Source organism: Physella acuta, unplaced genomic scaffold (genome assembly GCF_028476545.2).
Source record: "Physella acuta isolate Inbredline_101_S28 unplaced genomic scaffold, ASM2847654v3 ptg001467l, whole genome shotgun sequence".
NCBI lineage: Eukaryota > Metazoa > Mollusca > Gastropoda > Physidae > Physella > Physella acuta.
Genome location: NW_026732982.1, coordinates 85,103 through 229,281, shown reverse-complemented (window position 1 = coordinate 229,281; position 144,179 = coordinate 85,103). Strand labels below are relative to the sequence as shown.

Sequence of the window (144,179 nt, the reverse complement as noted above, 5' to 3'; positions counted from 1 at the left end):
TAAACTCCATGAATTAAATTGACCGCGGTCTACGTGGTTGATAGAGTTGTGTTTTGTGTCAATATTCAGGAGAAAGTTTTGTGTACATGAGTTGAGTCTTGTACACAATTGTGTACACGTTGATTGGACTTTTTCTAATTAGTCCAGGAATACTTGACAGCTTTGGTTGTGTTCGTGATATACGCAGGTTATGTGTTATGAGGATATGTGTGGTGTGTGTGGGGTGTGTGGGTGTAAGATGTATGAAATGTATAGTATAAGATGCGGGGTGTGAGATGTATGTATGGTGTGGGTTTTGTGAGTGTAGGCATGAGGTGTGGGGTATGGTGTGTGGGGTATGAGTTGTGGGGTGTGGTGTGTGTGGTGAGCGGAAAAAAAGTCACAGGAAAAAAAGTCACAGAAAGTGTATGATGTGTGTTTTACTATTAAATAACAGTGGCTTCTTATGCGGGTGACAATTTTTTTTACAACTTAAAACGATTTGCTTGCAGCTATAAATAGCTGTGCTTAGGGCCTTTCATTCATGACGTCATGCGCAGTTAGTTTTTTTTTACCTTATGGGTTAGATGACGTCACAAAAATGAACAGACCACACTCCCCCTTCCACCCCGCCCTCTTACAATCATTAAAGTTCTGTCAAATCATATAGCACAGTCACATATAACAATCATATAACACAGTCACATCTTTGATGTTAAACTACAATAGTTTTATTCTTTAAAGTTAATTGACAAGTCAATTCCTCGTTCAAGAGTGTAACTCACACAACAATCCATCTAGGAGTGCGACATTTATGGACACATTAATGTGGGATTCAGGTTGATGTGTGATGTGTGTTCATTACAAATAAACTGTAATGTTCATTATTTACCTTTTGATTAAGACGGGTGTGTCATACAATTCCATCGTTTATTGATTAGTTATTGGACCGAGCAACCCAACATCATTACATTGGACAACCCGTCATCATTAGACGGGACAACCCACATTATAACATTGGACAACCCACCATCATTCATTGGACAACAAAACATCATTACACTGGCCATCTCACCATCATTAGACTGGACAACCCGCCATCATTAGACTGGACAACCCGCCATCATTAGACTGGACAACCCGCCATCATTAGACTGGACAACCCACCATCATTAGACTGGACAACCCGCCATCATTACACTGGCCAACTCAACATCATTAGACTGGACAACCCGCCATCATTAGACTGGACAACCCGCCATCATTAGACTGGACAACCCGCCATCATTACACTGGCCAACTCAACATCATTACACTGGAAACCCCACATAATTAAACTGGACAACCCGCCATCATTAGACTGGCCAACCCTTCCTTTATTAGAGTGGACAACCCGCTTTAGTCCAGACAGCACATAATCGAGAGAGCCATCCGTATGTGTTCTTATAATATCTGGCTCTCATGCCTCTCTGGGCCAGCAGTTTAAAAACAAAACTTAGTGTATACCTTCTAACATTTAATTAGACAGCTTAGTTATAGAACTAACCAACACACAGACACACACACACAAACACACACCACCTGTCATACCCCACCCCCCTCTCCCAGCCAGCCCGTAATTTAAAAGAAGTAAAATACTTCTTGCAATTTATTAATAATAAATAACTAATATCCAAAACTAGTGAAATAAACGCTGAGACAGTTTATAATGTAACCACGTGTATTGGCCCAGTAAAGTTGTAGTAAAGTTCCTCTTTAGACCTAGCGATCCATTGGGCAGATGAAGTAGAGTTCATGTTTATTGACCGCGTCATGAGAAGGGATAGTATGGTCAGTACAATGCCCAGCTGCCTTTACTTTCCCTAACATAAGTCAGGTACCTATCAAAGCTGGGTGGACTCAGGGACGGCCTACAGTCACAAATCCGAACTGAGATCCGAAATCGAAAACTTTGAGCTAGCAGCCAAACGCTCTACCATTCAACCAAGTATAAGCCCAGGTTAGTACCTATATGTTAGGCCAGGGTTTGTAACTTTGGTATGAGCCAAATTTTGTCAGAATTTTCTCGTGCTAATGATATTTTCGCGTACCCGCAACAAAAATTCATTCCTCCCTCCCCGGCCTACCCCCAGGGGTAATCAACCACAGGGTAGGGGGCGCTTGTCTAAAACAATTAGGTCGTGGGGATGTTTTATCACCAGTGTTTGTTCGATGTCACAATTCTTTAATAGGGAGTAGGTTTAGCGTTTGGATACTTATGAGAGTAGGTTTAGTATTTGGGTCCTTATGAGAGTAGGTTTAGCGTTTTGGTCATTATAAGAGTAGGTTTAGCGTGTGGGTCCTTATAAGAGTAGGTTTAGCGTTTGGGTCCTTATAGGAGTAGGTTTAGCGTTTGGGTCCTTATGAGCGTAGGTTTAGCGTTTGGGTCCTTATAGGAGTAGGTTTAGCGTTTGGGTCCTTATATGAGTAGGTTTAGCGTTTGGGTCCTTATGAAAGTAGGTTTAGCGTTTGGGTCCTTATATGAGTAGGTTTAGCGTTTGGGTCCTTATAGGAGTAGGTTTAGAGTTTGGGTCCTTATAGGAGTAGGTTTAGAGTTTGGGTCCTTATGTGAGTAAGTTTAGAGTTTGGGTCCTTATGGATGTAAAATATTTTTGTTCTGCTAAAGCGTGCTCAACATCAGCTGTCTTGATTGTATGACAGTAATTTAAAGTGGGATTTTAAAATAATTCACCATCCAGCTTTGCCCCGTTACATCGCGTAGTCGAATGGTAGAGCACACGACTGCTAACCAGAACGTTGAGTTCGAATCCGGGTTCAAGAACGTACAACTAATTCACGTTAGGGAAAATAAAGGCGACCGGGTACAATGCTGACCACATTATCTCCTCATATACCGAGGTCACAGAAACAGGTAACTCTTGCCCTATAGACCGCCAAGTTCGAAGAGGAATTAGACTAACTTTACCTCGAGTATTGTGTGGTAGATTTAATGAGTGTTACAATCTACGAGTTTTATGTCAGATTTCTTGAAGTTTGCGTTAAAGATTGTTTTCAAGTACAAAATATTTAAGATGGCTAAGTTTTCGGAGCCGCATTTTTAAGGGGTTTATGAGCCGGGTCAGAGCCGTAGCGAGGGGTGGGGGCGGACGGGCGGACATATGTCCCCGTGCGCCGACCGTAGGGGGCGCCAAAATGGCTTGGAAAACAAATTCAAAGTTTGAAGGGGGGGGGGGGGTGTAAATCGAAAGTTTGAGGGGGGGGGGGGTGCGAATCGAAAGGCGTCAAGAAAGGTCGCTACGCCTCTGAGCAGGGTTTTAGGCAGGCACGGGATAAAGGTTATGGGCTATTTTTTTATTTATTTTTTTACTTTTTACTTATCTGTCACATTAAAAATTTAGATGAAGTAGAGTTCAACTGTTCATGTGACTTTAGCAAGGAGAGACTATGTGGTGAGCACTATTCCCAGTCAGCTTTACTTTCCCAGATGTAAGCCATCAGAACTGAGTGTACTCAGGACTCATATGACTCGAGTCCGGGATTTGAACTCGAGACTTTCGGGTTACCAGCAGCGTTCTACCTAAGCGAGTACGCGACGTGTATTTTCTATGCGCGGTGTTCTAAAAGTCTTATACAAGGATATATGTAGTTTAAAACTACTGCGCGGCCACGCAATCGCGATTATTGGAGGTAACCTTGGTTACAAGTCGTGCGCTCTACCGTCCGGCCATGCCGTCCCATAACGCCCATATAGCTGTAGTAAAATATGGACATACACTCCCACACACCAAACTAAATATGACACCATGTTTTGATTGGTTTAACCTTCAACTTGTTGACACCCACGCCACCAAAAATAAACTATGGCATCAATTCAACCTAATTTACACATTGGACAAACTGTAATTAGTTTAATTTAATTAAGCCACACAAAGGAAAACTTTTTTCTACATTGATGCTGAACTTGAAACGGCAGTTTTTGTTTTTCTATTTAAGCGACTTTTCTTATAATTGTTATGTAATGAAAAATCAGCGGGAAATAGTTTAGGCCTACATGTTTCTGTATTGTATATTTCTCTGCATATATAGTTGTGGTAATAAGTGTGGTATATAACACTCTTGTTAATTTTTTCATTTATTCAACTTATTTTCTCAAAACTCCAAGTTGTTATTACCAGTGTAATGTTTCATTAGCCAAAACTTGCAGGATCTCTGCGTAGAAGTATGAATATGTAGGCTATCTACAAAAATTTCGTCAACTCTAAAACAAGATAAAGGTCTAGGCAGGAAATGTTATAAAGTCTAACCCCCCCCCCCCCGAAAGAAATTTAATTGATATAGACCAGGGGTCGGCAACCTGCGGCTCGCGAGCCGCATGCGGCTCTTTTGATATCTAGATGCGGCTCTCCAGCTCTTTGAACAAATACTAATAATCTTAATCAAAAAATAAAATATTTGAAATTAAAAAAATGTTAGTGGCTCTTTAAAACCATGGAAATTTTGAAAATTATAACTTTTGGCTCTTCCGCTTCAAAAGGTTGCCGACCCCTGATATAGACCAAGGTAGTAAATATATACTTTTACCAGTGTCCGCCCCTGGTGCCGTCGTCCGTCGTCTCCGCACCCCCCCCCCCCCCCCACCCCCACCCCGGACAAAAAGGCTGGAAGAAACACTTCTAGGTTCACATGTGTAACAATTATTTTAACTTGTTATAAAATACAGCCAACGTTAGTTTGTATGTAGTTTTAACAAGTCAAATGATCAGAATAAGAAGACAACTTTCTCTGTGGCTACGTCAACATTGATCTTCATTAATTAAGTAACTACATTCTGCTCTATACATGACAAAATGCGGCTCTATACATGACAAAATGCGGCTCTATACATGACTTAAAAAATGCGGCTCTATACATGACTAAATGCGGCTCTATACTGACTAAATGCTGCTCTATACATGACTAAATGCGGCTCTATACATGACTAAATGCGGCTCTATACTGACTAAATGCTGCTCTATACATGACTAAATGCGGCTCTATACATGACTAAATGCGGCTCTATACATGACTAAATCCGGTTGTATGTATGACTAAAAAATGCGGCTCTATACGTGACTAAATGCGGCTCTATTCGTGACTAAAGGTGGTTCTTTCAATTCGGCTCTTAAAATGTCTGAATGCAGTTCTTAAAAATGACTAAATGCAGTTTATTTTGTTATGTTTATGAAATGTCAGTGACGAAAATTTGAACTAAGTTTGAGCAGACTTTCGTTTGATGAAGATTTCAAATGTGTCAAAATCAAAACAAAACTTCAAGCGCGGCCCTGTATGGTATAGGCCTATTATTTGTTATATGGTTCTATACTTTCCTAAAGTTAGTCGCCCATTTTTTAATGTTCGTTGGATGAAGTTAATTAAAGAAATAGACAATAATTTATTTTTTCAAAATAGTTGTTTTGGTCTACTGTTGTGTAACAGGTATTTAAATGTTTAAGTCATGAAGTTTTGCCAGATTAAATGGAGAAAAAATAATTGCTAATTACATTTGGATAATTTTCTTACGTGACTGTCCACTTCTGAAAAAACTGCCCAATCTCCAGATATGAAACACTGACCGCTGTTTTTTTCACAACATTAAAAAAATGCAGCGCTCTAATGTGTAACATCCGACACCAAACACGGCACCGTGCAGACAAATCCGCGAATCAGTGGGTGACGGTTATCACGTGGTGGGTTGCGACAATCCAAATGACAGCAGACAAGAAACCTCTTCAAGTACGACATACACGCCGGCTGCCGCTGGGCCGCGATTGACAGTTGGTGAGGCGAGTCACGTGGTTGCGGGCAGCGCGAGTTGGCTCCTCCCACTTGTGGTGTTTTTTTTTATCTGCGCCGTGAGTCGCGTGCGAGGGCGGGGCTAATGGGTTGTTTACGTCACAAGTAATGGGTGATTTGAATACGTTTTATCACACACGTTGGTTGAGTAGAAGAGACGTGCGAGGGGGATGTGTGGGTGGGGTGAGGTGGGGTTGGCGTAAGGGGTGGGGTGGGTCTCTATTGAATATGTACCCTTCATAACCGTATTTTTATTTTACAAATTTGTTTTAATTATTAATGCGAAATTTCTATGGTCATGATTTGTTTGCGGCAAGAGGACATGATAACGGTCTTAGAAATGTTTGAAGTTATATTTTTTTTTTATATTTTGGTCTATGAACCGTAACTTTAAAATTAAATTAAGATCTAGTTAGAAGTTCTATGTCCAGGGTTTCTTTCAGAAATTTTACTCCGGGGAAAAGGCGGAGCGGAGAGTCCGTCCGCTGCCCCCCCCCCTCCCCATCCCCTTCCCCTTCCAAAAGTTTCTAGTGTCCCTTTCCTCCTCGGGGAATATTGTCTAGAGAAAAATTTAAAAAAAAACTATCAACTCCAATAATTGTGTGCTCCGGCATTTAACCAGCCACAGCTATCTCTCCTTAGTGACACCCCCCTCCCCCCATCTCTGTCCAGAATACGCCCCCCCCCACCCCCATGGGACAAAATAGAAAAAAAATATAATTAATGTAAATAATATATACTTTAATCCCCAACCCAAAATTTAAAGTGTATCTAGTACCCCCACCCCTCTTTCCCTATCCTCGGAGATAATGTCTGAAAGAAACCCTGTATTCGACCCCGCCATCCCAGCTACCCAGACTATGTACACGCGGCTGCCACAGATTTGTACACAGTGTGTACATTTGGTTGTTGGTGTGTTGTGTCTGCTACACACTACAGCTAATTATAGACAACAATCTGACACACACCGTGTACACTTGGTTGCTGGTGTGCTGTGTCTCGTGTGTGTGTGCTTCTACACGCTAGATCTACCTATAGACAACAATCTGACACACAGTGTTTACACATGATTGCTGGTGTGTTGTGTCTCGTGTGTGCTTGCTGCTCACGCTAGAGCTAATTATAGACAGCAACCTGACACACAATGTGTAGATGATGTTTTGGCCATGGATGACTGAATGACTGTCCCTGACTTATGTCACGTGATCTGACTTATCTCATGAGTTGTAAATCCTGCTTTAAAAAAATAAATAAAAATAACCTGCATGGTAAAGGTTTAGGTAATCACGGCTCATCAATAACCACTGCAACAGGCGGTTTTTGATTGGCTGAAAGATAAATATTGCTGGCTTTTCATTGGCTGTAACCTTATAGGCAGACGTTCATTACCCGAGATTCAAAAGATGGCGGATAATTTTAAAAAATGGCGCAGATTGGTTGATAAATACATTTTTTTAAATTTACAGAAACCCGATGGATAGATTAGCCGTCTATTGAACTGGCATAATTCACATAAATACAACTTGAATTTAACTAGTATACTGTACATAAATACAACTTGAATGTAAATGGTAATGGGTAGCACGAAACCTCACTGCGCCACATTGTGCGCCGTGAAAGTTAGTTGCACAATAAGTAATTTAGTGATTTTTTTTTGTTAAGAGTCCATATTTTTTATAAATCATATTAGTGTAGCCTCTCCCTCCCCCCCCCCCCCACCCCGTCCCCAATTTTACAGCACCCTAAAGGGTGAGAGAAAATTAAAGAAGAGACTCTCATATCTTTAGTTAGCCGTCAATCCAGTGACGTTAGTTTTTACTTGTCAGGGGTTTTCAGTGACAGGTTCACTAGTTGTCAGTGTCCAAACATTGTCAGTGAAGATCCAAATTACAGATCCGAAAATTGTCAGTGTCATGTTTGATTTTTTGTTTAATACAGTGGTACCTCGACCTACGAGTGCCCCGACATACAAGATTTTTTTTTTAGGGACAGCAACTCTTCTAGGAGAGACAACTCCAAAATCAAACAACTGCTGCCTCGTAGTTTGTTCTTGGTTGGGCAAAGGTTATGGAAGGCTTTGGAAGCAAAACCAAGTAGAAAATCAGGCTGAAATCGGAGTCAATGGCCTCAATGGCGCATAAGCAGTTGACACGTTTTCTTAATTATGTTGGAGGGATTCCTTCCAACACTAAAATAACCCGTTTATTTCTTTGCTTTATCCTTTATTATGTTATTCAAAAGAATGTGCCTTCTATAAATATTTAAAAATCACCTAATAAAACCAACTGGTTAACATTTGGGGGCTGGAACGGATTAAAAGTATTTTACTAAATTTCATTGGAGAAAAATGCTTTGAGAAACGAGCAATTTGACATACGAGCAATGTTAGGGAAGGAAATAAACTCGTATCTCGGTGTACCACTGCCTGCTAAAGCCGGTCTGGATTATGCTCAGGATAGTTCTGAGAATTGTTGATGGAAGTGTTAATTAATAAATAATTAGCTTGGTGCAGATATACTTAGGCCAGTTCTATAGTGTAGGCTAGAAACGCAGGCAGTTGTGTTAGTAGGGGCAGATTGTGTGGGTGGGCGTGGGGTGGGGCAGGATGTGGGTGGTTAATGTGGGCAGATTGTGTGTGGTAAATGTGGGCAGATTGTGTGTGGTAAATGTGGGCAGATTGTGTCGGTGGTAAATGTGGGCATATTGTATGTGTGGTAAATGTGGGCATATTGTATGTGTGGTAAATGTGGGCATATTGTATGTGTAGTAAATGTGGGAATATTGTGTGTGGTAAATGTGGGCAGATTGTGTGTGTGGTAAATGTGGGAATATTGTGTGTGGTAAATGTGGGCAGATTGTATGTGTGGTAAATGTGGGCATATTGTATGTGTAGTAAATGTGGGAATATTGTGTGTGGTAAATGTGGGCAGATTGTGTGTGTGGTAAATGTGGGAATATTGTGTGTGGTAAATGTGGGCAGATTGTGTGTGGTAAATGTGGGCATATTGTGTGTGGTAAATGTGGGCAAATTGTGTATGTTGTAAATGTGGGCAGATTGTTTGTGGTAAATATGGGCGGATTGAGTGTGTGTGGTAAATGTGGGCAGATTGTGTGTGGTAAATGTTGGCAGATTGTGTGTGGTAAATGTGGGCAAATTGTGTATGTTGTAAATGTGGGCAGATTGTGTGGGCGGTAAATGTGGGCAGATTTTGTGTGGTAAATGTGGACAGATTGTGTGTGGTAAATGTGGGCAGATTGTGTGGGCGGTAAATGTGGGCAGATTGTGTGGGCGGTAAATGTGGGCAGATTGTGTGGGCGGTAAATGCAACATCATCTGTTGATGCTAGAACGCCCATGTTACTGCCAGATGAAGACTGTACAGTCAAACGACCACAATCGTGCACTCACTCACTCAGTCTGTCTAAAGCTGGTAAAAACTGAACGACAGATTGACGCAGGGGATAGAGACAAATGACGTCGTTCAAACGATAGAATAATCCCATCACCCCCCCCCCCCCATTATAGGCTATGTCACGTGGTACATGAGGCCAAGCTGACACACCCCCAACGATGGATTTAAAAAAAAATGTTTGATCCAATGGATGATTCTAGAAGTGGATGGTAATTAGAGGCGATTGATTTGGTAATTAATTAAGTTTGAGATTATGTGTAATTAAAAACTCCCAGCCACTACCCATCCCATTAAACAAAATCAATATATGACTTGCATTATTAATAGGCTATCTATATATGTATATAAGCATATATATATATATATATATATATATATATATATATATATATATATATATATATATATATACATATATATATATATATATATACATATTTATACATATATATACATATATATACATATATATATATATATATATATATATATATATATAAAGGCCTCTCTCTCTCTCTCTCTCTATGTATATATATATATATATAAATATATATATATATATATATATATATATATATATATATATATTGTGTATATATATATATTGTGTGTATATATATATATATATATATATATATATATATATATATATATATATATATATATATATATATATATATATATATATATATATAAAGGCCTCTCTCTCTCTCTATGTATATATATATATATATATATATATATATATATATATATGTTACCTAGGCAAGTTGCATACCCTGCTCGCAGCGCCAAATGTAACGAGTCCCCGAGTCTATCTTGCCGACAACGCCAAATGTAACGAGTCTCTGGCTACCCTGCCGACAACGCCAAATGTGACCTTCCCGAGTCTAACCACTCATTCCACACAACATTGACCACAGCATAGATACTCGAAGATGCAGGTTCATTATTGATCCTTTTATTACATGAATCAAAGAATGCTTCACAATAATATAATGAATCAAGAGAGATGTTTCACAATAATAGTCTGAATCAACGGACCCCCAACAGTCCTCACTAGGCTTCATCTAACTGAATACACATGTCTAACGTCCTTCTTAACACAATATAACCAACTTGATACTGCCACACAGACTCACTGAGAGAGAGAGACTGACGGACTGACTGACAGACCTTCTGAGACCGACTTTCTGAGAGACTGACTTTCTGAGAGACCTCGAGCTCAGCCGTCGCCTTCCTTATATCCCCTTCATAATCGTACTCATATTCGGTCCTATCATAATCGTAATTGTAATCGATTCTAATCGTTACATCAGACTGTTAATTACGCCGCTTCTGTCGTACAGTCCGATTTTAATAAGCCACCTGCATCCTGTCACATCAAAGTTGACAGACCGTCTTTCGTATCGCTTCCCGAGATATTACGCCTTGGCATCAGCCAACACCTGCACTGTGACGTCAGACTGTAACACGTTATGTCTCTTGGTAACTTCCCCTAGTTACATCCACCCCTGCCTTTTTTTGTGTGTTATCAACCACAAACAACGCTTGGCAGGTGCAGTCCTTCAAAGTCCATCGCACCACCGTAAAAAAAAATCCATTGTTCCACTCACTGTCAATGTCGTCACATTCGTATAAGATTGACAGTTATCCCTATTTCACATATCCAATGTGTCTACATCATCTTCCTCAGACACAAAACAGTTCTAGAATTCACATCCACCTTTTTTCGTTTGGTGCCTTCACCAGTTCACTTTTATGACTTTTTGAACAGTCTGTTTTCATACCAGCGCGACCATGAAAGAATTGATGGTTGCTGACAAAAAATTTCGTATTCTTTCTGTTTCTCAAACTTCTCCGCGGACCACTTATCTGATGGTCTACTGTCTCTCTGCTTTTGGAGGGACCGGGATCCTCCTTGTTGCCGGTATCCTCCCCTTGTGTGTCGCTGTTGTTCTGTTGATGGTGACATGGTTCCGGGATGGGTATGAGAATTTCCGTTATAGTTTCCGGTTCCCTAATTGTCTTGGGTTTCCTTGTGTGTAACTGCTCCTCTTGACTATGACAATATTTCTTTAATTGAGCAATATTCGCCCACCGATCCGGTTTGGTGTGATCGATGGGTCTTATCTTAAAGGGGCCACCTGCTACTTTAGGCATCTCCACGACTTGCCATATCTCCTGTCCCCAGAGGTCGTGGATTTTGTTTCTGCCTAACGGGTGGCTACGCAGTAATACCCTGTCGTTCAGTTTGAGTGGCGGGTCCTTTGTCTGTACCGGCGGTTCCCTTCGCCGTGCTTCATGTTCTAGTCTTTCCTGTACTACCCTGTACATTTCTCTAATTCGTCTCATATGTTCATTCACATATTCCAGTGCAGTGTATGAGCCAGTCATACTCTCCTTTTTTCCTAGGAACAAGTCAAGGGGGAGTCGAGCCTCCCGTCCGAACAGCAACATGTGTGGCGAAAAGCCGGTTGTGGCATGGGGGGTGCAGTTGTATAGATATACCAACTCTGGGAGAAAATCAGGCCAACGTTTTTTCTGTTCAGGTTCTAGGGTACGCAGCAAATCATGCATGCTGCGGTTGAACCGCTCGCACTGTCCGTTTCCTTTCGGATTAAATGTGGTTGTTCTAGATTTGTTGATCCCGTAGTGGCTGCACAGTTGGTTAATTACTTCTGACTCAAAGGCCCTTCCTTGGTCAGAGTGTAATTGTCTTGGTATGCCATATTTGATGAACCAATGTTCTATTAAGACATTTGCCACTGTTTTGGCAGTCTGATCTCGTGTGGGCACCGCCACAGTCCATTTGCTGAAAACATCAGTCATTACCAACACATGTTCCGTCCCATCCGATGATTGCTCCAACGACGTAAAGTCCATAGCCACAATCTCTAGTGGTTTTGTCGCTAGTAGGTGTCCTGATGGCTGTCTCATTTTGACAACTGGCATTTTCGCATGCTGACACCTCACACAAGCCTCACAATGGCGTTTGACCTCCATTTCCATATTGGGCCAGTAACACCTTCGTCGTAATATTTTGTGCGTCCTGTCCTGACCCTGGTGTCCTGCCCTGTCATGTGCCAACCTTAGCACTTCTTCTCGTAATTGTCCAGGCACCACCACCTGGTGTATTGTCCCATCAATTTGGTCATAAATTCTCCGCATGAGAACACCATCCTGTATACTGAGACGGTCCCACCGACTCAGTATTTTCTTTGTTTCTCGACCAAATTGTTCTCTTTCCCTTCTTCCTGGGAATTTTTGTTCCTGGACGTGTTTCAACAGCGGCTGTAAGCCACTATCCGTTCTCTGGGCATCTCCTATCTCTTTGTGATTAAGGCAACTAAAATCACCAATGTCCATATGTCCGGGCTCTGTGGAAATGTGCTCCACCCCGGTCTGTCCGTTCTGCCTCACTTGCACCCCGTGAGGGATATCTGTTGACGCTCTGACCTCACATATTCCTGTCAGCGTTTCTTCCTCATCGCCCGGTCTCTCGTAAGGATTCCTTGATAAGGCGTCCGCATTGCCATTGGACCGCCCCGGGCGATATTTTATCTCTAGGTCAAAGAGTGCCAATTCTGCTGCCCATCGCTGTTCGATGGATCCCAACTTTGCTGTCTTTAGGTGACTCAAGGGGTTATTGTCAGTGTATACCACACATTTAGCACCTAATAGATAGTCCCTGAATTTTTCCGTCACAGCCCATTTTAATGTCAAAAGTTCTAGTTTCATGGCGCTGTAATTTGTCATGTTCTTCTCTGATTCCTTCAGAGCTCGACTGGCATAAGCAATAACCCTGAAGCCTTGCTTTTGTTGTTGTGATAGCACAGCTCCCAGACCTTTAGAGCTGGCGTCAATTTCTAGCCGAAATGGTTTGTCAAAGTCTGCGTATCCCAATATCGGCGCCTCTGTCAAAGCCTTTTTCAATAGCTTAAACGAGTTCAGGCATTCATCAGTCCATAATTCACCTATCAGTTGTGTTTTACCTTTCTTTTTCTCCTTACTGTGTTTCTTTGTCATTTTGTTTACCAAGTCATGCAATGGTGCGGCAATTTTTGCAAAACCAGGCACAAATTTTCTATAATAGGAAGCAAAGCCCAAGAATGATCTGACCTCTACTGTAGTTGTTGGCTGTTTCCATTCTTTAACAGCTGCAATTTTATCTGGGTCAGTGGCGATGCCATCCGACGAAATCACGTAACCCAAAAAATGTACCGATTTCAGACCGAAGCAGCATTTGTCTGGGTTCAGCTTTACTCCTATCTCCCTAAGACGGAGAAACACTTGTTCTAATCTTTCTAGATGGTCCTCCCAAGTTTTTGAATAAACTAGTATATCATCCAAGTACACCAACATTATTTGAAATAGAAAGTCACTCATAGCACTCTGCATTACTCGCTGGAATGTAGCAGGTGCATTAGTTAGACCAAACGGCATACGGGTCCACTCGTACAGTCCCAGTGGAGAAATAAATGCAGTTTTATGTTGATCGTTGGGGTGCATGGCCACTTGGTGGTAGCCACTGGCCAAATCCAAGGTAGAAAAAAATCTTGCTCCCCCCAACGCATCAAGACATTCATCAATACGAGGCAAGGGGAATGCATCCCTTCTTGTGATATTGTTCAATTTCCGGTAATCACAACACAGTCTTATCTCCCCTGACTTCTTTTTTACCACTACTATCGGTGCCGCATACGGGCTCGTGCTGGTTGTAATAATTCCCTTTTTTAGTAGATCGTTCAGGTGTGCTTTCACCGCAGAGTAGTGACTTGGCGGTAATCTTCGATAAGGTTGCGCCACCGGCTTGTCTTGTAGTAAGGGTATCTGGTGTTTTATTACTTCCGTGTAACCCAAATCACCCTCGTACGAGGCAAATATATCCCTGTACTTATTCAACAATTCATTTAGTTTTGGGTCCTCAGTTTCCGGGAATGTATATGATCGGCCATCCTCTTTCTTCACCTCGGCCGTCACATTGACCGACCTAATTGTTACTTCATTACTGCTGGTATTGCTCAGTTCGATGCACTGTGCCGACCTTTGTACCTCGACGTTCTGTGGTACTCCTACCAGAGTATTAGGCGGTATAAAAATTTCCTCATCCAAAACATTTGCCACTAATCCTTGAACTAGTCCATTTTCCGCTGATGTGTATGTCCGCAGTAACACGGCGCCTGCCCTCAGTGCGGCGCCACATGGTTCTATCATCACATCACCATTCACACTTCTATCCCCAATTTGTAATGTGATTGCCTTGACCGTGTTTGCCGGGACCGATGTCCTTCCTCTGGTCTTGGCAAACCTGGCCAACTTGGATCCCCGACCTGGTGTGGTCGATCCGACAATATTTGTAAGAAATTCTGGCAACTGGCCAAGAATATTCATGCCCAACAGGCAAGGTATATTTGACACATTTGTCTCTAGGTTGTGTTTCGTAACGAACACCCCAACCTGCTTCAACCTATGTCCCGCCACCACGACATCCGCCAGAAAATAACCACAGTATGGAATGGTTAGTCCATTAGCTGCCGTCAGGCGCATGCATGTGTCAGACCTCAACCTATGGTCTTTTCCTTTCATCCATTTGGTGTAAAAATTTTCCGTAATTGTCGTCACCTGGGAGCCTGTATCCACAATCGCCTTCACCGCGATGTCCCCAATCGTAATCACCATTTCGGGACAGACTCCCATCATTTTGCTTCTTGGGCCATAACCTCGCCCCTCTGTAGCCTGGCCCTGCCTTACAGAGGACGACCGTTTCCCTGGCAGTACCGTGCCATATGTCCGGGTTGTGAACAGGACAAACAAATTGGTCGACCGTCAGCCGTCCACCGGAGTGATGGACCGGCGGGTCGCGGCCGTCCAACCTGTCTCTGTTTTGTACCGTTCTTTTCCTGATTCTCAGCTGTTGACCTGCTTTCTAACCTCTCCAATCTTTGGTTAACCTTTTCCAGGTGGGCCAACAGTTGAGCCATCATGGTTTCCACCGTGCCGGTCCCCGTGGGTGGGGATTGTTTCTGTTCCGGCACCGAGACTTTGTCCACCGAACAGTTCGATTGGTCCTCATCCTCGGACCTGCGGATCGCTGAGTTCCTAACCTGAAGGAAGGTCAACTGCGGGTCTTTGTGGACCTCCTCTTTCAACTCTCTCCTTAAGATCGGGGTTGCTAGCCCCTCGATGAACTGGTCCCTCAGTAGGCGTACATCAATGTCAGGTGTTTTGCCCTTTACCGAATCAAAGGCCCTGTTTATTCGGTGTGAATACTCCATCACACTCTCCGCCATTCTCTGCTTTACGCCTACGAACCCCGATAGCAGTTGCGATCCCGACCGTCTCTCCCCAAAGGTCTCCATAATTAGATCCAACACCTTATCTGGATCTGATTGGACGGTTTTATCGTGGCATTTGACCTCTGCCCTAACCGTCTCTCCTATACTGCCCATCAGCAGTCTTAATCTTTCCTCTGGTGACATGTTTCTCGAGGCCCAGGCCGCTTTGACCTCTTCACTGAACCTGTTGGTTAAAGTTGGATCACCGTCCCCGTAAAATTTGTTAATGTGGGACTCTCTGGGCAGGACCACAATATGGGTCTGCTTCTCGTCCAGAGTAGACATTTTATTCCTTTAGTAAAAAAAAAAAGAGTTCTTTCTTACCGTGTGTGTATGAAAAATTTTTCCTCGTTCCTCAATTTTCACTGTTCCTGAATATCCGAATTCACACACACACTAAACACAGTTATGAACTAGGTTGACTATGGGTGCCTAAAGCGGCAAGTCTCGTTGAATTCACCCTGTCCGACGACGCCAATTGTTACCTAGGCAAGTTGCATACCCTGCTCGCAGCGCCAAATGTAACGAGTCCCCGAGTCTATCCTGCCGACAACGCCAAATGTAACGAGTCTCTGGCTACCCTGCCGACAACGCCAAATGTGACCTTCCCGAGTCTAACCACTCATTCCACACAACATTGACCACAGCATAGATACTCGAAGATGCAGGTTCATTATTGATCCTTTTATTACATGAATCAAAGAATGCTTCACAATAATATAATGAATCAAGAGAGATGTTTCACAATAATAGTCTGAATCAACGGACCCCCAACAGTCCTCACTAGGCTTCATCTAACTGAATACACATGTCTAACGTCCTTCTTAACACAATATAACCAACTTGATACTGCCACACAGACTCACTGAGAGAGAGAGACTGACGGACTGACTGACAGACCTTCTGAGACCGACTTTCTGAGAGACTGACTTTCTGAGAGACCTCGAGCTCAGCCGTCGCCTTCCTTATATCCCCTTCATAATCGTACTCATATTCGGTCCTATCATAATCGTAATTGTAATCGATTCTAATCGTTACATCAGACTGTTAATTACGCCGCTTCTGTCGTACAGTCCGATTTTAATAAGCCACCTGCATCCTGTCACATCAAAGTTGACAGACCGTCTTTCGTATCGCTTCCCGAGATATTACGCCTTGGCATCAGCCAACACCTGCACTGTGACGTCAGACTGTAACACGTTATGTCTCTTGGTAACTTCCCCTAGTTACATATATATATATATATATATATATATATATATATATATATATATATATATATATATATATATATTGTGTATATATGTTTGTATCTCAAAGTAACTGTGTATTATAAAAAAAATACTTCCGCTTAGATTGAGGTTGTCGCCCCAACAGTTAAAATGTTAACAATAGTAACATCAAACGTAACATTTGTTAACCGTGTTGGCCATTAAATCGACACCGCCTACCCACATGTGACACCGATTGGTCTCATTTAACGACGTGTACATCAGCCCCCCCCCCCCCCCCCCCACCAAAATAAAAACCACACCCACAGAAAGGAAACGAAAAGTTCTGCCGCCACTTACACAAAAACCCCACCGTCCACGCTTCAACGAGCAGACGGTGTGTTACTACCGCAAGACGAACCAGCTTCCAGTCCGCCTACACTAAACTGGCACCCCCTCACCCCCACCCCCGTCGTCATCACGTCACCATTGTCTGGGCCCCACAGGATCGCCTCGGTACCGGCAGTAATTTAAAAAAAAAATAAAGCTGCTAACTTTCTTGCCCTACGTCACCCATGCATGGCGGAAGTTGAATGCTAAGCCACGTGACCATGATAACCCCACGCATGCGCGATGTGAATGATACACTACCTCCGCCGGCGCGAGACCCGCGACCAGCCCACGGTAGGTCACCGGGGTGATCATGTCGTCACTTGTTTACTTCCGTTGCCGTCACAACTGGAGTAATCTCCCCTTGTAGGACTCGTAAAAAGCTGTTGCCTCTTTTTTGTTGGCTGCATACGTGCATCTGACGAAAATGAAAAAAACATTTTTGAAAATTAGTTCCGCCGGAAGTGAATTACCTGGCCTTGTTTTTCCTTCCGTAACCCAGGCGATGGTTGCCTATCACTTCATTACGTCCGCCTATGTACTTTAATACACGCCTAAAAAAACGAAAAAAAAAATGTTTAAAAAAAATTGAAACATATAGGCTACATCCCCACTTTAAAGCTAAAAGCTACAATTAACAAATTAATAATTAAAAAAAAAAAAATGTCATTAATTTATATCATGTGACTTAACAGCTACTTCCGGTTAACTAGCCTAACTTTAAACCTAACACAAAGCTAACTACAGTTCATTTTTACGTGTACACGATAATTGTGTACCGTGCGCGCACTTATGTGTGTGTGTATCTGTGTGTGTGTGTATCTGTGTGTGAGTGTGAACACCATAACTGGAGTACCGCGCGCGTGTGTGTATACAGAAGCGTAGCGAGGGGGGGGGGTGCAGACCGCACCGGGTGACACCATTTAGGGGGGTGACACCAAGGCAAAAAAAGCAAAATATATAGAGAAAAACTTGAGGGAGGGCGGTGCAAATCGAAAGTCTGAGGGGGGGGGGGGTGCAAATCGAAAGTTCGAGGGGGGGTGCAAATTAAAAGTTTGTCCCCGGGAAGCGTCGCTACGCCTCTAGGGGGGTGACACCATTAAGTGCCGCACCGGGTGACACCCGACCTCGCTACGCCACTGTGTGTATATATATATTTGTGTATCTCCGTGTGTGTTTGTGTATTTGTGTGTGTTTGAACACGATAACTTGAGTGACGTTTCGAATAGGGTGGACTAACATTATTTCACATAAGTAATAGATCCTTTACGTAGGTTCCTGTTAACTTGGTCATTGTTTTCGGTAACCAGAAAGTGGTACTTTATTCTATTTTCGATTTCTCAAAATCTCTGATAATTTGATAATTTCTATATCCAGCGTTTCTTCCAGACTTTTTTCTCCGGGGGGGGGGGGGGCACTTGAAATTTTCGGGGTGGGGGGCAATAGACTTTCTTTTGCCCCCCCCCCCCCCCCCCCCCCGAAAAGATGCCAGGAAGAAACTCTGTTTATTTCACGTTAACATAAAGCAGCATATTTTAAGAACTTTTCGCCTCTATGCGATTTCTCTGTGTGTTGTCATAAAATGACTTAACTTTTCTATAACGCGATCAGTGCCATAGTGTAGAATCTCACCCTTCATTGGACATAGGCCGCTGACAAGAGCTTTCCAGGCACCTCTGTCCTGGGCTAGTCTCTCCAACTGTCCCCAGGTGTCCTGGGCTAGTCTCTCCAACTGTCCCCAGGTGTATCCAATCTTCTTGGTGTCTTCTTCCAGGTCACGTCTCCAGGTCTTTCTTGGTCTGCCTCTCCTCCTCCTGCACTATGGATTCCAGGTGAGGGCCTGTCTTGTTATGCTGGATACAGGCTTCCTGAATGTGTTGCCAATCCATTTCCATTTTCTCTGGAGGATCTCTACTTCAACTGGCAGTTGATTTGTCCGTTGCCATAGAACATCATTTCTGATGGTTTTAGGCCAGCGAATTCGCAGGATCTTTCTGAGGCATGCGTTTATAAATGATTTTTTTTTCTTACTTGTGGCAGTTATTCTCCAAATCTCAGCCCAGAAGAATAAAACGCGTTTTTCTGTTCCAAACCAATCACCACATTTTTTAGTTGAATAAAAGCTGCTCTTTCCTAGACCTTCCTTATTTTTATGTCTGCTTCTGTCCCACCTTGCTTATCAACAAACTTACCAAGATAGGTGAACGTATTTGCTTCATCTTTTTGCTTCATGCACTGGCTTTGAGTTACCTTAGTCCTTAATGTATTTATATGAGAAATTTTAGGGGAGGTAATACCCGCTTTATTATTGAGAAAGATTCATGATTAAAGGTTTCAACGAGAGTTTCTTCCAGGCATCTTCGGTAGGGGGGGGGGGGGGGGCTATGGCCCCCGAAAAAAATCTAACGCACCCCCTTGAAAAATATAGACCGCCCCTCCCCCCCCCCCCCCGGAGAAAAAAGTGAAACACTGGTTTTAACATAATCAGCTTTATAATAGCTGTCACGCTTGTAATGAGAGCTGAATTGAACCAAAAGGGGTTAAGAGATTTTATGAGCGACCAATGCTTTTACTACAGAGAAAATGTTGTTTTATTTATATTTTAATGCATTTAAAAGCGCACTATTAATATACGTTTCTTTATATTTGTTTAAGTTATGAGTTTTATTAGTTATAAAAATTAAAATAGAAATTCAAGGTTTAAGTTTTTGAAAACAAAAAGCTCTGATTTTCAAAATTCCGTTTGTTCTAAAAGTATGTGCTCTAAAACCTGATCTGTAGCAGAGTTTCTTCCAGGCATCACTTTGGGGGGGGGGGGGGGGGGGGCGAATCCCCCCGAAAATTTTTTACCGCCCCCCCCCCCCCCCCCCCGAACGAAATGAAATTTATATAATTTATATAGAAAATATATACTTTTAACAGTGTCCGCCCCCCCGAAGAAAGTTTACCGCCCCCCCCCCCGAAAATTTCAAGTGCCCCCCCCCCCCCCCGGAGAAAAAAGTCTGGAAGAAACACTGATCTGTAGCTCGCGATCTTAACTCTAATAGACAAAGGAGGCGGTCGTGAATAGTCTTAAAATGTTGTATTAAATACTTTGAAACTGTGGTGTGTTGTTTTTAAAATAAATATGATTATAAAAACCGAACTGTTTGAATTTTTTTACTTTACTTAAGGTTGGATCAATTTGATGTTTTAATATTTTTGGTAACTAAACACAGTATTTAAAATAAAAGGCAAATATTATTCGGTTGTTTACATTTTAAAATTATTTTATCAATCAAAATATAAACAAAAATGGCTGAAGTAGGTCATGAGTTTTAAAAAATGTATTTAAAAATTATATCCGCAAAGTTCTGCGTACACATATCTACGAGCTTTTATGAAATGGGGTTTCAGAATATCGATCACGGAGTTTCTGTACAACCAAGCAACGTTTGTCTTAAGAAAGTGAAACTTATGACTTAGGAAAGTGAAACTTATGACTTAAGAAAGTGAAACTTATGACTTAGGAAAGTGATACTTATGACTTAGGAAAGTGATACTTATGACTAAGTCTTGATGAAAATAAATAGAAATAGCATCAAACTTAAATTATTTCCACGTTTTCTGGATTTGCAACTTTTTTAACATTGAGTCAAAAAATATTAAATTTCTGAATTATTTTCAGGCCAACGATTTTTTGTTAATTTTTTAACGGCCACTTTGATGGCAAAATGTAAATAAAAAGAAAAACGAACAAAAATACAATTTTATTCATGTCAACAAAATACTGGTCGAACCCAACTGGTCAAACTAGGCCGCCTCCATTATCTCCCCCTTCTTAACGACAGTGGGCAGCGCTTGCATATAAAAATAAACTGGGAGTGATCTCCCCTAAACTTTCTCGAATATTCTTATATAAAACAACAGGGGATGGGAACTCCATTTTAAATACTTAAAGTTTTTAAAATAGAATAAAATCGCGTAGAAAATAGAATTGCACACCAAGTGAAAGCCAAATGAATGTGCATAATAGTGCGCAATATTATTAGTTCTTTATAAATTTACATGCGTTTTTTGAGAAATCGGAAATAGCGTAAATTAGTACTTCCGGTCAACGGAAATTACTCAAAATTTGACAGAAGGTAGAGAATTAGATTTTTTACTTACATGTGAAATTTCATTTATCTATCTCAAATAGTACTCAAGTTATAGGCTTTAGAAAAATTCAAAGTAGAAAAAGTACCACTTCCGGTTTTCGGAAATCGCTCAAAAGTTGATACGGATCTACGATTTTGATAAAATACTTATATATGAAATTTCATCAACCTAGCTGTAACGGTACTCAAGTTATCGTGTTTACACACAGACAGACACACACACAGACAGACAGACACACAGACACACGGACAAGATTGCAAAATTATGTTTTTCCGTATCAGTGAGGTGTAAAACGTCTAAAAATCTCTATTTTTTTTTTGCACGATTACAAGACTTTCTCTATACTTCGTTTAATCGAGAAATTAAAAAAAACATCCGTGAACACAGCTCACTCGACCCGTCGCTACTAATTAATCGTGTTGTCTCTCCTTATGGTGTCATCGTTAAATTCGTTGCGTCATGTCAAATTATGATTATATATTAGAGTTTTTTTCGTTATCATCGGAATGTATATGGAATACAGTTACAAGATTTGTTACAAAATGTTTAGATTTGTTACAGAGCTCTTAGATTTGTTACAGACAGATGCACAGACGATAAACTACATAAAATCTTATAAAAATATTGAAATTTTAAAAAAAAATAACTATGTGTAAGTTCATTAAGTGTGTAATGTGTAAGTCCGAGTCTGTAAGATTGGTATCATTCCCTCTGTAGCCACGTGATGTTTTCTATCCAAACCGCCCCCCCCCCCCCCCCCCCCACCCCCCTATTCTCACCGAGACAAATACCTGCCAACAAAAATCGTGACCAATGCGGCCCCGATTTACGCTGCGCTTTCCATCAGCGATTGATTGATCACGTGATCGTCTTGATTTACATCGGTCATAATCTTCATCCGTCTTGTGGTAGTGAGACGTCCCGACCCCTACCATGTCCCCCTACTCCGACACTCAACCAATATAGCACCCCCCCCCCCTCCCCTCAACCTGTTGACGTCTATGACCTAGTTGCCAATAGCCATTGTATGTCGTCAGCTGTCAGTGACGATTGAGGGATGGAAACAGGGTGGGGAGTGGAGGAGTGCATCGGTTGGGAGTGTCGATGTAACATTTGATGACCTGTGACCTTCTGATTATCTTCCTACAACCTTGACCTCATTCTCGTTGGTATTACTTCATATTTTGAAATACATTGTGCATCGAGTTAGTTTGGGGGAATTTACAACTTTAGTACAATTCATATAAATACAACGTCTGTACACATCATGTAAATATAACTACTGTACACATTGTGTAAATATAAAATTTGCACCCTATAGTGTCACTAAGGTCACCATTTACTGGGGTGAAGCAGAGGGTCAATAAGGTCACCATTTAGTAGTGTGAAGCAGAGGGTCACTAAGGTCACCCTTTACTAGAGTGAAGCAGAGGGTCACTAAGGTCACCATTTACTAGTGTGAAGCAGAGGGTCACTAAGGTCACCATTTACTGGTGTGAAGCAGAGGGTCACTAAGGTCACCATTTACTGGTGTGAGGCGGAGGGTCACTAAGGTCACCATTTACTAGTGTGAAGCAGAGGGTCACTAAGGTCACCATTTACTGGTGTGAAGCAGAGGGTCACTAAAGTCACCATTTACTGGTGTGAGGCGGAGGGTCACTAAGGTCACCATTTACTAGTGTGAAGCAGATGGTCACTAAAGTCACCATTTACTGGTGTGAGGCGGAGGGTCACTAAGGTCACCATTTACTGGTGTGAAGCAGATGGTCATTAAAGTCACCATTTACTGATGTGAAACAGAGAGTGACTAAAGTCACCATTTACTAGTGTGAAGCAGAGGGTCACCATTTAGTAGTGTGAAGCAGAGGGTCACTAAGGTCACCATTTACTAGAGTGAAGCAGAACGTCACGACGCTGAAATACATCAAACTGTCGTGACTCGACTGTCTGTGTTTTTAAAAAAAAAATTACCTTTTACCTGGCTATAATCCGCTGTTATCCTTTGTTTTTTTTTTAACTAGCGATCCCATTTTCCGTTTTTCCGCAACCCCCCCCCTCCCCCCCCACACACACACTTACCATCCCGACCCACCCATTAATTGAAGTCTAAAGTGTAAAGCACCGCAACACCTTAACCCCCCCCCCCCACAATTTAAATCTCTAAATCACCTGCGAACAAGGTCTCGATAATCTGGCAACATGTGTTTTAGCCTCAACAGGGGCAGATCACCCACCGACCCGCATGGACGACTCGTCCAATTTGCATCATCTCCCCCTGATTTGCATACATTTGTGCTGCCGGGGAGGGGAATTTGTCAAAGTGTAAAATAAAAGCCCCCGTCTGACAGGGATTTGTTCCCCCACATCGATCGGGTCAGTTTATCGGGGACGAGGGTTGGTCTCATTGGTAGTACACACGCAAACATTAACTTCAAATTTGTTCCGTTCTTCTTCCTCGTCATTTTTATTTTCCTAGCTGTGGATCGTTTGCAATGCCCGGATATTGCTTATCTCTCTGTTATAAATCAAACAAGTGGGCGTATTATAAAAATAATGTATCATAGCTTGCTTTTAAATTCTCTAAAAATAAGAAATTTTCTTTCTTTACTTATATAATAAAAAAAGCTTTGGCAAATATATATATAATTTATACGTATGTTATATATATATATATATATATATATATATATATATATATATATATATATATATATATATATATATATATATATATATGTGTGTGTGTGTGTGTGTGTGTGTGTGTGTGTGTGTGTGTGTGTGTGTCTGTGTGTGTGTGTGTTCGTGCTGGTGTTTCTCCGTCATTGTGGATATATGCACGTTAACACATACAAAATAAATCAAATTTTAGAGTCAGTGAGAAGAGTGCTTCTTGTGGCTTTGAACCTGCACCTCCTACCTAAACCTCCTGCCTGAACCTCCTACTTAAACCACCTACTTAAACCTCCTACCTGAACCTCCTACCTAAACCTCTTATCTAAAACTACAGGTTTCAACCTACTCTCTACACCAAGCCTCCAATGTTCCTGTGATTTATAGCAAGCTCTGTTCTGGCTGGCCAATGTAAACTAAACCACAATGTGATTGAGACAGATTGACGTCATTGTCAAACAAGATGGACGACGGCTGTGACAGGGCAAGGGAGGTGACATGTTATCCAAGGGAAGATAAATACGTTTGTATGTAGGGAAAGGTAATCATGGTCATATTTTTTTTTTAAATGGCTGATTCGTGGAACTTTTGTCTAAACTCGTAATAAGATGTATTAAAAATAGAAATCAGGCTTTTAAGAACACGTTTTCCAAAAAAAAATTAAAATTAAAATTATCACTAGGCCTGACATCAAGTTTTGTTTAAAAATTCATCCATTCACTTGTCATAAGTAGAATTAATAGTAATTTATCTTTATTCAAACTATGATAAGTTCATTTGTTTTTCTTAAGCTATAAACAGACCAATGCTATAAAGTGTGGTTAAAATGTTTTTGAAATTATGACTTGCTACTGCTAGATAGCTTGTTTTGTTGTTAATTTATTTTATAGTCCCTATATTATATAGAAAGCAAGTTAAATTTTATATTACATTTGTACATTGGTTGCATAAGGCTGAAAAGATTGATAGAAGGACACCACAGCAGAAAAGACACTACAGCAAACAAGACACTACAGCAAACAAGACACTACAGTAGACAAGACACCACAGCAAACAAGACACTACAGCAGACAAGACACTACAAGACTCATAGCAAACAGTACAGCAAACAAGACACTACAGCAAACAAGACACTTTAAGACACTACAGCAAACAAGACACTACAGCAAACAAGACACTACAGCAGACAAGACACGACACTACAGCAAACAAGAAACTACAGCAGACAAGACACTACAGCAAACAAGACACTACAGCAAACAAGACACTACAGCAAACAAGACACCACAGCAAACAAGACACTACAACAAACAAGACACTACAGCAAACAAGACACCACAGCAAACAAGACACTACAGCAAACAAGACACTACAAGACACCACAGCAAACAAGACACTACAGCAAACAAGACACTACAGCAAACAAGACACTACAGAAAACAAGACACTACAGCAAACAAGACACTACAGCAAACAAGACACCACAGCAAACAAGACACCACAGCAAACAAGACACCACAGCAAACAAGACACTACAGCAAACAAGACACTACAGCAAACAAGACACTACAGCAAACAAGACACTACAGCAAACAAGACACTACAGCAAACAAGACACTACAGAAAACAAGACACTACAGCAAAAAAGACACTACAGCAAACAAGACACTACAGCAAACAAGACACTACAGCAAACAAGACACTACAGCAAACAAGACACTACAGCAAACAAGACACTACAGCAAACAAGACACCACAGCAAACAAGACACTACAAGACACTACAGCAAACAAGACACTACAGCAGACAAGACACTTTAAGACACTACAGCAAACAAGACACCACAGCAAACAAGACACCACAGCAAACAAGACACTACAGCAAACAAGACACTACAGCAAACAAGACGCTACAACAAACAAGACACTACAAGACACTACAGCAAACAAGACACCACAGCAAACAAGACACTACAGCAAACAAGACACTACAGCAAACAAGACACCACAGCAAACAAGACACTTTAAAACACTACAGCAAACAAGACACTACAGCAAACAAGACACTACAGCAGACAAGACACTTTAAGACACTACAGCAAACAAGACACCACAGCAAACAAGACACCACAGCAAACAAGACACCACAGCAAACAAGACACTACAGCAAACAAGACACCACAGCAAACAAGACACCACAGCAAACAAGACACTACAGCAAACAAGACACTACAGCAAACAAGACACTACAGCAAACAAGACACCACAGCAAACAAGACACTACAGAAAACAAGACACCACAGCAAACAAGACACTACAGCAAACAAGACACTACAGCAAACAAGACACTACAGAAAACAAGACACTACAGCAAACAAGACACTACAGAAAACAAGACACTACAAGACACCACAGCAAACAAGACACTACAGCAAACAAGACACTACAGCAAACAAGACACTAAAGCAAACAAGATACTACAAGACATCACAGCAAACAAGACACTACAGCAAACAAGACACTACAGCAAACAAGACACTACAGCAAACAAGACACTACAGCAAACAAGATACTACAAGACACTACAGCAAACAAGACATTACAGCAAACAAGACACTACAGCAAACAAGACACTACAAGACACTACAGCAAACAAGACACTACAGCAAACAAGACACTACAGCAAACAAGACACTACAGCAAACAAGACACTACAGCAAACAAGACACTACAGCAAACAAGACACTACAGCAAACAAGACACTACAGCAAACAAGACACCACAGCAAACAAGACACTACAGAGAACAAGACACCACAGCAAACAAGACACTACAGCAAACAAGACACTACAGCAAACAAGACACTACAGAGAACAAGACACCACAGAAAACAAGACACCACAGCAAACAAGACACTACAGCAAACAAGACACTACAAGACACCACAGCAAACAAGACACTACAGCAAACAAGACACTACAGCAAACAAGACACTAAAGCAAACAAGATACTACAAGACATCACAGCAAACAAGACACTACAGCAAACAAGACACTACAGCAAACAAGACACTACAGCAAACAAGACACTACAGCAAACAAGACACTACAGCAAACAAGACACTACAGAAAACAAGACACTACAAGACATCACAGCAAACAAGACACTACAGCAGACAAGACACTTTAAGACACTACAGCAAACAAGACACTACAGCAAACAAGACACTACAGCAAACAAGACACTACAGCAAACAAGACACTACAGCAAACAAGACACTACAGCAAATAAGACACTACAGCAAACAAGACACTACAGCAAACAAGACACTACAGCAAACAAAACACTACAGCAAACAAGACACTACAACATCATCAGATGTTACTGGTACACCCCACCTCGGCTAACCTATCCAATTAGCCAGAACCTCGGCTAACCTAACCAATTAGCCAGAACCTCGGCTAACTTAACCAATTAGCCACAACCTCGGCTAACTTAACCAATTAGCCCCAACAAAAACCGTCTCATGCCTGATTGAACGCCACGCGTCTGTATGTCATCTTGTGGAAGCTGCTCCCCCCCCCCCCTCGAGCTAGTGACACGTTTGATGACGTCATTACACGTGTCGACTGCTGGATCATTTTGTTCGTCCGGTTACACAATTCATCCGGTTACACAATTTGTCCGGTTACACAATTTGTCCGGTTACACAATTTATCCGGTTACATAATTCATCCGGTTACCCAATTTGTCCGGTTACACAATTTGTCCGGTTACACAATTCATCCGATTACACAAATCATCCGGTTACACAATTTATCCGGTTACATAATTCATCCGGTTACATAATTCATCCGGTTTCATAATTCATCCAGTTACACAATGAATATGAAGAGATAGTGTGGTCAGCACTATGCCCAGCCGCCTTTACTTTCCCTAACGTGAGTTAGGTACCCATCAGAGTTGGGTGGACTCAGGGACGCTATACTGACTAGGACCCGGATTCGAACTCGAGACTTACGGGTTAGCAGTCTAGCTCTCTTCCCCGTCCCATGATAAAAATCCTAGTTTTTAAAATCTACAAAAAAAGATGCAGAAAATGACAGGTAAAAAAATCTACCGGGACCTAAAATGACAGGTAAAAAAATCTACCGGGACCTAAAATAACAGGTAACAAATCTACCGGGACCTAAAATAACAGGTAACAAAATCTACCGGGGCCTAAAATGACAGGTAAAAAATCTACCGCTACCTAAAATGACAGGTAAAAAAATCTACTGGGACCTAAAATGACAGGTAAAAAATGTATATGGACCTTAAATGACAGGTAAAAAATCTTCCGGGACCTAAAATGACAGGTAAAAAATCTACCGCGACCTAAAATGACAGGTAAAAATCTAGTGGGACAGAAAAAATGAAAGGTAAAATTTACCCGGGACAGCAAACCCCAGGTAAAAAAAAATTCTACAGGGACAAAAGGTGACAAACGCACCAGCATGAATTGTCTTTTAATGACTGCTTGCTCACACCTGTCGCCTACCTGCGAGGGGGCCTTTCAAAAAGCGACCTGTAAAAATTACTTAAAGCTATATCTCCGCTTTTTTGTTCACTTTTAGTGCTCACTTCCGCTTGACTGCGCGCGGATTGAGCCGTGTGAGGCACGTGACAGCTAAAGAGAAAGTCGAGCGTGTTACAAAAATCAGGTAACAGGCCGGGTAGCCTCCCCTTTACGATAAAAAAAATCTCCGTGGCCCACAATAGGGGTGGGGGCGGCGGGTCGATGAAGCGAGACGAACATTTTCATTTAATTATCACCAAAGTCGCTTTGTTTTTTTTTTGTTTTTTGTTTTTTTTTAAATATTTTTTTTCCTTTACTGCCGGTTCGTTAGGAAGCCATAAGTTGTTGATTTGGAGAAAAAATGAACAACCAATTTAAAGGAGTTTTTTTTTAACACTAGCTTAAAAATATTATGTACTCAGTGCCATTGTAAAATACCAGGTTAAACATATGTAGGCCGTTCTATATGTAAGACACTTCATAATGTAGGCCGTTTTATATGTAAGACACTTCATAATGTAGGCCGTTTTATATGTAAGACACTTCATAATGTAGGCCGTTCTATATGTAAGACACTTCATAATGTAGGCCGTTCTATATGTAAGACACTTCATAATGTAGGCCGTTTTATATGTAAGACACTTTATAATGTAGGTTGTTCTATATGTAAAACACTAAGTAATGTAGGCAGTTCTAGATGTAAAATACTACATAATGTAGGCAGTGCAATACGTCAAACACTACAAAATGTAGGTAGTGCCATATGTCGAGCACTACATAATGTAGGTAGTGCCATATGTCAGACAAGGCCCACGCTGGCCAAAGGGATTGACCGTAGTATCCCATGTAAAATTTTGATCGCGTTACTTGATGACTGCCCGTAACAAGAGGCCCTACAGACAGGCCATTATGTCCCCATATGTTCCAGGCTCAATGATTGGAAGCAAGTGTTAACTACATTTGTGTAGCTATAATAACCTACATCACATAACTAGCGACTTCTCCTTTAATGTGACTGTAAAGTTGTCTATAATAGAAGAACATTCCAACGCCACTTCAGTTCAACCATAAAACCTGTTTAAATCACCTTAATAGAGTGGTCGGGTGGTAGAGTGGTCGCGTCTTTCTCGTGAGCGCTATGGCGCTTACGTTTGTTTTAAACAGTGAGATAGACCATGGAAAAGATGGGGCGTTATAGTCATTCACTACATTAAATCAGGCGCCCCAGAAAGGGTACAATTTGGCGCTATAGCGCCTACGTTCGTGTAAAACAATCCGAAAGACTATGCATAAGTTTGAGTTTTAGAGTCAGCCGGCGCCCTAGCAGTGTGTGATTTTTGGCGCCCCGGGCTTTTTTTAATAAATTGTAATAGTTTAGACAAGATTTTGGAAAAATATCGACGTTTTAAAACAACTCAACTGCAATTTTGAGGGGGGTTGTAGGTTGAGATGTGACGTCATTTTAGGGGGGGGGGTCTGGCTTTTTGTGACGACATGTGACGGAGGGGAGGGGGGAGGTAAAAATCGTCCAAACAAGCGTGACGTCATTTATGGATGACCCCTTATATATATGTGTGTGTGTGTGTGTGTGTGTGTGTGAGATGGGCACGCTTATATATATATATATATATATATATATATATATATATATATATATATATATATATATATATATATATATATATATATATATATATATATATATGTATATATGTGTGTGTGTGTGAATGTGTGTGCTTGCGCTCATGTACAGTGCGTGGGCGTATATATAAGTACGTGTATGTTTGTTGTGTGTGTACGTGTATATGTATTTTTATGTGCATACTTTTTGTCTACAAATGTAAAAATTGTAGTAGTAAATATAGATGTGTGTATGTCTTTGTATAGGCCATATAGATTTTTTTTTTCACCTTTGGAATCACTGATCTAGATCACCGGCTTAATGACTCGGTGACTTATGACTTTAAAATATTCCGATGAAAGACATTTTAAAATAAATCATAAATAATTAACCTATTTTTAAATTCATGCGTATTTCCAGCGGCCCGCCCTCAACAAACACCTGACAGGAATTCTATGACAGAAAGCATGTCAGGCAGGCGTGTCGCCGTCAGCGTCATGTCCGACACGTGACTCCCGCGCGCTGGGCACGTGAGCCTCGCTGTGAAGACGGGAGGATGATATGCAAATGTTGGACTGGATGTAAGAAGAAAGGTTTCAATAGTTTCATAAGCTGTTCACAACGGGACAGCTTAAAGTGAGCGCTGGTTGAGGGACTTCATTACAAGTTGGTTTTGTACCAGCTGAGGATGTGGGGGTGGCTGGATTGATTTCTGATTGTCAGGGGCGTTGTCCGGGTCAGGTGGGGCAGGGGGGGGGGGGGGGGGGCGGGGGTAAAATAATTAATGGGACAGCCTCGTTAGTTGATATTATTTATGGCTCCAGGTGAAAGTAATAAGACTCTAATAAGACACATACAAGACACATACAACTCAGGTATAAAACAAGTATGAGACACAAACACGAATACGACAATCAGAAGACAGATGTAATACTTGTGTATACGACACACACCATACATTTATGGGACAATATCAAGGCACATACAACATGTATAAGACACGAAATACCCGTGTAAGACAATTACAAGACACACTATAAATTACAAACAAGACACGACACATCTAAAAGACGCATTCAAAAGACGTACAACATATAAAGCCTACAAACACATACAATACATTGTTGAGTGACCTAACAAAATGACACCTCCAAGTTGAGTGGTTGTCCCTTCCGACACAGTGGTTGGCCCTTCCGACACAGTGGTTGGCCCTTCCGTCACAGTGGTTGGCCCTTCCGTCACAGTGGTTGGCCCTTCCGACACAGTGGTTGGCCCTTCCGACACAGTGGTTGGCCCTTCCGACACAGTGGTTGGCCCTTCCGACACAGTGGTTGGCCCTTCCGACACAGTGGTTGGCCCTTCCGACACAGTGGTTGGCCCTTCCGACACAGTGGCAGTGGCGGAACTAGAAAAAAATGGCCCCCCCGCAAAAATTTTTTTTAGGCCCCTATATATATATATATATATATCTATATGTATATATATATATATATAATATATATATATATATATATATATATATATATATATATATATATATATATATCGGGTGCAGTGGCGTAGCGAGGTCGGGTGTCACCCGGTGCGGCACTTAATGGTGTCACCCCCCCCAGAGGCATAGAGACCCTTCCCAGGGACAAACTTTCAAATTTTCGATTTGCACCCCCCCCCCCCTCAAGTTTTCGATTTGCACCCCCCCCCCCCTCAAGTTTTCGATTTGCACCCCCCCTCAAACTTTCGATTTGCACCCCCTCCCCTCGAGTTTTTCTCTATATATTTTGCTATTTTTTGCCTTGGTGTCACCCCCCTAAATGGTGTCACCCGGTGCGGTCCGCACCCCCCGCCCCCCCCCCCCCCCCCGAAAGAAATTAAATTTATATAATTTATATAGAAAATATATACTTTTAACAGTGCCCCCCCCCCCCCCTCCGAAAATTTCAAGTGCCCCCCCACGAAGAAAAAAGTCTGGAAGAAACACTGCCAAAGACCCACCCATATTATAACCGAATATAACCCCTCCCCGTTACGGGCTAAACATGAAATTAAACATTAATACATTCAAAGGTGATATAGATCTTTTGGTTGTTTTTAGGCTTAAAAGCTAGATCATTGTATCCTAAATTTGATTAACTTTAATGTATTTAGTGTTAATAACTAATATTCAATTAATACGTGTACTAACTATAAAACAATTAATAATATAAAGACGAGCCTTACCTTCCTTGTTGTGTGAATTAGACTCGTCAACAAAATACTTCATCAGGTAAATGAACAACTACTGACTAGTGTCTTTAACAAAATGTGCAGAAGTGGTCAGTTTACAGTTCAGTAGTTCATAGACGGTTCGTTAATCTATGCATTACATCTTATTGTAAGAGTAAGGGTGTGGTGAGGGGTAGAGGTGAGGGGTAGGGGTGAGAGGGGGGTGAGGGGGGAGGGGTGAGAGTTGGGAAGGTTCAAGGGAAGGGGACTAGAAAGTGCCGATAAACATCTACATCAATAGTGCCGACATTTTCCGGTCGTCTAGAAGACCAGAATAGTCGCCGCAACATTTCCCCAGCCCGATTTCAAAGCGTGCCGGCAAAAACTTCAGATGCTTCGCTAAAGGGAGATAATTTAAACTTTCACAAGTTTATTGATACAGTTGTTAAAGTAAAAATGAACGCAATTATAAATGTATGACATCGAAATAAATAATTATATTTTTTGTAGAGTCCAGGCCAGTAGTTTAAACACACAATCATATATATATATATATATATATATATATATATATATATATATATATATATATATATATATATATATATATATATATATATATATATATATATATATATATATTTAATAATGTAAACAATATAACAATCCTTTTTTGTTCTCCTCATCGACGCCACTAAAAGTAAAAAGGTAGGCTACGTCTTTGAAGTTGTCTATATGTCTGGCGGTCTCTCGAGCTATAGTCTGTGCATTTTTCTCAAAGACGTTTGCCGACTATCGTGTTTTTTTGTAACTGTAGAAGAAAGATAACTCAACCTCCACCTAATTTTAAAAAAAAATTAATTTAAATTTTTTTTTTTTTTACATTTTTTTAAAAAATAATTTAGCCAGGATTTTTGGGCCCCTAATCGGTCTGCCCCCCCCCCCCCTCATTGCGGTGTCTGGCGGCACTGTAGTTCCGCCCCTGCGTCTTTGAAGTTGTCTATATGTCTGGCGGTCTCTCGAGCTATAGTCTGTACATTTTTTTTCAAAGACGTTTGCCGACTATCGTGTTTTTTTGTAACTGTAGAAGAAAGATAACTCGACCTCCACCTAATTTTAAACAAAAAAATTTAATTTTTTTTTTGTTTTAATTTTTTTTTTACATTTTTTTTTAAAATAATTTAGCCAGGATTTTTGGGCCCCCAATCGGTCTGCCCCCCTCCCCCGCATTGCGGTGTCTGGCGGCACTGTAGTTCCGCCCCTGCGTCTTTGAAGTTGTCTATATGTCTGGCGGTCTTTTTTTCAAAGACGTTTGCCGACTATCGTGTTTTTTTGTAACTGTAGAAGAAAGATAACTCGACCTCCACCAATTTTTTTTTTTTTTTTTTTTTTTTTTTTAAATTTTTTTTTTTAAATTTTTTTTAAAAATAATTTAGCCGGGTATTTTGGGCCCCCATTCGGTCTGGGCCCCCCGCATTGCGGGGTCTGGCGGCACTGTAGTTCCGCCCCTGCACAGTGGTTGGCCCTTCCGACACAGTGGTTGGCCCTTCCGACACAGTGGTTGGCCCTTCCGACACAGTGGTTGGCCCTTTGGACACAGTGGTTGGCCCTTCCGACACAGTGGTTGGCCCTTCCGACACAGCGTTAACTTTTACACACGGCATTTGACTGAATTTTATTCCTAGTCAAATATTAATTTATTTTTCAAGCATGTGTATTTCGGCACGACGATATGGTTTTTAAAATTACTTTAATTACTTTAATTACATTAAATTTTTGCCATACCACTCACCTAGCCCTAATTGAGGTCGTGTTGGGAGGGGGGGGGGGATAGAGAAGAAAAAATGTTGACAGTTACGATTTTTGTTTATTTTATCGTTCAACAACGTAGGTCATCATTTAGGTGACGTACAACAAGTGCTGTCCTTACAATACTTACATACACCACTGATTTACCTTCTAGTAAAAAAAAGTGGATAGATTCACCTACCTTGGAAGTATTGTTGATAAGCAGGGTGGGACAGAATCAGACATAAAAATAAGGACGGGCAAGGCAAGAGTAGTCTTCAACCAACTAAAACATGTTTGGGGTTCTGGAATAAAAATCCGGATCTTCAACACACTAGTAAAACCTGTTTTACTCTATGGAGCTGAGACATGGAGAATAACTGCTATAAATAAACGCATGCCTCAGAAAGATCCTGCGAATTCGCTGGCCTAAAACCATCAGAAATGATGATCTATGGCAACGGACAAATCAACTGCCAATTGAAGTAGAGATCCTCCAGAGAAAATGTAAAAGGATTGGCCACACACTCAGGAAGCCTGTATCCAGCATAACAAGACAGGCCCTCACCTGGAATCCACAGGGCAGGAGGAGGAGAGGCAGACCAAGAAAGACCTGGAGACGTGACCTGGAAGAAGACACCAAGAAGATTGGATACACCTGGGGACAGTTGGAGAGACTAGCCCAGGACAGAGACGTCTGGAAAGCTCTTCTCAGCGGCCTATGTCCCAGTAGGGACGACAGGCAAACCTAACCTAAACTTTGTGGTCCGTTGCAATAGTCTATGACATCAGACCTTTGATTTCATCTCATACACTGGATTCGATTGGTATTAGTGGTAATGAATCTTTATATGAACTATCAGTGACCAATGTGATCACAATCGTGATGAGCTGCTGTAGGTTTATTGGAAGGTGGGTAACTCTGGCAAGATGTAGTGTGGGGTAGTGTCGTCAGTTCCTGCGGTCAGCTTGGTAAACAACCGTGGGTGGTAGTTATGCCCCTCCCCCCCCCCCTACCTCTCTCTCTCTCTCTCTCTCTCTCTCTCACACACACACAGGTCCCGAAACTAAGCAGGCATCAGTTACCTGTATAAGACGTCATTAAAATGGTGGCTTCAGTAGAACATACCGGGGGAAAAAGTGACTAAAAATATCGCTTTCTTGATCAAAAGTTTACGGAAAATCCCGATGTACGCTTTGAATGGTTTTAACTGCAGCGATGAAGAAAGTGGGAATTATCGGGAATTTCCGTAATCCCGAACCAAACATTGATAAGAGAGGAACTTGTGCAGATTTATGTGGGTAATAAAAACATTCACCACTAGAGTTGAGGGCAGTCGCCGAGATTCGCGGATTAACGCACAAGCTGTGGGGGAGATTGGGGGGTTTGTGGATTAGTGGACGAGCTGTGGACGAGATTCGTTAATCCCTAGCGTAGATTCGTTCCAGCGATGAGTGTGGGATGTCAGAGGGGGAGGTGTGGAAATGTGGCGTGCAGGGAAGATGTAAATTCCGGACGGAAAAAATCCACTGTAAATTTTATTACTGGGTCGGCGAAGGTTTAGACGCCAAGGTGGTTTAACATTCGTTTTGATAAGGGTTACAAAGTTCAATCTGGGAGGCTAAGAATAGACAGTAATAAAGTGTTGATCTTGATTACTTATTAAACAGGTGGTTCCAAATAACGAAGGTTCTATTCAATCTTCTTGCAAGGCAGCGCCGTCGTGCCTGTGCGCAATAGTTAGAATTCTGTCTTTTTGTAAAAAAAGCAATGTTGGGGTGTATAAATAACACAATATATAACACATTTTAAGTAACTTTGTATAAGTGTGACGTGCAGGCAATATGTTCTTTTTAGTATTTTGCTTCTGAAAGATAGATTGTTGGTTTAAACATCTTCGTTCTTAATTGTGTTATTGGAAGGGATTTCCTCAAATATTTTAAAACTATTACGTGTCAACAGTAGACCGTCCCTGAGTTAAACTCAGCTCTGATGGGTACCTAACTCACGTTAGGGAAACAAAGGCGGCTGGGCATAGTGCTGACCACACTATCCCTTCATATGCCGAGGTCTTTGGAGCAGATGAACTCTACTTCATCTGGCTCATGTCTTGGGCACGAACAGGAAATGTGACCCCGTTGACTTTTTTTCTTTAACGTACTTTTATTATCTAGATGTAACCATCAACATCTGCAAGACTGCAGTTGTTTGATTGCTGTGTTTTCATCTGCCCGGGAGTTCGAACACGAGACTTTCGGGCTAGCAATCATGCTCTTTCCCGCCCGACCACGCCTTCCCCTAGCTGTTGCTGGTGTAGTCCAGGTGCCGATGTTGCATGCAGTTTTTTTGTGGGAATTATGTCCGACATTTGAGTTCTGGTTAACCATGGCTATATCATTTAAATTTCAGTACAATACTCTAAATACTTTAGCAATTTAAAAAAAAAAATGTCTTTTTTTTTAAACATTGGTTACTGGCGACATTCATTTTATCACCGGCTTTACAGTATACTATACTATACTATACAGTATACTCGCAACATCGGCATATAATATTGTTTTGCTTCTGAGAGAGAATGCTGGTTTATTATCATCTGTGCATATAAAGGGATAGCGTGGACAGCACTATGCCCAGCCGCCTTTACTTTCTCTAACGTTGTGTTAGTAAGCCGTTGAACTCGGATTCGAACACGAGACTTTCTGATAAGCAGTTTAGCGCTCTACCCATAGACCACGCCGTCCCTCTGCCTGGTAACCACAAGTAATCTGCTCACGTGTCCACTTGAATTCCGTACTTTGTGGGTAACAAGAAAAAGTAGATTTTTGTATCTGGATTTCAATCTGAACAGTTATTTCACATTTTTAAAGCCTTTTGTTAACTGGAATAAAATGTGATCAATATTTCTAATTGTTATGAAGTGAGTAACTGGACAGGGTCGATGAATGAACCATAACGTACAAATACGACGACAATCCAATAGAAAATGAGACAGGACGGCGTTGATATATTTATCATCTTTAATTACATATAATATTCGCGACTACATCTTACTACATCGACGACAGACGTGAAGAAGTCTTCTACGCCCTCATGCGACAACAACAAGACTCAGACTGACGTCAACTATTTGCCCTAACAATCAAAACATACTCTCTCACATCCTAACTTGCATCGTCACATGCAACATCTTTTATTAATTCCACTAGACACATACTCTCATACTCATTCAATACACCAAAGTCCATTCACAACACTAATATTGAACAAGCTCAGTTAATATTCTAGAAAGGATATGCCTAGTTACTATTTTAAGAAAGATGCTGAAAAGGTTGTACACAAACTAAAAAAAAAATTCATAAAAAACGTTTTAATAACAAGCTTTTATGTAATGATGCAATAAAAAGTAGAAAATAAATTATAGACTACTATTTAAATAACTATAAAGAAAAGCGTGGGTCACTTTAGTATCTATTGGATACCTTTACTAATGCTAAGGAAGACACCCACGCTTTTCTTTATAGTTATTTAAATAGTAGTCTATAATTTATTTTCTACTTTTTAGTGCATCATTACATAAAAGCTTGTTATTAAAACGTTTTTTATGAATTTTTTTTCAGTACTTTACATGTTTTATTTACAATAGAGTTACATGACTAAAAACCATTGCGCGCCTACTGAACATCACGTTCAGTAGGCGCGCAATGGTTTTTGAACGCAGCCATTACGTGATGGCGCAGCTATTGAAGGTGATGACGCGTGTGGTGTGGTTGGCTAGACATGCCTACTAATTCGGTCCAAATTTTAATTAATTCATAAAAAATTAATTAGGCATCCAATTAAGTCAAATTTAGATTCAGATTGCATTGTCTTCATGTCTTGACCCACGTGCCAACTGTGAATCGTATCGGTCAAGTAGAACTGTCCGAATTTTCACTCCTGCGTTTCCGTCTAGACTGACGACTGACGAGGAAGTGAGTTAAATAAAAGCTTGTAAAAATTTTATTACTGGGTCGGCGAAGGTTTAGACGCCAAGGTGGTTTAACATTCGTTTTGATAAGGGTTACAAAGTTCAATCTGGGAGGCTAAGAATAGACAGTAATAAAGTGTTGATCTTGATTACTTATTAAACAGGTGGTTCCAAATAACGAAGGTTCTATTCAATCTTCTTGCAAGGCAGCGCCGTCGTGCCTGTGCGCAATAGTTAGAATTCTGTCTTTTTGTAAAAAAAGCAATGTTGGGGTGTATAAATAACACAATATATAACACATTTTAAGTAACTTTGTATAAGTGTGACGTGCAGGCAATATGTTCTTTTTAGTATTTTGCTTCTGAAAGATAGATTGTTGGTTTAAACATCTTCGTTCTTAATTGTGTTATTGGAAGGGATTTCCTCAAATATTTTAAAACTATTACGTGTCAACAGTAGACCGTCCCTGAGTTAAACTCAGCTCTGATGGGTACCTAACTCACGTTAGGGAAACAAAGGCGGCTGGGCATAGTGCTGACCACACTATCCCTTCATATGCCGAGGTCTTTGGAGCAGATGAACTCTACTTCATCTGGCTCATGTCTTGGGCACGAACAGGAAATGTGACCCCGTTGACTTTTTTTCTTTAACGTACTTTTATTATCTAGATGTAACCATCAACATCTGCAAGACTGCAGTTGTTTGATTGCTGTGTTTTCATCTGCCCGGGAGTTCGAACACGAGACTTTCGGGCTAGCAATCATGCTCTTTCCCGCCCGACCACGCCTTCCCCTAGCTGTTGCTGGTGTAGTCCAGGTGCCGATGTTGCATGCAGTTTTTTTGTGGGAATTATGTCCGACATTTGAGTTCTGGTTAACCATGGCTATATCATTTAAATTTCAGTACAATACTCTAAATACTTTAGCAATTTAAAAAAAAAAATGTCTTTTTTTTTAAACATTGGTTACTGGCGACATTCATTTTATCACCGGCTTTACAGTATACTATACTATACTATACAGTATACTCGCAACATCGGCATATAATATTGTTTTGCTTCTGAGAGAGAATGCTGGTTTATTATCATCTGTGCATATAAAGGGATAGCGTGGACAGCACTATGCCCAGCCGCCTTTACTTTCTCTAACGTTGTGTTAGTAAGCCGTTGAACTCGGATTCGAACACGAGACTTTCTGATAAGCAGTTTAGCGCTCTACCCATAGACCACGCCGTCCCTCTGCCTGGTAACCACAAGTAATCTGCTCACGTGTCCACTTGAATTCCGTACTTTGTGGGTAACAAGAAAAAGTAGATTTTTGTATCTGGATTTCAATCTGAACAGTTATTTCACATTTTTAAAGCCTTTTGTTAACTGGAATAAAATGTGATCAATATTTCTAATTGTTATGAAGTGAGTAACTGGACAGGGTCGATGAATGAACCATAACGTACAAATACGACGACAATCCAATAGAAAATGAGACAGGACGGCGTTGATATATTTATCATCTTTAATTACATATAATATTCGCGACTACATCTTACTACATCGACGACAGACGTGAAGAAGTCTTCTACGCCCTCATGCGACAACAACAAGACTCAGACTGACGTCAACTATTTGCCCTAACAATCAAAACATACTCTCTCACATCCTAACTTGCATCGTCACATGCAACATCTTTTATTAATTCCACTAGACACATACTCTCATACTCATTCAATACACCAAAGTCCATTCACAACACTAATATTGAACAAGCTCAGTTAATATTCTAGAAAGGATATGCCTAGTTACTATTTTAAGAAAGATGCTGAAAAGGTTGTACACAAACTAAAAAAAAAATTCATAAAAAACGTTTTAATAACAAGCTTTTATGTAATGATGCAATAAAAAGTAGAAAATAAATTATAGACTACTATTTAAATAACTATAAAGAAAAGCGTGGGTCACTTTAGTATCTATTGGATACCTTTACTAATGCTAAGGAAGACACCCACGCTTTTCTTTATAGTTATTTAAATAGTAGTCTATAATTTATTTTCTACTTTTTAGTGCATCATTACATAAAAGCTTGTTATTAAAACGTTTTTTATGAATTTTTTTTCAGTACTTTACATGTTTTATTTACAATAGAGTTACATGACTAAAAACCATTGCGCGCCTACTGAACATCACGTTCAGTAGGCGCGCAATGGTTTTTGAACGCAGCCATTACGTGATGGCGCAGCTATTGAAGGTGATGACGCGTGTGGTGTGGTTGGCTAGACATGCCTACTAATTCGGTCCAAATTTTAATTAATTCATAAAAAATTAATTAGGCATCCAATTAAGTCAAATTTAGATTCAGATTGCATTGTCTTCATGTCTTGACCCACGTGCCAACTGTGAATCGTATCGGTCAAGTAGAACTGTCCGAATTTTCACTCCTGCGTTTCCGTCTAGACTGACGACTGACGAGGAAGTGAGTTAAATAAAAGCTTGTAAAAAAAAAAGATTTTTTTTGTACTTGAAAAAGAAAATGATAAAGAGAAAAATATATTTGGCATACATCTTTAATTGAAATGTGAATAGAAATGAAGAAAAACATTTTCTGGAGTAAATGATGTGTTATTTAATATCCAGAATTTTACAATTCCCAACCCACTCCCCCCCATTTCTTTCAATCTTCTATTTTTATCTCAGTATGAACGTATTATTTTGATTTTCGCTCTTGAAGAATTTTCTAAGCGATTATTCACAATCATCAGGACAACCCAGCAAAAAGATGACAACTTTTCGATGGAGTTATTTCCCCTAAGTTCCTCCCCGCGTCGCTCCTCTATCTCCCGTTACGCCTCTGAGACCGGAAACCGCTCGAACAATCTCCATTAAGACGAGACGCGTTTTCCCATTGGTCAACTCGAGGGCGCGTCCCAGGGGGCGTTACTCTCCGGGATTTGGTCGGAGATTCCACTCAAGAAGAATCCCGCTTTCCTCCCTTGTTAGCTGTGAAATAAACCATCTCTCCCCTAACCGGGAAACTCGATGCGACGCGGCTAGCAGAAGATACACTGAAATTGGGTTTTCAGACAAATATTGTTGACGTTCTTTAGCGCTAATCCAATTTATCTGACCTATATTTAGGACCGGAGAGTAAAACGTTACCACAGTAACCGCTTGAAAGATATGGCGTGTCTAGTTTAGCCCGGGACTCGGTTGCATCATAAGATATGATATACACCTCCCACGGTAAGGGGAGATAATTAACGTTGCAAGCTGTATAGAAGTAAGGTTGGCAACTCTAGTATACGGACGTGATAGTCTAATACTAATGCACTGTCTGGTTATATTAGTGGAGTTTCATACAGGGAGGCGGGGACTGTATGATAGATAATTGTTTCTATGTGTAAACATGGGGTATGAGATGAAGAAAATGGGAGGAGGCCCCATACAAAACATATTGATAGCTTGTACGTAAACAATTGTTTTTGCAATGCGATACATTTAAATAACACAAAGAAGTAATCGCCATGAAGTGTATGCCTAAGGCCTTCGCCAAAACGTTCACAAGCAAGCCAAACATATTTAAAATCAAAGCCATCAAAATGTGTGTAGGCAGACCGAGAACGTTTTATTTTTTCTAAACAGTTTATGTAATTTATTTTTAGAATAAAGTAATCGGTAAACGTGTTGTTACCTATTTTTAAAAATAAATTACAGTGTATTTTTTTATATATATTAGGAATAAGCATGCCCATAAGGTCGAGAAAGGGGTCAAGACAGTTTAGATGGCAATGTTTCTTTCAGACTTTTTTCTCCGGGGGGGGGGGGGGGGGGGGCACTTGATATTTTTTTTTGGGGGGGGGGGGGGGGGAGCGGACGCTGGTTAAAGTATATATTTCATAATATTTCGTTCGGTGGGGAGGCTCTCCCCCTCCCCCCTGAAGTGTTGCCTGAAAGAAACTCTGTTAGATGGTCATAAACAATCTAAATATTCAAACTCCCTTCAGTAAACATTGCAGAAATATGATTTTATAAAGATAATTTTTTTTAGCGCAATTTCCATTCTGGAGAATTGCGTTTATTAACTCGTCATTTCTGGGAATGGATGGATGGATGAATGTATGGATGAATGTGTGTCCGGGCTTTAAGTCGTATCTCCTCCTCAACGAAGCAATATCGATGACTAGTTCCAAAAGCAATTATGTTAAGCAAGTTACAAGAATGAGCATAGGCCATAAAAATTCCGGGTTTCTTTCATGTATTTCCCGGAAAAGCCAAAAAACCTCGAAAAAAATCAGTTTTTGGCCCATATCTCGGCAACCAGGCCACTTAGCGACTTGAAACATGTACCAATCGATTTCTGTCATAATTTAGAACAATATTGCCGAAGAAAGTTTTCAAAAATATCCTCTCGTTCGGTCACAAATTTTAAAATTACATAAACACCTACAAACCGATTGTTCTTCTAGCTTGAACGCACCCCAACATTATACGTCACAGCTATTTTTAGATAACATAAGGAAATTGCGCACAAATGTCACTAGACTTTTTTAATTAACTTGTTTCTTACTAATTCAGATCTAATGGAGGTGTAAAAATTAACCCAAATCACAGTTTTTGATTGTCACTTTTCAACTTTGAGTGTAGGCTGTGACATAATAACAACATTCAAAACTGAAGGGTGGGTGGGGTGGGGGCAAGCAGTTGTCTGGGATGGGCCACACCCACCGTCGTAAGAACACTTGACCTAGTGCAAAAAAAAAACAACTTCAGAAGAGTCTGGGAATGTGATGCAGTAATCAAGTAAAAAAAAAACCAACCTCAAATGGGACATGGAAATGTGATACAGTGACCAATCAATGGACGAGAAAATGACCAATGATGCTCTAGGTCAGCCAGTAAATCCCAGTCAAAGAGTTCCTACGGAAGCTAAAGTATTTAGGTAGCTTACATATTTATAAACACAACTGGTTTAGCTTCAAATCCAGACGAATATCTTAACTCCAAGTCAAAATGTTTGGTTTAAGTAGGCTACTCCAAGTCAAAATGTAGTCCAACTATGGATTTTTTAAAATCATTATACTATTTATACATTCTCTACAGACCCCCCCCCCCCCCACCCCTCCCAAACCACTCACCAGGACAAAAAAAAGTGGTTTAACATGATCAGTTTCTTTCATGCGTCTCTTCGTGACGGTGGGGGGGGGGGGGGATGAGTACACGTCCACCGCCTACCCCTCCCCGAATAAATTAGCAAAATATATACTTTATATAGAAAATAGATGCTAATACGTTAACCAGTGTCAGACTCCACTACCACCCCCCTCCCCTAGCCGGAGAAAAATATCTGAAACATCCCAGATCACTTGGCTATCTGGGTATCAGCGAGGATCTGAAGTCTGCATCAATCCTACGTCTCGACATTCCGGAAAAAAATGTAATGGAAAACAAAATAATGTAGTGCTAAAATACTACATGCAAATACGTACAGAAATTAAAATAAACTATTGTTAAGTGTAAAAAGAAATTCAAATTTTACTTAATTAAAATCAAGACGTATTGATTACTAATAAGAAAGCTAGCTATAAGGGTATCATTTAAGAGGGGGGAAAAACATCCTCTGCTATTCATCAACACCATTGCATTTCTAATGTCACGTGATCTTTGTGAACTGTCCGCATACATGATTAATTCGTAACCGGATTGGATGCGAGCGAAATCCCAGAGGAGCGTTGCAATTTCTTACTGCTAGATTGTTTAAATATGCATGGCTCGGAGCTGGGCGCGCGGTGTCTCGGTTCAGATTGTCGGACAAGTGTTTGGATGTAATCGTAAGCATAAATCCATTCGGTGGATTGGGAACAAGTCCAAATAAAGCCCAAGTGTTTCTAATAGAATACCAGATTAAGCATATCATCAGTGTGTGAGAAGAGGGGCGATAAATATTACAATGGGCTTTAGAATCGCATGAATGTATTCGTGCGCGGGGGTTATGACGGGTAGAGGCTGCGTTATAAAATATAAACAATCGCCCACGTGACCTAGTCAGTTAAAGTTGTTTTTTTTATTTAATTAATTGAATGAGAGTAATTTAATCAATGATAGGGTGGAGTGACTAGATGTAAAGGTTTAAATGGGTTGTCTTTTTGAAAGTGGTAAAAAGCTAGGGGAACTCTTTTATGTGGTCTTCCTCTTAGTGAAGTGGTCACGATATTTTAAGAGATTCGCGAGGTAAAAGACAATATGATGGTCGGCGACAAAGAAAAGAGGTGGGTGGTTTAATTTGAAATTGATAGCATTAGTAATAGCATGACATTGTTGGGTCGTGTGTATATGGTGGTGTCATCGAGCTCAGCCATGTGGAAAGTACAGAGGGATTGGGCAGTTGATCGGACATGAAAACGTTCGAGTTAACGTGGTCATTGAAGCAGAAACAGCATCTATGCTTGGTGGTGTTCAGAAGGACATCATTGGTTTTCAATGCAGCGGAAAACAAAAGAGGTTTTTGGTACAGCTCGAGAATAGCATAGGTTTTCAATACACCACATCAGCAGTGTTTCTTCCAGACTTTTTTTCTCCGGGGGGGGGGGGGGGGGGGCAACATTCTTCGGAAAATAAAAGCGGCTGGGCATAGTGCTGAAACAGGTAAACTCTACTTCACCTGCCTTATTGACCTTCAGGTTCGAAAGGATACATTACTTGGAACAGTGAAAAATGTTTAACAAGATTTAAGTTTGGGAAAAAAAAATTGACTTTTAGTTGATTTAGGCTAAGATTTTCACAATTTGTTTAATGATTGTGTTTTTATTCTATTTCTTGTGACGCACGTCCAAGGGACGCAACTAATAAAAAAGGATTTCAGTGCTCTTATTAATTATCTCCCTTGCACTTAAACATTCGGAGTCTGCAGATGCATTTAAACATTAGTAGGGAGTCCTACATAAATGACGACATGTATTTTGCAAACTCCCCCTCCCCCCCCCCCCCCACTGTATAACTGGTGGTTTTTTATCGGACCAAAATATTTCTGGAGGCTCTTAAAACATAAGGGGAGGGGGGGGGGAGAGTTTAAAGGACACATGAAAACTCCAGGGGGTGGGGTGAATGAATCTATTTTCTATATAATTTATATAATCTTTACTTTTCATTCAGGGGGTGGAATGCGGTGCAGTGCCTGAAAGAAAAAGTTGAAAGAAAGAGAGATCCACTCCAAAAATAACATTTCTTGTTGTTTTTAATGGCTTTTTCTTTTTAAAAATAATTACGCTGGTAATTCAAAATTGAATTATTTTATTTCTATTCATTGCAAAATAATTTAAAAATCAGTTTAATCTTTTTGTAAATGGACATTTTTGGTTCCCGACCCCCCCCCCCCCTTCCACACACCACTTGGAGTGTAATTTCATTTATGGATGACCACTTCTTATAATATGAATATACTAGCTTTGGTAGAGTTTTAAAAAGTATTGATTATAATTTATTGTTATTATTAAATATGACAAAATAACAAATTTACAAATCTGAAAATAGTGGAACAAAATAAAAAAGAAGCTTTTAAAAAATTGTCAGCAATGGATAATAATTGTAAAATGTAAAAAAGGCAAACTAAAAAACTAAACATCACAATTTGCAACATTACACTCTTAAAAAATTCAAAATGGTATTAAATAAATATAAAATAGTTAAAAGGCGGTAACAAAAATAAATTTCAATTGTATCGAAGTGATGAAGGCAACAAAAATTATAATAAGTATAAGCATATCAAAACATATGTAGCAGCAGTCATACTGTTTAGTAAAAAACTGTTAGTCATCATCTTCTTTCATTATCTTTCTCCATTTGTCCCCAAAACACATAGGGCGGATGAAGTTAAGTTCATCTGTTTTAATGTTCTTGGCATATGAAGGTATAGTGTGGTAAGTACTATGCCTAGCCATCTTTATTTCCTTAACTAGAGTCAGGTACCCATCAGAGCTGGGCAAACTGAATGACATCCTACAGACTCAAGTTTGGGATCCAAATTCAAGACTTTCAGTTTAGAAGTCGTAAGCTCTAATATTAAGAAACATATATAACAAGAGTTATCCTTTGTTTTGTTTCAATTCAACAACACTGAATTTTACATGACCACAAGTTCAATTTAGTGTAAATTTAGGTCCAAGATATATTCATTAATTGAGTTTTTAAATGCTGAATTTGTCAGGTAAAATATAAAAATTATAACTGAATTTTTTATAGGACAGAGAACTAACATTTTCATATGTATGTTTGTATGATAATAGAGCAAACTAAAGAACATTGGGTTTATTTTATAGCAACATAATATGCAGCATTTAAAACATGCTTTATTTTTATACTATTAACTAATTAGATCAGACTTATAACAAAGTAAAAAAAAAAGTTTCAGTACAACAACTTAATATACATTAAAAATAATGTCACAATAAAAGTTTATAGGCTGATACTGATAGTAATTTTTTTAAATTGTCTCCTGGCCCAACCAGCTATTTTAATAGTGTGTGTAATGTTAAGTTCTAAGAATGAAAAAATTCAGAGGATAATCTACTAAAAATGACTATAGACAGTAAGACATGACTCATTTAAAAATTTAACAGCAAAATTTCAATCAAGCTATAAAAACATATTTCATTTTTAAATTTGTTTTAATAATGTAAAAAAGTTTACATCGTCTTCAAGGATTCAAAATTTTCTTTTGTCATAAATTCTAAGCCATCTGAAGGAATAGGTGAATTTATTAATGGACAAAGCAATGCTATTTTCCATCTTGTTCCTAAAAGAATTCTCATATTTTGCTTCCATCCCAAATTATATGTCTTAATGTTGTATGTACGCTCATAAACTACTTGTCCGTTGACAGCATTGATCATGTGATACGCCAATAAGCCTGTACACAAACTGAAACCTGCAACACACAGAGATGTCATCAGAACTTGAAAACTGGTCATAACATCACTATGTAGGAAAATCCAAGAAATCATTGGGAATAATATTGTCAGTAGTGACTGAAGTGACAGGCTCCCTAAAATGTGATAGATGAAATCAATGTTAAGAACACATGAATATGCGGCTGCTAACGACATAAAGAAAACCAGGCCGATGTAGTAGCGTTGATTGTAAAGTCCAATGCAGTTCCCAGTGAATGTACAATGATGATCACGTTTGAGCACACAAGTTTTGCAAGTATAACAATGAAATGATCTGGGTGGAGCATTACTTTCACATACAGCACAAAATCGCCACCCTGGCCGTAGAATTGAAGGTAAAACCTTTCCCCTGATTGTTGTGTTTGTTGTCATAACCATGTAGAGATTTATCATTACACATACATAAATGTAGAGACCCATGAAAACGTGAAAATAATATAATGAAAATTCTCCATTATCAGCTGCGTGACTTTTCGAAGAGTATATTGATGGAAGAACAACAAAAAGCTCAAATAATCCAATTGCGTGAATAGCCGCAAGCAAAAAACAAAACGCAAAAATGTCTGTCGAGGATTTGGGTAGATATCTTTGAAATAAAAAACTCATTTTATATCATATTAAAATATCAACGTGGTGATAAGTAATATAGATCTATATCTTATAAGCTGAATTTCTCTTAATATCAAACAAAGATATTTCAAAATGCTAATTCGTATTTCTTGACTTGATTGTCGATACCAACTTGATACTGATAGTAAACAAACTAGATAATCTATGACCAAAGGGTGTTAACCGGATTAAGAGCTCTTCTGAAAATAAAAGTATGATAAAGTGCAAAAGCTTACTTAAGAATAGCTTCCCCTTACTAAACAAAAAACAAAACGTTCTGGTCCTACAAAATATTATAATAATTATAATCTAAAATAGATCTAGAATCTAGATTCTAGAAGATGTTTATCTGAGTCTAGTTTACTTAGATTCTACCTTGTTTATCACACTCCCCAATGAGATAGCATTACGTCAATTACGATGTTAGTGTTGAGTCTAGATCTAGTCTAAACTTAGTTTTTTGTCTCTCTTCTTTCTGAGTAAAAGTCAAACTCAAATTATTAATAACGAGAAAAATGGCCCGTTGAGGAAGGATACAACGGGCGCTAGGCTGATAGTGCTGTCTCTTTTCTCTAAACTAAAACCAACCCACACCCCCACACACCACCCCCCACCCACCCACCCCCCCAAAACACACACACCCCCCCAAAACACACCCACCCCCACCCCCCAAAAAAACATGTCTACCGTCCCATTCAACGAAATATAATTATATACTTTTTCCAGTGTACGCCCCCTCCCCGAAAATTCTACCCCCGCCCCCGAAAATTTCAAGTACCCCCACCCCTCTCCGGGGAGGAAAAAGTCTGAAAGAAACACTGGTGTCGCGCTTAGCCACCACCCGAAGAATTGCATTAAAGAAATTGCAAGAAAACCACTTTTTAGATTAGACACATTAATTAGGCGGTAATTTTATTATAGAGTATCGATGAAGAAATTTCTTTTGAGTTAGGGAGGGGGGGGGGGGGGGGGGGGCTCAGACGTTCTTACGCGGGGGTGGGGCTTCGCCCCTACCCGAAGAATTGTATGAAAGAAACTCTTCACGCAAACCACTTAGATTAGACAAAATTTCCTTGTTATTCAATGTTTACTCGATAATCAATGACGTCATATTACTGTGTGCACTCTCCGGCTTGAGATGCTAAATGTGTCGACGTCATACTTCGTTTTTCGAATTACTATGCATGTTTTTATTTTCCTTGTGTTTTCTCTAGAGCGTTCTTGTCAGATAGATAGATACATAGACAGACAGCGAAACTATTAGTATTAATTAAGAATACACAGTGACTAAACTAACTAAACTTAGATCTAGAGTTGACTTAGAGTTTAGACTTAGAGTCTTAGCTTAGACTCTTAGCTTAGTTAAAGTTAGTTCTTATTTTACTCATCTCTTGGAATAAGTCAGTCTTTAACTCTCTTAGTATTAGCCCTGAGCTTAGTGACTTAGCATAGCAAAAATCTTTTTTTTTTTCTTGCTGCAAATATGCCCACAATCACGTGGATGATGAGAAAAAATTAAGGAAAGTAGTCCTTTCATGAAAAAATGGCAAAAAACTAAATGTAATGAATAAATGTTAGTGAGTAATGTTGTGTAGGGCCTATTTAAAAATTAAAATAAATGCCAAATGTATGATGAGTATGATCATCACTCTGCTACAGGACATTACCCCCCTGGATATTTCCCCCCCCCGTATTTACCCCCCGGAGCAATTACCCCCGTCAAATACCCCTGTCAATTACCCCCCCCCCCCGGGGAATTACACCCCCCCCCCCCCTCTCAAGTTAAAATCCTAACTCTAACTAGAATTTAATCCAAATCTTAAGAAAAAGACCAAAACCTAAGCATCCACCTTAGCCTAAAACTTCACACAAAACCAAAACCAAAGCTAGACACAACCCTAACCCTAACACTAGCTCTAACCCTAACACTAGCTCTAACCATAACCCTAGCCCTAACCCTAATCTTAACCCTAACCCTAGCCCTAATCCTAACCCTAATCCTAACCCTAACCCTAGCCCTAGCCCTAAAACCTAACCCTCACCCTCACCCTAGTCCTAACCCTAGCCCTAACCCTAACCAACCCTAAACCTAGCCCTAACCCTAACTCTAACCCTGTCCGGGGTGGGGGGTAATGTCCTACTGGGCGGGGGGTAATTGACAGGGGGGGTAATTACTCTGGGGGGTAATGTCGGGGGGGGGGGTAATTGACAGGGGGGAAATGCCCTGTTCCCCATCACTCATGTATGCTGCCATTGGTTGGTCCACTCAACCACAAATAATCATGACTTCTAAGGCATTTTTCTGTAATGTGTAAATGTATTGAAAATGGTTATGATTAGGAATAGCCCTAATAATAATTTGACTATTTCTAGTCGAGAAACTGGGAATAGACACTTCAATAGCTTTATGTCTTGGCCATGGTCCGGCTAGAGAATGTAGTTTAATAGCAATTTTTAATTAATAGTGGTTGTAACTGTAAAAAATTGTTTGTTAACTCAGAATCTGAAAGGTCGGAGGCAGATATGAGCTGAGGCCTGTACAGAATGTTAGATCTATAGCATTCTAGAAATCTATATCTAGTTGTTACTATTATCTGTATACTAGTTGTTATATTATATAATAAATATATACTCTTTTTCTTCAATGGGGGGAATTTTTATACCAGTGTACTATATGGAATCTTCTTTAAAAAAGGGGTGTTAGGTTACTGGTAGTTCACTAAATACACACATTGCTGGCTAATGTCAATGTTAACCCTGTCCCTAACCTCAACCCTAGTCCTACCATACACTGAACCCTAATTTTTAACCATAAAATTAGTCAAGATTACAATACTACTACTAACAACCCAACACACCTATTTTATGGAAGAGTCTATTATCAGACATTGCTATCTAAAATCATCCCTCCAACATATTTAAGTATTTTTGTTTATTTTCTTGCTCAAACCACAATGAAACTAGGCACTTGAACCAGAAGTTGTATTTTCTGGCAGTTACTCTAATATGGTATTATTGGTATTGTTAATCTAGTGCTCTTAGTTTAAAAAATTTACAAATGTTCTCTCTTTTAAAAGGCGTGCTAGTTGAAAAGGAGACTTGGCAAAAGGCTTGTGATAAAAAAATGGGCTATAAACAAAAACTTAAAAAATTTATAAAACATAACAGACCTTTAAAGCTCAAAGCATTTATAGCATCTCACAATATCTGTTTAAATGATATTGACTTTGGCCATGGGAAAAATGTTCTACATTATTGTTCCAAAAAAGGATCACCAGATATAATGAGGTAATTAAGTTTTGAGTATTTTTTTTTCTATAGTAGGCTTACATAGATATGTTTTAGACTATTTGAAAAAAAATGTTTCTAAAGCATGAATCCATTTTACTTTTGTCTGTCATTGATTTATTGTTCACCAGCTATGAAATACTATACTGTGGAATGGTGCTGCTTTTGTTTATTTCTTGGTTATTTGAAAATAATAAAAAAAAAATATGCAACAGGTTGTATGTAAATGAAGCAATTGAGAAGCTACCAGATATTATAGAGCTAAGAGCGATTCTATATCATTACTAGTAAACTCCAAGCCATCCTTTCTTTTTCCATATCTGTGGTGAAGATGAATCTTATAAATAACCCTTTACAACTACTGTCATTAAAAACAGCAGTGTTATATTAAATTACCTCCTGGTTTTGAAATGTACCACTTAATAGCAGCTGCAATAATACATCCCACATTACTCTTGACTTTTGTAAGGTCAATAAATTGTTCAATTATTTCAATATTGCTTATCTTCCTTAATCAATACATAACAGTCTCTTAGAACAAACATTGTGATGTATGTTAGTTTTTTAAAATGTGACTCTTTAAGCTGTTTTATTTAGGTGTTTACTGAGACTGGACTGTGATGCAACTTTACAAGACCGAGATGGGAACCTCCCACTTCATACAGCTTTATTGAGAGGACTAAAAGAAGAGGCTTTTCAAGCTAGAGAAAGTAAGGTCATACAGTAAGGGGGAATGACCCTTCTGCTTAAACTTTTAAGAGTTTGTTAACTCCTCCTGGGTTGTCTTTGTGATCTGGCTTGACTCCTCATATTCTATCACTTATTTTTTTTAGATCTTCTTGAGCTTAGCTAAATACATCTGCATGTTTTTAAAAAAAGCTGAAGATAAAATATGTGGAAATACCAAATAACACTACATTAATAAGCAGCTGTTTCATATTTGAAAGATAGAAATTATAGTTATATTTTATGGGATGGTGATGTCAAGTAGTTTTGCATTTAATAACCAACCACAATCCTTAATTTATTGGGTCTTAGCTTGAGACCCTAGAACCTGAATCTATGTAGCCTTGATGGGTACTTGAGTAGTCAGATAAATTAAAGCTGGCTGGGCTATGTGCTATAGTCAAAACATATGAACCCTTACTACATCTACCATATAGGCCAAGTACTTGACCTTTTTATTATAGACTATACATCATAATAAAGATAGGGATAAATTTAAATAAGCATTATTTTAATTGGTTTAATAAGAATAAGAATGAACATAATTTTAGATTCATTATGTCATGATGCTATGAAGTCTATGGTCATTTCCTATCTTAATTAAATAATCAAATATATAATTTTTTTTATAGCACTGCTGGAGTTAGTGCCACCTCTTTTAGACAGCTACCCTCTTGGACAGGATGTGGAAAACAGGGTGGGCGTCACAGGTTATGATTTGTTAAGACAGCTCAAGAAGAAAATTAAAGCTGCGTTTTCTAGGTCACAACAGGTAAGGGATCCCAGTGGAGGTAATGCTGTATTAAATACATTATCCAATATTGGTGTAGATTATGTTTGCTACAATCAATTACAGCTTGTTTTTGTTATATATATGATAAACAATAGCTATTATTCTAAAAATATTGTTTAATTGTTTCAAGATTTCTTAAAATATTGCTTCAGGTCATTGTAAAGGTTTAGTTCCAGTTTTATTAAATTTCCTTTCATTTAACAGGAAGAGAGTTATGAGGAAAAAAGAAAGCAAGAAGAAGAGGAAGAAATGTGGAAGGAAAAGTTGAATAAAGAGGCTGAATTTGAATTTGAAGAGCAGCATTCCCGTTATGACTTTGATTATGGTAATTAAAAAATCATTTAATGCTAAGTTCTTATTGTAGCACCTCACACTTCATACATTTTTTCTTAATATTAAATGATGTAAAATAGCGGTATTCCAGTTTTCTGGAAAATTAAAGAACGATCAAAGTTGCAGCATGAAGAAACTATTGAATATTGTTGTAATCAAATAGAAATTGTACCTGCCGGATAAGCTTACATTCTGTAACACTTTTAGAAAAAATGTTATTTAAAGTTGTATGAAGAAATGATTATTCTTTTTCAAAATCAATAGGCGAATATAATTATTTTACATTATTTTACCTTTGAATTTATATGATTTCATTTAGATTACACACAAGAAAAGTCAACAGAAACATTCGATGACTGGACAGAGAGAATAAGACATGAATATTATTCAAAGCAAAAAAGTCAGCATCATACGTTTACTAAAAGCAAGCGCAAATATGACCCAGAGGAAACCAGCCGTAAAAAACCTCGACTAGACGAAGATGAAAAGTTAAAAAATGCTCGGGAAGAAATGAGAAAAAATTTCAAACCACCCCCTGTTGAAAACAAAACAAGCAGGTTTTTGTTAAAGAAAAATAAATATGAGGCCAAATTTGCTCATGTTATCAACCATTTAGCTGGGAAAAAGGCATTGACTTTTGGGTGTATACCCTGGCCATGTCTAGAGCTAGACTCCGTAGCTGATGTTCTGTTTTGTGATATTCCTGACAAAAGTGGAACTGTCTATCGCAAGTATTTACGAACACAGCAGGTTCGTTGGCACCCTGATAAATTTACTCAAAAGTTTAGAGACCATCTGCATCCTGATCATGTGACCAAGATTATGTCCAGGGTCAAGGCTATTTCACAGATTCTCAACCAACTCAGTGCTGACAAATAGATTTGCTACTGCTATCAAATGCTTGTTATTTGCATAAATAAACATGATTTTTTGTGTGTGAATATTTCATACAGTTTCTGCATTGTTATTCAAATTAGCTTTAATATACAACTATAATTAAAACCTCAACAAATCAAATGTTTTCGTGTTAAGTTTAGATCTTTCACAACTGTATAGAAAATATTTGAAATATGACCTTTGCAGTTCATAAAAATATTTGGTTCACGCGGTTTTTGATTAAAATATGTTCTTAATATATTTGAATAAACATCATTTCCATTACAAGTATTCTCTTGGAATAAACTGTCAGAAAGACTTTGTTTAAATACAATGCTCAATAAAGCAAAAATCAACAAATAAATATACACATCAAAACCACTATACTGTACTCCAGGGGTCTCCAAACTATGGCCCGCGGAGATCTTTTTGTCCAAGGAAAAAATTTGTGTTAGAGGTGGCTGTGGAACTTTGCCCAGAAAATTCAAAAGAAGTTGAAAATGTAGTTCTGGGTGCAAATACCATTGCCCGCCGTTTTGCAGACATTGGTGAAAACATTGCGACTCAAATAGCGAAAAATGCAAGCACGTTTCGCCATTTTTTAATTGCATTGGATGAGTCGCTGAAATTTAGATACATTTCTATATAATATATATTTCGTTGGGGGGGGGGGGGAGGGGGGAGAGAATAAGAGAGGGGGGGGTATATGTTCCCCCATCCCCAAAGAGATGCCTGGAAGAAACTGGCCCCCGAACCGATATTTAATAGTTAATGCAGCCCTCTGGCTGAAAAGTTTGGAGACCCCTGCTGTACTCTAAAGACAACACTATTGCAAAGCTTAAGACTGATACTCAATGGTATACACAATTCTTTTTGTTCTGAATTTAAACCACCAGATAATTTGAAGAAAAATAAGTAAGAGAAACTAAAAACAAAGGTGCTTTATTTAGCCTCATATATTTTAATACAATTTTAAGTACCTATGGATAAGAATAATAAGCTAATGTTCAGGCATTTTGATTTTTATTTGCAAAGGACATGAGTCACAGTTTTTATATACATAAAAATATGCAACACATGTCTACTTATGAGAGCCTGGTTTACAACATCAATAATATTAACAAATAGAAATTTAAACTGGTTGATTTTATTAACCAAAGAAATATATTCTTTACAGGGTATTTTTCTCTAAGTACTGTCTACAATAGTAGTACTTACTTTTGGCCATTTTCTATAAATAAATTATTGCAATTTTTTTTTTACCAATAAAGTCCTGCTAGTAAAATAAGAATTAATTGGATGCTTAACAACACTGGTAATAATTTTAAAAGATACCATTTTACCTCTATGAGTAAGATTTAGAATAAGAAAATTAAAAAACAAAACTGGAAAAGTTTATTTTGTAACGTGACTGCTTTGATTAAAAACTCAGAACCCAGTGTGACCATTACAAGAGAGCACACCAAAACATTCCTTTTAAAACAATAAGCCAATTGATGAACATTTACAAATAATCTTGCTTTAATAATTACTTATTTTTTGAGTACACAATTCTGGCTTTAAACCTTCTGAATATAATAATATATATTAAGAAGAGTAATGATTTTTCATTCAGCTATTGTAGATATTCATCTTACAATATATAAAATTGGACATGCAAATAACAAAACATTTCATAGATTAAAAGTGTATTGAACTACAAAATGTAGAAAGCAGAATGAACCCAAGTTAAAACATAACATTTCTACAATTGAAATAATAAAAATCATGTTTAATCTTAAGGCTTATTTGTGAAAAAAAATTGATATGTTGTCTATGTAGGAATAGTAAATAAATAAAAACAAAAATGATTGTTCTTTCACAAAAAATGTAGTGATTATTACTCAATAAAATATGCTTGAAAATTATTAACAAAAACTTATAAAATGGGTTTATAAAATGTACTCAGTTTGATACAACCACACCAAGAATATATGAAGAACAGTTCCAATAGCATAGTTAAAAAGTCAACCATTAGTTATAGAAAAAACATGCATGCAAGTCTTCAGATAATACCAGAGAAAAATATCAGTTGGATTGGAATGGCAGTTAACAACAAGTTAGATAGCTAACAATCCATTTGAGAAGTTTTAATTTTTTTAGATCTACAACTCACTGAATCCACTCTATGTAGCTAGAGAAAAAAAAAAGTTGATGTCATATTTTTATCAACACATAGAATTTGACTTCTATCCAGATTTTTCATTGATAAAACAAAACTTCAAATTAAAAACTTTTCAAAGGTGGTTTTTTTGGAATGAACAAAAATATTAGATGGGTTTTTAAAATGTGTTATTGCTAGAGGTAATTCTAATGATAGTATTTAACACAATGATTTTTGTATACAGCTGATAAAATAAAGCATTATATTGACATTACTTCATCAATGTACAGAAAATCTAAGTAGTATAATTTTTTTTTTAAATCATGGTTTAATTTATAATGAGTGAATCTAAAGCCTCTAAACACAAATGAAAAAAATTTAACACTAATGGTACTGAATAGCTACAATTCCTGTTTTAAACAATTCATCCATTGAGAGCAAAACACAGCTTTTTAACTTTGCATAGTACATAAAAAGCAAACTATCATGATAACTTAGGTTGTTATTTATCTCCACAAGAAAAAAAAATTGCTAGTGAAATGGAAGACAAAAAAATTCAAATCTGAAAGTATTAAGAAAAACTAACAAGTAAAGTAACAAGGCCACTGTAAGGAAAATGTTTTGCAATGAAATATTTGTTTATAAGACATTCACAGTTGTTTGATAAGTGAGAATAAGTAAATCTCTAGCTAGATTTAGGCTAAAAATGAATTAACTAGAAAATATCAATGAATAACATGCACAACGATTCAATTGGAGTAATTTTTAATGATAAATTCCTCATGCTGAAAAAGATATGATAAAATTTGAAAGCAATAGCTTTTGAAGGAAACATTACAATATAAAGCTGGCATAACTTGGAAAGATGATAAAAAATGTTTGAGCTTTAATACCACTAGAACAGGGCAACAAGTAAACAACTTTTTGATTGTATATGAAGCAACCATTTTTATAGACAAAGATTATTCAATCATTCACTGTAAATATAAAAAATGTGTAGCTAATAAGCATGTAGTAGAATAGCATACTAGACAGAAAGACACAGTTATCACAAGAGATTGAAAGAATAAACAGCTATTGTATTACTAGATGCGGTACTAACTAGTTCTACCATTGCGAGGTTTAAAGCAAAATTTTGGGGGTAACAAAACCATTACACCAATTAAATGAATTACTCTTAGACAACAAATAAATCCAGTCTGGCAATACTTTCATTGTTTGTCTTGTTCATTTTTTATGTGTTTTTGTTTGGTGAACATTTAAAGTTGGAACATAGTTCATGTCTTCTAACCATCTTAGTTAATTGAGGAAGTCATTTTAGTATGACTTCATCTGGGTTAATTGATTTCTTTACTAGCAGCTGACTCATACATTCTGTATCACCAGCTAAATTAATATTTAAATACATTCAGTTATCAGTTTAACAAGTTCCAGACTTTTGTATTGCTTGCTGAGATCAGTGGAGCTTCATAGTTCTCTACAACACTAAGCATGAGAAATATGAAAAGTTGTATAGACTGTACAATGTTCAACAACTCTATCAGTGGTGTTGTCAAATGCCATTACATATCATTCTCATTTAAAAAAACAGAAAAGACACAGAAACATTTTAAAAATGTCTTCTAGTTTAAAGGTGGGACAGGTAAGCCATTGGTTTATTCTGATGACGTCAGGTTAGCTAAGGGAGAGTAATCTAATGTTCTAACAAGCTGAACCAGGAAAGGCTAGAGTGGTTCCCCTGTGGTTAAATGGAAATTGTTGGAGGATTGGGGAAAAACTAAACAGATACATGAAATATTTTTTAAGACTATAAACAAGAAAATTGAACATCTACAAGGGGGTCGGCGTGGTTGAGTTGGTAAAGCTCATGGTTGCTAAACCAAAAAGTCTCGAGTTCAAACCCTCGGGCAGATGAGGCTCGTTAGCTGGGGCCAGCCACTCTTCTAGGAGAGACAACTCCAAAATCAAACAACTGCTGCCTCGTAGTTTGTTCTAGGTTGGACAAAGGCTATGGAAGCAAATCCAAAAAGAAAAGCAGACTCAATGGCGCATAAACAGTTGACAATTATCCTTAATTGTGATGGAGGCGTGGTCAACTCGGCAAAAGCTCTTGGTTGTTAAATTCGAAAAAGTCGCAAGTTCAAACCGGCTAGCAGATAAGGCTCGATCCCTTCCGAAGAAGAAGAAGAACATCTACAACCAATTTCTGGTTTTATATTGGCAGACTGCCTTTTTTTTGTTTTACTGATACACAATTTAGAACATTAGGTAGAAACACTGTCCAGAACCAATCTAATCCTGTACAGAGCAGGGCCTATGTAGTTTAAAGCTGAAGAAAATAGAACATTTTAAAAAACCAGAGAAAATTTAAAGCTGACAAAACTAGACCAGTTGCTTTTTAAAAAGTATAAAAACACGAGCACAAACAGTTTAAAGCAGCTACTTTAAAATCTAGTTGCAACAGTTGGCATAATTGTAACATCGACATTTCAAGCATGTTTTTAAAACAACTATTAAAAATTTACACTTTTTTTTTCTAACAGCATGAAACAAAACAAAGAGTTAAAACATGACTGGGATCCAACATAAATCTAAATGAAGATTTTGTCTTGACCCTAATTAAAATATAATTGCTCCATATTCGTATTATAAAAAAGAAAGGTACATTTTTTAAATTGCAGTGAAATAAAATAATTTAAAAGAACACAGGATTTCCATAGCAAGCCATTTTAAACACTAGATTCTGCTCTAGCTCACAAGCATAAAACAAGGGTATCATCAAAGATTTCCCCTTCAGTGTCCATCCCACCGTTTATCAGAACCAGAGTTCTCTCCTCCATGGCTACTGGCAGCTCTTGACCTTTGACCTCCTCATCTCCAGCTGATAGCGTGCTATTACACTGAGCTGGAGCAGCTTCTGGCTCTAGAACAAATAATGGCTCGTCTACTGTAAAACAAAGAAATTCATTAACAAATAATAGACTGCCCAATGGAATGAAGAAAATGTACTTTTAACTAGCATGGAATGTAGGTTTCTATAGGATAGTAAAGTTCCCTTTCAAAGGGATGCTAAAGTAAAATTTAATTTTAAATTTAGCTGACCCAATAGTTCTGTCATAGTTTTAAAATAATAGACTGCAGACAAAGAACACTACACAAGTCAGCTCTGTTTATACATTTATTTACAACAGAATTTTTTAATTATAAAATAACAGGCTATGTTTGTTATGTTTACTACATATAAGTTGATGTGGGTTTTTTTAATAGCTGATGTGCTGTTGTTTTTTTCATTAATGTTATATCTCACAACAATGTGTAGAACAATGAACAGTAAAAAACTAAAATCTACCCACCACTTCCACTCTCTGAGACAGATTCCCTAGAGCTAGCACTTCCTGGTTTTAACTCCCTTTCTAAAACTTCCTTGACCTTGGTGCTGACCCCTGACAACTGGCTCTCAGGATGAGCCTGTGGGCAGTGAGCTGGGAACTTAAGTCTGATGGTACACATGGCAAAGTCCAGCCGGTTGGGTGGGGCAGGTCCTTCAAACTTGACCTGCGTCCATGTGTTGCTTTCTTCATGAAATGATCAAACAAATGTACAGAGGATAGGTCAAGCAAGTAGATTTTTAAATTATTTGTAAAATCAGTTACTTCCATCATCTTTTAAAACAAAGCTAACTTACGTAAAGGTATGATATTTTGCTTACGATTTAGAATAGGAATTTCTTGAGAATGAAATAATACATTATGTAGTACAAACTGTTCAGATTTATCTTGATAAGAATAGTTTTTTTTAAACATATTTTTGTTAAAAAATTATTTTACTGCAATAAAAACACTACCTGTATTAAACTTGTATGCATCATCCAAGGCACCAGATTTATTCATTCCTCCAAATAAGAAGAGCTCTTTATTGTGGACAATTGCTTCATGAGCAGCACGCGCTGGGGGTGAGGTCTTTTTCTTTTTCACTAAGCTCCACTCACACTTTACCAGGTCTAGCACGTACAGGTCGTCATAGAATGTTGAGCCGGCCATTCCTCCGTGTAAATAGATCTTGTTGTTCACCGCTGCCATAACGTGGCCGTGGCGAGGTTTAGGAGAGTTCCCGTTTGGAGCCAGGGAGCTCCACGACATGGTACTGGTGTCCAGGCAGTGAACTCGCCGGTCACCCACGGGGTCGGGGCCACTGTGACCCCCGCTGTAGAAATAAACTTTGGACCCTATCACAACTGAACTACGGTGTGTACGCGGGGAGGGCGGCGTGCCAGATACCTCAACATCTGACCACAAGCCTGATGATACGTCCAGGGCTTGGATGTCATTTAAGCTTCCAGACTGAGTGGCGCCACCGAAAACAAAAATTTTCCCAGGTATATTTGGAACATAGAAGGCAGCGTGCTCGTACCTGCCACGGAATCCTGTGGCTTCTAGTGTATCCCATTTCCTAGACTTCAGATCCAGAACATAAACTTCATTAAATACTTGCCCAGGGTTGGCACCCCCTATAACAAACACTTTATCACTCTCATCAGTGTGAAGAGCTGGCACAAACACAGAGGAGTGCCCCACCCTCATTGATGGGCAGTCTCCCGCTATGGGCAACACATACCACCATAGTGGGGACGGCTGGATAGTGTCATCAAGGAATGGGTGGAGCTCCATTCATTGGGGTTGAGAAAGTGTGAACCAAAGCCTCAAATAGTGTATGTAAAAATTGTATGGATGTCTTCAGGTTGTTGTGAACCAAGGCCTTAAATATTCTATAAAAAAGTTTTAGACCTGTGTTCTGATTTCTCAAAGCAGTAAATATGGAAGGCTATTTGTGCTTTTCCTGAAGAATAAACAAAGTAAAAAAAACTGTGTTAGTTCTCTATCTATCTTTATAATAAAATAGTAAAACTGATACCCCTTAGTAATAATATCATCATACAATTAGCATTATTGAGTTGGTAATCTCATAACGACAGGTTATTAGAAATAAATGTATTAAGATAAACAGTCATCAATCAACAAAGGTTTTATGTTAGAATGGGCAAGTGCACTACAAGTTACTACAATTAAAATAATAACTATTATATCAAAATACTATTATACTGAATATGAAAGTGCTTTATTCAGAAAATGTCTAGAAGCAAAAAATTAATTGTTTTAATATCCTATTTGTTTATATGTATATTACACCCAAGTAAACTACTTTCACAAAAAGAAAAGTAAAAAGTTTTATAAATGTAAGAAGTTAGGGCCACACATGGGTAAATTGTTAATTAAGCAAAAATCAAATTGACAATTTAAAAATTAGTCGGTCATGATGTAGAGGTAGAATATTTGTACCAGTAAGAATTTTTAGAGTGAGACAGATAGATTTAAACAGCTGTTAGGTGTAAAGATGGTCAGTATATATTATTTGCTTAAAATTAATATTGGTATTATAGATTAGACACATTTGTAGTATTTCTATGATGCTACTTTAAAACATAATATGTTAAACTACTTACTCTAGCAAAATTTGACTAAAGGGATTTGGGTATGACCAAATAGATGTTGGTAAACTATTATTTTAAAGAAACAGCACTAGAACTAATTCTACCAAGAAGCTAAAACTATAGTACTTAAACACCTCAGCCACTCAATGGTATGATTAGTGTTAGATTAGCGTTAGATATAGTTAAGATTGATGCAAAAATCTTGTAGATGATTGTGTGGTTTTAGCACAAGTACGAAAATCTAGCAATAGCAATAACTAAAATGTTTTCCACTCCCTTATTATAACCTTTTATGAAGCCTTTAAATAATGTTGCAGACCTTGCTCTGTACAACGTGGTCTGGAGATTTGGGACCTGGTGAAGGTCTGTCACGAACACCAACTCCAGCTGATTGTTGTTGCCTTAAAGGAGGGGAGCTGTAGGGTGCTCCATGGGCTCCAGCTTTACCCTTTGGTTTCACTTTTTGAATTTGGTGAAATATAACATATGAGGTATCCTCATAGCGTTGATGGATGGCAAATGTGGAATCTTGGTATTGGTGGGGTGGAAAGTGGTTCATTTGAGTAATTTAAACTCGCTTTAAATATCATTTGATTTACTGAAATATAGAAGAAATAAAATATAAGAAAAATATTTTACTAAAATAACTTACCATAAGCCTACACAAATAGCGATACTTTTTCAAAAATACTTTTCGGCTTTTAAAGAGTTTGGACATATTTTTAGGCTAATTTTTAACTAATCTCTTGAATCCCATGCCCCTGAGCTATCTGTACACCCAACAGACTCTGGATAAAACAATTGAGACTATGATATTTTGCTATGAATAAAACTACCATATTAATTTTACTATTCCCCCAATTTTAATTAACATTGAGTCAAAATGGGATGTAGGGAAAATACTTTTCAGCTTTTAAAGAGTTTGGACATATTTTTAGGCTAATTTTTATCTAATTTTTTCTTCTTCTTCGTTCTTAATTTTTAGTGTTGGAAGGGATCAAGCCTTTACTGCCAGGGGGTTTGAACTCGAGACTTATTTCCAATTTATTAACCATGGACTTTTGTAGACTCGACCACTCCTCCATCAAAATTAAGGATACATGTCAACTGGTTATGTGCCATTGAGGCCATTGACTTTCGATTTCAGCCTGCTTTTCTGTTTGGATTTGCTTCCATAGCTTTTTTCCAACCAAGAACAAACTACAAGGCAGCAGTTGTTTGATTTTGGAGTTGTCTCTCCTAGAAGAGTCGCTGTCCCCAGCTAACGAGCTTCATCTGCCCGATATCTAATCTTTTGAATCCCATGCCCCTGAGCTAACTGTACACCCAACAGACTCTCGATAAAACAATTAAGACTATGATATTTTTCTATGAATAAAACTGCAATGTTAATTTTACTATTTTAATTAACATCGAGTCAAAATGGGGTGTAGGACAAAAGACCGACATCCAAAAGGTTGACATGGACCAAAATGAATTCGATACATAAATTCAAGCTGCATTTTATCCTTTGTATATTTTCTCTGAAAGAATTAGTCACCTGTTAATAGGAACCAATACTGGAAAAATGCTTACAATAATAGTGAAGATGTTTGAAAAGCATGCAGTGAGCGAGGTATTTCAATAGAAATTAATATTTAATAATACAGAAGGTTGAAATTATGATAAAGAAAAACTGATTGAATGCACGAGCTAACAAGTTTGACAGATAAAATTGTCATTATTCATTAAAATGATAAAAATACATAGTCTAGAACTCTACTCTAGAGTCTGGACTCTAGGTCTAGTCTAACTACTAGTAACTAGAGTTTTGGGCAAGGCACGACATACAACACTGTGTGTGCATGGTATGTGGCCTGACCGACTGAAAGAGATTGTAGTTTATATTATTATTGTTTTGAGTTTATAAATTATATTTAACCCAATGCAACAAGTCAGTTGGTTGAGACCAGGCTGGGGGAATGTTCTGACCGGGATTCAAAGGGACGATTCGAAGAAATAAGAAATAATGAAATATCGTCCAGTTCCTAGATTCTTGAATACCAGACTAGCTAGTACTAGAAGAGTCTAGAGGTAAAACTCCATTTTAGCGTATTTTATTCCCTGCTTCACGTTCACCTCCAGTTGAGCATATTTTATTATAAACACAACCAAAACATACAAACACGTTAGAAAAACACTAGGATTAAATTAAGAGGTAGATTGGAGTTTTACCCAGTCTAGATCTAGATCTAAAAACTAAATCTAGAGATCTAGACTCTAGATAAAAAAACAAATGGTAGCTGCAGTGAGGTTAATGTAATTAGTAATAAAACAGATAGTATTAGTTACCTCACAAGTTAAAGACAGTTACAAGTACTATGGACGTTTCGACCCAAGGTCTTCGTCAGCACACAACAGTGTGATTACAGATTAGACAAATAAAGACAAACAGTAACACATTTTTTGGAAACAGATAGTATTAGTTACCTCACAAGTTAAAGACAGTTACAAAATGTGTTACTCATACAAAAAAATGTGTTACTGTTTGTCTTTATTTGTCTAATCTGTAATCACACTGTTGTGTGCTGACGAAGACTCTAGATAATGCAGATATCTAGATCTAGATCGAAGATCTTATTAAGTATTATAATTAAGTCTTATTTTAATTTTAATATTTTTGATTTTAGCATTTTATTTTTTATTTTAGGGCCTCCTAAGGCCTAAGGTTTTAACTTAAAATTTAAGTTTTCGGAAAGGCAATTTCAGAATTTGTAAGGAATCCTTACTAAGGATTTAAATTTAAGGCTTATTGAGAAATAAACAAATAGATCTAGATCTAATCTACCCAGTGAGTGAAGAATCTTTTGTTCTATCCTTGAATAATTTTAGACTGATAATTTTAAAGTCTAAACTCAACAGAGAAGTCCACAGACTCTTGAATAAGTAAAATGAAATAAAAACACAGGGCAAGTCGAGGCTACAGTACAAAAAAGGGGAAGTAATTATTTAGGCCTAGCTAAAAAGTAAATTAATTTTAAAAAGAGCGTTGTAGTTAATACCGATATAGAACAACAGTTGAATTTTAAAATAAAATTATCACGTTTAATCGATTGAATGTTTTGACGAGTTTATTTAAATTCTTTATCATTGTTATTATTTTATATTTTGGCTTTAGATTTCTCTTACAAAAATTGTATCCAAGCCACATGCTCTGGGGGTCTAAACTGTTGCTTAGATACGTTAACAAGCAACAATATGGCTGACTACTAGCTTCCGAGTACACTATCATTACACAAAGATACAATGCTATAGTTAGCAGAACTATATGTGTGTTATTTGAGTGACTATTTATAAGACAGAACCTTACTATAGGATTATAGCTACTTGATCAAAATTTACCATGCCTCCTAAAAAGAAAGGAAGCGGAAAGAAAGGTAAAGGCAAGAAAAAAGGAACAGGAAAAAAACAGGTGCCCCCGACTGCTGCGCCAAAAGCTGAAGAGGAAACAAAAGAATTTTTTCTCATACAAATAAAAGACCTAGAAGGTAGATTATTGAGGTAAGCTTAGAAAATCTTTTAGCTTTAAATTATGTGATATTGATTTCCTAGAGGCTCAAACACCTTATAAGCCTTATATTTTATATAAAAATATAGTATTATATAGGACTAATTTTTGTATGGACTATACTTATACTATAGACTATAGGATAAACCCTCTAAACCCTAACCAAACTGTCAGTCTAAACTAAATTTTAAATCAATCTAGATTTTAGAAATCTAGAGACTAGCTAGTGTTGCTAGAGTGACCTAGAGTTTGAGTAGATACAACAAAATAAATTATAATAAGATCGTAGTGCATAGGCTTAGAATCATAGGCTTATTTTTATAATTGTACTGTATACTAACTAAGCGATTTAAATAACTGATTACTATGATCAGATGTTGAGTAGTTAAGGGTATATCATAAACAACGTCTCATACAAATAATTACTCAGCATTTAGGCATTAAAACAGCAAATACTTTAGAACATACAGGCTTAAATCCCATTCTGTAAATTATACCCTCATCTTTTAATGGGATGTTGCATGTAATTTTAAACTTTATTATTGTTTAAGAAGACTAAAACAATTTAAAACTACATTAATTACATTAGACCTAATAGATACCAAGCTCAAGCAAGAACAGAAATAAAAAGACAGTGTTGTAAAACACCCTATGGTGTCACCAGGTCAAGTGACACCTGGTGGGGCCACCCAGGGTGTCACCCCCTCTGTCAATGATGTATCATGTAGACCCACTAAAACTATAGGCAATTTATAGTGTTACCCCTCCCCCCTGTGCTTAACGATGTAGGCCTATATACATTTTATAAATTATTTAACTAACACTGGAAAAAGCAGATTTTCTAATTAAAATTGCCTTTTTTTGTTTGGTGTCACCCCTTTGACTTTGACCATATGCTACTGATAAAATCCTTGCTTCATATTAAACACTATAATATGCCAAAAATTATACCCCCCAACCCCCATCCCAACCTCAGGTTTTCTAAAATATATGCACAACCCTTCAGACAAAATGTTCTTTGTATCAGAACGTTGGTTGAACAATGATAAAAAAAGAACCCTTTAAAAAAAAACCCAAAAAATTCAAATAGTCATGAAGGAGGTTTTGCATCAACAAGTTAGCACATCATACAACATTGCCTTCTAGGTATCTTTAAGTAGGCCTGTTTTCAACACTCGCTAAAAAAGTAAAATAACTCGTGTCAAAGTTTTAGATAAATAGATCAGATTTTGCCTTGTGGCAATAGAATGCAATCCTCACCACCCCAGAGTCCCTACACTTAGACCAGACCCTTGTAAAGTAAGCTCCTGGAAAATAATGGCACTTGCTGATACTGCCCTTCAAAATCGAACATCGTCAAACAGTGGCATAGTCAGGCAGGGGGTATTAAAGGGCAGTGGCTACACCCCCCCCCTCCGCTTCGAATAACGTTACCGCCACGTCCCCCTCCCTCCCTCCCCGAACTTCTTCATCAAGCCTTTACTGTCAGAGGGTTTCCAGACTTTTTTTTTTAAATTTATCAACTATGAGCTTTTTGCGGACTCGACCACGCCTCCATCACAACTAATGATACGTGTCAACTAGTTATGCGCCATTGAGGCTTTTCCTTTTTGGATTTGCTTCTATAGCCTTTGTCCAACCAAGAACAAGCTACAAGGCAGCAGTCGTTTGATTTTGGAGTTGTCTCTCCTAGAATAGTGGCTGCCCCCAGCTAACGAGCCTAATCTGCCCGGGGGTTCGAACTCGAGACTTTTCGGTTTATTAACCATGAGCTTTACCGACTCGACCACGCCGACCCCCCTCCCCGAACGAAATTGAACTTCAGAATTTATATTGAAATGATATACTTCTCGCAGTGTCCTCCTCCCTCCCCCCCCCCCCCCTCGGAAAAAATAATTTTAAGCGCCCTCCCCCCCCCCCCCCTCCCTGGAGAAAAAAGTCTGAAAGAAACACTGCTGGTTCCCTTCCATGGACCAAATGACCGCTGTCTCACGCTGATGTAGGATACAGCTATTGGCGACGATTGTTTTCAATGATCTCGGCATAAAAATACAATTTTAGTTCTCAAAATCGGCAGTTTGTGAGGTCTGTTTTATTTATAGGGTTTGTTTTTGGGTGGCAGGCTAAGTATGTTGTAGTCTGAATGTCATGACTTTTGGCTGTGTTATCGGACCTGTATTGTAAGTACAGATTCTGCAAGATACCGGGCAATAGGAAGTCGTATTGTGCGCTGTTTCCAGTTACTCAAAAACTTCCAGAATTTGAAATTTCGTTATCAAATTCTCTAAGAGTTTCTCGGCGATTTTGTCACAATTTACCTACTTATATTTTTATTTTGCCTGATTCCACAAGCAATGCCATCCTAACCTTTACGAATCTACGAGAAAGTTTAGAGGAGCTCACTTCCGCTTTATAAATGATCGAACACATGAACTGCTGATTAACTAGCATAAATAGCTTAGACTCGAGTTGTCTGTAAGACTATTAACAGTTTAGGGGTCATCCATAAATGACGTCACGCTTTTTTGGACGATCTTTACCCCACCCTCCCTCCCTCCGTCACAAGTCGTCAAAAAAGCCAGATCCCCCCCTAATATGACGTCATACCTCAGCCTACAACCCCCCCCCCCCCCCCTCAAAATTGCTGTCGACATAGAGTATTTTGATAAATTCCTATTACAATTTGAAGGGCTCAGTGGAAAAAGTACTTAAGTGTATTTTGAGAGTTTTGAGAAAAATGAGTGCAAAGTTTTTAAATTGTTATTGAAATACCAAAACAGCTGGTGCAGAGTATTTAAATTAAGCTACTTCGGTACTTTTTCCATGGCCCAAATTTACAGGGATGGTTAAGTGGACGTAGTCAAATAATATACTGGTCTTAACTCATTTTTGACAAAATGTAACTTAAGTACTTTTTCCACTGAGCCCTTCATTTATTAAAACCGTTTTCTAAAACGCGAAATAACGGCTAAAACTCGTTTTCTAACATTGCTTTTTTATAATGCAAAAAAGTGACTTCACACCATCTGAACCCCCCTCCCCCTAATCACACACCGTCACAAAATTAAGGACTCCCCCCCTACGAGTGTGACGTCATTTAATGGATGACCCCCTTAGGTCCCAATGGGACGACATACCAGATTAATTAAGCTTGATGAAGTAGCCTAATTGTTTGATTAAAATTATTACTCTATTTTTAATTTTCCTGACGCCCATACTGTCATGGTAACAAAATGTACTCACGGAAGTAAAGTTTGTGTCGCTAACATCCCACAAACTGACTGAACTTTCCATCGATAGGAGCACACACCATCGCTGTTTCTATTTTAGATTGGTAGGTCGGCTGTACTTTTATTACAGCTGCTCTCTTTAGTGACTATGTTATTAGGGTGCTATAGGATAGGATGTCCTGCTTTAAAGTTTTGTTTTTGGCCCTAGGTTTGTGGTGGCCGTAGGTTCGTGGTGGCCCTAGTTTTGTGGTGGCCCCTAGGTTTGTGGCGGCCCTAGGTTTGTGGCGGCCCTAGGTTTGTGGTGGCCCTAAGTGTGTGGTGGCCCTAGGTTTGTGGTGGCCCTAGGTTTGTGGTGGCCCAAGGTTTGTGGTGGCCCTAGGTTTGTGGCGGCTGTGTTGTAGGCCCTAGGATTGTGGTGGCCCTAGGTTTGTGGCGGCCCTATGTTTGTGGCGGCCCTAGGTTTGTGGTGGCCCTAGGTTTGTGGTGGCCCTAGGTTTGTGGCGGCCCTAGGTTTGTGGTGGCCCTATGTTTGTGGCGGCCCTAGGTTTGTGGTGGCCCTAGGTTTGTGGTGGCCCTAGGTTTGTGGCGGCCCTAGGTTTGTGGCGGCTGTAGGTTTGTGGTGGCCCTAGGTTTGTAGTGGCCCAAGGTTTGTGGTGGCCCTAGGTTTGTGGCGGCTGTGTTGTAGGCCCTAGGATTGTGGTGGCCCTAGGTTTGTGGCGGCCCAAGGTTTGTGGCGGCCCTAGGTTTGTGGTGGCCCTAGGTTTGTGGCGGCTGTAGGTTTGTGGTGGCCCTAGGTTTGTAGTGGCCCAAGGTTTGTGGTGGCCCTAGGTTTGTGGCGGCTGTGTTGTAGGCCCTAGGATTGTGGTGGCCCTAGGTTTGTGGCGGCTGTAGGTTTGTGGTGGCCCTAGGTTTGTAGTGGCCCAAGGTTTGTGGTGGCCCTAGGTTTGTGGCGGCTGTGTTGTAGGCCCTAGGATTGTGGTGGCCCTAGGTTTGTGGCGGCTGTGTTGTAGGCCCTAGGATTGTGGTGGCCCTAGGTTTGTGGCGGCCCTAGGTTTGTGGCGGCCCTAGGTTTGTGGCGGCCCTAGGTTTGTGGCGGCTGTGTTGTAGGCCCTAGGATTGTGACGGCCCTAGGTTTGTGGCGGCCCTAGGTTTGTGGCGGCCCTAGGTTTGTGGCGGCCCTAGGTTTGTGGCGGCCCTAGGTTTGTGGCGGCCCTAGGTTTGTAGTGGCCCAAAGTTTGTGGTGGCCCTATGTTTGTGGTGGCCCTAGTTTTGTGGCGGCCCTAGGTTTGTAGTGGCCCAAAGTTTGTGGTGGCCCTATGTTTGTGGTGGCCCTAGGTTTGTGGTGGTCCTAGGTTTGTGGTGGCCCTAGGTTTGTGGTGGCCCTAGGTTTGTGGTGGCTGTAGGTTTGTGGCGGCTGTGTTGGTGTCCCTAGTTTTTAGGTTGCCCTAGGTTTGTGGTGGCCCTATGTTTGTGGTGGCCCTAGGTTTGTAGCGGCCCGAGGTTGGTGGCCCTATGTTTGTGGCTGTAGGTTTGTGGTGGCCCTAGGTTTGTGGTGGCCCTAGGTTTGTGGCGGCTCTAGGTTTGTGGTGGCCCTAGGTTTGTGGTGGCCCTAGGTTTGTGGCGGCCCTAGGTTTGTGGCGGCCCTAGGTTTGTGGCGGCCCTAGGTTTGTGGTGGCCCTAGGTTTGTGGCTGTAGGTTTGTGGTGGCCCCAGGTTTGTGGCTCTAGGTTTGTGGTGGCCCTAGGTTCGTGGTGGCCCTAGGTTTGTGGTGGCTGTAGGTTCGTTGTGGCCCTAGGTTTGTGGCGGCCCTAGGTTCGTGGTGGCCCTAGGTTTGTGGTGGCCCTAGGTTTGTGGTGGCTGTAGGTTCGTTGTGGCCCTAGGTTTGTGGCGGCCCTAGGTTCGTGGTGGCCCTAGGTTTGTGGTGGCCCTAGGTTCGTGGCGGCCCTAGGTTTGTGGCGGCTGTGTTGGTGGCCCTAGGTTTGTGGTGGTCCTAGGTTCGTGGTGGCCCTAGTTTTGTGGTGGCCCTATGTTTGTGGCGGCTCTAGGTTTGTGGTGGCCCTAGGTTTGTGGTGGCCCTAGGTTTGTGGTGGCCGTAGGTTTGTGGTGGCCCTAGGTTTGTGGCGGCCCTAGGTTTGTGGTGGCTGTGTTGGTGGCCCTAGGTTTGTGGCGGCCCTAGGTTTGTGGTGGCTGTGTTGGTGGCCCTAGGTTTGTGGTGGTCCTAGGTTCGTGGTGGCCCTAGTTTTGTGGTGGCCCTATGTTTGTGGCGGCTCTAGGTTTGTGGTGGCCCTAGGTTTGTGGTGGCCCTAGGTTTGTGGTGGCCGTAGGTTTGTGACGGCCCGAGGTTGGTGGCCCTAGGTTTGTGGTGGCCCTATGTTTGTGGCGGCTCTAGGTTTGTGGTGGCCCTAGGTTTGTGGTGGCCCTAGGTTTGTGGTGGCCGTAGATTTGTGGCGGCCCTAGGTTTGTGGTGGCTGTGTTGGTGGCCCTAGGTTTGTGGTGGTCCTAGGTTTGTGGTGGCCGTAGGTTCGTGGTGGCCCTAGGTTCGTGGTGGCCCTAGGTTTGTGGTGGCCGTAGGTTCGTGGTGGCCCTAGGTTTGTGACGGCCCGAGGTTGGTGGCCCTAGGTTTGTGGCGGCCCTAGGTTTGTGGCGGCCCTAGGTTTGTGGTGGCCCTAGGTTTGTGGCGGCCCTAGGTTTGTGGCGGCCCTAAGTGTGTGGTGGCCCTAGGATTATGACGGCCCTAGGTTTGTGGCGGCCCTAAGTGTGTGGTGGCCCTAGGTTTGTGGTGGCCCTAGATTTGTGGTGGCCCTAGGTTTGTGGTGGCCCTAGATTTGTGGTGGCCCTAGGTTTGTGGTGGCCCTAGGTTTGTGGTGGCCCTAGGTTTGTGGCGGCCCTAGGTTCGTGGTGGCCCTAGGTTTGTGGTGGCCCTAGGTTTGTGGCGGCCCTAGTTTTGTGGTGGCCCTAGGTTTGTGGTGGCCCTAAGTTTGTGGCGGCCCTAGGTTCGTGGTGGCCCTAGGTTTGTGGTGGCCCTAGGTTTGTGGTGGCCCTAGGTTTGTGGCGGCTGTAGGTTTGTGGTGGCCCTAGGTTTGTGGTGGCCCTAGGTTTGTGGTGGCCCTAGGTTTGTGGTGGCCCTAGGTTTGTGGTGGCCCTAGGTTTGTGGTGGCCCTAGGTTTGTGGTGGCCCTAGGTTTGTGGTGGCCCTAGGTTTGTGGCGGCCCTAGGTTTGTGGCGGCTGTAGGTTTGTGGCGGCCCTAGGTTTGTGGTGGCCCTAGGTTTGTGGTGGCCCTAGGTTTGTGGTGGCCCTAGGTTTGTGGTGGCCGTAGGTTTGTGACGGCCCGAGGTTGGTGGCCCTAGGTTTGTGGTGGCCCTATGTTTGTGGCGGCTCTAGGTTTGTGGTGGCCCCTAGGTTTGTGGTGGCCCTAGGTTTGTGGTAGCCCTAGGTTTGTGGTGGCCCTAGGTTCGTGGTGGCCCTAGGTTTGTGGTGGCCCTAGGTTTGTGGTGGTCCTAGGTTTGTGGTGGCCGTAGGTTCGTGGTGGCCGTAGATTTATGGCGGCTGTAGGTTTGTGGTGGCCCTAGGTTCGTGGTGGCCCTAGGTTTGTGGTGGTCCTAGGTTTGTGGTGGCCGTAGGTTCGTGGTGGCCCTAGGTTCGTGGTGGCCCTAGGTTTGTGGTGGCCCTAGGTTCGTGGTGGCCGTAGGTTCGTGGTGGCCCTAGGTTTGTGACGGCCCGAGGTTGGTGGCCCTAGGTTTGTGGCGGCCCTAGGTTTGTGGCGGCCCTAGGTTTGTGGTGGCCCTAGGTTTGTGGTGGCCCTAGGTTTGTGGCGGCCCTAGGTTTGTGGCGGCTGTGTTGGTGGCCCTAGGATTATGACGGCCCTAGGTTTGTGGCGCCCCTAAGTGTGTGGTGGCCCTAGGTTTGTGGTGGCCCTAGGTTTGTGGTGGCCCTAGGTTTGTGGCGGCCCTAGGTTTGTGGCGGCCCTAGGTTTGTGGCGGCCCTAGGTTTGTGACGGCCCTAGGTTTGTGGCGGCCCTAAGTGTGTGGTGGCCCTAGGTTTGTGGTGGCCCTAGATTTGTGGTGGCCCTAGGTTTGTGGCGGCCCGAGGTTGGTGGCCCTAGGTTTGTGGTGGCCCTATGTTTGTGGCGGCTCTAGGTTTGTGGTGGCCCCTAGGTTTGTGGTGGCCCTAGGTTTGTGGTAGCCCTAGGTTTGTGGTGGCTGTGTTGGTGGCCCTAGGTTTGTGGTGGCCCCTAGGTTTGTGGTGGCCCTAGGTTTGTGGTGGCCCTAGGTTTGTGGCGGCCCTAGGTTTGTGGCGGCTCTAGGTTTGTGGTGGCCCCTAGGTTTGTGGTGGCCCTAGGTTTGTGGCGGCCCTAGGTTTGTGGTGGCTGTGTTGGTGGCCCTAGGTTTGTGGCGGCCCTAGGTTTGTGGTGGCTGTAGGTTTGTGGTGGCCCTAGGTTTGTGGCGGCCCTAGGTTTGTGGCGGCCCTAGGTTTGTGGCGGCCCTAGGTTTGTGGCGGCTGTGTTGGTGGCCCTAGGCTTGTGGCGGTCCTAGGTTTGTGGTGGCCCTAGGTTTGTGGCGGCCCTTGGTTTTTGGTGGCCCTAGGTTTGTGGCTGTAGGTTCATGGTGGCCCTAGGTTTGTGGTGGCCCTAGGTTTGTGGCTGTAGGTTCGTGGTGGCCCTAGGTTTGTGGTGACCCTAGGTTTGTGGTGGCCCTAGGTTTGTGGTGGCCGTAGATTTATGGCGGCTGTAGGTTTGTGGTGGCCCTAGGTTTGTGGCTGTAGGTTCGTGGTGGCCCTAGGTTTGTGGTGGCCCTAGGTTTGTGGTGGCCCTAGGTTTGTGGTGGCTGTAGGTTTGTGGTGGCTGTAGGTTTGTGGCGGCCCTAGGTTTGTGGCGGCCCTAGGTTTGTGGCGGCCCTAGGTTTGTAGTGGCCCTTGGTTTGTGGTGGCCCTAGGTTTGTGGTGGCCCTAGGTTTGTGGCGGCTGTAGGTTTGTGGCGGCCCTAGGTTTGTGGCGGCCCTAGGTTTGTGGCGGCTGTAGGTTTGTGGCGGCCCTAGGTTTGTGGCGGCTGTAGGTTTGTGGCGGCCCTAGGTTTGTGGCGGCTGTAGGTTTGTGGCGGCTGTAGGTTTGTGGCGGCCCTAGGTTTGTGGCGGCTGTAGGTTTGTGGCGGCTGTAGGTTTGTGGCGGCCCTAGGTTTGTGGCGGCTGTAGGTTTGTGGCGGCTGTAGGTTTGTGGCGGCCCTAGGTTTGTGGCGGCCCTAGGTTTGTGGCGGCTCTAACATGGTGGCGGCCCTAGGTTTGTGGCGGCCCTAGGTTTGTGGCGGCCCAAGGTTTGTGGTGGTCCTAGGTTTGTGGCGGCCCTAGGTTTGTGGCGGCTCTAACATGGTGGCGGCCCAAGGTTTGTGGTGGTCCTAGGTTTGTGGCGGCTCTAACATGGTGGTGGCCCTAGGTTTGTGGTGGCCCTAGGTTTGTGGCGGCCCTAGGTTTGTGGCGGCCCTAGGTTTGTGGTGGTCCTAGGTTTGTGGTGGCCCTAGGTTTGTGGCGGCCCTTGGTTTTTGGTGGCCCTAGGTTTGTGGCTGTAGGTTCATGGTGGCCCTAGGTTTGTGGTGGCCCTAGGTTTGTGGCTGTAGGTTCGTGGTGGCCCTAGGTTTGTGGTGACCCTAGGTTTGTGGTGGCCCTAGGTTTGTGGTGGCCGTAGATTTATGGCGGCTGTAGGTTTGTGGTGGCCCTAGGTTTGTGGTGGCTGTAGGTTTGTGGCGGCCCTAGGTTTGTGGCGGCCCTAGGTTTGTGGCGGCCCTAGGTTTGTGGCGGCCCGAGGTTGGTGGCCCTAGGTTTGTGGTGGCCCTATGTTTGTGGCGGCTCTAGGTTTGTGGTGGCCCCTAGGTTTGTGGTGGCCCTAGGTTTGTGGTAGCCCTAGGTTTGTGGTGGCTGTGTTGGTGGCCCTAGGTTTGTGGCGGCCCTAGGTTTGTGGTGGCTGTAGGTTTGTGGTGGCCCTAGGTTTGTGGCGGCTCTAGGTTTGTGGTGGCCCCTAGGTTTGTGGTGGCCCTAGGTTTGTGGCGGCCCTAGGTTTGTGGTGGCTGTGTTGGTGGCCCTAGGCTTGTGGCGGTCCTAGGTTTGTGGTGGCCCTAGGTTTGTGGCGGCCCTTGGTTTTTGGTGGCCCTAGGTTTGTGGCTGTAGGTTCATGGTGGCCCTAGGTTTGTGGTGGCCCTAGGTTTGTGGCTGTAGGTTCGTGGTGGCCCTAGGTTTGTGGTGACCCTAGGTTTGTGGTGGCCCTAGGTTTGTGGTGGCCGTAGATTTATGGCGGCTGTAGGTTTGTGGTGGCCCTAGGTTTGTGGTGGCTGTAGGTTTGTGGCGGCCCTAGGTTTGTGGCGGCCCTAGGTTTGTGGTGGTCCTATGTTTGTGGTGGCCCTAGGTTTGTGGCGGCTGTAGGTTTGTGGCGGCCCTAGGTTTGTGGCGGCCCTAGGTTTGTGGCGGCTCTAACATGGTGGCGGCCCTAGGTTTGTGGTGGCCCTAGGTTTGTGGTGGCCCTAGGTTTGTGGTGGCCCTAGGTTTGTGGTGGCCCTAGGTTTGTGGCGGCCCTAGGTTTGTGGCGGCCCAAGGTTTGTGGTGGTCCTAGGTTTGTGGCGGCCCTAGGTTTGTGGCGGCTCTAACATGGTGGCGGCCCTAGGTTTGTGGTGGCCCTAGGTTTGTGGTGGCCCTAGGTTTGTGGTGGCCCTAGGTTTGTGGTGGCCCTAGGTTTGTGGCGGCCCTAGGTTTGTGGCGGCCCTAGGTTTGTGGTGGTCCTAGGTTTGTGGTGGCCCTAGGTTTGTGGTGGCCCTAGGTTTGTGGTGGCCCTAGGTTTGTGGTGGCCCTAGGTTTGTGGTGGTCCTAGGTTTGTGGCACAAGAAGTGCAGACGCGTAGCGACCCTATCAGGCGCCATGGGCGAACTATTAAATTTCCACCCCTCTTCCTGGTATAAAAATACAGTTTGTGAAAACCCCCCCCCCCCCCCATCATGAGGTCATATGATTGATGTACGTCACACAAGAGAGCAACTATTTCCCGAACTTTGACCTTGCATAATGCAGTAATGCAGCTCAAAAATGAGTTGTTTTTTATATATTTTATTTTGCTACCCAGTTTGGCGCCCTCTTAAAGTCGGCGCCCGGGTCTCTAGCTGCGCCTCTGAAGAAGTGCCTGTCGAGAATAGCCAATACTATTTCCGGTCTTTGAATAGCTGGTCTTAGGAAGGACATAAGCCAGTGTGGTGAACTAGAGTTTCTGTTTGGGTGATTGAACTTAGGCAGCTGTCTTATGGTTTTAAAAGACGAGCATAGTCGTAACACTTCAAGAAGATGGTGTTTTTGGCGTAGGCAGTCCATCATAGACTTGATATCAGTCTTCTATATCACAGCTTGCCCCCCGCCGGGTGTCATAATATGGGGTCATCCATAAATGACGTCACGCTTTTTATGACGATTTTTACCTCCCCCCCTCCCCTCCGTCACTCTTCGTCACAAAAAGCCAGACCCCCCCCCCCCCAAAAATGACGTCACACCTCAACCTACAACTCCCCTCAAAATTGCAGTTGAATTTTTTTAAAACATTGATATTTTTCCAAAATCTTGTCTAAACTATTACAATTTATTAAAACAGTTATCTAAAACGCGAAATAACGTCTAAAATTCGTTTTCTAACATTGCTTTTTTATAATGCAAAAATGTGACGTCGCAACATCTGACCCCCCCTCCCCCTCATCACACATCGTCACAAAATTACGGACCCCCCCCCCCTCCCCCCTACGAGTGTGACGTCATTTATGGAAGCCAGACTGTTGTCGTCGTCCCCCCCCCCCCCCCCTTACCTCTCTTCTCTTAGTCTTTAAACTTTAAAATAAAAATAAAATGTGCCGTTAACCCTTTGTTTCCTGCCCCAATGCGACAGTACCATCGGTAGACAACACACACACCACCATGAGCATACCGAACGACTCCAAGAAAGGATCTCTCGCTTCGTCCAAGGGCGCGCCAGAGTCGATTGGAAACCCCTTTCATAAACCTCCCAAAGTAGAGCCCGAATCAAAAGAGGTTTATTTAAAGACGATAACAAACCTCGAGATCCGTGTCAAGAAGTAAGTCGGAGCATTTGACGTGATTGGAGTTTGTTGAAGATTAAAGTTTTTTTAAACTTTTAAAAAGTTAAATATTTAAAAAGTTAAATGCTAGTGACGCGTTAGAAGATATCTTTTACATGAAGGCATTGCAAAAACAATCGTATAGCATTTTTAGCGCAATTTCCATTCTGGAGAATTGCGTTTATTAACTCGTCATTTCTGGGAATGTATGGATGGATGAATGAATGGATGTATGAATGTGTGTCCGGGCTTTAAGTCGTATCTCCTCCTCAACGAAGCAATATCGATGACTAGTTACAAAAGCAATTATGATAAGCAAGTTACGAGGATGAACATAGGCCATAAAAATTCCGGGTTTCTTTCATGGATTTCGCGAAAAAGCCAAAAAACCTCGAAAAAATGATGCAGTTTTTTGCCCATATCTCGGCAACCAGACCACTTAGCGACTTGAAACATGTACCAATCGATTCCTGCCATAATTTAGAACAATATTGCCGAAGAAAGTTTTCAAAAATATCCTTTCGTTAAAATTTGGACCGAATTAGTAGGCATGTTTTTCCAACCACACCACACGCGTCATCACGTTCAATAGCTGCGCCATCACGTTCAATGGCTGCGTCATCACGTTCAGTAGCTAGGCGCGCAATGGTTTTTAGTCATGTAACTCTATTGTAAATAAAACATGTAAAATACTGAAAAAATAATTAATAAAAACGTTTTAATAACTAACCAATGGTTTTACTAACCCTGCTCTTGATTTACGCTACGACTGAGCTATTTTTAGATAACATAAGGAAATTGCGCTTAAATGTCACTAGACTTTTTAATTAACTTGTTTTTCTCTATCGGGGAATGGGGAATTTGTAAATTAGCACACTAAGTTATTTCGCTTGGTTATGTCACCTTGGCTAAAATGATTGTAGTCTTACACGTAGTGTTTATGAAATGAAAAGCATACAATTTGAATTTTTATACTTGTATGCTAGGATCTTTTATTAACAATGTCGCTCTCCTAGGGGGGTCGGAATTTCGAGACGAGGGGGGGGGGGGGGTGTGAAGTAAAACGGCTGTGGTACATTACCCCCTGTCTATTGCACCCGACCATTTAGAGATATGGATAGGTTAAGGATAAGATATTTGTTTAGGGATAAGATAGTGTTAGGGTTAAGGATAGCTTTTTGGGATTGGAAGCTGGATATACTGGATATACTGATAGACAGAGACGTAGCGACCTAATCCGGCGCCCGGGGCGGACTATCAATTTTGCGCCCCCCCCCATTTATATATATCGTTTTTCCTGTCTGTGAAAAAGACCCCCTCCCCCCCCCCCCCAAGTTGGAAAGGTTTGTAGCGCTTCTTACTAGTTACTATCCTGTAACAATTTCTATTTCGGTGTCACAAAGTTGTTAAATCAGTGTGTGGAGACTTGTAATCGTTCATTTTCGTAACTTTGTGTATATTTCAATACTTCAGCTTAAACTGAGCTTTCAAATTAATATCTCTACCCCTTTTGGCGCCCCCTTAAGGTCGGCGCCCGAGGCGGCCGCCCCACCCGCCCTCCCTTAGCTACGCCTCTGCTGATGGATAGGGATAGGTATGATTATAATTTGTATTGCAATGGGGGGGGGGTAGCATGACAGGGGGTAATGTTCTAGTCGGTAATGACATGTGAGGTATGACAAGCATGTAAGTGACCCAAGTTCTAAATATAAATGCTTTATTAAGATTCTTGGGGGGGGGGGGGGGGAGATATTGATGCACCCCCCCTCCCTCCCCCTCCTTTGCCTATGCCATTGTTGATGATTGAAAATGTTACTTTTTTGTGTTATGTGGTGTTCACAATTCTTAAATTCTTAAGGGCAAATCAAATGATTATGACTCAGTTTAATTTCAGTTTGAATGTTGAAATTTGATTATGTTATAGTTATAGTGGATAAAAGAAAAGCCTTTTTATTTTCCCAAAACCTTTACAGCCATAGATTTTAATGATGTTAAATATTCTTTTATATTTCTGTTGCTCCGAGATAAAAATTGTAACATTTTAAGTTTAATACAAGAATTTAAATATAACAAAGTCTACCTTTAATCTTGATCATTTTTTTTAGTTGGATGAACACAATTTATATATTTTGTTATCTTTTTTTAGCTGGATGAACACAATTTATATATTTGGTTATCTTTTTTTAGCATGATGAACACAATTTATATATTTGGTTATCTTTTTTTAGCTGGATGAACAAAATGTATATATTTGGTTATCTTTTTTTAGCTGGATGAACAAAATTTATATATTTGGTTATCTTTTAGATATCAAAAACGCTGTGATGAGCTGGAAGTGGCCAATGGACAGTACCAGGAAAAATATGACCAGATGTCCTCAGACAAAAAGGAGATTGTCTCTTTTTGGAAAAAACAAGTGGAGATTAAAAGTTAGTAAAAAAAATTTTGTCTTTAAAATGGTTTAAGTAAAGTTCCCTTTTCAAACCCGATGGTATCCATTGGGCTAGTGAATGGATTTCACCTGTTTCTGTGACCTTGGCTTATGAAGAGATTGTGTGGTCAGCACTATGCCCAGCCGCCTTTACTTTCCCTAATGTGAGTTTGGTACCCATCAGTGCTGGGTGGACTCAGGGACTTCTACTGACTTGAACCCAGATTTAAACTTGTGACTTTCAGCTTAGTAGTCTAGCGCTCTACCACCAGGCCATGCCACCCCCTTGAAACAATTTGATTGCTAAGATTAAAAAAAAAAACCTTTAAAGCAAAAATAAGCACATATGTTTAATTAATTTGTAAGCCTATATAATAAATGTGTCTGTGTATCAAATTAAAATTGTACTGAAGGTTATTATGCTTGTTACTAGTAACTGGTGATAGCAGCTACTGATAATTTGACAATTAAATGTTGGCTTAAGGACTTGAACACTTTTATTCTCTTTAAAATTATTAAAATTTAACCTCTTTAAAAAACAAAACAAAGATTTGATGGCAAGTATGTTGAAGTCTATAAATCTAGTATGTACAGGGAACAATCTCATGAGATAAATAAGTCTTAAAATAATTGAATCAGAATAGAATTTTAACATCAAATTCTAACTACCCCAAGAGTCCTTATCATTAATAGCTTTCCATGTTATATCAATGGGATGGTTAGTAAATCAAATTCACTTAGACAGGTTTGGATGCCTCTCCTAAAATTTTTTATTTTGTCTGTATCTCCCAGCTGATGAAATAGTTGATTTAAATGAACGTTTGATTGGCCTCCAACAATTACGAGACAATGAACGAGAAACCTTCAAAAAGCAAATACAGGAGCAGAGAACAGAGTTTCAAGAAATGAAAGATCAGCTTACAGCTGAGAATATGATTCTTGGTGAGTAAAAAAAGCTTTCAAATAAAGGGAAGTAATAACTGGAATGATTTATATGAAGTTATTAATGTATTAGATTTTAAAGACTATACAAGTAATTAGATATATGAATAAAATGAGAGTCCACAAGTTTTCTTTATTGTTCTATTAAGTTTTCCTGATGTGTATGACAAATGACCTTCACCTTAGAATGTCAAGAAGGGAGGATAGGATATAGATTTTATGGATACACAAATTCTAGTGATTGACAATAGTTTAAAATATTCAACATATTTATCAAATGCATAGCCTACTTAGTCAAAATAATTAAAATTCAATAAAACTTAGTTATCTATGCCATGAAATTTATAGGAGGTAAGCTTGCTTCACTGGAAGAATTTAAGCTCCAAAAGGAAGAGTTGATGAACAAATTTGCTATGATGGAAGCTGAGCTGTCAAGACGGGAAGATGAGTACCAGGATAAATTGTATGCATTAGAGAAGAAGGCAGTCATTGATAAAGACAGGTAATTCAACATCATTCCCCTTTACTGTATGCATTAGAGAAGAAGGCAGTCATTGATAAAGACAGGTAATTTAACATCATTCCCCTTTACTGTATGCATTAGAGAAGAAGGCAGTCATTGATAAAGACAGGTAATTCAACATCATTCCCCTTTACTGTATGCATTAGAGAAGAAGGCAGTCATTGATAAAGACAGGTAATTCAACATCATTCCCCTTTACTGTATGCATTAGAGAAGAAGGCAGTCATAGATAAAGACAGGTAATTTAACATCATTCCCCTTTACTGCCTCTGTTTTTAAGTCGACTATATTGCAATGTGAATACATTTCATCTAATAAAGTTTTGATATTCATAATGTTATTCAACTTAAGTTAAATGCTAATCTTTGTGAAGTTTAAAATAAATCAATATCTTCAACTGTGAAATGTAAATTTTTTATTTATTTAATAAAGGTTAAGCTTTTTTCTATTGCTGCTTTCATTTTTATGCATGAAAAACTAAATTCTGTTTTCTTATAAAAAATGTAACATGACAATTTTTATAATTTCTATGCCAGACTTAAAAAAGAAATGATTTTACGAGTGAACCAGGTGGCCGCAGAATTTCGTAAAATCAGTAACAAACAAATGGCAGAAACAACCAAACGAACAATTAGAGAGAATGTCTCTATAACATCCCAGCTGGCAAAGATGTCTGACAAGACAATTGAGTTGATCAAAGAGAATGATAGCCTGGAGGAGAAAGTGAAGAAACTCAAGCAGCAGGTTGAACTGCTGGAGGCTAATGAAAAAGAACTTGGAAAGAAAAACCAAAGCAATATGAAGGTTTGACGTTTGTAATGTGTCCTGTTAAAACTTCCTGTTTGGTTAGATTATGTTTGAAATTTAGATTTTATGCATTTTGATCTATTCTTATCATAGCTTAAAGAATACATTTTTTGTTCTGTTTGATCTATGTATATTTTAAATTAAGTAATTATATTGAAAGTTTACATTGTAGGTCCTATAAAATTTGATCTATGCTTATTTTAAGTTCAATATACCATATTTAAAATTTAAATTTTACGCCATATGGTCTATTCATATATATTTAGTTTGAGGTCTAAAAGAGTTAATTTTCTAATAATTCTTTAAAAGATGATTTAAACAAAAATTGCAAGTTCTTAAAGTAGTAGTTTGTATTATTAGTTTGAAATATAACTGCTAAAAATGCAGTCTAATGAAGTTTTTTTTTTTTACATTTGTTTATAAAGATTATCAAGTTTATGACTGAAAAATGTCAAAGTCAGGAAGAAACAATAGCAGAGTATGCTAAAAAAGAAGAGAACTATGTAGAGGTGGAATCTGACATAGAATTATTGAAACAAGAGGTTGATAAGTACAGGTATGTTTACATTTGTAGTTTAAATATCTATCTGATTTATTGATAGGAAGATACTAATAATATTAAAGGTAATCTGGTTATTACTTCAATATGAACTTTGTGAAAAGGAGCAAACCCCAGCCAACTAAAAACTAGAATGTATCGTAGGCCTATAGCTACCCAAGAATGGTGATTTTTTTTTAATGCTTTAACTGGCATAGATTCATGTAACTGTTAGTTACCAGCAAGACCTTGACTAGGGAAATACTGAGGAGGTTAAAAGTGGCCTTGGACAAAACACTGAGATCATAACAGGCAGGTTTCAGGCCAGCTAAATCATGTAGTGACCACATTGACAAGTTACACATCATCGACAACAGTCCTTCAGGTGGTAGTCCCCTCTACATGATTTGTATGGACTTGGAGCATCAACAGAGACATAATCTGGAGGCTGAAGCACCACTACAGGATTTCTGCCAAAGTTGATCAACATTTCACATAAAATGGAATAGAGGGGGGATGAAGATAAGAAACTGCATAAACAAAGCCAGGCATGCCTACCATACCCTTTTCATTATCTGGAGTTCTGTCCCTCCACAACACAATCTGTATCTTAATGTTAGGTTTGTTCTACTGTATGGATCTGAGTCTTGAAGAGTTATCAGACCTAGTAACAGTAAGTTTCAAACTTTCATCAACAGCTGCTTAACAAAATCTATCACAGGCAAAATGGGGCCTGACAATATTAGCATTGCCATCTAGTGGGAAAGATAAAAAATTAGGAATGGGGCAATGTGTAGAAACCAGCACACAATGTATCGAAACAATTATGGGAATGGAATCCCAAAGTGTAAACACATGTAGATAGGGGAGAGGGGGGGGGGGGGGGGAGAAAAATTCCATACTCAGTGAACATAATAAATGGATATCCCCTTACTACAACACATTATCAACTTATATTTTTGTTTTAATTTGTTATACTATGTTTTGTTATCTCATGCTTGCATTTGTTGAGGTATTATAAAAGTAACGATTACTTATAACAATTAACATAAATGTTCACCATAACATTCTTGTTTTTGTAGTACTGAATTACAAGTAGCGACAAGAGACAATAATGTGTATGAAGAAATGGTTCAGAAATTAGAAGAAGAAAATCACAAAGAACGCAAATTGAGGACAAAAATAGAGGATATTTTAGCAAAAGCTTCTATAGCAATCAAAAATGTTTTGATAGTAAGTTTTATATTCTATTTCTCTGTATTCAATAATTCAAACACAAATTTAGTATGAAATATTACAATATTTTTAGAAATAAAATCCATCTGCAAAATCTAATTTCATATGAAGAAATATTAATTGTTAGAGGTTAACCAGCCTGTGTGATTGATATGAGTGTATAATAGTTGCCTTTTAATACTTTTATTTAAAAAAAAATTCAAGTTTAGTAAAAATGTAATTTCTCCATGTATCTTTAAACACCATTATTATGTTACACACATAATCACTTATACAACACATTCAAATTTTTGCTGATGAAGATAGTTTATAAATAACTTGTAGGAAGACCCAGATGCCAGTCCAGATGACAGAATTGAAGATCTATACAAGAGGGAATACCTGCTGGAGAACCTGCTGGTGCTAATGAACAGCGCGGCCAATCTTGGCATTGGTGCGCAGATAAGTGATCTAGGGAAAACTAACTCTGAAGCTACACCTGTCGTATTGCCTGGTCCATCTAAGCCAATAACCAAAAAGTATGTGTGCTCAACTTTATTAGGCTGTTTGATGAGATAATTAATAAATTAAGTTTATTAAGGTGTAATAGGGCTGGTAAGTAGGTCACTAACCAGTTCTATGGCTCATGCAGGTTTTATTGAGCGATAGAACTGGTTGGTGACCTATTACCAGCCCTATTATTAGAGTGATTCTTTCAATTTACTTGATGCGTTAGACATTTTAAGGGTCATCTATAAATGATGTCATGCTTTTTTGTGTCATTATTTCTACCTCCCACAGATTCCCTTCCTAAAATTGACATCCCAACTTCAAACTACAGTTCTTCCCCCCTCACTAAAAGTTGCTGATCTTAAAAAAAATCTATTTCTTTTAAAATATTCACTGTGCTGGGTCAACATTAAGTTTATTTTATCAATTTCTATTGCAATCTACAAAACACTTTCTGTACTGGCAGCATTACGAAAAGTACCATTATGTTGGGGGACGGAGTGGCCTAGCGGTAGAGAGCTAGACTGCTAACCCATAAGTCTCGAGTTCAAATCCAGGTTCAAGTTAGTAGAATGTCCCTGTCCACCCAGCTCTGATGGGTACCCAACTTGTGTTAGGGAAAATAAAGTTGCCTGGGCATAGTGCCGACCACACTATCCCTGCATATGCTTAATTCACAGAAACAGGTGAACTCTACTTCACTTCAGAGGTGTAGCGACCCTTCCTGGTGCCCGGGGACAAACTTTCGATTTGCACCCCCCTCCCCCCCTCAAACTTTCAATTTGCACCCCCTTCCCCCCCCTCAAACTTTCGATTTGCACCCCCCCCCCCCTCAACCTTTCAATTTATTTTTCCAACCCATTTTGCCGTCCCCTAAGATCAGCGCCTGGGGACATGTGTCGTTCCCTCCCCCCCCCCTCGCTACGCCTCTGCTTCACTTACTCCTAAGGCCGTCTGGTTCGGAAGGGGGAACTTTACTATTATGTAAGGCATTTAATTTTTTAAAATATTATAATAAATTTTAATTGAGATGTTTTTATCTTGGTAGAGATTTCCCTGAAATCAAAGGCTCGCTTCCACATTATTCACTTGGTGACCTGGGGCTAATACCAAGACCAAACCAGCAAATCCCCACCAGCTTGGACAAAATAAAAGTTTCCTCAAAACAAAATAAACTAGGCACGTTGCGTGGCGTCCTCTCCAAGTCAGTGGCTACACAGACCTCCAGTGGGGCCAATGTGAGTAGATGTACTATTTCTTTCTCTAAGTGGTTTTTGTTGATGTCATGTCTACATGTTTTTCTGTTTCAATTGTTGATGTCATGTCTACATGTTTTTCTGTTTCAATTGTTGTTGTCATGTCTCCATATTTTTTCTGTTTCAATTGTTGATGTCATGTCTTCATGTTTTTCTGTTTCAATGCTGTGCAATTATGTGTGTGTGTACCCTCTGCTAAAGTTAATACACCAGCAGTTTCTTTGGTTATCCTTTCTGTTGTCATGTCTGTTGTTCAGAGCTTCTTTCAGGCTTCCCTTGCTTGTAGGAACTACCTTGTCAACCCCCCCCCCCCTCCCTAGACAAAAAAATATTCTGAAACACAGGTGTTCTTTTGTTCCAATTTTGATTTTATGTACCTGGCAAATGTGATCAATACTGATCTTGCTTCCCATCTCAAGTTAAACGACTGCTTCTCTGTATGAATAAATGACACATCTACCTGCGCTAATTGAACTTAATTTTATCACAATCTAACCTTAAAATTTCAATTTTCTTTACGTTTCTTTTAAGGATTATGATGATAATGTCATGTCAAATATTCCCCATTATGTTTCACAGACAATACTGTATGCAGCGCAATATTTTGGGGCGCCAAGCATGAATGAAATGAAACAATCAAGTGCAGGAAAACCTTCTGGACTCAGCCCATTACCTGTCCCTAAAAAAATTGTTGAAAGTATGGCGTGAGATGGCAAGAAAACAAATTCTCGCATGAAGTAACATATCAACAACTTGTTATTTTAACTCAACTCAAACAATTTTTGCCATTTTTTGTGAAATTAGCTTATATTTCAACACATTTTTGATTCACTATTTCTTGAATTTCTACAAAAAGTTTTTTTTTGTAAATTATTGCTGTAAAATGTGCTATATTTAAAAATTGTTTTGTAAATATAATTCAATGTAATAATAAAAGTAAAGTTGCTTCTCGAACCTGATGGCCCATGGGGCAAGTAAAGTAGAGTTTACCTGTTTCAATGTGGATTAAAATATTTCAATGATCGTCTTCATAAATAAATATTTTCTCCCGCTAATTACATTAAAAAACATGATCAAACATTCTAAAAAACCTTAAGCAGATGGTTTGAACCTCCATTAAAACACTATAATTGCACTTTTCAGAAAAAAAAACCTTAATGGTTATTGATATTTCAAATAGTTTGAATCTCACTTATAGGTTTCTTTTTTAAAAACCTTTTGTTTCTTTTTAAAAGATCTTTCTAAAATGTGTCTAATTTATTTTGATTACTGTGTTTCATTGACTAAAATGTTGAAAAACTTTTAATGTGGCACTGCTTTTCCAAATTTGTGTTGTTAGATTTATATTCATAAAGTGCTCTTGACCTTTCTTGATAAGTGTGTGTGTATTTGCTACAATAAAGGAACAGCTTCGACTTCAGATATTAAGATAAACCAAACGTTTGCAATTTTACAAATAAAAGATTTTGTCAGGTTTAAAAAAAAAACATAGTTAGATTTTTTTTATGACATCAAGGATTATGAGGCTTCCAGCTGAAGTAGAAACAAAGCTTGATTTTAAAGATTTATAAAACATCACTTTTAAATTTTGTTTCTCATCTGTAAATAGAATTCTCCTAATTTTTAGCAAACCTATTGAATATAACACTTTTTAGTCTATTTTAATCTTTCGGCTGATTTCATGTCATCACAAGGCTGCTTATTATTTATCACAAGGAAAATAAACATTTTAAAATTGAATGGTTGAAAAAAATTTTTGTTTTACTCACAGAAGATTTGGTTGAATAAAAATAAGCATCTACATTTTAACTTTCTTGTATGATTGTTTTGCCCATACATGTAATACTAAGAGTCGTGGTGTATGATGAATTTATAAATAAATATATATCATTATATAAATATATATAAATGTATGTAAAAATAAATAAATGAAGTATTATATAGGGCGGATGTATATATATATATATATATATATATATATATATATATATATATATATATATATATATATATATATATATATATATATATATATACACATGTCGCCCTATATAATACTTCATTTATTTATTTATTCCAAAATATAGAATTTTTATGACTTTCAAAAATTTGAAATTGTAAACAAAATGTGACCAGAATATAGCTGTAAAATTAAAAAAAGACCTCCACTGTCTTTATCACTGCTTGGTGGTCATCCATATATAACGTCATGCTTTATTTGACGATTTTTACCCCCCCCCCCTACCCTCCGTCACACATCGTCACAAAAAGATTCACGTCATGATGTTTTCAGGGGATACAAAAAAACTAGTGTGCTGTTTTTTCTGGCGTAATTTTATTTTGTTTGTGTGTGTGTGTGTGCGTACTTGTGTGAGTGTGTGGGTGGGGGAGGGTTGTTCTATATAGTTTGGAGATTTCAAATTAATATTTTTCATTAGTTGCCCCATTAAATTGTCCAGGACAAAAACTGGAGCAAGAAAACGGCTAACATTAAATTGCTACTTAAGTGCGTGTGGTAAAAGGACCTTGTAGACTGATGGCGAAATGGCTAATGACACTAAAACTATAAACACGCCTCGACAAAATATAGGACTAATTTTTCCGGAGGGGGGGTGAGTGGACACTGTTAAAATTATATAAGTATATATTTTTTCTATATCAATTCCATTTCGTTCGGGGGAAAGGAAGGAGGGGGAGGAGGTAGACTTTCTTCGGGGATTGAGGGGGAGGGGGGGAGGGGGAGTCCCCCGATGAGATGCATGGAAGAAACTCTGTTGGCCTCTGTCTGAGAAAAATCTTCCGGATCTAGATCTATGTGAATTAAAAATTTTCCTTCCCAGTGGTGGCGCTGTGGTTTTTAAAAAGTTTGATGTAATTGTCAAACAGTGGACACTGTTGGTCTGATGTAGTGTTCCCGTTGGCATAATGTCCAGTTCCCGTTGGCCTGATGTCCAGTTCCCGATGTCCAGTTCCCGTTGGCCTGATGTCCAGTTCCCGTTGGCCTGATTCCCAGTTCCCGTTGGCCTGATGTCCAGTTCCCGTTGGCCTGATGTCCATAGAATATAGCTCGTAAACTCGTGCCATACTAGTCAACTAGTCTCTATAACTATAAGCTTTTGCCCTTCTCTGTGTGCCTATCGTGCTATATTAGATCTAGATCTAGACTTCTAGATCTATATCAAGTTCTCATAAACTCAAAATGTTAATGATTGAAACGGAAAGCAGGATATTTTCATTAGAACTGAATGAGGTGCAAATGAATCGTAATCTGTTGCTTGGCAATAGGCTTAGATCTATTTTAGACAATGTTTGTCACAATTTTAGCCAATCGGTCAAATTAAAAATATTTGCCGCCAACAACTTTACCCTAGCAACCGTGGGCCTGCACGACGATATGGCTAATTTGAAAATATTGTCAGACATTCGTCGCACGATTGAATTCTGCAATTTCAAAATCTCTCATACAAACAAATTTAAAGCAATATATTGAAGGAAGTGATAGCCGGTTCGTTTGCAGTGTCTTAAAATGGGGAAAAAAGGAAAAGGAAGAAAGGGATCTAAAGGCAGTAGCAAGAGCGGTAAAGGAAAAGGACAACTAGAAAATAAGAAATCTACGGTACCGAAAATTGACGATACAACAAAACAATTTTACTTGTGGCAAATTAAAATCCTAGAGGACAAAGTTTGGAAGTAAGTATATCTAGATTTTAAGTTAACTCTAGCTAGCTAGACTATTCTAGTAGTAACTTGTAAGTAAGTCGTCCAACATCGACAACATTAATAAGTCAGTAATACTTATAAACTTATAATTATAATACTTACATAGTTACTAAATACCAGTGGCGTAGGCAGGGGGGGGGGTCATAACCCCTCCCCCCATAGAACCCTCGGTATATAGAAAAAGTATGAGGGGGGGGGTGCAAATCGAAAGTTTGAGGGGGGGGGGTGCAAATCGAAAGTTTGAGGGGGGGGGGGTGCAAATCGAAAGTTTGTCCCCGGGTAAAAATTGGAACCCTCCCCCTTGAGACGATCCTGGCTACGCCACTGCTAAATACTGAATACTAAACTAGAATACATACTAGACTAGATAAAAAAGTAATATAGATATTAGTAGTCTAGTAGATCTAGATCTATAACTAGATCTACTTTACTACTTTAACTTAGTGTATGAGTGTATGAGATTTTTAAACACTATCTACTATCTAGTCCAATCTACAATTTGAGCGATCTACAATTTGCTCTGAGAGCAAAATATGAGATAGATCTAGATCTACGAGTGATTCTACGAGTAACCGGATTAATTCGTCGATAAGAAACACCCCAAAAAAGCTGCTCTAATTGTGCACTCAGCACTGGAGCTATTTATCTCAGAAAAATTCTGGGTAAAAAGGAGGAAAAACAAATATCCTTGCCTCCTGGGATAGGTTTATTTCATGGTTTTAGTGGTAAAATGAGGAAAATAAGGAAAGCGTGGCATAAAAAGCAAAGATCTGCGAAGAGAAAAGTAAACTAGCAATGAAAATTTAGTGAATGTAGCAAAACATAATGTAGTTTAGGTACAATTATGTTAGCTGAAGTTTAAATTCTACTGTAAAGCAGCAGTAAAAGTAAAATGAGTAGGTAAATTAGAGTGATTGAAAGAGCTTAGCATTAACAATGAGTAATTGAATGAAGTGAATCTCCTCCACCCTACACTGGGCCTGTACCTCCACCAGCATCTTCCATGGCATTTTGGGGGCTGGAACAGATCAGGCTAATGGCATTTCAATTAATTTTATTGGAGAAAATTGGTTTGAGCATGAGTAATTTAACAAACTAGCAATCTTACTCTTATCCTGAGGTACCACTCTAAGCCTAAATTATAGTATGATTTTATTTATTAAAAATTATTAATCATAACTTAATATAATTTAAACCTGAATACTACACTGTACTAGAACTAGATCTAGTTTCTAAAATTGATGATCTACTCTAGAACAGTTTGACTAAACTTCACTAGAGTATAATGAGTGATTTAGTTAGACCTATCTTCTATTTCCTATAGATAAAAAACCATGCTCTTAATTTGTGCTATGTATACAGGCCTAATAATAATTATGAATGATAATATAGGCGTTTTTAGTAGATATTTTGTATGTGTAGCTACAAAGTATTTAAGTAACACACCTTTATGATTATTTATTTTATAACAACTAGGTATTTCCCTGATTTTGTTTGCTCAATTACAGATAGAGATGAATTAAACTTACATTTGTAACTCCTCCTAGGTACCAAAAGCAAAATGATGAGCTTGTTGTAGCGAGCACCCAGTTTAATGAGAAGCTTGATCAGTGTATGACTGACAAAAATGACATCATCAACTTCTGGAAATATCAACTGGAAATGAAAGGTGAAAATAGTTTTCTCAACATGTTGATAGCTGGCATTTTTAACCTGTGTATGATTGAAGTATCTTTCCATAATTGATGTAACATAGGGGTTTGTATCGTTACTGACTACAGTAGGTCCTACTGGTGGCAGAAAATGGTGGGTCTACTGCCAGCACATTTTCTATTTCACCAGATTGAGTATTTTTCTTCTTGTAGGCTTGAAAAAACTAAAGTTATTTTTCACTTTTTCTGTTATGTCAGAAATAAATACACTTACTTACACAATAAATTTACTTCTGTTCGCCTTATAATTAGGCATTTAAACCATCATGTAGAACAGGGGTCTCAAAACTTTTCAGACCGAGGGCCGCATTGACTATCAGATATCAGTTCAGGGGCCAGAGTTTCTTCAAGGCATATCTTCGGTGTTATGGAGTCGTCCCCCCCCCCCCCCTTCCCCGAAAAAAGTCCACCCCCCCCCCAAATAAAATATAATTTATATAGAAATATATACAAATTAATTTCAAGTGCCCCCCCCCCCCCCCCCCCCCCCAGAGAAAAAAAAAATTGAAAGAAACACTGTCGGTGGCCAACAACACACTCGAGGGCCGCATCCGTCCCGCGGGCCGTAGTTTGGAGACCCCTGATGTAGAATATAGAAAAATGTATGAACTATTAATTTCTAAAAGGCCTCTTGACACAAATATGTAAAAGTGTCTTGGGAGGAATGATTGTGAGTTCAGAGAGTTCAAAGAAAAATTAACTCTACTTCATCTGCCCTGTTTACCACCAGGTCTAAGTGTGTACCTTGCTAAATAAAGTTTAAGGAAATAGGTCATAAATAGCTTAATAAATAAGGTCATTTACATTTTATTAAAATATTGCAAATATTAAAAAAAATTATTTTTCTCCTTAGAACTCATGTGGTGATTTACTTTTAAAATCACATTTAATCTACATTTTATATAACAGAAGTTAATGCTTTGACAGATTATATATGTAACATCAAATGCTAAATGAATTTAGTTTTACTTTTTCCTGTTCCTAATTAACTGTTATCATCGTCCTATTCTTATTGCTTTTTACTCTGTTGCCCAAGGTATTCTGATCTGGACTAAGATTCCTAAAATTTTTTCGACATATATTTCTTCCCATATGTTGTAATTTGATTTTTCTATGCTAATTTAGCGAATGCTTACAATGACTTAAACGACAAGTATACAACTTTAAAACAAATATTGGACAATGAACAAGAACAGTGCAGAAAACAGATGATGCAGATCAGAAGAGAAGCAGATGAGAACCAGAGCCAGATAGTGGCAGAGAATTTGTTGTTAAGTATGTTGTTAGATTGTTGCAGATAATCAGTTGTTATGTAGTTAGATTGTGGCAGATAATTAGGTTTTATGTAGTTAGATTGTGGCAGATAATTAGGTTTTATGTAATTAGATTGTGGCAGGTAATTAGGTTTTATGTAGTTAGATTGTGGCAGATAATTAGGTGTTATGTAGTTAGATTGTGGCAGATAATTAGGTTTTATGTAGTTAGATTGTGGCAGATAATTATGTTTTATGTAGTTAGATTGTGGCAGATAATTATGTTTTATGTAGTTAGATTGTGGCAGATAATTAGGTTTTATGTAGTTAGATTGTGGCAGATAATTAGGTTTTATGTAGTTAGATTGTGGCAGATAATTAGGTTTTATGTAGTTAGATTGTGGCAGATAATTAGGTTTTATGTAGTTAGATTGTGGCAGATAATTAGGTGTTATGTAGTTAGATTGTGTCAGATAATTAGGTTTTATGTAATTAGATTGTGGCAGATAATTAGGTTTTATGTAGTTAGATTGTGGCAGATAAGTAGGTTTTATGTAGTTAGATTGTGGCAGATAAGTAGGTTTTATGTAGTTAGATTGTGGCAGATAATTAGGTTTTATGTAGATAGTGGCAGAGAATTTGTTGTTAAGTATGTATAGGTTGTGGCAGAGAATTTGTTGTTAAGTATGTTGTTAGATTGTGGCAGAGAATTTGTTGTTAAGTATGTTGTTAGATTGTGGCAGATAATTAGGTTTTATGTAGTTAGATTGTGGCAGATAATTAGGTTTTATGTAGTTAGATTGTGGCAGATAATTAGGTTTTATAGTTAGATTGTGGCAGATAATTAGGTTTTATGTAGTTAGATTGTGGCAGATAATCAGTTGTTATGTAGATAGTGGTAGAGAATTTGTTAAGTATGTAGTTAGATTGTGGCAGATAATTAGGTTTTATATAGTTAGATTGTGGCAGATAATTAGGTTTCATGTAGTTAGATTGTAGCAGAGAATTTGTTGTTAAGTATGTAGTTAGAGTGTGGCAGATAATTAGGTTTTATGTAGTTAGATTGTGGCAGATAATCAGTTGTTATGTAGATAGTGGCAGAGAATTTGTTGTTAAGTATGTAGTTAGATTGTGGCAGATAATTAGGTTTTATGTAATTAGATTGTGGCAGATAATTAGGTTTTATATAGTTAGATTGTGGCAGATAATTAGGTTTCATGTAGTTAGATTGTGGCAGAGAATTTGTTGTTAAGTATGTAGTTAGATTGTGTCAGATAATTAGGTTTTATGTAATTAGATTGTGGCAGATAATTAGGTTTTATATAGTTAGATTGTGGCAGATAATTAGGTTTCATGTAGTTAAATTGTGGCAGAGAATTTGTTGTTAAGTATGTAGTTAGATTGTGGCAGATAATTAGGTTTTATGTAGATAGTGGCAGAGAATTTGTTGTTAAGTATGTAGTTAGATTGTGTCAGATAATTAGGTTTTATGTTGTTAGATTGTGACAGATAATCTGTTGTTAAGTGTGTAGTTATGTTGTGACAGATAATTAGTTTTTATGTAGTTAGATTGATGCAGTAAATTAGTTAAATGTATTAGATTGCGGCAGAAGAATCTCTTGTAAAGTATGTAGTTAAATTTGGGCAGAGAATTTGTTAAGTATTCTGCATGTTTTTCCAGATTTTTTTAGAGATTTTATCTTAACGTTGTTTTTCCACAGTAGTGAATATATCATCAGTGTATATTGACAGTCATAGTAAATTAAATGTTAATACATTTTTCAATTACTATTCAGACTCGAAGCTTATGGCATTGGAAGAGTTTCGTCTTCAGAGAGACAGTTTGTTGTCAAAGCTTGAATCGCTCGAAGAGGAGCTGGCAACAAAAAATGAAGAGTATACAGAAAGTATTGCCAATATGGAGCGTAAACTCGTATGTGATAAAGAGAGGTATTGTCTGATTTTTCTGCCATTTTCTGTGTTTGTTCTGTGCTTAAGTTATTGTCAAGTGATTTTGTCAAATTGTTTGTTTTTTGTTATAAATGAAGGTATTGTCAGGCTTTTAAAATAAGTTCTAGGTTAATTATACACACTTGCAGTATTTAACTAAAGGAAAAAGGTAATATAGCAGATAATAAAAATTGTGAGGTTTTCTATAAAAATGATTTAAAAAGTTTCCTTAAAAAATTGATTCCTATTTTCCAAATCCCACAGGTTAAAAAGTGAAATGATAGCTCGGATAAAAAAGGTTGCTGGCGAATTCCGCAAGGTGACCGACAAGACGCTCAATACAACCATCAAAAGAGCTTTGAATGAGAACATCATGGTGAGCGCGCAGCTGGCCAAAATGTCAGACAAGACTGTGGAGCTGATTGAAGAGAACGACAAGCAGAACACGGTCAGCAGCAAGTTGGAGCAGAAGATCATACTGCTGGAGTCCAATGAAAAAGAATTGAGTGCTCGTTATCAAGACAGTTTAAAAGTGAGCATTTTAATATAATCAACATTTTCATACCTCTTTGTCTCTGTATTTTTTTAATATACTCAACATTTACATATCTCTTTGTCTCTGTATTGTTTTAATATACTCAACATTTACATATCTCTTTGTCTCTGTTTTGTTTTAATATACTCAACATTTACATATCTCTTTGTCTCTGTTTTGTTTTAATATACTCAACATTTACATATATCTTTGTCTCTGTTTTGTTTTAATATACTCAACATTTACATATCTCTTTGTCTCTGTTTTGTTTTAATATACTCAACATTTACATATCTCTTTGTCTCTGTTTTGTTTTAATATACTCAACATTTATATATCTCTTTGTCTCTGTTTTGTTGTAATATACTCAACATTTACATATCTCTTTGTCTCTGTTTTGTTTTAATATACTCAACATTTACATATCTCTTTGTCTCTGTTTTGTTTTAATATACTCAACATTTACATATCTCTTTGTCTCTGTTTTGTTTTAATATACTCAACATTTACATATCTCTTTGTCTCTGTTCTTTTAATTTATACTTTTAAATAAAGAAAAAGTGGGAGAAAAGATAGGTGAAACCTTTTTTAAGAAACATTTAACAAAAAAAATCATTACCATTTTACATATTTACAACTAATTGATGGACACATTACAATAACTAAAATAAAAATAAAATTATTTTACTTTTAATGAGACACATTACAATAACCAAAATAAAATCTATGTATTTTTCTTCTAATGAGAAACATAATAACCAAAATAAAATCTATGCATTTTACTTCTAATGAGAAACATAAAATCTATGTATTTTACGTCTAATGAGACACATGACAAGATTTTTTTTTTCATTTATTTTACTTCTAATTAACACATTGTCAAATATTACCATACACATTTTGCTAACTGGCATAGAAGCAAGCTATACAATAGTTAATTTGGTCACTTAAATGGGCTTTAGTAACACGCCCCTATGTTAGGGGTTAAGAAGATACAACTTGATGCTAGAAGGTCTAGGGACTTTTTAAGGTTAAATTTAAAGATTTTTGATAGCACAATCTGACAGGTTTTTTTTTTTTTTTGCTTAATATGAATAAAAATATGATTTGTGTGTTTGGTTTTAAGAAATCAACAATTTTATTATTCAGTGTACAACCAAACTGAGTTAATAAAACAACCTGTTTTGTTTTACTTTTTAAATCCCAGAGCGTATCTTTAATATAATTTATGACCTTTATGAATATGTTATTACTTTTTTTCTTTATTAGTTAATGAACAAGTTGAGAGAGCAATGTTTCAGCCAACAGGAGCAAATTACCCAACTCAAGGGCCAGTACGCTATGCACAGAGGTGATGAAACAGAGTGCTCTCGGCTGCAAGTGGAGGTTATGGTTTTAAAGTAAACAATTTTCTTATTGGTCTAGAGTGTGAATGGTTAAGTAAACAATTTTCTTATTGGTCTAGAGTGTGAATGGTTAAGTAAACAATTTTCTTATTGGTCTAGAGTGTGAATGGTTAAGTAAACAATTTTCTTATTGGTCTAGAGTGTGAATGGTTAAGTAAACAATTTTCTTATTGGTCTAGAGTGTGAATGGTTAAGTAAACAATTTTCTTATTGGTCTAGAGTGTGAATGGTTAAGTAAACAATTTTCTTATTGGTCTAGAGTGTGAATGGTTAAGTAAACAATTTTCTTATTGGTCTAGAGTGTGAATGGTTAAGTAAACAATTTTCTCATTGGTCATAGAGTGTGAATTGTTGAGAAAGCAATTGCCTCCATGGTCAATGATGTAATTAGGCAATTAAGTTCACAGACTCCCTGATTGAAGAATAGACTAATTGGGTGATAGGATTGCCATTCTTTAGGCAGCCACAGCTACCAAAGCTGGCACCAAATGTAATGCTTAGCTTTCCTCTTGACTATACAGCAAAGTAGAGAGAGGGTTGCATGGGTGACCCATCATTTCTTAATCTAATGTCCTGATACACATACTTAGGAATTCACCTCTCCAGGTGCATATCTCCTTAAGGAAAAAAGGAGTCATATTTTATAAGATCAAAGATGCACACAAAGTAAAAAATATGTTAATAAATTTCTGGCATTGTGCTGATGGTTAGAAAAAGTGTGTTTTAGGTGAACATTCAAGAACTCTGTGATTCCATTGTTAGCCAGAACATTGCTGGTCTACGGCATCATGATGTTCTTGGCAATATTACTGAGCTATTTGTCTCTGCTTGCCAACAGGAAAGATATTGACCAGCTGACCAAGAGAGTGAATGATCTGGTGCATGAGAATGTGGAGCTGCGGCTGAACAGTCTGACAGATACAGAGACAAGGGAGGAGAATGAGTATCTGTTCACTAATGCTGTGGATACACTCAAGGAATCTGTCATGGTGAGCTGTAGTTGGGGTACATGTCAGTGGTTGTGGTGTATGTCAGTGGTTGTGGTGTATGTGGTGTATGTCAGTGGTTGTGGTGTATGTGGTGTATGTCAGTGGTTGTGGTGTATGTCAGTGGTTGTGGTGTATGTGGTGTATGTCAGTGGTTGTGGTGTATGTGGTGTATGTCAGTGGTTATGGTGTATGTCAGTGGTTGTGGTGTATGTCAGTGGTTGTGGTGTATGTGGTGTATGTCAGTGGTTGTGGTGTATGTGGTGTATGTCAGTGGTTGTGGTGTATGTCAGTGGTTGTGGTGTATGTGGCGTATGTCAGTGGTTGTGGTGTATGTGGTGTATGTCAGTGGTTGTGGTGTATGTGGTGTATGTCAGTGGTTGTGGTGTATGTCAGTGGTTGTGGTGTATGTCAGTGGTTGTGGTGTATGTGGTGTATGTCAGTGGTTGTGGTGTATGTGGTGTATGTCAGTGGTTGTGGTGTATGTCAGTGGTTGTGGTGTATGTCAGTGGTTGTGCTGTATGCAGTGGTTGTGGTGTATGTCAGTGGTTGTGGTGTATGTGGCGTATGTCAGTGGTTGTGCTGTATGCAGTGGTTGTGGTGTATGTGGTGTATGTCAGTGGTTGTGGTGTATGTCAGTGGTTGTGGTGTATGTCAGTGGTTGTGCTGTATGCAGTGGTTGTGGTGTATGCAGTGGTTGTGGTGTATGTGGCGTATGTCAGTGGTTGTGGTGTATGTCAGTGGTTGTGGTGTATGTCAGTGGTTGTGGTGTATGTGGTGTATGTCAGTGGTTGTGGTGTATGCAGTGGTTGTGGTGTATGTCAGTGGTTGTGGTGTATGTGGCGTATGTCAGTGGTTGTGGTGTATGTCAGTGGTTGTGGTGTATGTCAGTGGTTGTGGTGTATGTCAGTGGTTGTGGTGTATGTCAGTGGTTGTGGTGTATGTGGTGTATGTCAGTGGTTGTGGTGTATGCAGTGGTTGTGGTGTATGTCAGTGGTTGTGGTGTATGTCAGTGGTTGTGGTGTATGTCAGTGGTTGTGGTGTATGTCAGTGGTTGTGCTGTATGCAGTGGTTGTGGTGTATGCAGTGGTTGTGGTGTATGTGGCGTATGTCAGTGGTTGTGGTGTATGTCAGTGGTTGTGGTGTATGTCAGTGGTTGTGGTGTATGTCAGTGGTTGTGGTGTATGTCAGTGGTTGTGGTGTATGTCAGTGGTTGTGGTGTATGTCAGTGGTTGTGGTGTATGCAGTGGTTGTGGTGTATGTCAGTGGTTGTGGCGTATGTCAGTGGTTGTGGTGTATGTCAGTGGTTGTGGTGTATGTCAGTGGTTGTGGTGTATGCAGTGGTTGTGGTGTATGTGGCGTATGTCAGTGGTTGTGGTGTATGTCAGTGGTTGTGGTGTATGTCAGTGGTTGTGGTGTATGTCAGTGGTTGTGGTGTATGTCAGTGGTTGTGGTGTATGTGGTGTATGTCAGTGGTTGTGGTGTATGCAGTGGTTGTGGTGTATGTGGCGTATGTCAGTGGTTGTGGTGTATGTCAGTGGTTGTGGTGTATGTCAGTGGTTGTGGTGTATGTCAGTGGTTGTGGTGTATGTCAGTGGTTGTGGTGTATGTCAGTGGTTGTGGTGTATGTCAGTGGTTGTGGTGTATGTGGTGTATGTCAGTGGTTGTGGTGTATGCAGTGGTTGTGGTGTATGTGGCGTATGTCAGTGGTTGTGGTGTATGTCAGTGGTTGTGGTGTATGTCAGTGGTTGTGGTGTATGTGGCGTATGTCAGTGGTTGTGCTGTATGCAGTGGTTGTGGTGTATGTGGCGTATGTCAGTGGTTGTGGTGTATGTCAGTGGTTGTGCTGTATGCAGTGGTTGTGGTGTATGTCAGTGGTTGTGGTGTATGTCAGTGGTTGTGGTGTATGTCAGTGGTTGTGGTGTATGTCAGTGGTTGTGGTGTATGTCAGTGGTTGTGGTGTATGTCAGTGGTTGTGCTGTATGCAGTGGTTGTGGTGTATGTGGCGTATGTCAGTGGTTGTGGTGTATGTCAGTGGTTGTGGTGTATGTCAGTGGTTGTTTTGTATGTCAGTGGTTGTTTTGTATGTCAGTGGTTGTTTTGTATGTCAGTGGTTGTTTTGTATGTCAGTGGTTGTATTATATGTGATGTATGTCAATGGTTGTATTATATGTTGTGTATGTCAGTGGTTGTGGTGTATGTGGTGTATGTCAGTGGTTGTGGGATATATCAGTGGTTGTGGTTATGTCAGTGTCTACAATAGCTGTTTTAATTCATGTCAGAGAAGATATATGTCACTGGAATACAATATTTATCTACTTTAAATAGTTACCTTCCATTATTATTATTTGGCCTTTAGTCAATCATTTTGTAAGTGCAGTTTGTAGTTGCCACAACCCACACATTCACTTATCTAGAAGTGAATTCAGACTGACCCTCAACAGCTAGTCTTATATATTACCTGTGTCAAATGAACATAGAGGTAACATAAAAGATGACGTATTTGCTACAGATGCTGGTTCCATCTGATGAAAGATACACCCCAGATTGTGAGAAGATACAACACAACATGCTGGAGAGTCTGGTGGTTCTCATGAAAAGCTCTCAGGCCATGGGGATTAAGATGGCCAAGCGCGATGTCCTTCCAACTGAGCAAATATCACTTACGTTTGTTCCTAACCGCAAAACTGTTACTCATCAGAGGTAACTGGGTTTTCTTTTTGATAAGTCAATAGATTTGTGTGTGATTAATCAATAGATTTGTGTGTGATTAATCAATAGATTTGTGTGTGATTAATCAATAGATTTGTGTGTGATGGATTTGTGTGTGATTAATCAATAGATTTGTGTGATTAATCAATAGATTTGTGTGTGATTAATCAATAGATGTGTGTGTGTGATTAATCAATAGATTTGTGTGTGATTAATCAATAGATTTGTGTGTGATGGATTTGTGTGTGATCAGTCAATAGATTTGTGTTTGATTAATCAATAGATTTGTGTGTGATTAATCAATAGATGTGTGTGTGATTAATCAATAGATGTGTGTGTGATTAATCAATAGATGTGTGTGTGATTAATCAATAGATGTGTGTGTGTGATTAATCAATAGATTTGTGTGTGATTAATCAATAGATTTGTGTGTGATTAATCAATAGATTTGTGTGTGATGGATTTGTGTGTGATTAATCAATAGATTTGTGTGTGATTAATCAATAGATTTGTGTGTGATTAATCAATAGATGTGTGTGTGATTAATCAATAGATTTGTGTGTAATTAATCAATAGATTTGTGTGTAATTAATCAATAGATTTGTGTGTGATGGATTTGTGTGTGATCAGTCAATAGATTTGTGTTTGATTAATCAATAGATTTGTGTGTGATTAATCAATAGATGTGTGTGTGTGATTGATCAATAGATGTGTGTGTGATTAATCAATAGATGTGTGTGTGATTAATCAATAGATGTGTGTGTGATTAATCAATAGATGTGTGTGTGATCAGTCAATAGATTTGTGTGTGATTAATCAATAGATTTGTGTGTGATCAGTCAATAGATTTGTGTGTGATGGATTTGTGTGTGATTAATCAATAGATTTGTGTGTGATCAGTCAATAGATTTGTGTGTGATTAATCAATAGATTTGTGTGTAATCAGTCAATAGATTTATGTGTGATTAATCAATAGATTTGTGTGTGATCAGTCAATAGATTTGTGTGTGATTAATCACTTCTATATAATGTTACCAGTGTCCTCTCTACATTGTGTGTTAAATAAAAACATTTTAGTGTTTGAAATTGTTCTCTGTATTTATAATACAGAATACTTTATTTAACAAGTACATCATTTAGTGTTGTATGAATGAGTACATTTATAAATGTATAAACTGAACAGATACAGGTTGGCCTTTGACTCATGAAAAGTAAATAAACTTTCCTTTTGAACTTGACTGCCTATTTATCTGTCAGGGCAGGTAAAATAGAGTTCACCTGTTTCTGTGACCTCGACATAAGAAGGGATTGCGTGGTCAGCACGTTACCTGTACTTTCCTAATGTTAGTGAGTTGCTATACAGAGTTAAAGAATCATTTTAATGGTTTTTAAAATTTTCTAGTGTCGCAGAAAAACAAGCCAGAGAAAAAAAAGATGGCCGTTATATACTGGGTGACCTAGGGCTAACCCCTAGAGCTGATCAGATTTTGGCAACTCCAAGACAAAAGATGAAGAATACTGCCAAGCTGTCAGAGTTAGCTCCCCTGCGTGGAGTCTTGTGTAAATCTTTAGGAACTCAGACAGCTAATGCACCTACGGTTGGTTGATGTATTAACTTTCATTGTGAAGGGGGGAGATAGTTTTAAGTTAATATCATATTAAAGCATTATGTGTCATACTAGGAGTCTAATAGCTTTTAAGTAAGAGAGACGTTTCTCTTGATTACATAGTAATTCAAATAAAAATTTGAAATGGACTTTTATTTTCAGGCCACAAATTAAAACCCAATGGTCAAATATTTTCTGGCCACAAATTAAAACCAATTGGTCCCATATTATCTGGCCACAAATTAAAACCATATGGTCCCATATTATCTGGCCACAAGTTAAAACCAAATGGTCCCTTATTATCTGGCCACAAATTAAAACCAAATGTTCCCTTTTTATCTGGCCACAAATTAAAACCAAATGTTCCCTTTTTATCTGGCCACAAATTAAAACCAAAAGTTCCCTTATTATCTGGCCACAAATTAAAACAAAATGTTCCCTTATTATCTGGCCACAAATTAAAACCAAATGTTCCCTTATTATCTGGCCACAAATTAAAACCAAATGTTCCCTTTTTATCTGGCCACAAATTAAAACCAAATGTTCCCTTATTATCTGGCCACAAATTAAAACCAAATGTTCCCTTTTTATCTGGCCACAAATTAAAACCAAATGTTCCCTTATTATCTGGCCACAAATTAAAACCAAATGTTCCCTTATTATCTGGCCACAAATTAAAACCAAATGTTCCCTTATTATCTGGCCACAAATTAAAACCAAATGTTCCCTTATTATCTGGCCACAAATTAAAACCAAATGTTCCCTTTTTATCTGGCCACAAATTAAAACCAAATGTTCCCTTATTATCTGGCCACAAATTAAAACCAAATGTTCCCTTATTATCTGGCCACAAATTAAAACCAAATGTTCCCTTGTTTTCAGGCCACAAATTAAAACCAAATGGTCCCTTGTTTTCAGGCCACAAATTAAAACCATATGGTCCCATATTATCTGGCCACAAATTAAAACCAAATGTTCCCTTATTATCTGGCCACAAATTAAAACCAAATATTCCCTTATTTTCAGGCCATCGTCTACTCCCAGCAAATGCGTGGCAGTATTCCAGAGTACAAGCTGTATTCCAAGGTCCAAGAGAGTCAGGTGCAGGAGTTACATCGTCCACCCACAGGGTCAGCACCCAGACCCACCCCCACCAAGTTTCTTAACAGCAGGTTTTAAATCCATCACCGCCTTAGTTTTAACATTCAGTTCTGTTTGAAAAAATAAACCTAATGTTTAAGATATTTTTTTTGTTTGAACTTGTTATTGAGCTTGCTTGTTGATAATCTGTATAAGTATATTACATCTGAAGTTGAATAATCTGCATAAGACTATTGAACCTGAAGTTGAATAAAAGAATCTCCCTATACTGCCAGTTAGATACTTACAATACTTCTAGCACATGCCTAGAGAAGTAATTTTCACATTGGTCTCATTAAAAAGTAGGCCTAGTTACATTTCTGTTTGCATATTGTATGCAGTTCTTGTTGATGCACCATAGTCATTACTCAATTTCTTTTTTAAAATCGCAACGTTTATACAGTACATGATCTTCCTAATTTAAAGATACCCAGAACCTTGTGTGATCACGCTATACAAGAAAAAGTCTCCATACAATGGATAGGTGTCAGTGTTAATTTTGTTCTGAGCGTGTCGGTGTTAATTTTGTTCTGGCTAAGCATGTCAGTGTTAATTTTGTTCTGGCTGAGTAAGTCAGTGTTAATTTTGTTCTGGTTGAGTGTGTTAATTTTGTTCTGAGTGTGTCAGTGTTGATTTTGTTCTGAGTGTGTCAGTGTTGATTTTGTTCTGAGTGTGTCAGTGTTGATTTTGTTCTGAGTGTGTCAGTGTTAATTTTGTTCTGAGTGTGTCAGTGTTGATTTTGTTCTGAGGGTGTCAGTGTTAATTTTGTTCTGGCTGAGCGTGTCAGTGTTAATTTTGTTCTAAGCGTGTCAGTGTTAATTTTGTTCTGAGCGTGTCAGTGTTAACTTTGTTCTGAGCGTGTCGGTGTTGATTTTGTTCTGAGTGTGTCAGTGTTAATTTTGTTCTGAGCGTGTCAGTGTTAATTTTGTTCCGAGCGTGTCAGTGTTAATTTTGTTCTGAGCGTATCAGTGTTAATTTTGTTCTGAGCGTATCAGTGTTAATTTTGTTCTGAGTGTGTCAGTGTTGATTTTGTTCTGAGTGTGTCAGTGTTAATTTTGTTCTGAGTGTGTCAGTGTTGATTTTGTTCTGAGTGTGTCAGTGTTGATTTTGTTCTGAGTGTGTCAGTGTTAATTTTGTTCTGAGTGTGTCAGTGTTAATTTTGTTCTGAGTGTGTCAGTGTTAATTTTGTTCTGAGTGTGTCAGTGTTAATTTTGTTCTGAGTGTGTCAGTGTTGATTTTGTTGTGTGTCAGTGTTTTGTTCTGAGTGTGTCAGTGTTAACTTTGTTCTGGCTGAGTGTGTCAGTGTTAATTTTGTTCTGAGTGTGTCAGTGTTAACTTTGTTCTGGCTGAGCAAACACTTTTAAAAATGAGATATTCAATAGTTTTGCTACTTCTGGTCTAGTTCATTAAGATCATTATTCTGATTTGAAAACATGAATGAAGAACTAAGTAATATGGTTTTCAATGGCTTGAAAAAATCTCAAAATACTTTTAAAATATGTGTTCATCTACAGAGGGCATACTACATGTTGTTAGCCTAACTTCTGTTTTGTTGAGTATCACTCACTGGCAGATGCAGGGGGGGGGGGGGGAATAGCAATATGACAGTTTTCTCACTTTGTTTTTAAATATGTGTATATCTATTTAAAATCAATATATAAAATGATTTATAAACACATAGCAAAAAAAATTTAAAAATAATTAAGACATTAATAATGTGGTCCTGCCAACCATTCAGTATTTCTTACATTTACAATTTTTGATCATGATATTTAGCCTTGACCTTAAATTTTTACTATAAATAAGCAATTGCTTTAAGGGCAATCTATGTAACAGATTTCCCCATCTCTGTCAAGTTACTACGTATGTTGCAATCTGCCTGAAAGTTAGTGACACCAAAGATGATTGAAAATTGCTTTTTTCATGCATCAGAAATACAGAATATCATGAGCAGCTACTTAGGGACAGATTGGCCTAGCAGTAGACGGCTAGACTGCTAACCCTTAAGTCTCGAGTTCAAAACCAAGTTGAAGTCAGTAGATCATCCCAGAGTTCAGTCAGCTCTTAAGGGTACCTAACTCACGTTAGGTGAAGTAAAGGCAGCTGGGAATAGTGCTGAACACACTATCCCTTCACATGCAGAGGTCACAGAAACAGGTGAACTCTACTTCACTTGTACCACAGACTGTCAGGTTTGGAAGGGGAACTTTACTTTTCACTTTACTACTTAGCCTATTTGGTATTCTAGTGAATAAAGATAAGGTTTTGTTTTCAGACATTGTTGTTGTAGAATTGATGATCTGTAGAAACTTGAGTCTTATAAGACAAGTTTTTACAAAGGAATTGATTAACTTGGGTTAGGTAGTAAATTTGATACAATTTTTTAATTAGGTTAATGAGGTATTCATTTACAATCCTAAGTTCATGAACATCATCTTTCTGGTGTAGGTTCACGGTTGCAATCCTAAATTCATGAACATCATCTTTCTAGTGTAGGTTCACGGTTGTAATCCTAAATTCATGAACATCATCTTTCTGGTGTAGGTTCACGGTTGCAATCTGATGTGTTACAACTGTTAACTTTGTTGGGTGCCTCCATCCTGGTTTCTTCTGTTTGTTGACAGTTATTGATGGATGTGTTACAACACTCAGGTTCCTCTGTCTCTTGGCTGGGGTGTTTATCATGTAAGACAGGTTTTGATTGGTGTAAAGGTTTATGTTTATCATGTAAGACAGGTTTTGATTGGTGTAAAGGTTTATGTCTGATTGATGTGCTGCTGTGATTGGTTGAACCAGCTGACCTTTGTTTGATGTGATGAAGCAGAGCCTCAAGAGCTTGATCTACAGCAGATGCCACAAGATCGGCTTCTTCTTTAGAAAATTTGCCCAACACATAAGGGACAACAAAATTTCTAGATGAAGGACGACCTATCCCGATTCTAAGGCGCCTCATTGCCTGATAAAATATAACAGCAAATAATAGAACAAATCTTCTGCAAAGAATAAACTGTGTAAATTTAATGCCAAAATAATTTTATACAAAATTTTGTTTAAGTTTATAAATATATAATTGCAACTACAAAATAGCAACACAAGTAAAATTTAATTCATAATAGTAATAGATTAAAACATTAATTTAATACACTTACACAAGTACACTAGATACAAATAAACATCAGGTAGCTTACATAAAACACTATGAAAAAGTGTTGTGGAATGTATGTTTCTAATTATCCTGTATATTTTAATTCTTAGCCCTACCAATTTGTTGATCTTTAGAAAAAAAGGGAAATTTGGTTACAGGAGAAAGCTTTTTTAAAATCTTATTTTTACATACACAAGACAAACTACTGATATATAACTGAGAGGGTTGAAAGAATTAGATTTACTTACTTGTGATTGTAATGAGCTGATGCACGACAGCACACCATTATGACCCCTAAGGATACAAAAATTTTAAAATTTAGTTTCTGATAGAATTATTATTCTAGCATAGGGCTGAAAAAATAAAAACTGGTCTTAGAATATCTTCCCACAACACTGCATTAAGGCTATTCTTTGCCCCATACATATATCCAGACCAGACACTTTGTTTTATTATTACAACACACAGTACATTACAAACAACACTCTACAAATATATATTATATATAAGGAGGAAATCTGTTATTAATGATGCATAGGTCCACGTAATGATGGTATAAGCCAGTGCCACTAAGTCTAGGCTAGTGTAATCATGTATGTAATGATGTGTAGACCAGTTTAATGATGTATAGGCCTGTGGAATGTTATAATGCTTCATGTAATGATGTATAGGCCAATGTAATGATGTATTGTATCTACCAATACATTGTTGAAAAAAACAATGAGCAAACTTTTTGCTTAAACTCCATTAAAACTGCATTGTGTCAGCTACTTGATGTCTTAACATAACTTATTTATTCCTGTCTGGGGGGAAAAAGATTAATACGACACTACACAACAATGATGAATAAACGAACAGGAAATACTAGCATTTTTTGCATACACCTTGTATAATGAATATTTTATATCCATAGACTAATATAATTTCTTCTAAGTATATTCAACATACCCTGCACTTCCTCCTTCTTTTATATGAAATTTCCCAGGGACTTTATCTAATTCATCATGGATTAAGTAGATGTTACTTGGACAAATTGATAACAGCTTTGCTGCAAAGGTAAATAAGTATTGAAGAAACAAAGTAAGTGTCAGTGAAGGGAAAAGAGTTTTGTAAGGCTGCTTATTTATCATTAAAATAGATAAACTCTGTAAAAATAGAGTATTTGATCTATTTACAGACAAAAATGTCAGTAAAAACTTAGTAACGGTATCTTTTGTACACCACAAGAAATAACAGAAAGGTGAAGCGGAAAATGATTAGAAACAGTTTGTATAGTAAAAACTAGAGCTTACGTTCGTGTTAAACCTGAGTAATGATGAAAGTTTATACAGTTGTCTATCTCAAATCAGTAACTCAGATCTCATGATACCAAACCAAAAACTAACCCTAACATTTCTGTGAATAGAGAATCTGAAGTTGCCTAATTTCTACTTTAGGAATTAAAAAATGCCAGTTTTTATCACTGTCTTTTCTGGCATTTAACAAGCAAGCACCAACATTGTTTTTACCTGTCTTAGCTACACTGATACCATTTATATTCATCAAAGCTTTTGGCTTGAATAGAACTAGCTTAGTATCATCAACTGTAGTTGAATTAGCAAATCCTCCATACTGTTTGTTGTACGACAATGTCACCCCGAAATTTTCTGCGAATCTGTCCACTGCTCTCATACCAATGCTGTGTCTTGTGTTGGGGTATCCATGGTTACCCAAGCCAACTATCTGTTAATAAAATAAAATGTATTGTTTTAGTAAAAATAAAAACAAAAATAACTTAGACCTAGATATGAGCAATTATCAAAATATAATTATTTGGTATTCAATCACACCAATAAGACATTAGTAGTCACTATTTAAATTTATTATCACATTCACAGCCATTATCAATGTGAAGCAAGTCTGGCCTCTTGAAGCTTTAGGGCAAAATATGGAAATGCACACACCAGCCTGCTTAGGGAAGCAATACTTATTAAAAATCTGCATCAAATTAATATTAATTTTAATTATAATAAGTGATGTCTGGGTAGAGGGTCTAACCATCTGGCTGAATGCTGAAATAAGTAGCTTGGTGTTAGGAAAATAAAATTTTTATCACAAGCCTACCAGATATTTCTTTGTAAAGTCCTCATTATTATTGGTGTTGCATGCTAAATCCCAATCATTAACTTTTTTGTTCTTTAAAGTTTCAGCAGTTGTTGAGGTAAAAGCTATGAAAGCATCACTTGCCATTTTCAGAAGGCCTAAGTAAACTGTTGTCAATAAGCCTAGACCTAAATTTAAATGTTGATTGATTTGGACGACAGTAGTGTAAGTTTTGTGATGAGCATCTTTAATAACTCTTTGTCCTGCTGGCTCTGAGATTTCAGTCACACATTGTTGGTTAGAATCTTGATCATTTTTGTTTTTCCGCTCAGCTAAATCAAATATTAGTTTGTGGTTGGCTAGTTGTTTTGAAACTGGCTTCTGCTTTATAAAAATATAAAAAAATGACCTAGGTAGCCTAAGCTTTTCCAAATAATATGATTTTACTTTCATGGGTAAAAAAGCTGGCAAACTAAAACATCTGAATTTCTCCATTAAAACTGAAATAAATTAGAAATAAAATTATTAGGCCTAGAGTAGTAGAGTTAGACTAGATAATACTTCAGTAATAAAAATTTTAAAGTCTAGATGTCTAGTCTAATTAGAAATTATTAGTAGGGCAGTCATAACATTACAACAGTACAAGCTAACACTATTCTATTCACTGACAACACTCATGTCATTCACTGTAAGTAACTAGATCTAGATTTCTGTAGGACTATTCATTCTAATAATGATTTAGTATTTAATGATTTAAGCCATGTGATAATCTATTATATAAGCAGGCTGGTAGTGTGTTAGTCCATCGTCGCTATAGATTTAGGAAGTCTCTCTCTGGGCGCGGATGGCCGGGTAAACGTGTCTTTCCGCTGCGCTTTAAATGGCGCTTTGGGTTCAGGGAGGAAAGATGTCTGGGTGGACTTTCGTGAGAGCGTTGGCTCTCAATTTTTTTTACCGTAGCTTCATTTTCGTGAATATCCATATTCGCACTAAAGTGCTACCGACACCCGCGCTGTTCGCTAAAGGAATAATCTCCCCAATGCGGGGACCCCCATACACGCGCAGCGAGGTAAACTTTGAGGTAATACCCATATCCACACCATGACGAAGCACGGGTATAAGCTACCCGCGCGCCGGTGCGCTGTAGGAATATTCAGCCCAAAGCAGGTACCCACACTGGCACGCAGTGTGGTAAACTCTGAGGTAATGTCCATATCCACATCGTGGCGAAGAACGGATATAAGCGTTTGTGTTTAGTTTTGTTCTGTTCCCAAGTTGCTACATTTAAAAAAGATACACCGTGGCGGAGCTCGGGTATGCAGCTAGTATAATTATAATCGTAAATAGGTCTTATAATGAAATGGCCCTATAAAGTTGTTAAAAGCCTTTACATTGCTGTGATTACATTTAGTTTGAAACGATTTTAAACTTAGGGGAGGTAACTAAGAGGAGGCTTCTTTCACGAGGAGGGGGGGGGGGGGGTTGGTGAAAAGGAGGGTTTTAGTGTTTTAAAACAAATATTTTCAGTGGCAGCATTGGTACTGTCGAATTCACAAATTATGAATTACTGAAAAGTAGAAAAAAACAACAACTAAATAGCGGCGTATGATACACCGCGGGTTGGCTCGTACACTATAATTACTATAGGCCTAATAGTTCACTATTTAGTATTTACTAGATTTAACTAGATCTATAATAAGACTATAATTATATAGGCCTGCCCTATAGGCTATACTATTAGTATTAATAATACTCATAGTATAGTTACATAGTACATTAGTAGTATTACACTTAAGTACACATATGCCACTAGGGCGTGACTAGGGCCTATAGGCCTACCTCTCCTCTAACGACTAACTAGTTATAACTAGTAAAACTAACTATTTTTCTATACTAACTAATACTAACTACATTATCACTGATTATGATCTAAGCCTACTAGGGCCCTATATTAAAAAATTTAAAATATTTAGCCTAATTTTAATAATTTAGTCTAGTGGCTAGTATTATTCATTTATTGTAGGCCTATAAAAATATATAGGCCTATATATATATTATTATATATATTAATGTATAGGGCCTATATATATATATATATATATATATATATATATATATATATATATATATATATATATATATATATATATATATATATATATATATAGGCTATAATTATATATATATATATATAGGCCTATATATATATATATATATATATATATATATATATATATATATATATATATATATACTTTATATAGGCTATAGTAGGCCTAGATCTATATACTATAGAATACTATAGAATAGATCAACGTGTTAGGCACGGTGCACTTCTAAATAAAAAGTAGGCCTATACTATACTATAGTATAGGCCTACATTACTATTTACTATACTATACTAATACTACATGTATAGACTCATTACACTACACTGTTATACGTCATACGGTACGGCATACGACCAGTGGCGTGCAGACCTATGTAGATGCCCGGGGCAAAATCAAGCGGAAGATGCCCCCATAAATACTTATATATATATATATATATATATATATATATATATATATATATATATATATATATATATATATATATATATATAATTTATTTAAAAAAATGTACTTATCTTAATTGAGATGAAAACGTTGACTACAGCCAACTAAATCCAAATGGAATGAATGGTTGGAACTTGGGAGAAGGGGGGGGGGAGACAATTGCGGGACGGGTCGTGGTGGGGAGGGGGGGGGGGGCTGTGATGCACTACAAAAGAGTCTCATCCGGTATTGTATTACCACCCAGGACCGCAGGGACAAAAACGCTGTCTGTGTCTGCAATTAGGGCGACAGATATGCCTTTATTAATGGGATGTTTCTCTCTTGGCCTGTTTAGGAATTCCTATAGTGTAACTAATACAGGTGAGAGTGTGCATTGAACTAGAGATGTTTCAGATTTTTCTCTCTAAACCACTTGGTCAAAACGTCAACTCTTTAAAGAGATGGGTGATGCTAGCTAGATACTCTCAAACTATCTTAACCTTGAATATAACAGAAGTGTACCTTGGTTGGCTAAGGGGTCATCCATTTATGACGTCCACACATTTTTGGGATTTTGGACCCCCCCCCCCCTCTTCCCTGTCCACAAACGTCCACTTTTGACGGACCCCCCCCCCCCCCCCCATCCCGTGGACGTCCACACTGACTATAAGTTTTTGCATAATCTTCTTCCACTATTACTCAAGCTACTGCATTTAGTGTGTATATACTCTGAGTGTATATAGTATTACAAATACTGGTACAAATGTGTTTTATTGTCCTTCGTGTCCCACACCTGAACAGGGACAGCGTGCTAACCCCCCCCCCCCTCCACCCCTCTCCCATCTCACAACTGAACTGGGATGACCCCGCCTACCTAGAGAAGTGGTCGCCTGGTATTTGACCTGGGATGCAAATGTGGGAAACTTGTAATTGGATATCTTATTGTATTCCAGGTTAAGCCAGGGCATAGACCCAAGCTGGGTGGTTAAAGGGCCAGAGAGATAGGATAGTTGAACTTTAGCTTCGCTAGGAAATATTTTTCTTTCACACTACCAAAAATAATGTTAGATTTAATGTGTGGACGTCCACATTGGGCCAACCCCCCCTCCCCCTGTCCACACGCGTCCACAAAAGTCAATTTTTTTCGGACCCCCCCCCCCCCCCCGTGTGGATGTCATAAATGGATGACCACTAAAGCTGCCAGCTTAAAAAAACATTTCTAAATCGGACTGTGTTTAAAAATCCACTATGCTATGTCAGACCCTCCCTAGGCTTGGACGCGTTTTCACAAATTTAACACCTAAGTACATCTGTCTAGTTCAGGTGGGGGATAATCCACTAACGGCTTTCATAACCTAAAAACCCACACCGCATCCCCACATTTCATTACATCATTATGGGCTCAATAACTCTATAGATAGCTCTACTATTAACTGAAATAAAACTGGCTCTGCATGTGCTCCCAATTACTTTAAAGAAAGCTCTACTCAGAGTTAAAAACTTTAACTTTAACACTACTTAAAGCATGCTCCTCCTATTTGTAAAAATCAATATGGGCGCAATTATTCTGAATGATATCATTACAATGTATCGAAAACAATATGTTGATTCGTATTCTTAAGATTGTCGCTACAGTGTATCAAAAACATTATATGGGCATTCTTATTCTTAAGTATGCTTATATAATGCATGAAAAAAAAAATATACTAATGGCTGTCAGTGGCTTAGCTACCGTAAAGCTAGAGTAAGCAAGGCATAGGGGCCCAAGGCAAATAGGGGCCATTTTCCTTCTTTTAAAAAGTTAAAACTTTTACATTGGAATTTTGATATTTATTTTATATAAATAATTTTTAAAAAATTAATGAAATCAAGTTTTTTTTTTCTACTGTAGAAATAATTTAATTTAAAAAAGGCCCCAAGTCCTTTCTTAGTGTACAGGCAGTGGCATTCAGTGTGGGGGAGAGCGGGCGACTAACATTAACATTGTTAATTTTTGCATAGGGGACCGAAAATCCTAGCTACGCCACTGAATGCTGCCCATACAATTTAACAAAAAAAAGTTATTACACTGCAAACGGCCATATATTTCACCAAAGATGCCCCAAAAATTTATAATAATAATATGGGCATAATTACCCTTTGGATGCCCTTAAAATGGATAATAATGAAGAAGTACATTAAAAAATAGCTTTAGAGATGCCCCCAATGTTAACAACGATGATTGGTGTAATTACTGTTGCATGTCCTTCGAGTGTAATACATGAATATAAGCTTAATTACTTTCAAGATGCCCCTACAATATATAAAATGAAGATGGGCGTACTTACTGTATGGATGCCATTAAAATGTATTATAAAGTGAAGTGGGCATATTAGTAAATGCTCATAAAATATATTATAATGAATATACGAATAATTACTTTAAAGATGCCCCTATAGTGTATAAAAATAAATATGATTTAATTACTCAACGGATGTCCTTGAAAATGAGTATAACGAATACGCGCATATTACTTTAAAGATGCCCTAATACAGTGCATGGGAATAACTTGGTCACAAGTACTCTAAACGATGCCCCTACACTATACTAAATAAATATGACACACATTTATTAATGGAATATCATTGACTTCCGTAGGACTACCCTTCACTGATGCCCGCTGTTTCTATATAAGTTTTGCCATACGGACAGTGTAATGTTAAATCGGCTGACAGACGATTGAGTGTTACAATTTTTTTGAGTGAGATCGCAAAACATATGGAAAGTTAAGATGACACTATGACACGACATATCACAACAGTTTTTAAATTACTAAAAAAAAAAAAAAAAAAAAAAAAAAAAAAATTAACTAATTAATTAAATTTTTTTTTTTTTACCTCCGCTGGATGCCCCTTAGTGGTGGATGCCCGGGGCCTGGGCCCCCCCCCCCCCTCCCCCCCCTCTGCACGCCACTGCATACGACTATTAGGTAATCTATCGTTTTGGGTACGTAAAATCGCCCGCGGCTATTTATGTACGAAAACGTTACCTCATTGTCAAGGCTTTAATAGAAGTATATTGTCATACTTTTGTGTCAAATATTATAGATAAATGAATAATAAACCTAAATCAATGGCTAAATATATCAATATAGGCCAGAAATTAACTTTAAACAGCAGTGTCTGAGAGCAAGATTTGCTATATAAACAGCAGCCATTTGTAAAATAGAGTGACTTCCCCCTGAATCTGGCGCTAAAAGCTTATAAAAATAAAACTTAGACAAGATGGCTGCTATAGTAAATGAGCATAGTTGCATCTGTTGGAAACATCGCTAGTCTTCATTTATTACGGAAAAGTTTTAATTCAATTGTTTAAAAATTAAAAACAGGTACATAAATGAATCAAGGAAACATTTTTGAATTTTTTAAAACATAAATCTTCCTCAAAATGTGAAATAATTATTAAAATTTAAGGAGTCACCTGTTTTTCACATTACAAATCGCGGGCGATTTTACGTACCCAAAACGATAGATTACCGACTATTATTTAATATATTTATACGGCACGGTATACCGGGTATTGAGATACAACTATACAATAACAATTATATAGATCTAGATCTAGTTATTAGTCCGAGTAGTTATTAAATATAATTATTACGAATTGATTATTCACGACTCATTTACGAACTAGAATTAGATCTAGATCTCTAGATCTAGATTCTAGATCTATTCTAGATCTACTAACTAGGCCTAGATCTAGTACTATCGAATCGTGTTGCATTTTCGTGATGCAACATTATTATATTGCAACATGCGGTGTTTCTTCAAATTAATTACACATTAATTTTATAACATTTTCTCTATAGGCCTAATATAAACTACAAACGGTCAGATGTTTATTAATCTACACACGTTTTAGGCTATTAAATTAGTTTTTGATTTTAAATTATAAATGATTAATTATTTATGTCTAAAACCGACAACGTATTTAGATCTACTTCAATAAAAAAAAAAGAGTACAAAATCATTTTCGAAGTGACTATATAGATCTATATTACGGATTACAAAATAAAAAAGCACCGTATCTAAATTTAGAAGTCGAAAGATAAAAATAATTTTCGGGCTGTCCCGCAAAAAATCGTCAAAACATTACTCATGACAACATAATCTATTTCTAGAAAATCCTGGATAGGCTAGTAGTTTGGGCTACGTTCCGAATCAACAAGAATTATTACTAGATCTAGATCTAGATCTAGATCTAGATTTACTTGAGACATTCCAAAATCAATGGAAAGCTCCTAGATTCTACCGAACATAATTAGTTTTATTATAGATAGAGGTAAATACTATTATAATAATGAAATGAATAATGTACTAAAAAATAGTATAGTAGGCCTATTTTAAAGTATTTTTTAATATTTAAATCTTGGACGGTAATCTAGATCTATAATATCTTTTTAGGACGTAGATCTAGATCTACGTAAAATCGGCCGAGGCTAATACACTAATACTACTACTGCTAGAAATCTACTAATAATGTGAAAAAAAGGTGACTCAATAAATTTCAGTAGGCCTAATTATTTCACATTTTTAGGTGGATTTATGCTTTGAAAGTTATAAAAATCTTGCTCGCAAACACTGCTGTTTAAAGTTGATTTCTGGCCTATTATTATTATATTATATTGATATAATTTATTTATTATTTAGCCATTGATTTTGGTTTATTATTCAGTTATCAATAAAATTTGACACAAATACATATCAATAATCAATACACTTCTATTAAAGCCTTACCAATGAGGCTACGTATTCGCACATTAATAGCCTCGACTTATTTTATGCACCTAAAACGATAGATTATCATATAGATCTATTTAAGACTTTTAAATAACTATTAGCTAAATAATATTAGTAATTATTATAATCTTAGGCTACTTTTAAACTTTACTTTAGAGTAGGTAGAGGCATAAGATTAGAATTAATAAGGTTTGTAGTTGCCGTGTCAAATGGCCTGGGAAATTCGACCCCGTTAATATGACCCCGACAAAACGACCCAGTCAAAATAGCCCCGTCAAAAGGGATTGACTTATTGGCTCCAGTCAAATAGGCTCCCATCATATTGACTTGCAACATATAGGCTCCCAAAAAATGGGCTCCCCACACTTAGGCTCCCGACAAATGGACTTCCGACATAAGGGCTCACAACAAATGGGCTTCCGTCAAATGGGCTCACAACATATTGTCTACCGATAAATGGGCTCCCGACTTATTTGCTCCCGATAATTGGGCTCCCGACATATTGGCTTCCGACAAAATGACTCCCGACATTTTGGCTCCAGACTAATGAATGGCATGACCACTATTGGCATAAAAGTAACCATTTTGTCCTACGTCCACTACCACTATAACCTCTTTTAAATATCTAAATGAAATTGTTTTTCAGGAACTAACATCAATTCAAAAACAAATCAAGCCCTTAACAGCTAAATTCCACCGATTCTAAAGTTTTGATAATGTTTAATTTACAACAGTAAAGATCTGTTGCTAAAAAGCGAGCACAGAAGTGTAAATGTATGATATATACATGATGTTTACAGGAGAATGGCATTTTGTTTTGATAACCTACAAGCATACTGCAGGTAGGAATGTACAGCGTGGACCCCTCTCCCCACACACTAAGCCTGGAACTGACTCATTTATGGAAGTCATAGATACTATTTCTTGTAATAAATAAACTATTATAAAAATAAGGCCTGCCGAACAAGAGATGCATACGTTGTATTACTTAAGAGTGTTGGATAAGCTAACTCTAAAGAATATTGATGAAGGGGTCCCACTAGCAGATGTCATATTCAATGAGCCCGTTTTGCTGAGAGATGTAGTCTCTACAGAAACCGTATTTTCAGTGGCCTTTTAGTTGGGAGCCAAATTGACATAAGCCTATTTGTCGTGAGCCAAAATAACGGGAGCCTATTTTTCGGGAGTCGTAATTTACGGTAATGACGAGGGCCGCTTTGTGGAAAAACTGTCTATATGACTGGGTCCATATGTCGCTGGCCCTTTTGACGGGGTCAATTTAATGGGGCTCTTATGTCGGGGCTGTTTTGTCATTGGCCGTTTCGACGCTGCACAAGGTTTGTACCATAAAAACCTGTTTTATTTTTTTCATTTCCAGATTTAAAATTTTTTTTAAATGCCATAGTCTATCTATGACTATAGTCTAGAATAACAAATGGCGGTGTCCAATTACTCACATAATCTTGATACATTCAATAAACTACGGCCAGGCGACAGAATTGAGTTTAAACGTGGAATCTACTCTCATTGGGGTCTCTACATTGGTAAGTCATTTTTATAAAAGTCCATGGGGCTTTGAAAAAAAATTGTTCTAAAAATTGTTGTCCTTAATACCAGGTATTGGCATTTTAATTTTTTATTGATTAGCTTATTTTTTTTTTTTTTATAATTTTGGTCTCTGTTTCATCATGCTAATTGCCTGAATGCAGTAGCAAAATAATTTGTCTTATGTTGAACAGGTGAGGGTAAAGTAGTTCATCTTGCGGGAGAAAATGACGATGGGATCAATGCTCAAGTCAAGCCAGAGCATTTGTTTACGATCTGTGGGAAGACATTCAACAAAGCGAGAGTCACTGTTGACGATTTTTGGGATATTGTCTTAGAAGATAAGGCATGCATCAATAACTCACGAGATAAAAAATGCAGGTATATTCTTTTTGTTTAGATCACAAACATGTTTTTATTAATAAAGTATTATTGCACCTATAATCTTGCTTAATTTTTGCGATGCAATTTTAATAGATCTATCATTTAAATTGTACAAACCACATTATAAATTTAATGAAGTGTCGTCGTTTTGTCTGTCAAACAAAAGTTGGACAAGATTTTTTAGAGTAGTTTTTAATGTTTATGGTACATTCGAAGGAAGGCCTATGGTTGAAACATCAATGGCCTCAATGGCACATGTCCAGTTGACACGTAGACTTAGTTGTGAAAGAAGGGATCCCTTCCAACAATAAAAATTAAGAACAAAGGAGAATTTTTTATACAATTTTTTTTCCAGTTTCTTAATTGTATTTTATATTTATATTCTTATATAATGCTGATTGATTTGACCTCGCTACTACTTCTTTTCATTCTTTTTCTGCTTGGTTAATTTGTCCTTATTTAAAATAAATTTAAAAATAAATGTTTTTAAATAAACTTTTGTTGTAGCCCACTTGAAGTAGCAGAAATTATTGCAAACGCAACAGCGAAAATTGGAGAAGAAGGCTACAGCCTGCTGTACGGGAACTGTGAACATTTTGTCAACTGGTGCAGATATGGTGTTTCAAAGAGCGAACAGGTAGTTTAGTATGTAGGCATTGTGGTGTCGTGACTTTTGAAAATATGTAGGCATTGTAGTGTCATGACCTTTGAAAATATGTAGGCATTGTAGTGTCAGGACCTTTAAAAATATGTAGGCATTGTAGTGTCATGACCTTTGAAAATATGTTGACATTGTAGTGTCATGACCTTTGAAAATATGTAGGCATTGTAGTGTCAGGACCTTTGAAAATATGTTGACATTGTAGTGTCATGACCTTTGAAAATATGTAGGCATTGTGGTGTCATGACCTTTGAAAATATGTAGGCATTGTGGTGTCATGACCTTTGAAAATATGTAGGCATTGTGGTGTCATGACCTTTGAAAATATGTAGGCATTGTGGTGTCATGACCTTTGAAAATATGTAGGCATTGTGGTGTCATGACCTTTGAAAATATGTTGGCATTGTGGTGTCATGACCTTTGAAAATATGTTGACATTGTGGTGTCATGGCCTTTGAAAATATGTAGGCATTGTGGTGTCATGACCTTTGAAAATATGTAGGCATTGTGGTGTCATGACCTTTGAAAATATGTAGGCATTGTGGTGTCATGACCTTTGAAAATATGTAGGCATTGTGGTGTCATGACCTTTGAAAATATGTTGGCCCTACGTAATAATTGCGTAACTATGGCATATCTGAGTGAAAGATAGTAGTTTTGGCTTGTGCATATGTCAGGAAGCTTCTGAAGTAATCGTATTGTAGATATTGTAGATATCTTACTGCAATAATTTAATGGTGACAAAACATCTGGACATCTTGTCTTGAGTTGTTTTATTCATGAGATATTTTCTCATATTATTATAGCAAATCTTTCAATAATAAGAAATTATCCTTTGATAATAATATGTGATAATAAGTATTATGTTTTTAAATAATATGTGATTATAAGTATTATGTTGTTAAATAATATGTGATAATAAGTATTATATTTTTAAATAATATGTTATAATAAGTATTATGTTTTTAAAAAATACCTGATAATAAGTTTTATTTTTTAAATAATATCAGATAATAAGTATTGTTTTTAAATAATATGTAATTATAACAGGGTTCGTACGCAGTCTGGAAAGTCTGGAAAAAGTCTTGAATTTAGAAAAGTGAATTTAAGACTTAAAAAAGTCTGGAAAATCGCTAGTTTTTGGGCTGGATTTTTTAAAAGTCTGGAAAAAGTCTGGAATCCAGTTTTAGAAACAAAACTCCGAAGTCCATATTTTCCAAGTTAAAAAATTGCTATTTTTAGGTGAAATTACTCCGCTTTTTTTCCCCGCGCTTTCGCGCGGGTTTACACTGTTGTGATTTTTTTCGCTGGTTCGCAGAAAAAAATGGATGCTCAGATACTCATTGGAAGAGGAGGGGAAGGGAGGGAAGAGATATTTTGTGTTGCGACTGACCGTGTGAATGTGTTACAAGTATTTAAAATTGTCATTTAAATTTAATGAAAGAATGATCGCCTTCAGAATTGTTAGGCTCTCGATTTTACCCGCTATTTTTCATTGTTTAAGTTTGCACGCAGACAGTCATAACAAAAAAATTATGTGGGAGGTGTATGAATGGTAGTTTAGATATAATTTATTTGTCTCTGAGGGTCATCCGTTTATGACATCCAAAGAAATTTCGGATTTTAACCCCCCCCCCCCCCCTCCCCCTTCCACACGCGTTCACTTACTTTGGGTTAATATTAACATTTATAAGATTAATAAGTCGCGAGGCCTCCTTGGGTTCATACCCGTATTTCTGTTTGCTTCAGTCGTCCATAAATGACGTCACACTCGGAAAAGTCGGGAGGAGGGTTTTATAAAGTGTGACGACACGCTATTGCAATAATGTTAGGGTGATATAAATACCGTGTTTTCTTTACACGCTGGGATGGTTTTTAAAACACAAGCTTAGATTTCAATGCTGACGATTAAAGCTAGACTACCCCGCCCCTTCTTGTAACTACGGTCACTTGTGTGAACTCACCATGACCCCAAGTTTGTAGTTGGTACTGCTGGGTAAGGAGGGTGGGGGGTATAAGTCACATCTCAGTTCATGGTATGACGTATTAAACAGGCATACTGAAGCCTAGACCACTATGACCTCACAATGACCCCTTCACCGTGTCTTGTGGTTGTGGGGGGGGGGGGGGGGGGGGAGGAGGATACCGGCACTTTTTTTTTATTGCAGACCCGTTCCTCAGCTATAAGTAGTATAAGTGTATAAGCATAAACAGTGAGTGATGTGGTTACAACCTGCAGAATGTTTTTTTTTTTTTGCTCCAATTTTTTTCTTTACAAGTAGCCTATATTAGGCTACTTAACAAGAGCAGGCCTAAATTAATACATTACGTTAGTATTCTTTAAAGTAATTAACTCTCACTATTATGCAATACCATTTTAATGATAGTTTAATTGAAAACATAAGCATTTTGATCATGAACAGATAACATAAGTCTAATGTTTAAAACAAAATGGCTGCATCATTTTAATCAATTATTTTAATTGTTAAAACTTTAGGTGGAGTTGAGTAGGCAATCTAGAAAAGTGATTTTCTGTCAATTTGGCTAAAGAAAGTTCAATATAAATATATCTCAACTGCCTAAAATAAATGTCAATTTAGTACAAGTAATTATGAGAGTACAAATGGTGCATCATTTTATAAATTATTCGCGAACACATTATCTGTATAAAGTCTGGAATTTTTCCAAAAAAGTATGGAAAATGTCTGGGAAAAGTCTGGAATTTCATTTTGAAAAAGTAGTACGAACCCTGTTATAAGTATTATGTTGTTAAATAATATGTGATAATAAGTATTACATTTTTAAATAATATATTATAATAAGTATTATGTTTTTAAAAAATACCTGATGATAAGTTTTATTTTTTAAAATAATATCTGATAATAAGTATTAAGTTTTTAAATAATATCTGATAATAAGTATATCATTTTTAGGGAACAATTTAATCTTTTACAATTAAAATGGATTTTTAAAATACTGTATCATAGGTGGACACATTTCTGACTGGTGTAGCTACTGGCATTGCATCCCTGGTTACCATAGCAGTGACCTATGCGTTGCTGAGGAGCAACAAAGCTGAAGAGAAGGACAAAGAGAAGAAACAAACACAAACTATGTGAATGGAATTTATTTGGTTACCAATTTTATCATTAACATTTTTTTCTTTCCATATGGGGTAACTTTTGTAAATTAAAAACTAGCCTAAACATGAGAGGTATTATCACTTGTAAAGTTGTGTATTATCGTTAACATTTTAATTAACCTCACATAATGCCAAATTTATTATTGAGCAAAATATAAAATGTAAACAATTACTGATATTTTATCAAACTACTACTTACATTTATGACATTGACAAGTAGATGCAACATATTTTCATTTCGTAACATTTCAAAGTTCAGCAAGTAATGTTTAATCAAATTCTTAATAAGGATGCAATTTTTTAAAAAACTTTTTTCTTTTTTTTTAAAAACATTTTTTATTATTTCATCCATTCTTTAACTTTAAACTTTAAAATTATTGTGTTTGTGAGATTAAAATTAAATACCATCGAAATAGTGATGAACAAGGGGTACATTTTTATTGATTTTTACAAAGCATATTATTTTAAAAATATGGTGGAAAATATTTATATTGTTATCTGTTTGATTTGTTACACTTTGAGCTAAAAAAAGGTTGTGGTCATACACATTTTACTGTATGTGGTGTAGGTAAATTAAATAAAAAGGTAGTTTTGGTCCATTGGGCAATATAGTGTTAACCTTAAATTCAGTAAGAGTTATAATAAAAATGATCCTAACACAGAAACCTGAAATAAATTTGTTAAATTTTCTTTGTGGCCCAGCTTATGTTTTTAATGAATAAGAAACTACCAGTTCTGATTAAGTCACAAAAAAAATAAACGATAGTGGGTCTGCTCTGAATTAAATTTTAAACAAACCTTTTTATGCTATCAAAAGAAATGAATTTCATATAGTGAAATACTTTTCATTTATAATATTTAGTAAAATTTACTTTTTGTTTGAATGGAGATAAATCATGCCATTTGTATAGTATGGTACAACCCATATTTTTGGTGTAGCCGCTGAATAGAAATTTATATGTTTAACTTCATTATTAATTGTTGGCCCATGTGGGTAGCATAATTTGCGTTAGATACATTTCACTGTAACCTTTCACACTCAGCTTCATCATCAGGGTTCACACAGATTGGTTGTGGGGTTCACTTGAACACACAACACTGTGCCCAGGGTTCACATTAACACACACTGCCTTGACAGATCAAATTAAATTTGAATTTAACAAAGGGAGCAGGTGGGGGGGCATGTTGAGGTAGATGGGAGAGTTACAATGTGGTGTTTTATAGTAGGCTGGCAAAGGGTATCTTTGTATATGGTTTTTCATCCAGTAAATATTCCCACACATTTAGAGAAAAATGTTTGTAGAATAGGTTTCCATTGGGTAAAAATTTCCACAACTAATTTATTTTCATTAGTATTTGATAACTTTTTATGTTTGTTACATTAACGTAGCACAAAATGTGATATAAATCAAGCAGCTAAAAGGTAAACATTCTGATATTGTTTTATTGTGTCACGTTTTTGATGATAACTACTATTTAGCTATGAAACCACATCTTTACATATTTAAAATGCCAAACATTATATAAAAAATTAACAATCAATTAAAATACTGCATCTCTTTTTCTGATGTTTAATACTCTATATGTTACTTTATGACATTAGCATATTTAAAAATACTCTTTGAAAAGTAAATTATACTCTTTTTAATATTAAACCAACAAACTTATATTACGTTATATCATGGTATTTTCTGGAACTTATAAATTACCCATCTTGCCAAACAGTTTCTATTTTGAATAAGTGGTAATTATTATTACATCATGCCAGATGTCTTTTTTATAACTCATACTTCCACTTGAGAGTTTGTGATTTTGCTTTTTATAACTTGTGGTATTGGGATGTAAAACTCATGATGTACTGATATTTTCATTACGTTAATCATTAATATTATACGGTTCTGCTAGTTCTAGACAATTTTAACATAAAATCTTAAATGATTAATTTATGGGAATAAGGTGTATAAAGATTTTAAAATTTCTGAATAAATATTTTGTTATTGAAATATTTTGTGATAAAACAATACAAATTAACGCAAACAGTGTAGGTCAAGGAAATGTAATTGCCTATTGTTATGCCTGTAAATGATAAGTCACAAATACAACTTTAAGTGCCTGTTTAAAGTACAAAAATATAACATTTATACTATGAATATCATCACAAGCTTTTGTTTTTTATTTTATTGACTTTTTTATAATGCTATAAGTTCATGACACTTTATTATCATAGTCATTTGTCTTTAGAAAAATTGTTTTGTTGCTTATTCTTTAATAAATGTTTACATTTTTGAGTTACTTTATCTTGAGTCAGAGTATGATGTTTGACTTCAACAGCATTTGGTTGGATGTGTTTATTTGATGATGTTGTTCTCGCTGTATGATGATGTTATTGAGCTATACAGTGAGTTGTATTGTAAGGTTAGGCAGGCAAATATAACCTGCAGTGGGGCCTAATGTCAAGTACAGTGTATGGAAGATATTGATGGTCAATAACCATGTTAATATTAACAAAAATTAAGTAGCAAATATAAAACAACAAAAAAGTTCATTTGAAATGTTTTCAAATCTGTTAAAACGCACATAACTCTTTCATGATAACCAATCGGAACTACTCTCATTGATTCTGCAAATAATGAAGTACTTGGGTAAGATTTGAAAATGACAGATACATCATTTTTCCCCATTCTTACATGGGGCAGATGAAGTAGTCAAAAACAAAATAATGTGTGCTGACTTTTATGCTTTTTGTTGATTGCAATTTCTGACCGATTAAAAGATCGTATTCTCTTGGTTTTTTTTTTCAATTTTGAGTGAATTCCGTTCACCGGAAGTAGTACTTTACGCTATTTCTAATTTCTCAAAGAACCATAAAGATTTATTTAACTATCTAGTGTCCGTCTTGGGCGGAAACTTCCCACCAAAATTTTAAACAGTTTTACCGGACCGGTTAATTTTAAACTTTTCACGTAGGTCAAAACTGGAAGACAACGTATATTGAAATAAAATGTTACGTAATCAGATAATTAAGTAACTCATTAAAAAAGGATCATGTTTTTTTTAAAAGTAATAACTTTCTTCACTATTATAAACACATTGTTTGCTGTTCATTTGGTGCGCAATTCTTTTTACAAGCTTTTATTTAACTTGCTTCCTCTGTCATGGTTCATCATAGATCAAAACTGCCGAGCAAAATTTCAAGCACTTGTAACCGTTCCAAACTTGGCACGAAGGTTAAGACCCGATGACAATGCAATTTGACATCAAGTTTGACTTACTTGGATGCCTAATTAATTTTTTATGAATTAATTAAAAATGTCTAAATAATGTAGGGGGGGGGGGCTAGTATTATTCCACACTATTATACGCGCATTTTCATGTTAATTCGGTGCGCAATAATTTTTGGTCATGAAACTCGATTTTATTAAAAATTGTAAAGTACTGAAAATAAGCCGGGAGTTATCTCCCCTAAACTTTCTCGAATATTCTTATATGAAACAACAGGGAATGGCAACTCGGGATATAGACATGACTTTTAATCCATTTTAAATACTTAAACTTTTTTAAATAGAATAAAATCTCGTAGAAAAAAGAATTGCACACCAAGTGAACGTCATATAAAATGTGCAAAATAGTGCGGAATATTATTAGTACTTTATAAATTCACATGCGTTTTTTTGAGAAATCGGAAATAGCAAAAATTATTACTTCCGGTCAACGGAAATTACTCAAAATTTGATAGAAGGCAGAGAATTAGATCTTTTACTTACATGTGAAATTTCATTTATCCATCTGAAATTGTACTCTAGTTATAGGCTTTTGAAAAATTCAAAGTAGAAACAGTTCCACTTCCGGTTATCGGAAATCGCTCAAAAGTTGATAGGGATCTACGATTTTGATAAAATACTAATATATGAAATTTCATCAACCTAGCTGTAACGGTACTCAAGTTATCGTGTTGACACACAGACACACAGACACACAGACATACGGACAAGATTGCAAAATTTTGTTTTTCCGTATCACTGATGTGTAAAACGTCAAGATTTGCAAAAATCTCGATTTTTTTTTGCACGATTACAAGACTTTCTCTATACTTCGTATATACGAGAAAGTAAAAAAGCCCGACGGAGGAAGCAAGTTATATATATATATATATATATATATATATATATATATATATATATATATATATATATATATATATATATATATATATATATATATATATATATATATATATATATATATATATATATATATATATATATGTTACGGTCAAAGTCCGAAGTGCGGCCAAAGCCCGTATTGGGCGGCCTATGTGCGCACTGGCCGGCTATCTTGGCCAAAGCCCGAAGAACTTGGCACTAAGAGCGAATTTCGTACATTGGCCGGCCAATGCGCGCACTGGCCGGGACGTACTGGCAAAGTCCGAAGCGCTTAAACTTGACAGCGTATTTTGTCTATTGGCCGGCCAATGCGCGCACTGGCCGGGATGTTCTGGCCAATGCCCTATCTAGACTAAGCAGTGATAGTGTTTTCATTAATATGGGTGCGGTTTCATTTTGAGACGTATAGTTTGGCTCTTGCTTGTTAAAGTTGTACAGCATTCTATATGCAATGCGACATGGACCAAAAGGGCCGTCAGATCAAGCGACAGACATACTAGATGGCTACCAAAATAAAAATAATCCAAATCCTAATGGAAAGGAATTTGTGAATCAAGTTATTTCTGAACTAAAGAACATGTGGCATGAACTTAAACTAGTTCACAGAAAACTTCCAAGGCATAGCCAAAGCGAATGTTCAATAGAACGTGCCAACTAAGATGTTGAAAACATGATGATGACAAGGATGAAGACACATGAATATTGGGCTGAGAGTCTTAAATTCATTCAATTTATGAAAAACCGTAATTTTCATCAAGGAATCCAACAATCGCCATACGAAACCATATTTGGACGCAAAGCAAAAGTAGGACTTAGCATTTCAAATCTACAGAAAGAGGCTCTCGATAATTTAGCTACTGAGGAAGATCTTGAGAACATTGAACAAGAAATGGAGGTTGCCATAAATGCAACGACATCCGCAGCTAACACATCTGCAGCCGTGGCGCAACGTCCAGACCAGCTGCGTGACAATAATAAGGCCAACAGATTCTGTGTAGTTTGTGAAAAATATTGTAGTGCAGCCCATTCTTGTGGATCCTGTGGCAACAATGTCCATGCTATATGTGGAATAGCCAATGAAGCAGACGAAGAGTATGGAGGGAACATTACTTTCAGAATATGTCATAAAACACAAGAAACCATGGACAACAGGTCAGCAGCTCATGCTAGCTTACAAACTCAAGGTGCTAAGATGCCAACAAAATTTAAACAAGCTGAAGTGAAAGTTACTGGTCGCATCCGTATTCCAGATGTTGACATAGGTCGCAGTGATCCCCGAAGCGTCTTTGCAGTTGTCATGAGCGTCGAGAGCGCTAGGAACAAGCTAGGAACGGAACATGGTATTCCAAAACAACGGTATGCTAGAAGCAGTGGCGTAGGCAGGGGGGGGGGTTAGGGGGGGTCACACCCCCCCCCATAGACCCCTCGGTATATATAAAAAGTATGAGGGGGGGGGGGGGTTGCAAATCGAAAGTTTGAGGGGGGTGCAAATCGAAAGTTTGAGGGGGGGGTGCAAATCGAAAGTTTGAGGGGGGGGGGGTGCAAATCGAAAGTTTGAGGGGGGTGCAAATCGAAAGTTTGAGGGGGGGGGTGCAAATCGAAAGTTTGAGGGGGGTGCAAATCGAAAGTTTGAGGGGGGGGGGGGGTGCAAATCGAAAGTTTGAGGGGGGGGGGGGTGCAAATCGAAAGTTTGTCCCCGGGTAAAAATTGGAACCCCCCCCCTTGAGACGATCCTGGCTACGCCACTGGCTAGAAGTGAGTTTTCAATTCTTCACGAAAACCTGCTCTCATTGTCGCTCGTTGGCACTGAGGAAAATCTCTACGAAACATCGCATCTTCACAATCACTGACTGGCGGCCAAGGCTACATTTGCTGCAATTGCACAACTTAGTACACAACAAATCGCTGCAAGTGTAAAAATAACAATGTAATTCTCAATAATAATCAACAAAGACTTAATTTTTATGATCCTTACGGTATAAAAAAAAAACAAAATCTGCTCATGATCTTCTAATTCGGACTTTGACCAGTCGTCCCTAGCCCGGTGATCTTTCATGTTCGGACTGGCCGGTCCACCATGGCCAGTCTGCGGATGGGCCGGCCAACGGCCGAAATCAAGAGCCAGTTCAGACTTTGGCCGGTCCATCATGGCAAGTCCGCGGATTTGCCGGCCAAAGGCCGAAATGAAGTAAAGCTTTGGACTTTGGCCCAGAGGCGTAGCGACCCTTCCCGGCGCCCGGGGACATACTTCCAATTTGGCGCCCCCTCGAGAGCAAATTTTCGATTTGCACCCCCCCTCGAACTTTTCATTTGCACCCCCCCCCTCAAACTTTCGATTTGCACCCCCCCCCCCCATCGAACTTTCGATTTGCACCCCCCCCCTCGAACTTTTCATTTGCACCCCCCCTCAAACTTTCAATTTGGCGCCCCCCCTAAGGTCGGCGCCCGGGGACATATGTCCCCCCTCCGCCCCCCCCCCTCGCTACGCTGCTGCTTTGGCCGGTCGATGGGAGGCGATATTGGCCAATGCGCCCACAGGCCTTTAATGTCCACGGGCCCACTGCTGATCTGTTAAGCCACTGCCTTCTTAACTCTCTTTTTAACAGTTGAAATCTCAACCCGAAACCGCGATTTCTTTCTAAAATTGGTCTATAAACTGAGCTGGTCCAACCAACATTAGGTATAGTTAGTTATTGATCTGTCAAAAGTCGAACTCCATCTACTAGGAGTGTCGTTATTTAAGGGATGCCCCAATATGCTTCGTTAACTAGAATATAACTACACAAACCCGTCCCTGTCGATTGCAAAGTGACCCTAATTCTATCACTAAACCTAACAAAAACAGCGAAGTAAAGTCAGGATTAGGGTTACGATCAGGTTTAGCGCTAAGGCTAGGGACGGGATTATGGTAATCGTTCGGTTAAATTTTAGGGCTAAGTAGTAGGGAGAGTGTATTTTGGATGTAGTTGGCTTGATCTAGCCTTTTCAACTGTTTGATTTTCTTTTCCAGGTAAAGTGAGGCTAAAAATAGTCACGGCCTTCACGGCCTGCCTTTGACCTTCACGGAACATCAGTGCAGGACGAAGGTCAAGGTTTTTGTTTACATCCTGAAATTGCCAGTTTACGTCATAAAAATTTTCTTGGAAAATGTAATTGGCTGATGGGGAATTTTTTTTGTTTGTTAATTTGCAGAATAAAAATTAAAGTGAAGCCTATATATCTATCTATAAAAACAAAGAGGGGATGTTTGTTTGATCGGTTACGTGCAAGTAATTTGCATGAAATTGCTCTTAACAATGTTTGCTGTTCGCTCTCAATTCAATGAGATAATTAGAGTCATCTCAATAATCGAGTTTAAAGTAATCGAAAACTGACCTAGAGTGACCGCGGCCCAGTAACGTAGCGAGGGGGGGGGGGGGGGGCGGGACATATGTCCCCGGGCGCCGACCTTAGGGGGCGCCAAAATGGGTTGGAAAAATAAATTGAAAGGTTGAGGGGGGTGCAAATTGAAAGTTTGAGGGGGGGGGGGATGCAAATCGAAAGTTTGAGTGGGGGGGGGGGGTTGCAAATAGGGTTGCCAGATACCTTTTCCGAAAATACTGGACACCTTTCCATCCTTCCCTTCTCAGGTATGCCGCAAAGCAGAAGAAGGGGGGGGGTAACAGAGTATTATTCATATACTTGTCCAGTATTTATATTTATTTTATCCTGGACAGCCTGCTCAAATACTGGACTGTCCAGTTCAAAACTGTACACCTGGCAACCCTAGGTGCAAATCGAAATCTTGAGGGGGGGGGTGCAAATCAAAAAGTTTGTCCCCGGGCGCCGGGAAGGGTTGCTACGCCTCTGCCGCGGCCTTATATAAACTATACATTTTTTTAAAGTGCCTGAATTAGATCAACCACTTGCAGATGCGAAAATAACTTGATATTTGGTGAAGAGAAGAATGCTCAATTTTAAATATTAAAGGGACGCCTCCCCCCCCCCGAAATTTTTTACCGCCCCCCCCCCCCCCGAACGAAATGAATTTATATAATTTATATAGAAAATATATACTTTTAACAGTGTCCGCCCCCCCCCGAAGAAAGTCTACCGCCCCCCCCCCCCCCCGAAAATTTCAAGTGCCCCCCCCCCCCCCCCCCGGAGAAAAAAGTCTGGAAGAAACAGTGGTTGTGGGGCTGTCAGAAACAGAGTTTCTTCCAGGCATATCTTCGGGGGTGGGGGGGGGTCTCCCCCCTACGAAGCAAGTTTACCGCTCCCCCCCCCCCCCCCGAGCGAAATTGAATTTATATAGAAATATATACTTTTAATAGTGTCCGCCCCACTGGAAATTTTAGTCCACCCCCCCCCCTCCCTGAAATTTCAAGTGACCCCCCCCCCACCCTCCCCGGAGAAAAACGTCTGGAAGAAACACTGGTCTTAAAAAAGTGAAATGGGGTTATAAATAAATAAATAAATAAATATATAAATATATATATATATATATATATATATATATATATATATATATATATATATATATATATATATATATATATGTGTGTATAATCGTGTGTGTTTAAGTGTGTGTGTATAAGCGTGTTTGTAAGCGTGTGTGTGTGTGTGTTAGCGTGTGTGTGACAGTCCGGACAAGGTTTAATAATTACAGTGTATGATTTTCGTTCCTTAAAACTTTACGTAAAATTGAATTCCCATTAAGATGCGTTTATCTTTTTACAAAAGATTAGAAATGTCAGAAACAAATATGCCTGATCTGAGTTAAAGGGTGGTTTGTAGCAAACGTTAATTTGTTTAGACCAGCCTTTTATGTTCTATTTTTGGTACGATCTCTTTTGTGATATGGTACATGGTTGGTTTATAAGTGTGTTAGAATAAGGACAAACAAGTGACATACAAGAGCAACTTTTCAGAAACATGTATTGTTCGCATTGGAATACGACATGGGTATTTCGTTGACTGGTTGATGGTATAACGAAAAAAGCTAAAGGAAACAACCTGGAATCCAACGGATGTTAACAGCTCGAAGTCTTGGATTTCGCAGAAGTGTGCTGCCTGCACACAGTCCACAACAAATGCAGAACGAATTTTACCGATTGAAGAAGCAGTAATAACCAGTTTAATGATAGTGGCACCCCCCATGACGTTCTAATTATAATCAGCAGCAATAAAACGCGTTTTAACACTCAAAGACAATGTGATAAGATAGTCAAAAACATTCATTCATGATCTAGAACTTAATGTGAAGTATCTTTTACTGTATGGCTCGCAGCTAGATTACAGACAGTGGAGAATGAAATAAGAACATGGAGAAAGTGATAGTTAATGGCACAATATCAGAAAGACAGTAAATAACATCACTAAGCAGGTGCTGATGTAAAGTCCACGAGAAAGAGGAAGAGAAGGTGACAAAAAATGTCTGAAAAAATCGTTTGAACTAGAGAATGGGGAGGTTCGATTATTAGGGTTCTATCTTTATAAAAATTAAGTGAGTTGACGAAGTGTTGCCTACGTCCTACGCCTATGCTCCTTAGGAAATCAAAACAAAAAAAAGAAAGAAAATCAAACGAACTTAGAGCAGTGGTTCTTAACTTGGGTTCGATCTATCAAATCCAAGTGTTCGGTATGTAAGTCTCAGAGCTTTGGCGGATGTCAAGACACACACCCGACTCATATGATTCACGATATGATTTTGTCAATGTGGACGATAAAACTATTAAGAAGAATTCAGCGAAGGCGCATATGAAACTGGTGGGGTTCGGTACCTCAAAAAGGTTAAGAACCACAGCTTTAGAGTGTAGTTTGTATAAGATGCAAGCTTATTTGGTCTACTTTTGGATAATAGTGTATTATAGTTTTAAATTATCAGTTAGGTTGAACAAAGTGACAAAGCATCACCTGTTGTCGTGTTGCTTACATGGTTTAGTAGGTGTAGTGGCCTTAACTATATGAAAATTGCAGTATTAGGACTTGTAATGAAACAAGCAATAAAAATGATCTATTCTGTACAATATAGACTACTTATGTTTTTAGCTCTTAAAATTTAGGCAAGAATATCGTCTTCCGCCCACCCGCTCCGAAAGTATGCTATGTTACTGATCGGATAGCGATTCAAGAATCCGTGATATTGATTTCTCTTTAATACAGTGATCCAGGCAAGATGTAATGCAATCAAGTAAAAGTATCTGATCTCTAACGTCGCGTCATTACTTAATAACACTGGCTAGTGAAATTGTACATGACGCGTTAATACAATTGGTTTCTTTTCTAAGTGTGAAAAGAGTTATCTATTTACCAATCCAGTACAATTACTTTGCGATTTTTGTTCGCGAAAAAAGCGCCCCCCCCCCATGCACATCTCCCAACCATATTGGACACAGTTTGTAGAGCGGGTTTTAATGTAACCAACTTTCTAACTTTAAAAAAAATTACACAATCGTACAATGCACTTTAGCACAGTTAGTTTCTTAAAGAAGTGCTAAAGGTTGTTTACTCAAAATCCAGTGTAATTTTGCAATTTTAGCAAGCCTAAAAGCGCCCCCCCCCTGCAACATCTTGATAAGGGGTCATCCATAAATGACGTCACACTCGTAGGGGGGAGGGGGGGTCCGTAATTTTGTGACGATGTGTGATGAGGGGGAGGGGGGGGGGTCAGATGTTGCGACGTCACATTTTTGCATTATAAAAAAGCAATGTTAGAAAACGAATTTTAGACGTTATTTCGCGTTTTAGATAACTGTTTTAATAAATTGTAATAGTTTAGACAAGATTTTGAAAAATTATCAATGTTTAAAAAAAATTCAACTGCAATTTTGAGGGGTGTTGTAGGTTGAGGTGTGACGTCATTTTAGGGGGGGGGGGGAGTCTGGCTTTTTGTGACGAAGTGTGACGGAGGGGAGGGGGGAGGTAAAAATCGTCAAAAAAAGCGTGACGTCATTTATGGATGACCCCTAAGTCACTAACGTATTTTGCGGCTAAACAATCGTACAATACGTTTTAATACAATTTGTTGTTTTGATAAGTGGTAACGCTGATTGATCCACCAATCTAGTGTAAATTCTTCCGATTTTAGTCTCGAAAAAGCGCCCCCCCCCCCCCCCCCCCCCCGCCAACACACAATCTAGGAAAAGCTGGAAAGCGGTTTTGCCGGTCACTGCTTCTTAAGATTATATGTTTTACAGTTAATAATCAAGGTAGAAAACAGTTAAATCAGTATGTAAAGGCTTTTAACCATTACATTTCTTAACTTAAACTGTTTATAATTCAAAACTGCAGCATAAAACTAGCTTTAAAATTTTTTGTCCACCCCTTTTGGCGCCCCCTTAGGATCGGCGCCCGGGGCGGCCGGTTCCCCCCCCCCCCCCCCGCCTCCCCTAGCTACGCCTCTGGGGGGGCGGACCCTCCAAGTCCCCTGAAGAGACGCCTGGAAGAAACACTGCAACAAGTAATCCACGTAGATCGAGATACTGAATGTTCCATTTGTACATGGCCCGCCTATAATTTCTCTTATTCGCCGAGAAAAAAATTGACATAACCATTTCACGTGCTTGGTACATGTCGTTCAAGCTACTAAAAAAATGTGTTTTTTGAATTGACTTGCCTGACAGATTTGTAAACAGTTCAGGACGATTGTAGTTCATAGCCTGATCATAGCCATGAGAGAGAGACAACTCGCGTTTTCCCACACAAAGTTAGTCATCAAGTTATCTCGATGTAGCTTCGTTATGTAACTCGCAAATCTGAGATAAATCTTCTCAAATATCTTTCATCGGCTTCTACAGTTCATCACAATGTCCGTGGTATCCGTATAACAACCGGCTCATTGAGAACAAGCGACCTAAAATGCGAAATTGTCGTGAAGCTAATCCTGCTAATTCATGGCTACGTCTACTTCTACATCTACGTCTGCGTCTACATCTGCGACTTTTTTCTTTGTCTATGTATCTGCCTATGCCACTGCCAGTGCCTGTCTCACAGTCACTGCATGTGTCAGTGCCAGTGTTTGTGTCAGTGTCAGTTCCTGTGTCAGTGTCTGTGTCAGTGTCTGTGTTACTGCCTGCGTCAGTGTCAGTGCCTGTGTCAGTGTCATTGCTGTTGATTATGCTTATGATTACGCCTCTGCCTCCATATAAGTCGGAAAAATGCCCCCCCCCCCTCCTCCCCTTTACAAAATCCTGACTCCGCCACTATAAACTGGTGTCAACACCGGTGCAGGGGTTAAGTTCAACAACCACTGGATTGTTTGAAATGACTGACACAATAGAATGTGTGTGGGCTGGTAAAACACAAACAATTTACAGCTCGCCCTACATGGTATATAAGATGTGTCCATGGCAAAGTGAACATTTCCCACTCGGATAACTTCAAAGTCTACCTGATTACACTCAAGGCGACACCTGTGTTAGCACTACCCGTTTAAACTTAAGTCTGCATCTGTGTAATTACTTCGAGGTCTAAGTGAATCTACAGCCTACACAAATGTAAGTACTACATGTTTTAGTTTGAGTAACAGCTTACAATTACAAAACTCGCAAGCAACACAGCTCTCACAACCTCACATCAACACACATTCACTCGTTACACACCAAACACACTTCTCTGCATAGTCTCACCCTATCCCAACACACACATAAACAGCCCAACACACACATGGAGTAGACCAAACACCACAACACCTCACCCCCTTTCGGCAGAACGAAACCTCACACATGAAACCCCACACTACATCCCCCACATCCCAACATGAAACCCCACCTTACATCCCCCACATCCCAACATGAAACCCCACACTACATCCCCCACATCCCAACATGAAACCCCACACTACATCCCCCACACCCCAACATGAAACCCCACACTACATCCCCCACACCCCAACATGAAACCCCACACCACATTGCCCCACACCTCAACAAGAAACCCCACACCACATTGCCCCACACCTCAACATGGAATCCCACACTACATCCCCCACACCCCAACATGAAACCCCACAGTACATTGCCCCACACCTCAACATAAAACCCCACACTACATTGCCCCACACCCCAACGTGAAACCCTACACTACATCCCCCACACCCCAACATGAAACCCCACACTACATCCCCCACACCCCAACATGAAACCCCACACTACATCCCCCACACCCCAACATGAAACCCCACACTACACCTCCCAACATGAAACCCCACACCACATTGCCCCACACCCCAACATGAAACCCCACACTACACCTCCCAACATGAAACCCCACACCACATTGCCCCACACCTCAACATGAAACCCCACACTAGGGTGTCCCACAAAGCCCCACACACCGACCCACACTAATCCACACCCCCCCCCTGCAACCAGCATGATACCCATTAATCCCATAATATACTCACAACTCATCCACAATAAACACCATTGTAACAGTGATGATATTGCATATTTTTACTAATCACTTAGAAGCATGATATTTGAGTCCTAGGTAATATCATTACATTAAACTGCACTGTGAAAATATGTAAATTAAACTCAACGCATCGTGATAGGAAAGTTATAATTAATACCGTATTTAACCCATTTTGTTAGATCAATATTATGATACTGTAGGTTATTACTCATTCACACTTCTAACGTTTACTGTTATCATTTTTTTTTGTGTGCCTCGGACACGTAATTTACAGCGTCAGTTGTGTGTTCGCTTTAGTATTACAGTTTTCATCACCGGCTTGTGAGGACTGATACATATTTACAATAGTAATATTTTTTTCTTACTTGTAGCCCACTTTCATTAATTTAAGATGGTTTACTTTTTACTGTTATCATTACCCCAACATCATAAGCGATTAAAAATAAACTAATCTTTTTATTTAAAGTCATTATCCAAATAAACTATAGCCCTTATGCTAGCGAGAAAATTGTCTTGAGTTTTTAAAACATACGTATGAATCTATTGAATAAAACTTATAATTACAACAAAACATAGTCTTAACCTTTCATCTATTTTAGTTATTTAACTTAACAATAATAAATGCGGCAAGAAAAGTAAAAAATGAAGCTAAATAAACGTAAATAGCTACAGTTAACTCAAGAGTTGCTACCTGCTAAGTTATTTCCCCTAACTTAATTAGCAATTAGTTTTTTAGTGTATTAATTTATTTATAAACTTAAATCTAATTTAAATAGCAGCAAAAAATCGGCATGACTTTAAAAATATAATTGCTAATAACAACTCTGTACAGAATAATCCGAAAGGAAAAACATAATCTTACCTTCCATATTAATTGATCTTTCCGGTATATAAATAAAAAATCCAGGATAAAGCCAGTCGATGTCAGAAAAGCCACGTAGATCGTATGGCTTGAGGTGTGAGGCCCTACCAATGGATATTGGTTCAGCCTACAACTTATTTAATGTCTTTACTTTATAAAATTGTGAGTGTTGATCAATCTTCGTCAAAATTTATTTAAGTTTTGTGACAAGTCTTATATTTTTCTAGTGAACTGAAAAGTTAACTTTATATACCAGATCCTGTTCTCTTCATGACCACAAACTCCTTCTATGTACGACTGAAGTGCTTTTTACTATCTTCAGTCATTGTTGTTATCTGTCTTCTAAAAGCAAAGATTCAAAAACCTTCTGATGATACAGAAAAATGTGTGTATAACATTTGTAAAAGCTTTATAAAGTTAGAGTCTACAAGAAGAAAAAAATACGATAATCGGAAATGGGAGGTGGTAAAACTGTAAAATTAAGGTTCAATTAAGATTATAGCTATTGTTTTAATATAAGATCTACTAGGGCGCGTAATTAGTACCATGGGTACTTTTTACCCGACATCGCCTGGTAGCTTTTAGATAACTTTGATTAGAAACTGATTTGTGCTTCACGTTGCAGTAGAGTGATTGTGTGTGTCAGCAGCTTGGTATGTTTAAAACAAGTTATACGTAAACTGTACAGCATAGCACAGTTAGAAAAACCGCCCAACATATCATCAAACAGTGACAAAACACAAAAACTGACTAACGCTACTCTATTAGCATTTTTTACAGCAAGTAGATTTCACCATACATAATAATTTCAGCGTGTTTCCACGATTTTCAATCGCTCAGATTGAGCGAACTGAGGGAGGTACGAATTACCCACCGGTACAGTTTGCTCACCTCGGCTCTATCCTATATGTATATATATATATATATATATATATATATATATATATATATATATATATATATATATATATATATATATATATATATATATATATATATATATATATATATGCCAGCCGAAAATATATTTTGCTCTGGGCTTTTTTTTGTAGGGTCGTCAACAGTGTAGGGAATGTTGGATGCAGCCTTTCTGTTTTTAGGAGCGTTGCATCAACCGGCTATACGCCGCTATACGCATTTAATACATTTAATAAGAGTGTAGAGTTACAACTTGCTGCTGTGCTTGTTCATCAATGTATATTTATTGCATTCCTGTGTGCGATCGGTTATGTCTATCTTAAATATTCTCATTGTGTTCCATTGAAAAAAGACCAAATGTTGCCTTCTTTATATTTCAGCTAAACAACGATGCTAAAAATAACGTTTGTAATCCTTTTTGCTATTATCGTGAATGGTATGTTTTTTGTTTATGCATGTTAAAGTTTGAGTATTTAAACTTCTTTTAAATACTTCTATTTATGTCAGTATATAACGTTACATTTTATTTGTTTCTATGCATGATTCTCATCAACTATATATATATATATATATATATATATATATATATATATATATATATATATATATATATATATATATATATATATATATATATATAAAATACGGAAATTTTTCCTTTCACACTCCCCACTGTAACAATTCCGTGTAAATGCAAGTAATTGTTTTAGAAATGTTTCCCCCTCCACCTTCTCCACTGTAACAGTAACTTACTTCACTATATATATATATATATATATATATATATATATATATATATATATATATATATATATATGTATATATATGTGTATGTATATTGGAAATTACCTCTCTAACGGTAACAATATTAAGATATTAAGATATCAGGAAATGACGTCAAATTTAATATTTAAACCCCTTTCCACCACATCAGGGGTCTCCAAACTACGGCCCGCGAGGTCATTTTATCCGGCCCGCGACGATCTTTTTGTCCACTGAATAAATGTTTGTTGGAGGTGGCTGAGGAGCTTTGCACAGAAAATTCAAAACTTTTTGAAAATGTTGGGTGCAAATACAATTACTCGCCGTGTTGCAGACATTGGTGAAAACATAGTGACTCTAATAGTGAAAAATGCAAGCAAGTTTCTGGATGAAGACATGAACATAACACAATAGCTGGCTTCCCTACAGAGAATGTATGACACTGTTACCGAAGAGGATATCTAACCATAGATAGTTCAGAGAGAAACACAAAATCGCAAGATTTACCATATTTCACATCAGTAAGATTGCTAAGTTTGCGAGAAAATTCTGAACAGAGTATCTAAGTCACAGCCATTATTGTCTGATGAAGAGTGGGTAAAGAAATCGGCCTCTGCTTCAGACATAACTAGTCATTTAAGTTTCTGAACTTAAAACGTCAAGAGAGGGAAATCTAGTTTCTGATCTATAAACCCACATAAAGGCCTTTAGATACAAACTTGTCATGTTTTTGGAACAAGTACAGGCTAACAACTTGACACACTTTCAGCAGTGCAAGGTCTTTACGGCTGAAGCAACCACTGTGTTCCCCACGTCATTTACATACGAGATCATTAAAGACCTCCGGCTGCAGTTTCAGTAGCGTTTTTCTGACTTGGATTCAAAGGCAGAAGAAGTGGGACTGTTTCAAAGCCAATTTGAAGCAAATGTGGCCAGTTGCAAAGATGAACTGCAGCTGGAGGTCATTGAATTGCAAGAAAATGGCTTCCATAGAGACACGTTCAAAGAAGGGCGGATGGGTTTTCATTAGTTTTTGCACAAGGAAGAGTTTCCTAATATTAAAACATTTGCATCAAAGTATCTTTCAAATTTTGGAACAACATGCCTGTGTGAACAAGCATTTTCAAGAATGAAATACGTGAAGAAAAATTTGAGAGCAAACGTGGACCTCGGTGGGGGGGGGGGATATGGACACTTGAAATTTGTATATATTTCTATATATATATTATATTTCGTTGTGGGCGGGGAGCGGTAGACGTTCTTCGGGGGGGGGGGGGCGCACCACGACCCTGAAGAGATGTCTTAAAGAAACTCTGGCCCCGAAGTGCTATTTGATAGTTAATGCGGCCCTCGAGCTGAAAAGTTTGGAGACCCCTGCACCACACGAAACTGCAATTAGGAGTCACTCATATATGACGTCATGTTCTTTTTGACTAATTTACCTCCCTCACCCCTTTACAATATCACACATCTTTACAAAAAAACCAGACTCACCCACCCTAAAACGACTTCACATCTCAGCCTACAACCCCCTTAAAAATCGCAGTATTATGTTTTTTAAAACATCGATTTCTTACTAAAAATAATTACTGAGCTGGCTTAACATTGAATTTAATAATTAATTCCTAATACAGATTACACAGACAACTTTCTATACCGCTAAAATTTAAATTTATATTCTAATATTATTTTTACAAAATTCAACAGTATGAAGTCCCACTCCCTCAACCCCTCACCCCCTTCCCACATCGTCACAAAATTCTGAAACCCCTTGCCACTATTGACGTGTTACGTCATTTATGGAAGATCCCCCCCCCCCCCTTACCTATTTTATACTAATATTTTTGTTACAATTTCGCAAAATACTTTTTTAAAAATGTACTAAACCCTTAAGTTTAAAAACTAGTTTAAAATTTTCTAAACACCCCCCCCCCTCTTGACATACGTCCCAAAATTACGGGTCCCAACCTTCATATGAGAGAGACGTCATGTATGACCTTACACTTTAATAATCTAAGTCTTTCGTATTGGCAACCAGAATAGTTTGCAATGTTTTAAAATAAAAAATTCAGCTTTTAATTGAAATTAAATAATGTAGCAAAGAGAATAAAATGATAATTTTCTTTTGATGCTTTTGTTTTTTTAAAACTGCTAGAACGAGAATACTGCCTCAATCAATTATGTTTATTGAATCATTTATCTTTTCTATACCTAAAATAAGTTACTGAACACTTAATTAGTAAATAACTATTAAGAAAAAAAAAACCTGTATTGCCGACTTATTGCTTCAAGAAACGCTATGTGACTAATAATGTGTAAATTTTGTGTTTTCCTTCCTCTTTTTCAGTTGCTTTCACGGTGGTATTTCCACGTAAGCATTTTATACATTATATATAGTGTGAATAATATTATGTATTTTAACTGTAACTTGCTGGCTGCATTCGTAGTATTTTTATAACGAGTGTTCTATTGCTTTCATTTATTTTAAAGACAATGTTCCTATAATTTAAAAAGTAGACACAAAATTGAGTGCTAAAATAAATAATGGTTCATTTTACTGCATTTATTTAAGTGAATATTATATTATTTTAAATAATTAAAATAGTGCATAAATTATTCAGACATTTAATTCCAGTAGAAGGGCTAATTTCGGGTAGGAATAAAAAAAAATATACTTTATGTTATGTGGGTATGGAACATGTCTAAGTAGCATTTGTAAGCAACTTTTAAACAACCATAAATTTAAAGATGATCAAGCTCCAACTTCTTCACGGAATATTATTTTTTTGTTCCTTCTTTCTTTGTTCGTATAGGATCTCTAATCTAAGTTCTAATGTAACGTTTTTTTTTAAAGAGTGAAGTAATTAAAAAAAAACGTTTTTTTTTTTACTGTATTATAAATAAAAGTAGTAGCATCAAACTATTAAACTAGAGGACTAAATTATTATTATAAGATGTATATATTATAATAATTATATTTAAAATATTATATATAATGTCCAAGCTGCGGACCCAATCTTTTATCGTCGCCATGCCCCCCAAAAAGGCAACTTACAACTCTGTCAAAACTACCGCACCATCAGTCTAATTAGTCATACACGCAAAGTCCAGATCACCAGCAATACCAGCAACATCGTTCCCTCGTCTTCATAGACTTTAAGAAGGCATTCGACAGAGTATGGCATGATGCACTGCGGGATACCATGCACAAATATAACATCAAGGCAAATATCACATTGTTAAAAAATGTACACGAGAGCAACCAGCGCAGTAGTTTTTAAGGATTACATTGCCGCTTAGGAAGATCACGTGTGCTCAGTCAGCATCAGCGGGCGCATTAGTACCAATCAACGATTCGCTGATGACATAGGAGGAATGATCGCAAGTTGATAGAAATAGTAAATAGATTTGAGAGACCATCAACATAGCAACGGAGATCAATGCCGCAAAGACAATGATCCTGACCAAAAAACCTAATGGTATTGCGGCAGACATTCTCGCAAATGGACATAGATTGGAGGAAGTACATTCAGTCCAGTATCGTGGCGTCATACTATCCAATGAAGGAACAAAGCAAGAAATACTTGCAAGAAGTGCACAATCAACAAGAACACTCAATAAACAAAGAAATATTTGGCAAGACAACATTTTTATTTGCACACAAGTCTGTCGGTCACTGGAGGTGTTTGTCCATCTGTATTGTATCGAGGCATGGACTCCACAAGGAGACATCCAGAGAAGAATCCAGGCCCTGAAATGAGATGTCCGCACAGACCCCCGGGGATCTCATACAGAGATCACATTACTGCTCCCTTTGAACGTCTGCCGAGCGCAGACGTATCAAGAAAATTGAGTTATTATGCCAATATTGCAGGGCGCTGTGCCTTGAGGGAGAAGAAAGACAAAGTCATCATTGGTTGGATGACACTAGAGATTGCCATATATATATATATATATATATATATATATATATATATATATATATATATATATATATATATATATATATATATATATATATATATATATATATATATATATATTGTATAAGGATGGATAGATGATGTGTAAATGGAGCGAGGGAGGGACGAATAAACAAACAGGTGACTGACGGATAGACGAACGGATGTTTTGATGGACGGACGGGTAGATAGACGGACGGACGGATGGACGGACGGATGTTTTGATGGACGGACGGGTAGATAGACGGACGGACGGATGGACGGACGGATGTTTTGATGGACGGACGGACAGATGGTTGGACGGATGTTTTGATGGACGGACGGACAGATGGAAGGACGGATGTTTTGATGGACGGACGGACAGATGGTTGGACGGACTGAAGGTTGGATTGACGGACGGACGGATGGCTAGAGAGACTAACAGACTGACGACCAGTCAATTAGTTAGATGCATGGCAGATAATTTTTACTTTCATGTAATTTTTTTTTAGACCCCAGAGGATTTTCATCTAAAGGTAGATACTTATTATTTACTTCAAGTATTCAAATAGGCATACACATCGTATCAATATCCCATAATCAACATCCCATAATCAATATCCCATAATCAATATCCCAAATTGTATTTGACACACCCATTCTCTAAACTGTTAAAGTAATTCTAAAGTAAATATTTTATGTATTCTTTATATACGACCTTCTTTCTGATGCTCCTCTGATAGACAGCAGAGAATTTGATTTTAAAAAGTTTACTTTGCTGCATAGTAAATGAAGATGTAAAAGAGCCAGTGGCGTAGCGAGGTCGGGTGTCATTCGGTGCGGCACCTAATTAGTTGTCACGCCCCCCCAGCCCCCTCCGTAATATATATATATATATATATATATATATATATATATATATATATATATATATATATATATATATATATATATATATATATATATATATGCCATATACAATTGTGTTTTTACGCATGTATATATGTATTCAAATATATTTTGTATGGTTGTATTTAATTTTTTACCCTTACAACTCCATACATGGATTAAAACATAAGTTATTACGATTCTCAACCAAACCGTTTTCCGTAGGCATATTTTGCAACGTTGAGTTAATGTAACTCACCTCCGCCCTCCCCCTCCCGATGATTGCTTTAAACAGTGCTTAGATAATATTAACGATTTTTTAAAATCTATAGTCGGTTATAAATACAGCTGGATGTAGCATGTTTTCTCTATCATTAGTAGGTCTACGTCATGGTGTCACCCCCCCCCCCTTATCCACCCTTGTAAGAATTGGTGAACTTTGCTCTAAAGTCTATTTATCTCACTCTAATTAATCATTTAATAAAATGGAATTATCATTTTTCTGTATATATTTTGCTATTTTTTGCGTTGGTGTCTTCTCCTAAATGGTGTCACCCGGAGCAGTCCGCACTCCTCGAACCCCCCCCCTCGCTACGCCTCAGAAAAGAGTTGACATTTAAATATATATATATATATATATATATATATATATATATATATATATATATAGATGTATATAAAGAACTTTAAAACCTTTAGACTATCTTAACATTAGGAATTCATAATGCTCGTGGACATTTTAAAATGTAACTTAATTATCAATTTTCAAATAATGTAACAAAACTAGTCATAAGATAAATTGATAGATAATGACAAATGTTAATAAAATATATGAATTTTAAAGAATCTTTGCTAAAATTAGCTGAAGTTTTTTGGATGAAATTAGTCAATGCAACTGAAGAGTAAATATATACCCCAAGTAAACTAGAACTATTTGCATTATTTGAATATTAAGTAATTAATTATTACATAGTTATTAAAATTAGAAATCTTAAAAATGTCTCATTTTTATCTTACCTTGGGAACTTAAATTCTAATTCTTTAAGGAACTGGAACTGATTTAGCTAACAAGACACGAAAGTCTGACGATGGTAATGCCACCAGTAAGTATTTTAAACTAAAAAAATGCTTTATACAATCGATATCACTTTCACACTGGTTTTAACTTGACTGTCACGTAATGAATGTTAAAAAAAAAACATGTGATTTGCTATCTTTTAGAAACAAAGCTTTCTTTTTTTTTAAAAATTAGGTTTTACAACTCTGTTAATATATTTTATGTGTATCCTATAAAGGCTTATTTTTATGTTACAAAATAGTTTTAATTTGATCCTTTGTAAATTTGTTATATATATATATATATATATATATATATATATATATATATATATATATATATATATATATATATATATATATATATATAAGTAGACTGTTTTACTAAATTTTAAATTAATCATTGAAACAATTTCCTAATTTTGTAATTTAGCAAAATAGATCCATCGTGTGACAACAAAGCACACAATAATATGCTCGAACTCATTTCGGGCCTTGAAACTTGTTTAGTTGAAATTATTAAATGTAACAGTTGAGTTGATAATTGGTTTAAACATTAAAATTTAAAATAAAATGTACTATTTTTTACAATGAGTATTAATTTCCAATTCTTTAAGGGGAAGGAACTGATTTATTTAACGTGACAGGAAAGCCTGACCAAGGTAACCTCACCAGTAAGTATTTTAAAACTTACAGTTTTATACAAAAATGATATCACTAAAATACTTGTTTAATTACTTTTATCGTTATTATGTGACTTAAAATCTATTAGTTCAGGCTGTATTTGAAAAGTGTATTAGGTTTTAATATTTTATTTGAGTAGCCAATCCAATATTTATGTGACAGAACAGTTTAATTCTGTTAAGAACAAAATTTAGTGTGATGTGCTAGGATTATGGTTTTGTTTACATTTGATTAGTCCTAAAAATAATCTCATCTGAAGGTAGATATTTATTGTTCAATTAATTTAAATACATTTTCCTTGTTATTATTTATACTATACCTTTGGAATAGAAACTGCGTGTTAAGAAAATAAATAAGTTTGTAATCGCCTAATACTGAATTATTTCAATTATGGTAACCCTTTTTGAAAATTAAACCCGTTTATTGTATTGGAAATTTAGCTAGGTATAATGTTGATGATGTATTTTTTAATATAATCTATTTTTAAGAAAAATAGTCAGTACAGATTATGATAAATCTGGTGTTTATGTAATTCAATGCACTATTAATAATAATTATTATTATACACCTATTATTAATGAAAATCAGAACAAATTAAAACATTATACTAGATAATGTGATAGTTATAATTTATATTTCATTACTTAATAATTAGCCTACAGTTTGAGAAACATAAGAAAAAAAATATAGATTTTCGATATATTTGAATGGCACTACATATATTAATGAAATGTTAATTAATTATTCAATTAGTAAATTATTTTACTTTTACACTTAAAATATATCAGATTATTAAGTAACAGAATTTTAAACTTTAATAAAAAATAATTGTTTATATAGTTAAAGAGTCCATTTTATTAACCTCATTTTTAAAGATAACTATTTATAACTGTATACTGTTAAAAGTTTTAAATTGCAATATTGTATGCCAATTCTATAGGAAGAAGTAGCTGATTTATGTTCCTAAATCACTGTCACCAGTAAATCTTCAATAACTTACAATCGTATGATATCAGTAAAATACATGTTTAATTACCTTAAGCTGTTTAGTGAATCTAACCTATACATGAGATACTCCGTCTGTTTCAAAAGTCTAGCTTTAAGAAGTAGATGAGGTTTACAATTTGTTTATATATAATTAAGAGTGACTCATAATTATCATGTTAAAAACCGTTTCATTTCATTTAGAACAAATTTGGTTTTATTGTGTATGCGTGAAGTTGGTTTTTTTTAGTTTTGTTTATTATCTTTTATTTTTAGCCCCCAAAAATATCTCATCTGAAGGTAGATATATCTTATTTAATGTATTTAATCAATTTTTCACTGTTATAATTGTTACATACCAAGAGACGTTAATTATCTAAATTTTAAACTTGTGTTTATAATCCACTTAAATTAAACTGAATTAATTTGTTGTAGCTAAAACCATCCATTGTGCTGGACATTTTATTTGGCTGAATAATTATAATGTAATTGTTTTATATTCTCTTTATTTAAGAATCTGGCTCTGATGTACTGATAGCAGGTAGATAATTTGATACATCTGTTGTTAAAAGAACAAAGTCTGATGAGTATACATGTAGTGTATCATTTATTTCGCTTCCCTAGAACCAGAATATTCTCCATTTTTTGTTTGTTTCGAGATTTATACACTGTTGTGTCTACTAAGGACTCTCACGATTTTTACACAACAATTTAACCTCGCTAAATCCATATTATAGAAATATTAAAGAAAACAAAATTTTAAAGCCAAGCTTTGTTGTGAACATTTTAATAAAGTGGATTTATAACAGTCTGGTTCTAGGGAAGCAATATATATATATATATATATA

General features: G+C 38.0%; 6 protein-coding genes and 2 long non-coding RNA genes across 12 annotated transcripts in view; 6 read left to right on the top strand and 2 right to left on the bottom strand.

Annotated features, from left to right (window-relative positions):
- Window positions 1–49,083: 49,083 nt before the first annotated feature.
- LOC131928145 (NF-kappa-B inhibitor-like protein 1) lies at window positions 49,084–53,729 on the top strand. 2 transcript variants are annotated; one of them, XM_059284087.1, is made up of 6 exons: window positions 49,084–49,208; window positions 50,726–50,936; window positions 51,534–51,646; window positions 52,295–52,434; window positions 52,660–52,780; window positions 53,108–53,729. In XM_059284087.1, the coding sequence occupies exons 1-6, from the start codon at window positions 49,184–49,186 to the stop codon at window positions 53,665–53,667; spliced, it is 1,170 nt and encodes a 389-aa protein (XP_059140070.1). In that variant the 5' UTR covers window positions 49,084–49,183; the 3' UTR covers window positions 53,668–53,729. The 2 variants fall into 2 exon arrangements, with proteins under 2 accessions (XP_059140070.1, XP_059140071.1); XM_059284088.1 differs by having other exon boundaries at window positions 49,084–49,221.
- A 4,756-nt stretch (window positions 53,730–58,485) lies between these two features.
- Window positions 58,486–64,493, bottom strand: LOC131928156 (rab9 effector protein with kelch motifs-like). Of its 3 annotated transcripts, none has more exons than XM_059284099.1 (5): window positions 64,464–64,493; window positions 61,615–61,893; window positions 59,652–60,643; window positions 59,161–59,382; window positions 58,486–58,754 (listed from the first exon to the last, which is right to left on the bottom strand). In XM_059284099.1, the coding sequence occupies exons 3-5, from the start codon at window positions 60,472–60,474 to the stop codon at window positions 58,561–58,563; spliced, it is 1,239 nt and encodes a 412-aa protein (XP_059140082.1). In that variant the 5' UTR covers window positions 60,475–60,643; window positions 61,615–61,893; window positions 64,464–64,493; the 3' UTR covers window positions 58,486–58,560. The 3 variants fall into 3 exon arrangements, with proteins under 3 accessions (XP_059140082.1, XP_059140081.1, XP_059140080.1); XM_059284098.1 differs by lacking the exon at window positions 64,464–64,493 and adding an exon at window positions 64,123–64,257 and having other exon boundaries at window positions 61,583–61,893; XM_059284097.1 differs by lacking the exon at window positions 64,464–64,493 and adding an exon at window positions 64,123–64,257.
- A 29-nt stretch (window positions 64,494–64,522) lies between these two features.
- Window positions 64,523–86,186, top strand: LOC131928155 (cilia- and flagella-associated protein 157). Of its 2 annotated transcripts, XM_059284095.1 has the most exons (11): window positions 68,071–68,176; window positions 75,971–76,157; window positions 78,468–78,589; window positions 79,384–79,533; window positions 79,882–80,035; window positions 80,593–80,860; window positions 81,289–81,419; window positions 82,484–82,634; window positions 82,962–83,155; window positions 84,175–84,364; window positions 84,962–86,186. In XM_059284095.1, exons 2-11 carry the CDS (start codon window positions 76,000–76,002, stop codon window positions 85,088–85,090), a joined length of 1,647 nt encoding a protein of 548 aa, XP_059140078.1. In that variant the 5' UTR covers window positions 68,071–68,176; window positions 75,971–75,999; the 3' UTR covers window positions 85,091–86,186. The 2 variants fall into 2 exon arrangements, with proteins under 2 accessions (XP_059140079.1, XP_059140078.1); XM_059284096.1 differs by lacking the exons at window positions 68,071–68,176; window positions 75,971–76,157 and adding an exon at window positions 64,523–64,835.
- A 1,551-nt stretch (window positions 86,187–87,737) lies between these two features.
- LOC131928167 (cilia- and flagella-associated protein 157) lies at window positions 87,738–101,507 on the top strand. Its single transcript, XM_059284107.1, has 10 exons — window positions 87,738–88,072; window positions 89,650–89,771; window positions 90,940–91,089; window positions 92,864–93,017; window positions 93,282–93,549; window positions 94,822–94,952; window positions 95,797–95,947; window positions 98,457–98,647; window positions 100,059–100,254; window positions 101,290–101,507. Exons 1-10 carry the CDS (start codon window positions 87,909–87,911, stop codon window positions 101,440–101,442), a joined length of 1,680 nt encoding a protein of 559 aa, XP_059140090.1. The 5' UTR covers window positions 87,738–87,908; the 3' UTR covers window positions 101,443–101,507.
- A 2,261-nt stretch (window positions 101,508–103,768) lies between these two features.
- LOC131928159 (uncharacterized) lies at window positions 103,769–112,941 on the bottom strand. Its single transcript, XM_059284101.1, has 6 exons — window positions 112,807–112,941; window positions 106,652–107,130; window positions 106,057–106,270; window positions 105,497–105,596; window positions 104,797–104,842; window positions 103,769–104,359 (listed from the first exon to the last, which is right to left on the bottom strand). The coding sequence occupies exons 2-6, from the start codon at window positions 107,123–107,125 to the stop codon at window positions 103,931–103,933; spliced, it is 1,263 nt and encodes a 420-aa protein (XP_059140084.1). The 5' UTR covers window positions 107,126–107,130; window positions 112,807–112,941; the 3' UTR covers window positions 103,769–103,930.
- Window positions 112,942–115,304: 2,363 nt separating this feature from the next.
- LOC131928158 (phospholipase A and acyltransferase 3) lies at window positions 115,305–121,965 on the top strand. Its single transcript, XM_059284100.1, has 4 exons — window positions 115,305–115,489; window positions 115,685–115,871; window positions 116,382–116,511; window positions 119,523–121,965. Exons 1-4 carry the CDS (start codon window positions 115,381–115,383, stop codon window positions 119,652–119,654), a joined length of 558 nt encoding a protein of 185 aa, XP_059140083.1. The 5' UTR covers window positions 115,305–115,380; the 3' UTR covers window positions 119,655–121,965.
- A 10,210-nt stretch (window positions 121,966–132,175) lies between these two features.
- Window positions 132,176–138,150, top strand: LOC131928152 (uncharacterized). Its single transcript, XR_009383733.1, has 3 exons — window positions 132,176–132,317; window positions 135,397–135,452; window positions 138,126–138,150. It is a non-coding gene; the product is annotated as an uncharacterized LOC131928152 (long non-coding RNA).
- A 5,698-nt stretch (window positions 138,151–143,848) lies between these two features.
- Window positions 143,849–144,179, top strand: part of LOC131928148 (uncharacterized) — a 1,846-nt gene continuing 1,515 nt past the window's right edge. The window contains exon 1 of the long non-coding RNA XR_009383731.1: window positions 143,849–143,872. This is a non-coding gene — a long non-coding RNA (uncharacterized LOC131928148). The remainder of the gene's footprint in view (window positions 143,873–144,179) is intronic.

Excerpts from the sequence above, each read along its gene's own strand:
- LOC131928145 (XM_059284087.1), top strand. The coding sequence starts at position 49,184 with ATGAAAAAATGGCAAAAAACTAAAT. Across the intron at positions 49,209-50,725 it reads AAAATGGCAAAAAACTAAAT|GCGTGCTAGTTGAAAAGGAG; the intron begins GTAATGAATAAA and ends CTCTTTTAAAAG. Across the intron at positions 52,435-52,659 it reads CGTTTTCTAGGTCACAACAG|GAAGAGAGTTATGAGGAAAA; the intron begins GTAAGGGATCCC and ends TTCATTTAACAG.
- LOC131928155 (XM_059284096.1), top strand. The coding sequence starts at position 64,678 with ATGCCTCCTAAAAAGAAAGGAAGCGGAAAGAAAGGTAAAGGCAAGAAA. Across the intron at positions 80,036-80,592 it reads GCAGTCATTGATAAAGACAG|ACTTAAAAAAGAAATGATTT; the intron begins GTAATTCAACAT and ends TTTCTATGCCAG. Across the intron at positions 80,861-81,288 it reads AAAACCAAAGCAATATGAAG|ATTATCAAGTTTATGACTGA; the intron begins GTTTGACGTTTG and ends TTGTTTATAAAG.
- LOC131928167 (XM_059284107.1), top strand. The coding sequence starts at position 87,909 with ATGGGGAAAAAAGGAAAAGGAAGAAAGGGATCTAAAGGCAGTAGCAAG. Across the intron at positions 93,550-94,821 it reads GTTATCAAGACAGTTTAAAA|TTAATGAACAAGTTGAGAGA; the intron begins GTGAGCATTTTA and ends TTTCTTTATTAG. Across the intron at positions 98,648-100,058 it reads AAAACTGTTACTCATCAGAG|TGTCGCAGAAAAACAAGCCA; the intron begins GTAACTGGGTTT and ends AAAATTTTCTAG.
- LOC131928158 (XM_059284100.1), top strand. The coding sequence starts at position 115,381 with ATGGCGGTGTCCAATTACTCACATAATCTTGATACATTCAATAAACTA. Across the intron at positions 115,490-115,684 it reads TCATTGGGGTCTCTACATTG|GTGAGGGTAAAGTAGTTCAT; the intron begins GTAAGTCATTTT and ends TATGTTGAACAG. Across the intron at positions 116,512-119,522 it reads GTGTTTCAAAGAGCGAACAG|GTGGACACATTTCTGACTGG; the intron begins GTAGTTTAGTAT and ends ACTGTATCATAG.
- LOC131928156 (XM_059284099.1), bottom strand. The coding sequence starts at position 60,474 with ATGGAGCTCCACCCATTCCTTGATGACACTATCCAGCCGTCCCCACTA. Across the intron at positions 59,383-59,651 it reads TGCATACAAGTTTAATACAG|AAAGCAACACATGGACGCAG; the intron begins GTAGTGTTTTTA and ends CATTTCATGAAG. Across the intron at positions 58,755-59,160 it reads TGTCTCAGAGAGTGGAAGTG|TAGACGAGCCATTATTTGTT; the intron begins GTGGGTAGATTT and ends TTTGTTTTACAG.
- LOC131928159 (XM_059284101.1), bottom strand. The coding sequence starts at position 107,125 with ATGGAGAAATTCAGATGTTTTAGTTTGCCAGCTTTTTTACCCATGAAA. Across the intron at positions 104,843-105,496 it reads AAAGAAGGAGGAAGTGCAGG|GGGTCATAATGGTGTGCTGT; the intron begins GTATGTTGAATA and ends TTGTATCCTTAG. Across the intron at positions 104,360-104,796 it reads TCAGCTCATTACAATCACAA|GCAATGAGGCGCCTTAGAAT; the intron begins GTAAGTAAATCT and ends ATATTTTATCAG.